The following is a 138,176-nucleotide window of genomic DNA, read 5'->3' on the forward strand; positions in this document are numbered from 1 at the left end:
TGGTCCTAGTGCTCAACCAGTCTATTTAATATAGCGTAATATTGTTTTGGGGCAGTGAAGTGGGAATAGCAGGGGACAAAAATTTACTTTGAAAAAAGTAGGGGGAACAAGTGCCCCCCCCCCCCCCCCCCCACTCACACACACACACACACACGCACACACGCACACACATACACCACGTTGGGCCAATCACAACGCTATGTTTGCAGAGAGATGTTGGGCGGACTTAGCACCAGAGCTGTGACTGAGAAAAACTACAAAGATGGCATTGGCTCAAGCACAGAGCTCATTTGAAAAAAAAATTTTTTTATCAACTCTGGACAATTTAGTGTTGGGCTTTCCTTTGAGACATGAACAGATGAAGGAACTTTGTTTTGAGAAAGAATGTATTTGCTTCTTCTTTGACAATGTACGGCGGAATGCCCCGTTGACTGATCTCTGTAGCAATGAATACAGTTTAAAAGACAATCACTGATTCCACATATGACTGAGCTCATATGGGTTGTGACCAGACTATATATTTACATATATAGGATTTATAGATAAATAAAAAGTCACCAAATTTATTGTGAACTATTTTGTCTGAAATGTATAAAATCGACTCTTTGGTTGATTTTTTTCATCTCACTTTAAGTCTGAGCGGTGCTGAGCCAGACAGACTGACAGACCTTGAACAAAAAGTAAGGGAAACCAATTCCCTGCTGGCAGTTTTGTTGGTTTTGAACTGTGTATATAAAGGATGATAAATGTGCTTTTTCACAGTTGAAAGGCAGCTAATGGAGCAGGGAGACTTGTTAGACAAAAGACACTTTAACAAGGACATGAAAGGCACAAAGGACATAAAAGTGTTCCTGGATTAACTAATGCTTCACCCAGATGACAGATCAAACATTTAGACCTTGACATTTGTAACCATGCTTCTTACCTGTATTATATTTATCACCAAAAAGGACATTTTTAATTTTCAGTCCATTTTTTAATGGAAAAGTCCATTGCTGAAATTAAGTTTTTAAGAAAATAATGTTAAATGTACACGTTACAAGTACTGGTTAATTGTTTTTATTATTTGTTGGATTTTTTTTTTACCATTTAGAAAGACCATCAAAATCTGCATGTCGGATTTGACTCAACAAAGCATTTTTTTCAGAGGGTTTCACATCATGTTCATAGTGAACAAAGAAGAAACGAGTTTTAAGGGGATTCATCAAGATGCATTTTTGAACGGCTTAATCAGGCCTTGAGGGATAATGAGATGTATATGAATTTGTTTAAAGCTGGGTTATTGCACACAGTGCAGACTTAAAATAGGTGTTGTTGTCGTTATGATTGAAAGCCACAATTTCTATTCTGTTTCACAAATAGGAATTACTATAATTGTTTGCTAGCAAAGGTGGGCTGTTAGAGTCTAAAGAGAATGGAGCACATCACTCCTGTTCTTAGATCCCTACACTGGTTACAGTAAATTACGGAATAGACATCAAAGTGCTCCTACTAGTTTATAAATCGCTCAATGGTATGGGACCAAAATACATGCCCGATCTTGTTCTTGTTAAGACTCTAGCTGCAGCATTCTGAACAAGCTGCAGCTGCTTCACAGCTTTTTTGGGAGGACCAGTTAGGAGATGTAACGTCCAGCAATGGTCAGTTTTCACCTAAAAACTGACCTACATGCCACCGGTCACTGGCAGACATAAATTCCATTCTCTAAGGTGGATTTTACATTCTATCTTCCAACAAGCAACAAGGTTCTACAAACCTTGTTGACATTTCAGGAGGAACACGATGTGAGCCTGTGTTCCCAAACAAAGCCTTCTTCTGATAACACCGCAGGATTCCTCATGCCTCTGAATAAAGTGACTATTTCCAGCTTATATGAGTTAATCAATCGTGAAATGGAATGAACAAATGTTATATGAAATGATCAATAATGTTTTGATTAATCTGTGCTTAAATTAATAAGGTTGATTAATCTGTGCTTAAATTACTGTGGTTGAAATGAAACATCTTGATATTATGATCAGTAATTTTAGATTAAACAAGTGAATCATTATCTACACTCAGACACAAGGTTCATTAGAGATAAATTAAAGTTAAGTCAAATGTCATGACACATAGATATTTTCTTATCCACAAATCATTGCATCCTGTATCTGATAGAGACGTGACGTTCTGAGGTTTGCTTGTGAACACCCCTTAACATGGCACATCCCGGTTGGCCAAGAAATCATAATATGAGAATATTAAAACAGAGCTCACTAGAAGGTGAGTTAGTTCTAGAGAAAGCTACGGACAGGCCATCCGTAGCGAACCCTCTTTAACCCAAAGCTTTCGACAAGCTAAAAGCTGCCTACAGCTGACACGGCAAAACGGTTCCTTCAGCTATTCAGAAACAGCTGTTCTAGACGCAAACAATCTCATCTATCTGCTGTGATCTGGGAGAGGACTCTGGACCGGCCTGGTCATACTGCGATCTTTTCTACAACTTCAGTACCTTGGGGTCACCCGACCCCACCGACATCTCGGATCCGAAAGGGAGTCTCCTCAGCGGTACGTTACGTAGAACACAGCCAGATTGTGTCTGATGCCATTTTGATAAGAACCAACTTCATAGTTTAATGCAAACCAAATTCTTTTCACCCAGAACTCAGTTCTTCTAGATGCAAGGTTCTGATAAACACACACCATTAAATCACCATACATCACATCCACCTAGATTCATCCATCACAGTTGTTTTAGTTAACTTGTCTTGTTTTTAACTTGTTTAGAAAATAAATTTCTTGCTTTTTATAAACCTGACTGTCTGAATTGAGATGAAGTGTGTTTGGTCCCTGAAAAAGCAAAGAATCCTAGAATCTTCTGATTAAACATCCAAAGACCAAGCAGGTTGATATTCTATATTTATATAGAGTATCACAGCTTATTGGTCATAAGTAAAGGTAATATATTAAGCTTAAAAGCAAAACATTTACCACTCTACAGAGACCATTGCAATAGTCCAACCAAGAAATAAAAGCATAAATACGTCTGGTCTGGACATGAGACCTCTGACTCATAAATTTGATAAAGGTGATAAAATGCTGATTTAGTTAAAGTCTTAATATGTCCAGAGAAGCTCAAGTCGAAGTCAATAATAATACCTACATTTCTAATCTCGGTTTTTGTCTTTTTTTCCTCTGGAGTCTAGCTGAACAGTAACATCCATTCTACTCTTCTTGTTGCCAAAGACAATAACTTCAGTCTTGTTTTTGTTTAGTTGAAGGAAGTTTGACTGCATCCAGTCGTACTTGTTCTAGACTCTGACAGAGTGAGTCTAGTGGCCGACAGTCAAGGTGATAGGGCTTTAAATGTATTTTGCTTATTTGAATCTGTCACTCTGCGTTTTTCATGAGGGCTGAACATGAAAATAGTCTCCTACACCTATCTCCTGCATTAGCTTCTGATAGAAAACAGACAGTGAAATCCTAGGATTTGAAAATCCTTACAGATCTACGTTACACAGTAACTATTAGCATTGATGGACCCAACCACCTTCTCTCACAACAGGCAAGGCTGTTTTTTTAGCATCCAGGAAACAGCAGAGAATGTTTTGGCTAGTAACAGCTAACTTCTAGCATTAGCAACTCTACAGCAGCAGAACTCCTTCAGGCTTGTGTTATTTGTGGAGATTAAGCATCGACATTGCAAAACAAAAGAAGTCAGTGGTAGAGCTGCATTGCTGTTAGCCAATTTGAGGTGAGATGTCTAAATATCCGGATATTTAAGAGCAAAATAAAAATACATTTAGGCTTAATGGATTCCTGACCCCAACTTTAAAGCCTATCCTAAAAATCTTTCTAGCATGCCTGGTTTTAGAAACCTTTTATAACAGGTACAATAAATTAAACAAGCATTCACAATGAAACTTTCATGTTTCTTTCCATTCGATTTGTTTTTATAATAACCTTTTCTGGCCCCTGAACAAATCAACATTCTCCATATATTCTGTAATAAAACATACTGGTCGTATGCTACAATCAGGGCTAAGTACCATTATAGAATTTAAGTGTTGCTCTCACTCCAACGACTCTCTCAAGTGTGGTGTGTGTAAGCCTACTTTTTTTTTTTTTGACAGTGTCTTACGTTCTTACGGGCTTAACCACTTGGCTTTGCCAGAGCACGTTATGATTGTTTAATCCCACCAGCAATAAGGATCGCTGTCAAAGTATCACAGAATTTGACAGATGACAGAATAAGCACTGCTGGGACTCAGTTCAGCCCAGAATGTTGACTCGTGATTCCTGAAAAATCCTCTTTGCAGACTTGCTTCCATCTTACGGAACTCTCCTGAGCAAATTAATCAAATTCTGATACAGCTTTACCTCACAGCAACACAGCATCACCATGAGTCTCGCTGCGGCACTGCACTCTTTTCACCAAATTAACACATGCCACTGGTCACTGTAGACATTTCCTTGACTTGGGGACATCTTTCTGCTTTAAATTTCCCCCACAGTGGAGTCATGACAAAGTTATTTTATATGTTGACTTTTACTGAGCAGGTAACACAAGCCATGGTCTAAATTATTTTATTTTTTGACATTGTCCAGAAATGATTTATTACCTTCTGCCACAGGCTTCTGATTGGGCCATTTCTGTTTTATGAAGCTAAATTAGCATAAACATTATGAAGATAGCATCCATAAGGTCAGTTTCTCACCTGCTTAACTTGAGTACTTTTGCACTTTCTGTGTGTGTGTGTGTGTGTGTGTGTGTGTGTGTGCGTGTGTGTGTGTGTGTGTGTGTGTGTGTGTGTGTGTGTGTGTGTGTGTGTGTGTAAGAAGCATGCCTACTTTTATTTTCTGAGGTCATTTCTGACCTAATTTAACGCAAATGATTAGCTGCACTGCCTTTTCTTTTTTACTCTGAGAAATCTCAGAATATTACTCCTAAATTATTTTGAACACGTCACAGTTAAACTTGGGAGTAAAATTATTTATTTTATGAAACATTGTTCCATTCATTTTAATCTTATTCCATTAATGCCTGTTAAAATATTTTTACTTCACAATATCTGCTTACAACTCGTGGAGCAAAGAAAAACGAGATTGGTCATATGTGCCTCCACGGCTTCCGTATTTTGCAGCGACACTGTTTATTAGCACTAGCTGCTAGCGCTAAGTGGCAGAATGGCTGAATATTCGCGTGTGAAATCGACTAAGCTGGTCTTGAAAGGTTCAAATAAAGGGCAAGTATTTGTCTCAATTTTGTAAAGTCGATTCTTGTTAGTTCTGGTGTTTCTTTTTTTGGTGGGCGATTACTTTTTTGGAGTTATCACTTAGCATTACCTAAAGTGCTAGTTTAGGCTAAAGCACATTATAGAAATATAAAGTTGGAGCACGTTTTAACTTGTTTAATAATTTTCTTAATAAAAACTGATATATTGTAGGTCAGTCGGTTGTCCATAAGGTTGACCAATAGTTTAACATTGACGTTGCATGTGATAATTTTATTGGAGTTTGTATTATTCCAATCCAATCCAATTTTATTTATAAAGCGCATTCACAAGGCATTACAACCAAACAAGGCGCTGTACACTAAAAATGTTAGTTAATTAAACCGGCGTTATACAAACATGTCGAACACAGATAAAAGATAAAAAGGAAATACAACAAAATTCCCAAAACTAACAGCTAAAAATCAATAAGACACAGGGTGAATAAAAAATTAGAAAAACATTTTAAAAAAGAACCTCAATAGTACGGAAGTTGATAATTGTGAAGTCCATTTTTAAACGGTGCAGATGTAAGTGAGGTTCATAATTATGTGGTATAAGCTAGGTTGAAGTAGTGAGTTTTTTTTATTATTATGTCAATAAGCAACAAGTACTCAGATTGGTGTATTTTTTCATTTAGTCATTGACTCCACTTAGTTACTAGGGTTTATTAAAGTGAGCTTGAGTTTACAGACAAACCTTTAAAAACGGTATAATAAAGTAGGCATCCTGCAATACAAGCTTTTATATGTTCATGTTAGTCAGTCTGTATTTACTTTGATTTTATTTGTTTTCCCAACAGGAAGAAGAAGAAAAACAAAGATAAGAAGAGAAAAGGCACAGATGACGAGGCGAAACTTGACATTGTTGGTATGTACAGGTTCTCCATTGCACTTGGTCAGCTGAGGAAATACTACGGTGGCCCTGAAGTGCAAATCACAAAAACAAATCACTAAACGCACAACAAATTGAAAAGCGCAAAAACAAAAAACAAACCGGAAGAGGTAGGTACCAATGCTGCAACAACAGGCATCACTGCTTGGATGATGGATCCGTTAGCCTTTTGAACCGGAAGTTGTTCTGCCGAACGTGGTTATGTGAAAGAGCAGTCAGCGGGTGTGTCCGAATCCACAGGCAGGATGCTTACGAGTATGGGTCCTCGCCGGTCTAGCAAGGCCGGGTCCTTGCCAGACCGGAACCCAGCGGCTCTGAATTCGGACAGTCTAGCCTTCACCTCTACGGTGGCCCGTAGGTCCCGTCACTGCCGCGGCGTCAGCTACACGCAAAGGAAACATGCTAAAGCTAGCGAAAGTGGAGCAGGAATATTAAGGAGCTACAGCAGCTTCACGTCCATCAGCAGCGTTTGTTCACAACTGTTTTCAGGTAAAGTAACTTTGTTTATTCTAGAAACTTTCAGGACTTACATGTTAACTTTAGATGGTTTCATGTATGTTTTAAGCTACAGAATGAACTTGTTAAACATACACAACACATTACTACAGAGTATTATCATGTAGGTAATTAATATAAACCAAATGCATTATAAATGTTGAATGCAGTAGGATGTTTTCTAATGTAAATTGGACCTTAGAACTTATTTAGCATCAAATGGGGGTAAAATGCTTTAAAAAACAGGCTTTTTAATAAAATAGCATTGAAGTGATTCCAATTTGCATTTGTTTATTCAACTTAAGCCTAATAATGATTAGATGTGCCTTAAAAATGTAAATTCTTTGTAGTTTTCCCTGCTGCTTTTCTTTAAACTGATCAGAACCAGTGTTCTGCAGGTTTTATGTTTTGTTTTACATTTTTCTATAAAAAACCTCTTATTTAATCTATTACAGGTCAGCATGCACTGTGCTGCACATCTGCCTCTGTGCTGGTGAAGTTGTGGGTCTGGAGGATGAGCGTGAGGAAGATGTGAGTGGAGGAGGTCAGTGGTGCTCTGTCCTGCAGGAGGTACCAGCAGACCACCACTGTTGTTAACAGGCAAGTTATTCACAGAGATGTAACAGCAGTCGTCTGAGCCAGCCCAGCAGGCCCTGTAGATGGACGATGGAGTGGACAGTGAGAGGAAGCGTCCCAAAGCTCTCTCTGCAGACCGTCCTGTATGATGTTCCTCTGGCCAGAAACGTCCAGCCACGGGTCTGTTCCAGCCCTCCATCCACGTCTGGATCCTCCTGCAGCAGATTCAGCTGCACTGTTAAAGACTTCCTGCTCACTCAGTTTAAATAAATGATCCAGGAAGAGTCACTCAGGTTAATCCTGCTTTAACCGTACATAACTGGTCCATACTGGTTTTGATCTGTAAATAAGTGTAACGTATTATAAACAATCTTGTCTCCTTACCATCTTTTCATTTTCTGTTCATGTAACATGTTCAAAAACATCTGTAATAATAAAATTGGTGATAAAATCAATGACCAGAAAGAGTTATCAGTTAGTATTTGTTTTAATAAATGTTTTCAAATATCAAAACAGCTAAATAACATCAACATGATGACAGTAGAAGGCCTCTCTCCCAGGAGGACCACCAGGTAAAGCCTCTCCTGACCCTGGACACCTGCAGTCCTACAGAGAAAATCAGAGACCACAGGTGACAAAAAGGCAATAAACACTTTTTTACATTTATCCACATGAGAAGATAAAAATTATATTCTTCACACAAACTTTTTACTTCATTATAACGTCAGCTGTGTAAATCCCCGAATGTAAAACTACTTTTCACAGAAGAACTTCTGTGGTTGTGTGTGTAAACAGCTTCACTCTTCACCTCTAAGCTTAATAAAAATGCTTATTTGCTCCGTTGTCCTTAAAACAAATGACAAGTTTAATTCGACACACACACACACGGGAAAAACTGGGACCCGCGATACAAACTCGTTCTGGCTGATTTCTGCCTAAAATGTAATTTTAAAAACAAATATACAAACGAAAAATGTCTATGAACTGAACCACTTTAAGCTTTTTAGGTTTCTATGGCTAGTTTTTAACAAACTTACGTTTAAAACTTCGTAGCTCTCCCCATTTTCTCTGCCTGTTGAAAATCCACAGCCGGAGCGAGGAAGCGTTTGAGGACGCGAGAATGAGTATTCTTGGAATTCGGACAGTACTAGTCGTTGCGCTGTGACGTCATCAACCTCAAAATGCACTCTTACAAGCATCCTTCCCGTGGATTCGCAACGTGTGGATCACTGGTAATGTTCATGTTTGTAAAAATGCGTTACGCAGAACAACTTCCGGTTCAAAAGGCTAACGGATCCATCATCCAATCAGTGATGCCTGTTGTTGCTGCATTGGTACCTACCTCTTCCGGTTTGTTTTTTGTTTTTGCTCTTTTCAATTTGTTGAGCATTTTGTGATTTGTTTTTGCGCGTAGTGATTTTTTGTTGCGTTTAGTGATTTGTTTTTGCATTAAGTGATTTGTTGCTGCGTGTTTCAATTTGTTGTTGCGTTAAGTGATTTGTTTTTGTGGTTTGCACTTCAGGGCCACCGTAAAATACATTTTAATTCGGACAGTTTCTTTACTGAACTGTGCTACTTTAACAGTGTTGCATTGCATATGGATTTAAAACTCACACAATCTGGATAGTCTCCATTTTCCTGTGAGTTTGCAAATATATTTACAGGTAAATCTGTAAAATATTGACATGTGTAAAAATGGATGCATGATGATTAATAAAATTGGGAAAACCCATTTTATAAATCTACTTAAGAAATGAAAACCTAACTATGTATATGTAAATATTTTAACGGAAAACAAACTTATGTAAGATCTCGGGGTTGTTCTTACCTGAAGAAACAGCCAAGGTTTGGCTGAAGGTTAGCTCTCAGCAGTGTTGGGAACATTACTTTAAAAAGTAATTAGTTATAGTTACTTTGTCAAAAAGTGACTGAGTTATTTACTGAGTTACAATGTTATAAAAGTAACTAATTACCAGGAAAGTTACTATTCTGTTATTTATTTAATAAAAATGTGTAAGAAAAATGATTTAATAGAAATTACTTAATTTAGTATAAAAGGCTATAATACAAAATTATAAATTACTAAGTAGACTTGAACATGATAAATGAACAGGAAACATTAGGTCATCTAAACTATTTAAATGTCACCGTGTGTTAGGAAACAAGAACTCAATCAACTGAACTTCATGATTGCAAATAAAAATCACCTGCAAAGGGTTCCTGAGCCTTTAAATGGTTTCTCAGTTGAGTTGAATTACTGAAATAAATAGATTTTTGCACCATAATTCTAATTTTTCTAGATTCACTTGTATATATAATTGGGCATTTTTATTAGCGTTTCTATTAGCCCAGCAGAGGATGTACTTTCTGCGGCAGTTGAAAAAGGCCAAGCTGCCGGCCCAGATGATGGTGCAGTTTTACACGGCCATCACTGAGTCCATCCTCACCTCCTCCATCGCTGTGTGGTACGCTGGAGCCACGGTGAGGGACAAACATAGACTGCAGCGCATTGTGCACTCTGCTGAGAAGGTGATTGGCTGCAGCCTTCCATCTCTCCAGGATCTGTACGTCTCCAGAACTCTGGGGCGTGCAGGTCGGATAGCAGCTGACCCTTCTCACCCGGGTCACAGACTTTTTGAGCCGCTTCCCTCAGGCAGGAGGTTACGGTCCATCCGGACCAGAACCTCCCGCCATAAGAACATCTTCTTTCCATCTGCCGTTAGACTTGTGAATAGATTATAAACATACAACCATGCTGGTCTTCTGTACTTGACACAATGTCACGTTATCGGCCATGTTATCATTACCTGCCATTTTTTATAGCTGAAAGTTTTATTCTAGTTTTTTTTTATTCTATTTATTCTATTTTATTCTATTTTTAATCTTATTATTCATGTTATATGTAGCACATTAGTACCGAAGCAAGTTCCTAGTTTGTGAATTGTTTGTTCACTGACAATGGCAATAAACCTATTCTGATTCTGATTACTCATAATCTTTCTTTCTTCTTTCTTTCGGTCTTTATTTTGGTTTATAGCATTAACATAACATTTTTCTTTTCAAACAAAACAACAATATTAACAACTTGAATTTAAACCAAAAAAGGAATAGGCAGAAGCAATGCTTATTTTAGCCTACCCTAATTTCCACCTAAGATACATAACCAATATACATTTCTTTTATTTTCCCCAATATAAATAACCACAATGAAAATTCATTAATGTCTATACATACTTTTCATACCCTGTAAATATGTGACACTTTACACCTGCTTTAAACTCTAGTAAAGAAGTACATTTCTTCAAATCATCATCTACCTCATTCCACAATTTCACACCAACAACGGAAACACATCTTGATTTCACATTAGTTCTGGCGTTTACACATTCAAACATAAATACACCTCTGAGATTATAATGATCATCTCTCGGTTTGAAATAAAGTTTTATGCAATTTGGGATATTATTATTAACTACTTTATGAAGAATCTCTTAAGATTTTTACTTTAATAATGTCTCCTAATTTTAGCTTTTTAGTTTGACTAAATAGATTATGGGTTGGTTCGAGGTATCCCAATTTATTAACTATTCTAATCGCCTTTTTTTTGTAATTTAAATACAGTCTCAACACACGTTTTACCTGCATTTCCCCAAACCTCTGCACAGTAAGACAAATAAGGCATAACTAAAGAGCTATAAATCAAAAACAAGGCTTTTTTATTTAGTACATCACTAGTAGGGCTGCAACAAACGATTATTTGGATAATCGATTAATCGGATGGGGTCTCGACACGATTAATCGATTAATCGGATTACATGGGGAAATTTTTAAAAACTGCTAGGGAAACGTTATTTCTCTCCTTCCTTCACTTTATTTAACACAACATTATTAGAAAACAGTTCAATAGCAGAAAAACAACATGCCATCACCTAAATTGTCTTATAAGGTGTATAGACAGAGACCCTAAGCTACATCTATCTGTGACCTAAAATGCTTGGTCCAAGTTAAACAGCTTAAGGGCAATTCTCATCTGTTTTGTTTGATCTCATCTGTTGACATTTATTTTAAATGTAATTAAACATAGGCTGTGAATTAATCAAAATTGATCACTATTTCCAAAAATGACTGAAAAAATACCAAATAAAACAAAAGTAAATGAATGCCATTCTCCTTGCGATGATGCCCTGGGCAACTGCCATAAAGTCACATCAAGAAATGCTGCTGATCATTCCAATGATCCCAAATAGACTCACATTAGGCCACATGAAAGCAACTGAACCCAAAAATATATTAACCAGTATATAACTGCACTCTCACACAACACGCCTGCAGCAACAGTTAGGACTCCTCCCTCCCTTTTAAAAGCGTTTTTGCTTCCGAGGACATTGTGGTTGTAAAACCACATGCTAGTAGTCTGGCCCCGGTGTGATCAACCAGTTTCTGCGGGAATGTGACGGCGGAACCAGGGCCAGATTAACACTTTGTTGTACCCTGGGCAACAATATTCAAGGGCTCCATCATCACGACCCGAGGATCACCATAATGTGGTCACATACAGAATATTTTACTGTAATATGCAGTAAATATACTCAATACTTGAATGCCTGACAACACGTAACCCGCCCAGAGTAACCTTTGACCCACCTCGTGTGGACTGACCAATGAGGAGAGGGTCTTAACTTGAGGCCCTCTCTTCATTGGTCAGTCTGCATGAGACTGACTCTCAACTGACATTCGAAGTCATAGGCAGCAAAGCGTCTCTGTGCAGTGCAAAAGCCCGGGTGGACAGTTTGTTTAATGTAGGGTGATCATATTTCCATTTCCAAACAAGAGGACAGGGGATCTGTGCCTATGATGTCACACTATGGCAACACCACACAAACCATGTTGGGACCCATTTTTTGTAAGAACTAAATTAATATCAGATTCTGCCAATAAAAGGGCTCTAAAACAATTCATATGTAAATATTTTGCATATTTAATGCAAAATCTCATTTTTATGCTTTAGTGCTGCAACAAGGTTTTATTAATAATAAATTATTATACCTTTTGTTTTACTACAGCATCGGTAAGCTTCCTGTTTACAGATTATTAAGGATGCTTGTTTCAGCTGTGAGATTAGACGATAGGATCAATGATAAAATAAGTTGTCACACACTCCATGGAAACTTTCAGATAATCCACAAATAGTGGCTTTCAAATGGTTTTGTTACTTTTTGCAAGTTTAGAAAAGAAGCTGATGAGACAGCATGTCTGATAATTTAGTTTTTCATCTGATATATTAGAACATGTCAGTAATGTCTGAGGGGCTTTTACAAACACTGTATAACTAATACTCCTGGAGAGGGCATGAATTACACAGAGGCTTCTGGGGAGCCCAGTTATGGGGGGGGGGGAGACATTTTGCCTTGGCCCCCAAAATGTCTTGAAACGGCCCTGGGTGTGTGACTGAGTTTTGAAGGTGATCTGAATTGTATCCAAGGGCGTCAGTTTGTTTCCAGAATTGCTGGGGACAATAACCATACACTTGAGTGGGGTTTAAAAATTGCTGGGGACAATAACCATACACTTGAGTGGGGTTTAAAAATTGCTGGGGACAATAACCATACACTTGAGTGGGGTTTAAAAATTGCTGGGGACAATAAAGTAGGCTAGCACAGGGGTCGGCGGCTCTGGAGCCGCATGCGGCTCTTCCATCCATCTGATGCGGCTCTGTGTTTGTAAAATAATGAATGGATATTTAAATAAAATGCTTTATATTTTACTGCATTAATTTTACATCTGTATGCCAATTCTAAATGTAAAGATTGTCTGCGTAAACCTGAACAGGTCCAACCTGGTCTTACTGTGAGACCGGGTTGACGCGTCACTCTTGTGCGTAATCATATGCGCTTTATTAGCTGAAGACGATGTGAGATTCTGGGATTCTCCTCAGACGGCTCCTGGATGTGTCGCCACATTGGAGACGGGAACAAGCGCTATTCAGCCAAAGTTTCATCATCAGGGAACATTTTCTAAGTGACAAGCCTCTCTGAGAGACCGGGTTTGGAAAACACTCGCTTCAGTGGGAGGAACCTTCCCACATGCGCTCTGGGTGGCTCTGGGGTTAATCAAGTTTAATTGTTTCTCTTTGCAACAATCTTCACAAGAAGGCAAAACAGTTAAACGGCAGGTTACATATATTTCCATTTGACTGTTTATTTTGACAGATGAACTCAAGGATGTTGCTTGGTTTGAAAGAATTACCCCCACGCACACTGATGCACATGGATGAGCTGACATTTTAATCGTTAACGCACATCGCGGAGGTAAAAGATTCCCATCAGAACATCAGAGCTTTATACTGGACACTGTGTTCAGCGCGGCTCGGAGCGCCCACAGTGGACAGTGAGCTGAAGATCTGAGGGGTTCGCAGCGCAGCGCAGAACCATGGTGCATGCAATGATTTCCTCCCACTGAAGCGGTCTGGAAACCCGGTCTCTCTGAGGGATGTGTCACTTGGAAAAATGTTCTTTTTATGAAATTATGAAACTGGCTGAACAGCGCTTGTTCCCGTCTCTAATATGGAGACGCATGATGCGTAGAGACATTTGATCACGCACAAAGTTCGTGTGGAGCAGAAGCGGTCGGGCCACGGCAGGTGAAATGTTCCTAGCCTACATGAAGGGAAACTGTTTAATTGTAACATTAATACGTTACTGGACACGCTGGTCTGGTTGGTTAGACCAGTGTTTGAAGTGGAAAACACACACACACACACACACACACACACACCAATTAAAATATATGCTGATAGCATGGACTAGAAGACAGGTGATGGTTTACGTATTTAAATGATGATCAGGCTGCTGTAAAATGTAATCTCCATCCACATCCAGACAGAATCATCCTCTATTCTGTCTCTATTTGCTCTGCTCTTGTCTGGGCTGATCAGCTGATGGTGCGCCTAACTAGCGGCTGATGCACATTTTACGCATTTGGAGAGGTGGGCTGGATGCTGTGCGTTTACTGGAAGATGGTTAACGCACGGGTGTAGACTACATATTAATGACAAATGAATGAAAATTAAATTGTGAGTTTTTACTTCATATTTTATAAATAAAAATGACGGGGGAAAACATTTATGACGTCTTTTTAAACTAAATTTTCTAGCGCGACCTGCCTGCTTCACTTAAGTCACTGCTTATTAAGGTCCGTCCAGAAATACTGTGGGAAACGGGTAATAATGGCTCTTTGATGGGAATAGGTTGCCGACCCCTGGATAAGATCTGAGCTGGTAAAACAAAAATCCTCATCAGCAGGCGTTTTTGAAAGTGGGGGGGACACAGCTGCCAATCACAAATTTTGCCGGGGACATGTCCCCGGCGTCCCCGGTTAAAATGACGCCTATGATTGTATCAGATGTATAACTATGACATGTGTATAACTTATTGTTTTTTACTGGTAAAAACGTGTAGTGGAGATAAATCTACCTACATTTTACTTTGTTTTCTTGTTTTTATTTAACTATTTTCCTGTCCTGTCTGTCTCTCATCTTCCTGCATCTCCTCATAATTCTCCAGAAAATCTGTTGCCTGGATTCTTACTTTTTCACCTCATCAGTTACTTTTGAGCAGATCAAAGAGATCTCCTGACCGCAAAGCGGAGAGCGCGTTTTCGATGCTGCGTGAGGTGAAATCACCACAGCACAGGTGATGAGCTCCGCAGCAGAGCGCTTCAGGCACAAATAAGACAGAAAATAGAGAACATGTGCAGACAAGAACGATCGTGTGCTAATTATAGTTTTTTGGTTGCGCCACTTTGAGAATGCACCGTGCGCTGGAAGCAGCTGCCTGGATCTCTGTGCAACAATGCGGAACCGGTTCGCAGCAGCGCAAGTCTGCAGGCTCTCCCTCGCGCTGATCTGCGGCTCTCCCTCGGGCTGATCTGCGGCTCTCCCTCGCGCTGATCTGACTTGCTCTGGTCTGCGCGCAACGGTGGGCGGGAAGGGGGGGGGGGGGGGGCGCATTTGGAAGAGTTGTGCGACACAACGAATCGATGACGCAATTCGTTGCCAACGCTTTTAGTAATCGATTTTCATCGAATTCATCGATTCGTTGTTGCAGCCCTAATCACTAGTTTTATAAAGTATAGCAATAGATTTAGACACTTGCCGTTTGATATATTCGATATGTGGTTTCCAACTGAGTTTACTATCAATAATCACACCGAGGAATTTAGTTGAATGTACTTGTTTAATTGGGACTCCATTTAAATACAGCTTAGCACCGTCATTGTCCCTGTTCCCTGAAAATATCATAAATTTGGTTTTATTTTCATTTAGTGATAGCTTGTTGTAATCAACCATTTTTTAATTGAACCCAATTCGTTTTCAACCTCTTGTAATAATTTACTCATATCTTTTCCCATACAAATGAAATTTGTATCATCTGCAAACATAATAAATTTTAACCGAGACGATACAGAAAAGATGTCGTTCAGGTATAGGTTGAATAATTTCGGTCCTAGCACCGAGCCTTGCGGTACACCACATATTACTCTTTCAAGCTGTGAATCTATATCATTAACATTTACATATTGAAATCTACTGCTTAAATAACTTTCAAGCCATTTATTGGTTTTACCACCAAGACCATAGTATTCACATTTCTTGAGCAGGTATGTGTGATCAATTGTATCAAATGCCTTACTCAAGTCAATTAAGACAGCCACTACATGAAGTTTTTGATCCACTGCTGTTGCAATCTGCTCTACCAAATCCATAACTGCTAATGAGGTTGAACAATTCTTCCTAAACCCATACTGATGGTCGTTTAAAAGATCAAACTTGTTGGTAAATGCTTCAAATCTAATTACAAAAAGTTTCTCAAGTATCTTTGAAAACTGTGGCAGTAAAGAGATAGGTCTATAGTTACAAGCTAATAATTTATCACCACTTTTATGAATAGGAATAACTCTGGCTATTTTCATTTGTTCAGGGACTGTGCCACTTGAAAAGGATTTATTACAAATATAAGTAAAAGGTTCAATAATGCAATGGATAACCTCCTTGATGAGAGACATATCTATCCCATGAAAATCTAAGGACTTTTTACTTTTGAAACTATGTACTGCTTGGATCACATCACTGTGGCTTACACTGCTCAAAAACATTGTATTATTATTTTTATTTATTTCATGGTTAATGTCAACTTCTGGCAGCTTTTTAGCTAGATTAGGGCCAACATTCACAAAATATTTATTAAACTCATTTGCAATGATCTTTCCATTTTTATTGTGAATATCTATACCTGCTTCTTTTGTGTTTCTTATTAATTTATTTAACACATTCCATGTACCCTTAATATTATTTTTGTGTTTTAGGAAAAGCTGATCATAATATTCCTTTTTTTGCTTCCTTATTATTGTAGTTAATTTGTTTTTATATTCCTTGTACCTTTTTTGTTTTTCCTTTGTTGGATTTTTTATAAAATCCAGATACAGTGATTTCTTTTTCTGGCAAGCCCTTTCCAATCCCCTAACAATCCAGGGTGGGGACCTTTTTTTTAAGTTTTGCTTATGATATTTTAGAGGACAATGTTTATCATAAGCTCCCAAAAATATTTCAAGAAATGCCTTATAAGAATTGTTAACATCATCAACATAAACATCAGTCCAATCAGAGCAAAACAGTTCATATTTCAGAGCTTGAATTGCAACAGGAATTTTTTTTTCTAGTTGTGGTATAATTTACATTTTCCAGAGATGTTTCATCACTTCTAATCATTTCCACCACAGTAAACACCGGTAAATGATCAGTAATATCAGTTAAAAAAAGGCCATTCTTTGTCTTGATGTCAGATTGATTTATGAATATATTGTCAATCAGTGTAATACTATCGGCTGTTATCCTGCTTGGTCTCAATATCAACGGAAAGAAACCTAAACTAAACATTGAATTAATAAATTCAGCTATTTTAGTATTATCATCTGATTTAAACACATCAATATTAAAATCACCACAAATTAAAGTCGTTTTGTTCCTACATTGCCCAAATAATGTTTCAATACGTTCATTAAACTGATCTATAGAAGAACCAGGACTACGATACTTACAACTTATAATGATGTTTCTGGATTTTTTACACTTAATTTCAATTGTCAGACACGCCATCAAATTCTCAACAATGAAGGTCATATTCGTTAATATCGTACAATCAAAACCAGTCCTAACAAAAAGTGCTACCCCACCCCCTCTTTTGTTTTTGTCCGCTCTGAGTAAACATTTCATAGCCATCCAGTTTATTCAATAACTCTTTTCCATCTTTGATCCAGGTTTCTGAAATTGCAACTACTGTAAATTTCTCCTTGAACTCATTTAGGTAATCTGAGATTTTAGATAAATTGTTGTAGAGACTAATAGAATACTAATAGAATAGCTATGGTCCTTAAAAAGGACACTAGAAGGGGCAGAAATCTGATGGAGGACTAAAGGTTACTGTTCTGGGTTGGACCCAAACAAGGCAATGCTAATGCTGGGTGGTAAAGAGACCTGAGCGCCTGTGATGTCTGAGACTGGTAGTCAGTTTTACAGCAGAACTAAGGAAATGATAAGGAAGGTAGAAGATCATGAATAGGGAGTAATGATCTGACGTCTGAGTGGTGAATAGACCTTCCTTACTTGGAACATCCCACTGTTACACCAAGAAGGGTACGGCTGCAGACCCACAGATTCACGCCTGCAGCAGCAACTCTGCCGGTCTCTGGGTCTGCAGCCTGATCACGTCTTCCCCGTTCCTCGCTGGCCGTGATGCGCTTGGATGTAAACACCTGCCCTTTTAGCTCCCAGTCAGCTGATGCCAGCTTCAGCACACCTCACTGGTGAATTCTAGTAACGCACATATTTTGTTATCAGTAATGGAAACAGAGTTATGATGAAAGAAGACTGTACTTACGGTAATTAGAAAACACGCAAGAGAAACAGCTAACTTCCATTAGTAATGCAGTTATTCTCATCACTGGCTCTCAGTGATTCCAAGTATTTAAACACATTCACTTTGTCTCTCTCACTCTGTTTATTAGGAGGCTGGTGGTGTGTGAGTGGTTTTGGAGAGATTGCTGGAACAATTGCCATAGAGATGCAGAATAACTCATACATCCATGCCCTGGATACTGGACTCTTCACACTCGGTGCACCACACAAAGGTAAGAGAATAGACTGGTGTCAGGATTAAGGAGTTACTTTAGAGGTACAGGTTGTCTTTTTCTTACCACAGTAAAACTTTATTATTGGTAATGTTTTTATTTAATGTGCTTGGAAATCATATTTGAACTTTAAAATATCTTTTTAAACTGTGCACCAATTTTTTGTGCCACTAATCCTGCCTATATATCATCTGTTGATTGATTTTTCTTTAAGTGTAAAATATTCTCAACATTTTATTTTTATTTAAATTAAAATTTTTGCATTTTTGCCTCATTTTATTGACAGAACTGGAATCGCAGTCAAGAAAATGTTTAAGATAAACTTTTTGGCAATCCTCCTTTTTAATCTAGTTTATGTTTGGATTTTTATTCTGGACTTATTTGGTAAATGGCCTGTATTTGATATAGCGCCTTCCAGAGTCCTTGAACCCCTCAAGGCGCTTTACAACACAATCAGTCATTCACCCATTCACACACACATTCACACACTGGTGGGGATGAGCTACAATGTAGCCACAGCTGCCCTGGGGCGCACTGACAGAGGCGAGGCTGTCAGACACAACGACAGCGACAGACTGAGCGGTGCTCGAACCTGCAACCTTCCGGTTTCGGGGCGAGCACTTAACTCCTGTGCCACCGTTGCCCCTATTATTTCCTGTACCCATTTACATATTCCTTGATCCGGAGTCAAATTATTTTTGCGACACATTTGAATTGCTCTCTGATAGATAAAAAAAAGTTTACAACTAAATTAGACAGAACCTCTGAGTGACAACACAAAAATAAACTTTTTAATTTCTAGGGGAAAGTGGTAAATTTATCTCATGGTTCCAGTGGCGGCTCCAGAAATGTTTTTCTGCAGGTGCTATGAAGGAGCTAGTCTTTTTATTGAGGGTGTTAAGAAGGAAGTGGTCATGCGTACCTATTGTTCTCTAAAACACCTTCAACACTAGCAGATACACATGCGTGCACAACACCTCAACAACACCTGAAACAATCATTAATATACATCATAAACATGTGAACAATCGCTGACTTTTCCATGAAATCATAAACACATACAGCTACACAGAAAACCATCTATAGTGTTGCAAGGTTAGCTAACGTTAACGTTAGCATTTCCAGCGGGAAAACCCTGGACTGCTGCGGCGGTTGAGGGTTGACTCTCTTCATCCAGATCCGTAGGTTTCTGTGGGTCTGAGATCACTTCCAAACATTCATTCGTTTCTGACTGAACCCGTGGAAATGTGACCAACAAAAACCGATCCATCTTACCGCTAGCTCTACCTTTCACTCGTTCACAGGTGGAAAATGAGGTCAAAGGTTAACATCAATTACCTGTTTTGGTTAAAATTTTTACTATCTATATGATAATTTACTGATTATTTTTGTTTTGTATGTTAAATATTATCACATCCGCACGTTAAATTAAAATGAAATTGTAAAAAAATAAATCAAATATTTACTTGGGGGCGCTATGGGGGTGCAATGACTAATCCAGGGGTAGCTATAGCCCCCCCCCCCCAGTGCAGCCACTGCATGGTTCCTAATTAGCTAGCCTAGAAATCAAGACAAACCGTCACAGTAGCAAAACATTTTGCAGGTTGGTCTAGCAACGCTTCACAGTAGCCTCAGCAGGTCTACCATTGGCTGGGCTATGGCAAATTACAGCTCTCTATGTTTGTAGAGAGATGTTGGGTAGGCTTAGCACCAGAGCTGCAATGGAGCAAAACTACAAAGATGGTGTCAGCTCAGGAAAAGCACTCGTTTAAAACGGCTTTATCAGCAGTTTTGGACGATTTAGACGTGGGCTTTTCTTTGAGACATGAGCAGATAGACATACTTAAGTCCTTTATCTTCTTCTTCTACGTGTTTGGCAGACTCCCCTGTTGGATGATTTCCATAGCGATGAATAAGTTTCATTGTTCTGATTGGTCTTAGAGCGGTCCTATTGCATGTGGACACAGTTTGAAAGACAACTGTAGATTTCAACTCACAACTGAGCTTTGTCTATGGGTCGTGACCACACTAGTATATCTACAAATTTAAGTTGGCTTGTCAGGCTAAATTATCTGAGAATGAGCTGTAAAAAAGCAGCTGCTGTGGGAGGTTAAGGGTGTTTCTCAATGTCAAGGCGCCTGGCCTTGCGAGGCGATATCTTGCGAGGCCAGGCGCCTTGCTTACGAGGACACTATCCGTCCTTGGTCAAAGAAAACATTTAAATGGAACAGACTTGCATCATGTGACCGCGGCTGCCACGGTGGTCATGGGCTTGAAGAAAACTTTACTGTTAAAGTTTAATTTTGAATGTTTTTTATGCTAATCTGGACCAAGATAAGTTCCCACGGATAAATAAGGGCACAGATAAATGAAGACTTACTCGGCTTTGCAGTCGCTGTGAGGATTTATCCGTTTTCTTTGGCCATCACCCACAGGTGATGTAAACAACGCTGTGACTCTGCTCGTCGGAGCTAACTGCTGCTATTAGCTTGACCACAGCTTTCTGTTCTCAGAAGAGATCGGTTCAACTTTCAAAATGTCTCCCTAGCAGATTTGGGGAAAAAAACTCTGATGCATGGGACCGACATTTTCGGTCATCCCAGAGCTCTTACGTGCTTTTAATAACTTTAATTTACTCTTCAATACAGATTACAAGCTTCTCTCTAAATCTCCTCGTCTTTAGACGTTAAAGTGTTTATATATCGGGGATTTTGTCCATAAATTCTCTTAAAAATGTATGTCACATATTGATAGCAGTTTGTATTTGCCACACAGCCACTCGCGCATGCGCACAAAGATGAAAAAGGATGTAAGCAAAGATCATTCTATAGAAATTAGTAATATTGCAAAGGCCACTGAGAAACGAAAAAGCCTCAGAACAACACTAGCCCGAGCTACTGCTAACGCTAGCCCGAGCTGCTGCTAATGCTAGTCTGAGCTACTGCTAATGCTAGCCTGAGCTACTGCTAACGTCTTTTTTGGATGAGAGGCAAACACAACAATGTTGAAACACCTGCATTCCAGGATGTACTGGGACACTTATTTCTCATTTGCTGGCAAACGCCCCACAATCCGCTGGACTGTCACTTTACGCGCACACACACTCGCGTACACTAGCACATACACAGTTACACGTGTCAGACAGCGTGGTGGAACATTTGGTCAATCAGCATGTAGGTGATTTGATTTTTATGTCTTGGCCAAGTGGGCAGGGTTAAACCTTCTTTTCACAGTAGGGCTTTATTACGGGGTTATATTTGTCCAAATTTTAGGGCTCCAGGGCCATTGTGAGCACCAACAACATTTCAGAAGGTAAATAGGTGCTGAAAAACGTTTCCATTTGTAAATAAAAAACTAAAACATCAGTCTTGTGTCACTATAAAAGGTAAAAAAAACATAGTCTGATGTTTTTCAGATGATGAGGGTCCAGACCCACCAGAACAGTTTACTGCCGTCAAACTCTCAGACACACGGTGAGTACGCAAGCTGCACACTATAACTCCATCCTACACCATTGTATTTGTCATCTTTCATATCGTTATACTTTTTGATGTTAATAAAGATCTGTATTGGCTCGATCTATGCAAGGAATCAGATGTGCTGCCTGTGAACAATTAAATAATTTTTAAGGTGCAGTATGTAAGAATATCGTGAGAATTTTACAGTGAGAAAATCCCAAAAGAGTCTAATGTTTGTTGTTTTGGAAGGTTATACTAAAACATATTTCATATCCAGCTGGCTCTGGGGATTGTCAGGTTTCCTCCTTTCAAAACGAAGGAGGGACGTAACTGTTTACCAAATGTGAGTGTGGGGTTGCCGTGTCTCCTGCGAGTTAAATCTGCAGCGCCGACAACTGGAATTTAACGACAGCTGGCAAAAAGCTCCAGAGTTGTTTAAAGCGGCTGCGGTAACCATGTTTTTCCACATCATTTTTACTGCATTTCTACATAATGCACCTATTATAATAACGCATTTGTTTACTGATTATCTCAGGCAGTTGGTGTGCATTTTTAAAGACCAGTATGCTCATTTGTAGTTTTTTATTGTTGCAGGGTAGCATTAAAATCTGGATATGGAAAGTACCTGGGCATCAACTCTGAGGGTTTGGTGGTGGGGCGCGCCGATGCCATTGGTGCAAGAGAGCAATGGGAACCGGTCTTCCAGGATGTGAGGAAACTTTTTCCTTTAAATCTACGTGCTCCAGACGTTCATTAGTATTATGCAGGAGTTTTATTTCGTGTCTAATTATAAAACAATATCTAGCTATCATTGACACCAAGATTGGACATTTGTACACCATCCAATTAACTTCATTCTGTCACATCCTACTACTTAGACTTAGTTGCAATTTTAGTCTTACGGTTTCGTTATCTACTCCGACAGCCAGTGTAGAGTCAAATCTTTTGGAGCCCCTCTGGAGGCTGGATGCTGGTGTTAACTAGACTTATTGCTGCTGAAGACATCTTAATTAAAACAATAGCTTTGGCTCTAATTGCCTTCGTTATCAGAACATCTTCCAGCAAATGCTTGTATGACTCAGGTGTTTCAGTTGTGTGCAGCCATTTAGCCACTTCACTGTCCAAGCAGGTAAAATGGGTTGAATTTGTTTTGGAGGAAGAACGTAATCGTCGTTAAAATGTCAAATATATGGATTTGGTTTGTATTTGTGTTGAAGAATAAACTTTTAATGCTACATTGTTGACATACAGATACGTTTTAAATCTTTAGGTTTTAGCTTTAACAGAAAATGTTATTAATTTTATTGAGAAAATAATCTTGTAAAATGCTTTATACAATTATATCTTTCATGATTTCCTGCATGATGAATTGGGTTTAGACAGAGCAAAAGTTGTTTTTGATTATTTTCAAACCCCTGAATCTGTCAGATTTGTGTTTTTTACATCAAATATTACATAACTTTTTCATATCTGTCAAAAGATCGGTCCCACTGCAGTTTTGTCCAATCTGTTGTCCTTTGTTTGGTTTCTGTTGCACACCAGGGTAAAATGGCTCTCATGGGAGCGAATAGCTGTTTCATTTCCTACAGTGACGATGGAGACATCGTAGCCAGCAGCAAGACAGCTGGGGACGACCAGATGCTGAAGGTGACTGTAAATTGTGTTTTTCGGCTGTTACTCCTTTTGGTTTTAGGCATGCTGTCTCTGCAGGGACCTGACTAGTTAAAGAGAGCGAGGAAAACGTTTGCAACCTCAGTTAAGGAAGGTCAATGTGTTATTTAATACACAACTCCTCTCATTTTCCCTTTTCTCCTTCCCTTGAATTGTGAGCAGATCAGAACAAGCATGGAACGAGAGGTCAAGCATAAAGACGATCTCGCAGATGAAGACAGAGGCAATGTGAAGTCCTGCGAGGTTAATTATGTGTAAGTAACTCCCACTCCTTATAAACAGACTACTTGTCAAATAGAAAGAGAGCACAATAAAAATATACAAGGGAATTAATCCGCTTTATCTGTCAGACTTTAATCAGAAAACCAAATAATGAGCTGTTTAATGACTAAACGAAGTTTAAACCATGTGCAGCACAACATTCTTCCTATTGTGATATTATTTCTGGTAGTAGTTATACAGTTTTTGTTTTCATAAACATGTATGGGTGTTTTATGGCATGGTGTAACTTGTATTTCATGTGCTCTTTAGTTTTAAAGTGTGTTGTGAGACTTAATTGGTAACAAAACCATCTGTTCCTACACTCTTATGGAACAAATTGCCTCATGAAGACTAAAAACTTATCAAGGAGCGCTTCCTGGTCTCAACATAAGTTTGTTTGAGGTGTTGTTTGGATGAAACAGCTCTCAAATAGAAAAAGTAAAAAAGCCTTTATTGTAATGGCTAAGTCATATATGGCCTTTAACACGTTTCAGCAATGTAGCCTTCATCAGGGAGTCAAACCGCTCTCACCAGTAAGGAGAGGTTCTTACCAACTGAGGCCATATGTGACCTAGCCATTACAATAAAGGCTTTTAAACTTTTTCTTAGTGCCTTGGAGTTCCTCTTGCTTTTTGCCTCATGAAGACTGTTCGGTCCAGCGATAAAGCTGAGCCCTAGCTGACTGAAAAGACCATTTTAGCTAGGCCTGAATGCAGGAAAGCAGAGAGAGCGTGGCTAAAAGTCAGACACAGGAAACGGTGAAAGCTGATGGGGATAAAAAAATTCCATAATTAATATAAATCCTAATAATCATCACATCCTCTTCAGGACAATTCATTCAGTTTTGAACAGTTCTCTTATAGGCTTTGGCAGTATTACCTTAATAGCGTATACACCCAGTGTTAAAAATAGCATCATTGTCAGTTTCAATATTGTCGTCAAAAAAACAGTGCATGTAGGAGGCAAGGATTAAAAACATCTAATAAATAAAAGTCATGTATGTTACGTCCCCGACAGGAGATGGTAAAATGTGAAGGATGGGGATAACATAAGGACTGGACAGTGGATATTAAAAGGGTTTTATTGTTATAAAAAGGTTCTAAAACACAAGCAAACAGACAACAGGCATTATGAAAATAATGCAACACACTCAAACGTTCAAAAAGGTTAACATTAAACGACAAATTATCAACTATAAAAACACCTGGTTACAACTTTGTTAAAAGCTTAACTGCACGAAGGTGTTCTAAAAGTTGATAAAAGTCTCTAAAAATATTTACTGACAAACACCTGGTTAAAACTTATTATAAGTGTTACCAAACAAAGGTGTTTCAGATTTCAGATTTATTGGCCAAGTAAAATTACATTTACAAGGAATTTGTCTTCGGTAGATGTTCGCTCTCTAAAACAGACAACAACCACAATAAATGAGAATAAAAATACCTAAAAACACATAAGAACATGTACAGTATACCCACACACATGTTCATTTACACACACACATATATACATACCCACACACACACGCATGCATGCACGCACACACACACACACACACATATCCATAAGCATACTGAATAAGCATTAAAACCTATAATAAAAGGATGGTAAAAGAATACAGATTCAGGAGAGAAATGGCTGAAGGAAAGAAACTGTTCTTGTGTCTGGTAGTTTTTGTGTACAGTGATCTATAGCGTCTGCCAGATGGGAGGAGATGGAAGAGAGTAGATGCAGGATGTGTGGCATCTTGGACAATATTCACTGCCTTTTTCCTGGTCCTGCTGATGTACAGTTCCTGGACAGAGGGCAGTTGAGCACCAATGATTTTTCCTGCTGTTTTAATAATACGCTGTAGTCTGCATTTGTCCATTTTTGTGGCTGACCCAAACCAGACAGTGATGGATGAACAAAGTATGGATTCGACTGCAGCAGTGTAGAAGATGATCAGCAGCTCTTGTGGTAGGCCGTACTTCCTTAATTGCCGTAAGAAATACATCCTCTGCTGAGCCTTTTTGAGGATGGAGTTGATGTTTTTTTCCCACTACAGATCCCTGGAAATGATAGTTCCCAAGAACTTGAATTAGTCCACCATTGACACTGGGCTGTTGGATATTGTGAGGGGGGACAGCACCGTGGGAAGCTTCCTAAAATCCACGACCATCTCCACAGTCTTAAGGGTGTTAAGCTCAAGATTGTGCTGACTACACCAGACCACCAGCCTCTCAACTTCTCGCTGATAAGCAGACTCATCACCATCCTGGATGAGCCCAATGACAGTGGTGTCATCTGCAAATTTCAGGATTTTAACAGCTGAGTCATTAGAGGTGCAGTCATTGGTGTTGTAAGGTTATGAAGTTGAAAATGAAAAGAGCAGTGGAGAAAGGACGCACCCCTGTGGTGTACCGGTGCTGATCAACCTTGTGCCAGATGTAACATTGTTCAACCGCACATGCTGGCTCTTATTTGTCAGGAAGCTGGAAATCCACTGGTACATAGCAGGGGAAACAGTGAGCTGAGAAAGCTTTGAGGTGAGGATTTCTGGTATAACGGTGTTAAAAGCAGAGCTAAAATCCACAAACAATATCCTTGCGTAGGTCCTTGGTTAATCAAGATGTTCCAGGATGAAGTGCAGCCCCATGTTAATTGCATCATCCACTGACCTGTTTGCTCTATAGGCAAACTGCAGGGGATCCTGCTGGTGGCCTGTGGTGCTTTTAAGATGGGACAGCACCAAGCGCTCAAAGGACTTCATGACTACTGATGTCAAAGCCACGGGTCTGTAGTCATTCAATTCGGTAGGGGAGGATTTCTTAGGCACTGGGATGATAGTGGAGCTTTTGAAGCATGATGGAACCTCACACAGCTCCAGCGATCTGTTGAATATCGTTGTGAAGACAGGTGCTAGTTGGACAGCACAGGTCCTGAGGCAGGAAGGAGTTACTCCATCTGGGCCTGGTGCCTTCCGCACGTTCTGTCTCCTAAAGATGTTGCAGACATCCTCTTCCTTCACAAGGAACGCAGCTTGTGATTTAGAGGAAAGAGGAGTAAGAGTGTCCAGGTGAGGGGTGGCGGCTGCAGCTATGCTGGAGTGGAGGAGGGGTGTGACATTTCTTTCCTCAAAGCGACAGTAAAAGCCATTTAGCTCCTCAGCAAGACCATGATTAGCATCAGAAATGGAGGATGGTCTCCTGTAGTTGGTAATGTGCTGAATGTTTCTCCACAATAATGTGGGGTTGTTGGCTGTAAACTGGTTTTTCAGCTTTGCTACATACTTGATTTTAGCAGCTCTGATCTCCTTAGTCAAAGTGTTCCTGTGTGATTTGTATAGAGGCCTCCTTTGCCCGTCTCAACTGTTATTAAAGGTGCGAAAAGTCTTTGTTGGCACACACACTTCCTCACAGAAGGTGATGTAGGATGTCACAGTGTCCGTTAGCTCGTTCAGATCGCCTGTGGCATCTGCAAATACTCTCCAGTCTGTACAATCAAAACAGTCCTGTAACTCCTCTTTTGCTTTTTTGTCCATTTCCTCACTGTCCTGATGGCTGGCTTTACAGATTTTAGTTTTTGTTTATAAGTGGGGATAAGATGAATCAAATTATGGTCAGAGAGGCCGAGAGCTGCACGAGGGACAGAGTGGTATGCCCCTTTAAGAACTGTATAGCAATGATCCAGTATGTTTTTGCCTCAAGTCGGACATCTGATGTGCTGTCTGTATTTCGGTAGTTCGATATTAAGTTTAGCCTGATTGAATTCACCCAAAATAATGAGCACTGAGTCTGGGTATTTGTTCTCTGTGGAGGTAACTTGATCGGCGAGAGTCTGCAATGCAACACTCACATCTGCTTGAGGATGTATGTATACTCCAATCAAAATGAATGAAGATATTTCCCGCGGGGAGTAAAACAGCTTACAGTTCAAAAATATTGTCTCCAAGTTTGAGCTACAATGTTTGCTGAGAACTGTAGCGTCTGTACACCAACATTCATTAATGTAGAAGCAGATTCCACTTCCTTTCGTCTTCCCTGATAGCTCTTTTTTCTGGTCTGCACGATGTAAACAAAACCCAGGCAGGTATAATCCATTATCAGGAGTCAAGTCACTGAGCCACGTTTCAGTAAAGCAGAGGGCAGCGGAGTGTGCAAAGTCTCTATTAGTCCTGTTCCGAAGGAGCAGCTCGTCTATTTTATTAGGTAGGGATCGGACGTTCGCTAGGTGCATTGCTGGGAGAGGCATACGAAATCCCCGCTGGCGGAGTCTCACCAGCGATCCTGCTCGTTTACCCCTCCTGCGTTTCCTTCTCCAACAAACAGCAGTACCTCCGATCAAAACTTCCAGTAAACTCCCCGGGTCCTCAAGTTTTTGAAAATCCGTCTCTGTGGTTTGTTGCCTGATACACAGTAGTTCATCTCTACTGAAAGCAGGGTTCCCACGCGTCCTGGAAAACCTGGAAAACCTGGAAAATGATAGTCCAATTTTCCAGTCATGGAAAACACATGGAAAATGGGGGGAATTGCAAAATGTCCTGGAAATTTTTGAGTTTTCCTGGAAAATAATTTTCCATCCTTGTGGATAAACAAATGGATTAAACATTTTGGGCAATATTGGGCTGTAGCGCTTCTCCTTTAATTTCTGCATCTAGTTTGCACAGCGCCCCACATGACGCTTCCAACCAATCAGATTGCATAATCCCCTTCAGTTCCAGTTCCACTTCTGTTTTTCCAACTGTCTTTTTGGCTAGATTTACAGATTTTTCACCCCTAGATTTATTTCTCTAAAGAAGGGCCAAAAGTAGTGACTCGGTTCACGAGTATTGCGTTATCGCAGTTTATAGAGCGAGAGGTTTTTCTCCTTCTCTCTGTTGAGTAGGGCTGGGGGTAAACGATTATTTTTAAAACGATTATTCTGACGATTATTTTATCGAATAGTCGACTATTCTAATGACTATTTAGAAAATTAATCTAATGATTATTTTTCTATTGCACAATTAACAAAAACCAGAAAATCTCAAATAAATTCATCAAAAAAATTGATAAATTCTTACTGTAAGAGAATAAACACTACAGGCCTTCCATTTTGTATAACACTGCTTTTATTGTGTTGCGGTTGGTTATGTTCTGGTGACGTGTAGAACTTGGGAGTGCAGGCTGCTGCCTGAGAGGTGGTAGAAGATGGAGTGTCTCCATGCTGCTTTGTTTAGGTCACTTATGTGCGTGAGGCGAGTGGTCTTACGGGTTAAACCAAACTCAGGTGATATTTTACACTAAACCGAAAACCCACAACACTCTAAATGTAATAAAAGGGAGATCTACACCACAAAAAAGATGAACTCTAAACCAAAACGTAACAGCTTATCCCAACGCGAGAAGCTGTTAGCGAAGATGCTAACAGTAGCTTTACCAACATTAAGTTCAAGTTACCAAGTTTAAATAAACCAAAAACACCCAGCAGCAAACAGACCAGCACGGAGGAGAGACTGCTACCACCAAAACAGCTCTCCTCATGTCTGAAAGAAGCTCCTTAATGAAGGGAGAAGCGCACCCGGTGATTTTCTACATCTGCGGTAGACACGAAGCAGCGCATCTGACCCCGGAAGTTGTTGTCCGTTGCCGGGAGACGAAGGGGCAAAACAGGAAAATAATCTAGTAGTGGACGGACGTTGTTCCGGGTCTTCGGTATTTGGCGGAGATGTTAGTGAAGGCGGAAAAGAGGGCGAACTAGAGGAAAAACAGGCAGATTCCTCCTCTATAAACAAACTCCTGGGGATGCAACAAGTGGGCGCGGTGCGTCGACTTCCGGATCTGACGTCGACAAATTTTTAGAATCGAGCCGTCGACTTCGTCGAGGCTTCGCTACAGCCCTACTGTTGAGTGACAAAGGAGCAGCGGAGAGCTTTTGTTTTTTTCACTCATGCAATGAGACGAGTGAACATGAGGAGAGCTTCGGGATAGCAACGGAAAGCAGGTAGTCTACCGGACCCGCGCTCCACTCAGTAATTCATACTTGTTCTATCGTCCAACAGCAGAAACAAAAATATGTGAGTGATAAAAATGTCATGAATTTGATTCTATCAAAATACTAAGTATGTGCTCAGAGGACAGAGCCTCAGCTGTTCATACTGTTTTTAGCTAGCTACACAGACCGCAGCCAGGTGGCAGTGAGAACTGGACTGGCATGGTCATTGAACAAAGTTGTTAACGTAATTAAATTGAATTCAACACGGCTAAATTAATAACTAGAATGATTTTAAGTGGTAACTATATATTTATCATAGTAATGTTACGTACAGTCCAGACTAAAATGGTAGCGAACAACTACAAGTACTTATCTCTGAGGTAGAAAAAAATATTTTTCAGGTCCAATATGTCTGTGGTGTTAGCGGGAGATATTAGCCTAGTCATCTATCCTGAATCTTGTTTCTGGATGACTGGACTAACCTAAAATGACCAATAATGGAACAACAAAATGGAGTTTAACATCCAACTATGTGGAATAAGCAGTAAAGTGTAATGTGGTGTGTACAGTAAGTATAATACATAGAATATGAAAGATATGAAAGAGCTAAGGTTTGAAAAGTAGGCCTAATTTATTGTATAAACAGTAACAATCTTTCAAAATATGTCTTTGTGTCCTTTATAGGCAGGAGTGAGTGATGTCAGGAAGACGGTGCCAATTCAAAACTTTTCAAAACTGGCTTTTTGCTAGCCCCAAGACTCTCTGCCTGTGTGTTGGGGTTTACCCCAGTGGACGAGAGGGTAGCTACCCTGTGCCTTCGGGTCGGGGAACGGGTCCTGACTGTAGTTTGCGCTTATGGGCTAAATACCAGTTAGAGTACCCACCCTTTTTGAAATCCCTGGGACGAGTGCTAGATAGTGCTCCATCAGGGGACTCCATTGTCCTGCTGGGGGACTTCAATGCTCACCTGGGCAATGACAACATGACATGGAGGGGTGTGATTGGGAGGGACGGCCCGCCTGATCTGAACTCGAGTGGTGTTTCATTATTGGACTTCTGTGCAAGCCGCAGTTTGGCCATAATGAACACCATGTTCGAACATAAGGATGCCCATCGGTACACTTGGTACCAGGGCAGCCTAGGTCGCAAGTCGATGATAGACTTTGTAGTCTTATCATCTGACCTACGGCCGTATGTTTTGGATACCCGAGTGAAGAGAGGAGCGGAGCTGTCAACTGATCACCACCTGGTGGTGAGTTGGATCAGATGGCAGGGGAAGATGCTGCGTAGACCTGGCAGACCCAAACGCATAGTGAGGGTCTGCTGGGAACGCCTGGCAGAAGACCCTGTCAAGACGGTCTTCAACTCCCACCTCCGGCAGAGCTTTGACCGTGTCCCGAGAGCAGTGGGGGACATTGACTCCGAGCGGGCCTTCTTCCACTTTGCGATTGTTGAGGCGGCTGTTGCTAGCTGTGGTCGCAAGGTGGCCGGTGCCAGTTGTGGTGGTAACCCCCGTACCCGCTGGTGGACACCAGAGGTTCGGGGAGCCGTCAGGCTGAAGAAGGAGGCCTACAAGGCGTGGCTGGTCTGTGGGTCTCCGGAGGCAGCAGATAGGTACCGGATATCCAAGCGGGGTGCAGCAGTGGCAGTTGCCAAGGCAAAATCTCGGGCGTGGGAGGAGTTTGGTCAGGCCATGGAGAAAGACTATCGATCGGCTCCAAAGAGGTTCTGGCAAACTGTCCGACGCCTCAGGAGAGGAAGACAGCAACTCGCTCACACTGTTTACAGTGGGGATGGGGAGCTGCTGACATCAACTGGGGCTATGGTCGGACGGTGGAAGGAATACTTTGAGGAGCTCCTCAATCCCACCTACACGCATTCCGAGGAGGAACCAGAGCCAGGAGACATGGGGATGGACTGTCCAATCTTGGGGGCAGAAGTTGCTGAGGTAGTCAAACAACTACACAGCGGCAGAGCCCCAGGGGTGGATGAGATTCATCCTGGGTATCTCAAGGCTATGGATGTTGTAGGACTGTCATGGTTTACATGTCTCTGCAACATTGCGTGGTCATCGGGGGCAGTTCCTGTGGAGTGGCAGACTGGGGTGGTGGCCTCCATCTTTTAGAAGGGTGACCAGAGGGTGTGTTCCAACTATAGGGTGATCACACTCCTCAGCCTCCCTGGAAAAGTACTGGAGAGGAGGGTCCGATCGATATTCGAATCTCAGATTGAGGAGGAGCAATGTGGTTTTCGTCCTGGCCGTGGAACTGTGGACCAGCTCTATACCCTTGCAAGGGTGATGGAGGGGCATGGGAGTTTGCCCAACCAATCCACATGTGTTTTGTGGATTTGGAGAAGGTTTATGACTGTGTCCCCAGGGGCACTCTGTGGGGGACGCTCCAGGAGTATGAGGTGGGTGGCTTTCTGTTAAGGACCATTCAGTCCCTTTACCAGAGGAGCGTGAGTTTGGTCCGCATAGCTGGTAGTAAGTTGGACCTGTTCCCGATGAGGGTTGGACTCCGCCAGGGCTGCCCTTTGTCACTGGTTCTGTTCATTACCTTTATGGACAGAATTTCTAGGCGCAGCAGTGGTGTGGAGTGTGTCGAGTTTGATGGCAGGAGAATCTTGTCTTTGCTTTTTGTGGATGATGTGGTCCTCCTAGCTTCATCCAGCTCTGACCTTCAGCTCTTGCTGGGTAGGTTTGCGGCCGAGTGTGAAGCGGCTGGGATGAGGATCAGCACCTCCAAATCTGAGACCATGGTTCTCGACCGGCAAAGGGTGGCTTGCCAACTCCGGATCGGGAGAGAGGTCCTACCTCAAGTGGAGGAGTTTAAGTATTTCAGGGTTTTGTTCACGAGTGAGGGTAAGAGGGATCGGGAGATCGACAGGCGGGTTGGTTCGGCATCTGCAGTGCTGCGGACGTTGAGCCGATCTGTCGTGGTGAAGAGGGAGCTGAGCCAGAAAGCCAGGCTCTCGATTTACTGGTCATTCTACGTCCCAATCCTCACCTATGGTCATGAGCTTTGGGTAATGACCGAAAGAACGAGATTGCGGATACAAGCGACCGAAATGAGTTTCCTCCATAGGGTGGCCGGGCTCAGCCTTAGAGATAGGGTGAGGAGCTCGGACATTCGGGAGGGACTCTGAGTAGAACCGCTGCTCCTCCAGATCGAAAGGAGTCAGTTGAGGTGGTTTGGGCATCTGGTCAGGATGCCCCCTGGACGCCTCCCTGGGGAGGTGTTTCGGGCATGTCCTGCCGGCAGGAGGCCCCCGGGTCGACCCAGGACACGTTGGAGAGGTTGCATCTCCAATCTGGTCTGGGAACGCCTTGGGGTCCTGGTGGAGGTGGCTGGGGAGAGGGCGGTCTGGAGCTCCCTAGTTGGGATGCTGCCCCTGCGACCCAGACCCGGATAAGCGGAGGAAGACGACGACGATTTCATTCAGCACAGTGGATTAACCTGGTTCAGTTGCTGAGCAGAACAAAAACAGGACATGGAGATGACTTGATGATGCCACAATGTCACACCTCTGGTATGAACTAAAGTAGAGAATAACTTCTGTTTTAGTTGTGTTGCATTGTAAGTAGAGGAAAGCAGGTGGGCTTGTGAAAGACAAAAATCTTTCCACAACTATATTGTCAAAATAACGGTGTGGGTAGGTACAATATCATATCTGTTTCTAAATATATCGGGATATCGGCAAACCGCAGTTATGATAACTTGACTTGTACACTGAAAAAGTCTTGAAAATGTCCTGGAAAAGTCCTGGAAAATTATTTCAAGAAAAGAGTGGGAACCTTGTGAAAGTAATCCGTTTTGCATCGCTGATTTCCAAAAAAATATACAAAAACAACACAAACAAAAGAGAGCAATGTACCGAGGCTGCCATCTGCGGCGCCATCCTGCACCTTCTTATGTTTAAAAACGAAGTCAATAAAATTGCAACAAACAACGTTAACCTTAAAAACCAACGAACACAAGATCCACAGGATCACTCAAGAGTTTAACTATAAAAGTTAAACTCGTCAAAACGAACGAACGAAGGGGTTAAAACAAAACGAAGAATGGAGACCAGCAGAACCCCTGCTAAGACTGCTGAAGGCACAGCTCTTTTATCCCAGGTGTTGGTCATCAGAGGGATTCAGCTCAGCTGTGCTCCTCAGCAGCCTGGAAGGGAGGAGGAGGAGGGTGGCGGTGTCTGGCCGATCACCAGAGCTGGGTGATCCTGGCTGCTTTTTCCCTCTGGCCAGGCTGGCAGCCGCAACAATGTGTAAAACAGATGCATGGTTGACGTAGAGAAAAATGGCCGGTCGTGCAGCAGCTCACTTGGTGTCTTAAAAAAATACAACTTCTGTAGTTTGGAAGTATTTTGGGTTTAAAGTAAACGATAAAGGAGAGCTGGTAAACGCTGATGAGGTCATTTGGGAAAACAAAAGATGACGGCGAAAGATGCAGGCCCCGTCGGCACAGGGGCGAGCCGGAGCTGAAATAGCAGCCTTCTGTTCTGAGTCTCTTATTAAAGAAGACAACAACGCACTTTAATAGTGGTCTTCCCCAGATGTCGCGACTAGCCCTAAAGTACCCATGTGTCTGTGCCACAAGCTCATCGAAGTCGGTTTCTTTAAGTCAGTTTGAGAAAATTGTGGGTAAACTGAAAACGCCATACTGCCCAACTGATATCCTTCCATCTTGTTTTTTTAAGAAGGTTTTTTACATCTGTGTGACCAGTTGTCCAGTTTATCATAAATAGCAGTCTTACTTCAGGTGGTGCTGCAGCTCAATTCAAACATGCTACTGTTCACCCGCAGTTAAAGAAGCGCTTCAGCCATTGCATAGTGCCCTCCCGCAGACGCAGCTCCTCTCCTCTCCCTGTAGACATGCTCGTCCCAGCACGCTGGCGCAGTGTTTAAAGGCTGTAAAACCACTCACTACACACTTTATACACTTTTCTCAGACATGCATTAACATTTTCACACATTTCTCTGTTTAAACACCATCAAAGTTCAAACCAAGTTTGTACCTTTGGATGCAGAACACAATGCACTTAAAAAAGCACGCAAATTTGCACAGAAAAATCTGTGAAACAAGAGGCCATGAAAGCTGATCCGCGTTATAGAAAGGGACCACTGTAGTTTGGAACGCTGCTGCCAGACTGTAAACATCTTCTAGAAGGCGAGGTCACATAACTCCTGTCCTTGCTGCACTACACTGTCTCCCAGGTTGTTTGACATTGATTAAAGATCCCTTAACTGACTTTTAAGGCATAGGTCCACCACATTTGAAGGCCTTACTACAGCCCTACGCTCTGCCCAGACCACTACGGTCTGAGAGAACAACCTTCTGGTGACTAAAGACGAGGCTGGTGTAAAGAGGGGATCAAGCTTTGTTGTGGTGTTATGTAAATGTTGTTCTTGCTTTTATGACCTCATCTTGCACAGCGCTTTGGTCAATGATGGTTGTGTAAATGTGTTATATAAACAGAGTACACTAACAGGTTCTAGTTGAAGCAGAAACACTTTGCACCTTCTTCTGAAACCTGTGCTCAAGCTCCTCATGCAGATTGAGGGGGGTGTGGAGGAGGCAGGGAGCGGGACTTTCCTTTCCCATTCGTCTCACATTGTGTCAGTGAGCACCAGCAGGAATTTGACAACAAAATTGGATGTTTGAACGAGATCACGCCTCCAAGCATCCCCCTCATCAATCCCACACCTCAGAAGGGCCACTGACAGTGCACATATCAGCTTCTGGTGCTCTAAGTGTTTCATATACAGCCTGCCTGTCTGTGGCCTATTAAGGTCCACACAATACGTCTGAGGCTGGTTTTTTTTTTTTGGCGTGCCTTGAATTGTGTTTCCACTCTGACATTTGTTTTAGATGAACGCTAGGCAAATGGACTCATCATGTTGACGTGTTTATAATGGCTGCCCTTGAGCTCGTGTTCTGATGAAGTGTTTAGCTTCTGAAAGGCTTTTCAAGATGGAGTGCCACTGGGAATCGTGAAACACCAGCTGAGCAAAGAGGAGCTAAATATCAGAAGAGGTTTGAAAAGCAAGCGAGCCTTTGGTTTGTTTTATCAGAAGATATCCTGATTTTAATTATTTATCCACCCACCTACCTGTGGCAGGTAACAGTTCTACATAATTTAGTGAGATCCATTCATCCTTTCTCTTCCACTTATCTGGAGTCGGGTCGCGGGGGCAGTAGCCTAAGCCAAGAGGCCCAGACTTCCCTCTCCCCTGCTACTTGGGCCAGCTCTTCCGGGGGAATCTCAAGGCGTTTCCTGGCCAGGTGAGAGGGAGTCTCTCCAACGTGTCCTGGGTCTACCTTTAGGTCTCCTCCCGGTTGGACGTGCCCAGAAAACCTCACCATGGAAGCGTCCAGGAGGCATCCTGACCAGATGCCAGAGCCACCTCAACTGGCTTCTCTCTATTTAATTATTCATATTAAAGTGTCATTAAAAAATTAAGGTAAACCCTGTTTAGATACCACAAACAAGCTTTGTTTTTTGGAAACTGAAGTTAGTTGGTTTTCGCTGGAAAAGGCAAACAGTCTCCTGCAGTTGATGCTGTGTCCTCGTGGATTTGTTTTAGAGCATTAACCTCCTTACAGTCCTACCTCTCAGAAAATGAGTGTGTCAGGGTTTTTTCATTGATTTATATTCATTTGTTTTATTATTATTATTTGCATCACAGGAAGAAGTTTCAGAGCTTCCAAGACAGACGGCTGAGGGTTAACGAAGACGACTCTACAACGTTGAAGAAAGCCAGGACAGATGGAAAGTTTCATGAAGCTTTACTCGACAGGTATGGAAACAAAAGAGCTCAAAGGATGTGTCTCTGCTGAGGAAGGGGCGGTACTTCAGCTTCAGTAAAACATGGTCTGAAGCAGATTTTTATGTGGTTAGTATTAATAATAATATGCCTTTCTGTTCTTGTTGCAGGAGGAGCAAAATGAAAGCAGACAGGTACTGCAAGTGAAGCCGCAGCGGATTGTTCCTCCATCTTTAAGAGTCCTGATTGTGTAGTTAGTTGAAATGGTTTTCAGTATGGCTGTTTTTACACATGTTTTGAATAAACCTGTCATGGTTGAGTCAGTCTTGTTGTTTGAGTTGTTTTCTCGAGGCCTATTTTATCAGACATTGAAGGCTCGGGGGTAATTACAAGGTCTGGATTCTGTTTGTGCAGCAATGCATGCTGGTTAGGAAAAGCTCACAACAAAGTCCTCCAAATGGAATGCAGCTCTTGTTCCTCCTGTACTAATCAAAATGTCATTCAGGTCACCCTGTGGCTTGTTTAGCCCTGGAACAACGCCGTTCTTAAAGGATATTTGAATTGCCACGTGAATCTAAATGACTTGGTGTATGATTTATTTAGGCTCACTTGATTTTGCCATAGGTGTGTGTTGCAATTGTTTTTTAAAGAATTGTGTTACATGAATCAGAAGTGTAAATAAATCCGTGACGATGATGTGAAGCAAGTTTTAGCTTGAATAAAAGTTGATTGTCTCTTCAGTGCTAAAATCAGATATTCATAGTGGCTTTTGGGTCTGGTGGGTCAGAGGTCAGCTGAGTTTTAACACCATAAAAAGCACTGATGTGGGTGTATTTGTGCAGCACATTCAAAACACTGAAATGTTTTATGTTCTGTTTGATCAAGAGGGAAATGAAATTAGTGTTACTGCATAAACACTAAAGACCTCATTTAGATAACCCAACGGGAAGATTTTCTGTTCAAAGACAGGCTGCCTCGTTTTGAGTTATGTTTAAAATTTTGTATGTTATGTTGCAAATAAAAACATTTATTTACTAAAACAACTTACTGGGTGGTTTTTAGATGGATAGCAGAAAGCAAATTGAGTTTCCTAGTGTGATTAGAATCCTAAAACATTTTATGTTCAATAAAAATGAAGAATTAGCTGGAATTGGCACCAGAGCGAAACAACAAAGATGGTGGCGGCTCATTTGAAATGGCTTTGGAATCAACTCTGGACTGTTTAGACTTGGGCTTTTCTTTGAGTCGAGCAGATAGAGGCACTGAAGTTCTGTATTTAGAAAGAGGACATATTTGCGTCTTCTTTGACACTGCATGGTGGAGTGCCCCGTTGACCAACATTCGTATAAGGGTGAGTACCTCACGTTCATTGTCCATCCATCCATTGTACAACCGTGCATCTGCCTCTATGGGGTGCTATTTGGGAAGTCGGTCATAATTTAACAGCAGTTTTTTGGTTTATAGAAGAAAAAATGGGAGTTCATTTTTCTATTTCATATTTTCACAATATTTATACATTTATAAATGTTAAAGTTCCCAACTAAATATTTCGTTAGCAAGCCAAACATTAAATTTAGAGTTCAATATTTATTTTACAAACTAAATCTTTTGATCAGACCTAACTTGTGTCTAGTCTGACTGGAGTGAGATCAAGACCATTCCAGCCAGTTTTAACCAGCTACCAAAGTCAGATAGATGGCAGAGTGGCCCAGGTCAGATATCACACAAGGCAGTGACTAATGCACTGCTGCTATGTGCTTTCTAAAGCCTGATTCATGCAAAGGCACATTTGCGCCCCCGCTGCTGCAGTCGTATCTCCTCTGTATTCATACTGGCCCGACCTTGTTGCAAAGAAATTCTCTGCCAAAACAACAGAGGGCGCGCTCCTATGCAGGTGTGCTTACTCTTGAAGTGACGTATCTACTATTTGCGACGCACATACTCGCGAAAAGATGGACGACACAGACACAGAGCAAATTATTTTATTGAGCAGGAGCTGCTTGAGCTAGAGAAACAACTGTTATTAGAAAGAGCTCAGCAAGAACGACGAAGGAAGAGGTGTCGGTGGAGTGTCTGTCCATTGTCAACACTCTCGCTGTTTACATTTTCAATAATACCTAGCTCATCGACATTAATATAGCTGCAGCCCTTACAAAACACGCCCCCACGTGCCTGTTGAGCTCCCCTGGTGGTCAGAAAAGGGAAATATTTCAATAATGCCAGCCCTCCCAACGGGCGGGGAAAGCTTAAACCTGGGTCGGAATTAAGTGGCGGAGCAGCCCGCCACAGGCTCCAGCAGGTGATGGCGGTGTTTCAAACCCTCCCAGCGGGGCAGGGGAGCTGAAACCTGGGTCAGATCCAGAGTGCAGCACCCCGCCTCAGGCTCCAGCAGGAGATTGGGGTTTGATTCATATCATTAAACGCCTTCCAATGCGAACAATACAATTGAAAGAATACGTTTACACAGAAATAGTAACAATGTAATTAAACAGACAGGACTCCAGATTTAAATATTTTTTCTTGCATACACACTTTATGGCCATCCCCAGTGGGATTATAAAACACAGATACCACCAACAAATAATTAGTGGCCGGACAATAGGCACAACATACCTATGCTTATTTAAGTTAGCAGTGAGTAATGGATGTGCAAGTGTTTATTTTAAATGCAATAAAATAAATATCAGAAAAAGTAATTTGTGTTAATCATTTTAAGCCCACTAGCCTCCATTTTTGGGAGCACGCCTCCTACAGCAACATTTCACTTTCAACCTTTTGTTATTACAGGCACTAACAGTGGGTCTAAATCAATACGAGTGAGTAGTTAATATTTATGTTACTATTTATGATTTTTTATTGCTTCTTTACACTGAACAGCTGCTGATGTGTAATTTTTAGGCATATTTACATGTGTATATATGCATTTCATATATTCTGTTAACAGGAATAATTGCTGGCCCTTTGACACAAAATGTATTGATTTAGAAATTACTAAAATATTTTGAATTAAGTATACAATTCACAAGACTAGTAAACTGATATTGACCATACACTAATCTTTAAAAATTATGCTGTAAACACAAAAGCAGAAAAGTTTTGCTTTAGAAAAAAAGTTCAGACAAATGAAACAACCAGCAACAGCTTTTATTGGCCTTACAAAAACCTTCCAAAAAAATAAATGTCAACACAATACTACAGCCTCTTCAAAAATTCAGATGAGTCCAGAGCTTTTCTGTATTCCAGGCCCTCAGATGTAACTCCATCTACTCCCACCCGCCCCCAGCACCGGCACACTAACACTTGTGGAGCATCAAGTGAGGTGTGTTCTAAGGTCAGTGAATCCCAGGAAGGCGGCAGGTCCTGATGGAATACATGGAAAGGTGCTCAGGGCATGTGCTGACGAACTGACCGGAGTCTTCACTAAAATCTTCAACCTTTCCTTGTCACTAAACACCGTCCCGCCCTGTCTCAAAACCTCCACCATCATCCCCGTTGCAAAAAAGTCAGCAGTGGTCAGCCCAAATGACTACAGGCCTGTTGCACTTACGCCTGTAGTGATGAAGTGCCTGGAGAGGCTGGTCTGTCAGTACATCAGGGCCAGTCTGCCTCCCACTTTGGACCCCCATCAATTTGCCTACAGGACAAATAGATCCACCGAGGATGCTATCACCATAGCGCTCCACACTGCACTGAGTCACCTGGAGCACAGAGGAAGCTATGTGAGAATGCTCTTCCTGGACTTCAGCTCAGCATTCAATCACATAATCCCTGAGGTCTTGGTCCAGAAAATGTCTCACCTGGGACTCTCCACCCCCATCTGCCTCTGGATTAAGGACTTTCTGACAAATAGATCACAGTCTGTCAGACTCGGGCCACACCAATCCAGCACCATCACACTCAGCACCGGGGCTCCACAAGGATGTGTTTTGAGTCCACTCCTGTTTACAATCTACACATCCGACTGCTCCCCTTTCCATCTCTCGAACACCATTATAAAGTTTGCGGATGATGCCACCGTGGTCGGACTCATCTCGAAGGAGGACGAGACGGACTACAGAGATGAGGTCAACAGACTGACGGAGTGGTGTTCAGTAAATAACCTCCAACTGAACACCACAAAAACTAAAGAAATTATCTTCGACTTCAGGAAGGGCAGAGCAGACCCGGCCCCACTGTACATTCATGGAAACTGTGTGGAGAGGGTGCACTCCATGAGGTTTCTGGGCGTATAGATCTCTGAGGATCTCTCCTGGACAGCAAATACCACGGCAGTGGTAAAAAAGGCCCAGCAGCGTCTCCACTTTCTGAGAGTGCTCAGGAGGAACAACCTGGAGGAGAGGCTGCTGGTTACTTTCTACAGAGCCACCATAGAAAGTATCATAACGTACTGCATAACAGCATGGTACGCAGGGTGCTCAGCTGCAGACAGGAAAGTACTGCAGAGGGTCATCAACACAGCCCAGAAGATCACTGGCTGCTCTCTGTCCAGCCTGGAGGTCATTGCAAACTCTCAGTACCTCAGCAGAGCGAGCAATATCATCAAGGACCAATCTCACCCCAGCAATCACGTCTTTCAACTATTAACATCAGGTCGACGGTACAGGTCACATAAAACCAGGTCAAACAGATTCAGGGATAGCTTCTTTCCCAGGGCGATCTCTTTAGTGAATAAGCATAAAAACAATTAAAACTGCTTAGCGACTGTCAAGGTCACCGTCAACTACTATGCTGCTATTCTAATGCCATTTTTTTTTACATGATATGGTAGCTGCTGTTCTGTATATAGTGTGCTAGTCGGCATATATTACTTTCTATTATTTTGTCACTTACTAGTGTTTTTGTTACTTACTATTGTGTTGTTAGTTACTTACTATTGTTTTGTTACTTACTACTGTTTTGTTTTAGGTGACCTTTATATTTAGAGGTATTATTGTATTGTGCACCAAGGGAGTGGCACTCCAATTTCGTTGTATCCTGTACAATGACAATAAAGGCTATTATTATTATTATTATTATTATTATTATTATTATTATTATTATTATTATTTCTCCGTGTATATGAGCAGTTTCTGTTTAGCCTCCTTGCTCATGTTTTTTTTCCATGGCATTAGGACATCAGCTGCCTCTCACTAATGAGACAAAGATAAATAGCAATTAGTAAAAATGACATTTACACCTAGAGGCTGTCATAAACAATGTGAAAACAATACATATAGGCATTAGCACTGTTCTTGTGTTTGTAGCATACCTCCAGTAATGGTACAGCCCACTGCCGTACATTTCTGTGGCTTTGTCCCGTCAACATTCATGGACAGCTGAACGCATGGATGGTTGCCTGAGTAATTGTCATGGTTTGTGCTGAGTCTAAATGTGTGTTGTGCTGAGTTTTTTCTGTGTGCAGGTGGGTGTGCCTGGAGAGCAGCTGCTGCCTATCTGCTCATCAGTGGTCACGGGATTTAAGGAGCGTCGGGACAACTCATCACTGCCGGATGATACTCAACTTTGGGTAGAACTCGTGCCAGAACCTTGCCAGTGTTTTTAAATTTATTTTATCTCTTGTGTACCTCGCCCTCCTGAACTTTTCTGTTCTGTTTTCCTCCGACCTCCTCAGGAGCTTCTCCTCCTCCCACCAAACCTCCACCATCTGAAAATAGACTCACCGGATTTCAACCCTGCCTGCCAGCCCGTCGCTCGCCCCTGACCGCCTGGCCTCCTACCCCCACCTGCCAACCTGGACAACCCGAACTCTGGTGCTCAGCTCCCAGCCACACCTGCCACTCACTCGACCAGCTCAGCCAGCCATGACTTGTCTCCCCCCTCTCTATGCCTTTACCAACAACCAGGAAACCGTAAACTACTAACTCATATTCCTCATATGGTCAATCTGCAAATTCTTACTCCTGTCTCCGCTCTAGAACTCTACCGGAACCACCCGAACTCAGACCATCATCTCCACCTCCCATCGTACATAAAAATAAACCCTTTTTACTTACCTTTGTCTCAGTGTGTGATTCTGCATGTCGTGGGTCAAAAAGCTACAGCCCAACATGACAGAATCATCCCGCCTTAATTCCGACCCACTCGCAGAATCTCTCCCGCCGGCCCTCGCCTCGACTTTATCCAAACACGAAAATTCCATCCAGTCCCTTCTCGGGTACCAGTCCAAAACAAACCAACACCTGTTTCAATTAGAATCCATAATCCGGCAGTTTAATGATAAACTAACAGTGTCCGTTCCTTCTGCTCCTCCGTCAGCCGCTCAAGCGCTTCCGGTTCAAACCGTCCAATCACCCCGTTTGCATTTCTGGGTCCCGGAGTCCTCTCCATCAGACACCTACCGGGGTGAATTCGGTCAAATTCGAGGTTTTCTCCTGCAATGTGATCTAACTTTCGGAACTTACCCTGAAACATACAACAGTGACCAAATAAAGATTTCCTACATCGTAGATGTTGGGTAATTTGTATTTTCCATAACCCTTTATCTGAAATAAACACACCAAATACAAAGAGGAGTTCATTTTACACTGTCTCATAAAGAGTGGAGAGGAGGCAAGGCACAACTCCCTCCGGAGCTGTTTCCAACGTCTCCCCCACCCCTCTCAGATCAACAGAGGTTTTTATTGTACAATGGGATGGAGGGCGGGCCTTCCTTGAGTTTCAGGGTTACAGATTCATCTCCTAGGAAACCATATTTCAGAGATAACAGCACAGCAGGCTTACAGAAGAACTACACAGTCAAAATACACACACAACTCCTCAGCTGACCGGTAACTTAATCAATATTCTTCAGAATCTGCTGACCGGGGTAACTCAATCAACACATATTGTTTGGGCCTTCATTTTGTCTCAGGAAGTTGGGTGATCACAGAGGCCATTCTTCACCACTCTAAAATGTGATCAAAGAAGATCGATGATCTTTCGTTTAAACAAATACTTATCATGTCCTGCAACGTTCTTTAGGCCTCAAAAAGGTACATTAAATACAGAAAATACCTATCAGTAGGTCTGCTCTGCGGTCGCGCCCTACAGTGGACAGAGGCACGAAGTCGTGATCCTGACTTTCTTAAAGGCACATTACACAATTTTCTCACTGAATTTAGGAACACTTTTGACCATACTGAAACACCCGCCGAGATCTCAAAGACATTATCGAATATGAAACAAGGTAAACAAACAGTGCTAGATTTTGCCATAGACCAGGGATTCCTAAAGTGTGGTGCGCGAGCTGCCGCTAGGGGGTGCGCGAGGTGAAAAGTGTAATGGCTGCGGAGCTCAGAGAAGTCTCATATGTCACCATTAGCGTAGAAACTCATTTGTGGGTGGGCCAAAGAAAAAGTAAGTGGGCCCAATAAATGTAATTGAAAACAAGTATATTTTTGCGCGCGTGTCCTCCACATGTGCCCTAGCTTCATAATAACAATGCGCCGAGCTTCAGCACTCTGGCATGCGCACGCCGATATGTTCCGTCGCGCGCGCGTGTCCTCCACATGTGCCCTAGCTTCATAATAATAACAATGCGCCGAGCTTCAGCACTCTGGCCTGCGCACGCTGATATGTTCCGTATTTGATCATTTTTAACGGTGTTGGAGGAATCTGAAGGTGGTGAGTCATTCTGGCAGATTGTAATTAACACCATGTCTCATGCAGATGTTCTGACATTGTAAACCTCACACACAGGACATTGTGGATGTAACAAAATAACAAGAAATGATTCCCATTCAGGCTATTGACAGCGCGCTGAAGATCTGAAGTTCAGAGTGCGTCTGTCAGAGGTCAGACGCGTTCCGGCTGAACCACGGCTCACGGGTGCACAAGTGAGCACATCTGGGCTGGGCAGAAGTCATTTTACAACATTGGTTTAAATAGCGCGAGACGCGGTGACCTGAGCGGCCGTGCCGCGCGCGCGCACACACACACACACAGATTCAATAAGCGCACACACTGCTTTAACTCCGGCGCGCTGTCAGACTGAAGGCAGAAATGAACGCTGCCTCCACCGTGATAAAAACTTTTAAGAGGTTATTTTTCATTCAAGGTCAAATTAAGATATTAGCTTCTGGGATGAGTCGGGTCCGCTCCAGCCAGTGACTCCTCATGAACCTGACCACATCTCATGTTACTGTATTATTTGTTATTCCAGTCCGCATGACAGCGGATCACAGATTCAGCCACACCATAAAACAGCAATAAGTCGGTCTGAGGTAAAAGTGAACATCATGGCTATATCTTTTCCCCTATTGACATTTGATTACGCACAAGTAGGTGATAAGCTCAGGTTTACGCAGAGCAGAAGGAAGGAGAGCGCTCTGGCCGCACAGGTTAAACGTTCCTACTTTAAGAAAACCGTTAAATTGCATTGTTTATGTGCTACCTGGGCACTCTAAATATTTATTTAAAATGAAATCAAAGGAAATTTTAATGGTATTGAATGTTTATTAATTACTATTTAAAAAATGAAAGTGATGGGGAATTTTTTAACCCTGTCTGTTTAGCTTGACATCTGATATATATATATATATATATATATATATATATATATATATATATATATATATATATAGAGAGAGAGAGAGAGAGAGAGAGAGAGAGAGAGAGCCATGCCCCGATGTGGGGGCTGGGGGGGGGGGGGGGCGGGGGGGGTCGACATGGTCGGGACATAGAAGGGGGTGCGCGGCTAAATAAGTTTGGGAACCACTGCCATAGACTTTAGAACCCTCGCTACTATCTCCCGAATGGATCCAGACTCCCTTAAAGGAGCTTTCACCCAAGCCCTCAATAATAGTTTACAGGATCAACTAGCTTTTTGTCCTGAGCCAGAAACATTGGAAGACCTGATTAGTTTGGCTGTCCGTATTGAGAAGAGGCAAAAGAACCGCCCAAAACTTGTCCAGCCATGTTATCCACCAGCGTTGCCAAACCATTTTACCCAATCCACATCTCCTCCTAAACCCATTCATGTTTTGGTCCCTCAGGATGAGCCCATGCAGGTAGGCCGGGCCAGTCTAACTCCAGAAGAAAGACTACACCGACTCTCCTCCCTACTTTGCCTTTATTGTGGGAAGCCTGGTCACTTCCTATCTAGTTGCCCAGTCCGCCCAAAGAAGGAGAGCCCACCAATAATTCCGGGAATATTGGTTGGTGGAAATATGGATAACAAATCCTCCCGGTGTGCTTTAACTTGCTCTGTCTCGTTTAATCAGGACTGTTTTCCCACCAAGGCCTTGGTGGATTCAGGTTGTGAGAGAAACCTTCTGGACTAAACAATCGTGGACCGACTCCACATTCCGACAACCCCACCCACCACTCCTATCAGGGCATCATCACTGGACGGTAATTCTCTAACCACCATCACCCACCAGACAGCGCCAGTAAAATTGTTAATCTCCGGTAACCATCATGAATCTATAACCTTTTTTGTGTTCCCTTCGCCCCAAACTCCGGTTGTTTTGGGTCATGACTGGTTAGTCACCCACAATCCTCACATAGATTGGAAGACAAGTCAAATTTCATCCTGGAGCCCGTATTGCTTATCTCACTGCCTCCTGTCTGCTAACCTCTCTGTCCCAATTCCAGATTCCAGTACACCTACTCCTCCCGATCTCTCTGGTTCCATCTGAATATCACGACTTACAAGCTGTGTTCTGTAAAGACCGAGCCTCCTCTCTGCCACCTCATCGTCCGTACGACTGCTGTATTGATCTCCTACAAGGTGCTACATTACCCTCCGGTAGATTATACAGTTTGTCTAAGCCCGAACGAGAATGCATGGCCACTTACATATCAGAATCACTAGCCGCCGGTATAATTCGCCCATCTACATCTCCTCTTGGAACAGGATTTTTCTTTGTTGCAAAGAAGGACGGTTCCCTGCGCCCCTGTATTGATTATAGAGGGCTTAACCAAATCACAATAAAAAACAAATATCCTCTGCCTCTGTAATCGTCCACTTTTGATCCTGTCCAGAAAGCCACCATTTTCACAAAACTAGATCTCCGCAATGCCTACCACCTGGTCTGTATCCGAGAGGCTGACGAGTGGAAGACGGCGTTCAAGACCCCCTTGGGCCATTATGAATACCTTGTAATGCCTTTTGGCCTCACCAATGCCCCTGCTGTCTTCCAGTCTCTAGTCAACTCTGTTCTCCATGATTACATAGATAAATTCGTTATGGTCTACCTCGATGACATCCTGATATTCTCCAACTCCCTCTCAGAACACCTCCATCACGTCCGTGCTGTACTGCAACGTCTTTTGGAAAACCGCCTCTTTGTCAAAGCCGAGAAATGCGAATTCCACGCCTCATCCGTGAAGTTTCTTGGATTCGTCTTGGAGAGCGGGCGGTTGAAGACTGATCCCGAGAAGATTGAAGCAGTTCGTGATTGGCCCATTCCCACCACACGTAAACAGTTGCAATGATTCTTAGGTTTCGCCTACTTTTACAGAAGATTCATCTGCAATTACATCCAGGTAGCATCACCTCTCACTAAATTAACATCCACTAAGATAACTTTTGTATGGACCCCTGAGGCAGACACCGCATTTCTGGATTTAAAATCTCATTTCTCACAAGCTCCGATCTTGTCCCGTCCTGATCCCTCTCTTCAATTCACCGTTGAAGTGGACGCCTCAGACTCCAGGGTGGGGGCTGTTCTCTCCCAGAGATCTCCCTCCGATGACCTGCTTCACCCCTGTGCCTTTTTCTCCAAGAAACTCTCGCCTGCTGAACAAAATTATGATGTGGGTGACCGGGAGTTGCTGGCAGTTAAACTCGCACTGGAGGAATGGCGCCATTGGCTGGAGGGAGCTGAGCACCCCATCATAATTTGGACAGACCACAAGAACCACGCCTATTCAATTCAAGTTTATTTATATAGCGCCAAATCACGACAAGAGTCGTCTCAAGGCACTTCACATAATAAACATTCCAATTCACAGTTCATTAAGCCAATCAGAAATAATGTTTCCTATATAAGGAACCCAGCAAACTGCATCAAGTCACTGACTAGTGTTAGTGACTATACAGCAATCCTCATACTAAGCAAGCATGCAGCGACAGTGGAGAGGAAAACTCCCTTTTAACAGGAAGAAACCTCCAGAGAATCCTGGCTCAGTATAAGCAGCCATCCTCCACGACTCACTGGGGATCGAGAAGACAGAGCAGACACACACACACACACACACACACACACACACACACACACACACACACACACACACACACACACACACACACACACACACACACACACACAAAGACAAGTAATGTGTCTATAGTTATATTGTGATGTCTTTGTAAATATTGTATTTGGTGAAAGATAAACTTTATTGTATTTATCCTAGTGGATCTATAATTAAACGGATAAACTAGTATTAGCACATCAAAAGTCAATGAAAACAAAAAGTTATTATCAGGAGAGAGAGAATGTATTAGTGGTTAGCAGCAGTGTGATAGTCGATGGCCCCCTCCATGAAGCCACCACAGCTCAGCAGAACGTCATTGTAGCTTCTTCTGGGGAGAAAAACACTAACAGAGAAAATAAAGTTAACAGCTGAAATTGCACAAAATACTACAGTTAAAGAGCAGACTGTAGAAGAAAGCAGTAGAGTGTGAAAAGTGGTCAGTGTATCCTCCAGCAGTCTAAGCCTATAGCAGCATAACTACAGAGATAACTCTGGATAATCTATCCTATTTAGATGTAGGCATGTTGGAGGCAGGGCAAGGGAGAGCCGTCTTTACCGACTGTACACTCCACCTCCCTCTACTCCCCCCACTTGTCCAGATTTAGGCTAACATCAGATTTTAACCATAGGCCCTATCAAATAAAAATGTTTTAAGCCTATTCTTAAAAGTAGACAAAGTGTCTGCCTTATGGACTAAAGCTGGGAGCTGGTTCCACAGGAGAGGAGCCTGATAACTACAAGATCTGCCTCCCATCCTAAGTTTAGATATTCTTGGAACCACCAGTAGACCTGCAGTCTGAGAGCGAAGTGCCCGGTTAGGAACATATGGAACAATCAGATTACTGATGTATGATGGACCTTGATTATTAAGAGCTTTAAATGTGAGAAGAAGGATCTTAAAATCTATTCTGAATTTAACAGGTAGCCAATGTAGGACAGGAGAGATATGATCTCTCTTTTTAATTCTCATCAGAACTCTAGCTGCAGCATTTTGGACAAGCTGAAGACTTTTAACTACATTCTGGGGACTTCCTGAGAGTAATGAATTACAGTAATCCAGTCTTGATGTAATAAATGCATGGACTAGTTTTTCAGCATCACTCCTGGAAAGTATGCTTCTAATCTTAGCAATATTCCGAAGGTGGAAAAAGGAAATCCGACAAACTTGTGAAACCTGGGATTTGAATGACATGTCCTGGTCAAAGATAACACCAAGGTTCCTTGCTTTGTTCTCGGAGATTAATGTAATGCCATTCAGGTCAGGTGATTGACTAAGCAATTTCCTTTTCTGGATTTCTGGTCCAAAGATGAGAACTTTTGTCTTGTCTTGATTTAAAAGCAAAAAGTTTAGAGTCATCCAATTTTTTATGTCCTCAAGACAAGCCTGTAATCTACCCAACCGATTAGGTTCATCAGGGTTAATGGATAAATATAACTGAGTATCGTCAGCATAACAGTGGAAGTTTATCCCATGCTGTCTAATGATTTTACCAATTGGGAGCATATATATAGTAAAAAGAATTGGTCCAAGCACTGAACTCTGTGGTACTCCGCAAGTAACCCTGGAGTATGAAGACGGTATGTCATGTACATTTACAAAATGAAATCTGTCAGACAGGTAGGATTTAAACCAGCCTAACGCTGTTCCTTTGATCCCTACAACATGTTCAAGTCTTTCTAAAAGAACATTGTGATCAACTGTGTCAAAGGCAGCACTGAGATCTAACAAGACTAGAGCAGACACAAGATTATTATCTGAGGCCATGAGAATATCATTTGTAACTCTCACTAATGCAGTTTCAGTGCTGTGATACTCTCTAAAACCAGACTGAAATTCCTCAAACAGAGCATTAGTGTTTAAATGCTCACATACTTGGATGGCCACTATTTTCTCCAGGACTTTGGATAAAAATGGAAGGTTAGATATTGGTCTATAATTCATTGGGTCATCTGGATCCAGAGAAGGCTTCTTAAGTGAAGGTTTGATTACAGCAACCTTAAAATCTTGTGGTACATACCCATTTACTAAGGATAGATTGATTATATCTAGAATGGGGGCAGTAACCAAAGGAAATGCATCTTAATGCACTTAAACTACTAGTTTATCCGTTTAATTATAGATCCACTAGGATAAATACAATAAAGTTTATCTCTCGCCAAATAGAATATTTACTAAGAAATCACAATATAACTATAGACACATTACTGTGTGTGTGTGTGTGTGTGTGTGTGTGTGTGTGTGTGTGTGTGTGTGTGTGTGTGTGTGTGTGTGTGTGTGTGTGTGTGTGTGTGTGTGTGTGTGTGTGTGTGTGTCTGCTCTGTCTTCTCGATCCCCAGTGAGTCGTGGAGGATGGCTGCTTATACTTAGCCAGGATCCTCTGGAGGTTTCTTCCTGTTAAAAGGGAGTTTTCCTCTCCACTGTCGCTGCATGCTTGCTTAGTATGAGGATTGCTGTATAGTCACTGACACTAGTCAGTGACTTGATGCAATTTGCTGGGTTCCTTATGTAGGAAACATTATTTCTGATTGGCTTAATGAACTGACCTGAATTGGAATGTTTATTATGTGAAGTGCCTTGAGACGACTCTTGTCGTGATTTGGCGCTATATAAATAAACTTGAATTGAATTGACTGTCCTAACATGTTATGTTGATATCGAATGCCACTCACAAAATTGTTCTGTAAATGGTATAATGTTCTTACACTCAGCAGAAAATGCCCTGGAATCCACAGTGGGATGATGATGGCATCTTTCTGTAAAAACAAACAAAAAAAAGATTACAATCATTTTGCATGAAGGGGGACTACATGATATTGAGTAATGGTTTGCTAGCACTGCAAGGCTAAGGGACATTTTATTTAGCTAAGTATTAAAGTATCCTGGCATTAAATAAACCTTAAAACAGTGTTTAGAGCCAGCAAAAACATTTCACAAAAATCACAATTTATGTTTTTTTAATTACTGGGAAATGGATATATATATATATATATATATATATATATATATATATATATATATATATATATATATATATATATTGATATACACACACATCTACGTAATGCATGTAAGTCTAGTAATTTCCTTTTCCTCCAGCCACTTATTCTTAGTTTTAAACCAACCTGCATATTTGCCATCTCCTGGATTATCCTGAGACATGCCTTCCCTATCTGTTGATGTAGCATAGAAGCAGCATCAATTAATTTTTAATGATTGTTTTTATGAAAACATACTTCATCAGTAAACTGTACATTTGTTAAGCACCATTGCATTCATGTCTCTCTGAAGTCCAAGGGTCAAGATGTCACTTCTGGAAAGGCAAGTTGGTCCGTCTTTGATGATGAGCTCACTTCCAGGTCTTGTCACATCCAGGACATAAATGATCTAGGGTAACGAGTATAAAATAAAAATAAAAAAGAACAACTATTTATCTAACAGTAAACAATAATGACAGTATGCAGAAATATCTGTAGTCCATGAGGTTCTGCAGGGCTTTAGAGATGAAATGGCTATTATGGCCTCACATTTCCTCGAAGACTGGTTAATGTTCACGGGATCCAATTTCACTGTATTTAAATAAAGATCATGTCCTGCTCATGAGACATGTTTGTCTAACAAACCATTTATATAGATGACTTTCCACAAAAGGATGGCAAACTACCTTTGGGATGTGCTGGAAGTGGAGTTCCGCTCAGAAAAAATGTAGTTTCTAGAAATTATAATTTAACCATAAACATAGCGGTGCATACAATATATTAAACATTCTTAACTGTTTATTTTAAATTACGCACCCATTGCAGCCTTTCCAGATGAATCCAGTGTGATATCTGCTGATGATATTTTATGAATGTCGGCCAGGGTCTTCTCATTCAACATGGTATTGTGATGATGAATGATAGCGCCACACCCCACACATATATATGTACACACACACACACACAGATGCGCTATCTATCAAACTATGTTTTAAACGTTCAAATTTAACGTAAAAAATCTCCGCAAGTTGTAAAAATATAAATCTGTCTTTACCTGAACCGCCATTTCCATCTGGTGTTGCAACCAACACGCATGCAAGTTCTATTTCGTCTAGTCTTATCCCTTAAGCTAGCTGCTATTGGAGGGATGATCTCAGCATCAGCCAATCATGAAGAGCTTAAATGTACGCCCACCAATGGTGGGCACCCCTTGTGGGTATATAAGTGGAGCGACTCCACTGTTCGCCTCCATTATCTCTTCAAGCCAAGCTTAAGAGCTTCATTTAAAGAGCAATTATCCAAGAAGCATTCTACTCACCTACCATGTCCAGTGATGCCGGGACCTGCCCGGCCTGCCAGACGGGCTCCATCTCCAGCGGCGACCTGCACACCAAGTGTGAGGTCTGTCTCGGGGCTCATCACGCTGGCCTGGCCTTGACTCCCCAGGCCTCGTGCCCATTTTGTGCTGCTCTGCCCGTGGCTGAAAAGATCCGCCGGGTCGAGTACTTCACCCCCGCCGCCGCCGAGGAATTTCCGGTGGCTGACACGTGCTCGCTGGACAAGGCCTTACAGTTCAACGTCGGCCAGGAGCCGGCTAGCTTCAACCGACTGGACGATGTCATCGACAGTGAGGAGTACGACTAGGCTGGCTGCCATAGCCCTTCTTCCCTCCTGGACAACACGGAGGTCGACGAGCCTCGCTCAGCGGGTCCTTCTGCTCCAGTGACTTCTCGCTCCTCCCTGCCAGCAATTAGAGCACTGCTCCAGGAGCTGCCTGCCATCATCTCCGCGGCTGCGGTCCGCAAGGGGCTAGCCGTGCCAGAAATGGCTCCACCTGAAGCAGATGATTTGGCGGGAATTTTCGGGGCAACACCGATGCGCTGTCCAGACCCCATCTGACCGCGCTTCCCCGCTGCCATGAGCTGCTGGTCCGCCGCCTTCTCCGAACCTGCTAAGCTCAAGGTGCCAATTTCCACATATGCGCCCATTACCAAGGTCAAGGGCTTCTCCGACCAGTGCTGGCCTTCCGTTCCTCCACTGGAGCCGGACTTGGCCTCGCTGTTTGGTGCCAAGAAACACCTCGCTGGCCCGCGAGCAGTTCCCGCTTCTAAGCATGACCAGCTGCTGACGTGGCTCACCGATCGCACACACCAGTGCGGCTTCCAGACCGGTGCTGTAGGAAATAACATCGCCCTTCTTGCCTTTGGCGTTTCCAAAATGGTGGAAGAGCTCGACGTTCCTGACGAGTCAAAAACCATCACTACTAAAACTGCTTATGCCATTCTCAATCTGTGTGCTGCTGTACTCACGGGTTCTGCTCGCATTGCTGCCTGGCAGACCCTTATCCAGCGGGCCTTGTGGCTCAAGGCCCTACCCTCCATTCCTGAACACCTGCACAGGGAGATGCTGGAAGGCCCCATCACCTCTGACATTCTGTTTGGTCCCCATCTTAGAAGCGTCATCGAGAGGGCTCAGAAGACAGCTGAACTGTCAGCCACGGTGCGAGACCTGGTCCAACCTCTGTCAGCCTCGCACTCCGGCCGTTCTTCCAGAGGATGGGACGAACGGCGCGGGAACTTCAGACACCCAGCTGCACCGCCCGCCCCACGGAGCCGGCTTCCCGCTTCGGCTCCACCTCAGCGGGACCAGAGAGTTGGTGGCCAACGGTTTCGAAAGAGCCAGCAGACACCGTCTTGGCAGTCCCAGTCGCAGGAACCTCGCCGAAAGCAACCACGAAAATGACTCGTTGGGGGGAATGTGTGTGCTTATGACTGTAATAACTCTGTGAATGATGTTGGTTTTGAAATAAAACCCAAAAACCTCACTTAGAGAGCACAATCCTACAGTCCTCTGCAGAATCCTCTGCCGAATCCTCACACGTTCCCCACACCAAGCAATGCGACACATCTGCATGTTCCCGCAGTCAGTCATATTACACGGCCATCTGTACGCACCGGCCCTAGCTTCCAGCCAGGCCCAACACATTCCGCTTCCCCCACAACGTTGGGTGGGTTGGGATGTCATGGCGCTGTCGCGACCACGTGCGGCGACACGGTGCGCGGCTCCATCCGCTGGCACTTTGTCGTCCCCGTGCACGGGCCCGGCTCCCACTCGTCCTTTAACTTTGGACTCCACGTTCCGCGGTGCGGATCAGCCTCTTCCAGCTGTTTCGCACTCGCCCTTTCGAGCGCAGCCCTTTCGAGCGCAGCCCTCCATGGGTCGCTCCCAGTTCTCTGGTGCGAGCGACGGCGGTAAGGGCGCAAACCCAGTCCTCAGACGTCGTTCACGTGACCTCGAACATGCGTCCGCTGTCGGAACACGCGCAAGAATGGCACCGCCTTTGTCTCATGAGCAAATGGATATCGGAGACCATTCATTTGCGGTCACACACTCCATTTTCAGTCCGCTCCTCCTCCCTTTAACGGGATCGTGGAGATGACGTTCTCGTCACAGGAACAATCTCAGGCCCTGGAGCTGGAGCTGCGGGAACTTCTGTCCAAGGACGCCATTTACCAAGTCCCTCGCGGACAAGAGCTCTCAGGCTTCTACTCCCGCTACTTCATAGTACCGAAGAAGTCGGGAGGAATGAGACCAATTCTCGACCTTTCCCTGTTCAACTGCTCCATAGCAGTGATGCATTTCCGCATGTTAATAATGAGGCAAGTCCTAGAATACGTGCGCTCCAGGGACTGGTTCACGTCAATAGACCTGAAAGACGCATACTTCCACATCCCAGTAATTCCCAAACACCAGAAGTTCCTGCGCTTTTCATTCAAGGGAGTTCAATACCAGTTCAATTGTCTCCCTTTCGGCTACTCGCTAGCCCCGCGCACCTTCTCCAAATGTCTGGAGACCGTGCTGCAGCCATTGCGCACGGCGGGAATGAGGGTTTTATTTTACCTGGACGATCTGCTCCTATGCGCCCGGTCCAAGGATGAGGCGTCAGAGCAAACCAGGAAGTTAATAGAGCATCTGTCAACCCTGGGGTTTTCCATAAACTGGGAAAAGAGCTCCATCCTTCCATCCCAGTCGATTGTGTTTCTCGGGGTGGAGCTGAACGCCTCCCTAATGAGAGCACGTTTGTCTCCGGCGAGAGCGGCAGATCTCACCACGGTGGTCTCCCGCGTGCAACTCCGCAAGATCGTGAGAGCCCTGTTAGTCATGAAACTTCTGGGCATGATGGATGCAGCCCACGCTGTGGTGCCGTTAGGTTTACTGCACACGAGAAGCCTACAGCGTTTGTTCATCTGCCTCCGGGTACACCCAGCGCCGGATTAACGCAAAGGCAAAGTAGGCACGTGCCTAGGGCCTGATTGGCTGGATGGGGCTCAGACAGAGGGACAAAATTAAAAATAAATAAATCAAAAATAAAATGTACAAAGGTCCTATGATAGAATTTGTGGATAGGACTCCTATCTACAGTTTATTTCAATATTTATTAATTAACTAAAAATAGTGACAATTTTTTATCTTAACCATAAACTGTTACATTAGCTACGTCACATTAACGCCAGCCCATGACTGTAGCCTACAACTTGGGCGCCACCCAATTAAGGATGTCAGAGAAGCGGTCAGTCAGAGCGGGACACAACAAAGCTAGCAGGTGTTTTTGAGTAGGCTAACTTTCACGATGCTTTCGGATGCGGCAAAACTTAAAAAGAAAAAAATGAAGAGGAACAAAAGAAGAGACTGTCGGGCTATTCGGGCAGCTGTCCGACAGCTGTGAACCTGCTCAAGTCAGCAGAGCCAGAGGCGGTGGGAAATGCGGCGGAAGACGCTGTTGCACCAACGCCGTCAACATCAACGCAGTCACAGAAGGACGAACTGGAAGAACAGCAGCCAGCCAGAAGTGAGCCCAATATAGTCTTACAACAGCCTGCTGCAACGAGGCTGAAGTATTCGGGAAACGGCTAAAGGGCCATTACACCCAACTTTTCTCTACTCTGACCATCTTTAAACAGGCTCTAGCTCAGAAACTACAACAGCCACACTGTTCAAACCTGTTCTAGATTATTCTACAATAATAGCAGATTGTGTACAACCTTGTTTGGGATTTGTGAAACCTTTCCCTGATTTGTGAAACTTCAACAAAGCCTGAATTATGCGTTTTTTCAGCATCTGGCCAACAATGGAACAGCTGTAGCTCATAAACTACAACAGCCACACTGTTCAAACCTGTTCTAGATTATTCTACAATAATAGCAGATTGCATGACGGCATTTTAATTATCAAGTACAGTTGTTTAATGTTTTATGTCATCTTCTCTACAAAAATTTTGGGCAAAGGTCTTTCATTTTTTTGGGATATCACTTAATGTAGCCTACACATAGAAATCCTAACACATTTTTTTCATTTTCAAGTGGATGGAAGTGAGCATTTGTGTTGAATAGTAGCAAGTGTTTTCAGTATTACACTATATTAAATTCACCACAATAAGAGTAGCTCATGTTCAACTCATGTTTACTCAAAAGCGAGTGTCAATGATAAATTATTAGAATACAGATTTCATATACATCCCATGACAATTTAAATTTTTTTTAACATTTTTCACCTTACTATTCGAAGATACATTAAAAGTACATCATACACACTTTAGCCAAATGAACGAGCATGTAGCTTCCAAAAGATATTCGTCAAGCGTGATCGTCTACTTCGCCGGAGCCCACACACAAATGTTTACTACCGTAACTGAACGTTTGCGCAACTTTCGTAATTCCAATGGTTAAAGAAAGGTGACACTCCACGCTTTTCAGAGGTGTACGATACATTACGGTAATATGACGGAGTTCCTGTCTGAGAGCCGGCCCAGAAGAAAAAGACTACACCGGTAGAACAATGGAGGAGCGGAGGAATTGTTTTGGAGGCGTATTTTCAAGACAGTCGGACTATCCGTGCTCGTTTACATGTGCTACTATGGGGCATGCGCAGACTGATTTTTTAAGGCTTTGTTGAAGTTTTACAACTCAGGGAAATGTTTCTGAAATCCCACACCATGTTTTATTTGATCTGCTATTATTGTAGAATAGTTTTTGAGCTACAGCTGTTCCATTGTTGGCCAGATGCTGAAAAAGGCATAAATCTGGCCTTGTTGAAGTTTCACAAATCAAGGGAAGGTTTCACAAATCCCACACTGTATTTTATTTGATCTGCTTTTATAGTAGAATAATCTAGAACAGGTTTGAACAGTATGGCTGTAGTAGTTTTTGAGCTAGAGCAGATTAAAGATGGTCAGAGTAGAGAAAAATTGGGTGTAATGGCCCTTTAGCCGTTTCCCAAATCGGAAGCTGGAATCGGAAGCTAACTTCAACCTCGTCCTGCTGCAAGGGTCTGCAGAGGCTGTCAGCAGGAGCATCTAGACCCAGAAAGGGTGTTAGCAAGCTACATCTGATCCTGCAAAGTGGTACCAAATTGATGACAGGATGCTTAAGTACTTTGCACTAAACCATCCCTCTCAAAATATTGGATATTTCTCTGCATCACAGAGGAAATATGGAGACATAAACCGAAGCTTAACGAGCAAGTCACCCCAAAATAAACTTTTTTTTTTGCTGATAAACTAAATAAACGAGTGTCTAATCGTGCTGCAGACACCTGTCGTCAATAATTTGGCACTTCAGTGCATCTTAGTTAAAATTTAAATATTCTGCCTAAAACTGGCAGTGTTGTGCCGTTGTCTGGTAAAAACTCTGCACTGTATTCTAATTTAAATCTGCCACCGCTATTGGCTAAGAGGTATGCTATGATGTAAACTGGTACATTATGATGTCACAATGCTGTCGTGAGCCTGTGTGTGTGTGTGTGTTTGTTAGCGGCTCCGCCCTCTCGGTCTGCCAGGCAACAGCATGTGTTGCATTTTTCAAACATGAAGTGGGAGTGGAGTTAGAATCTGGTAGGGGGTGACTTGCTCTTTAACCAAGGAACATTTCTTTAGACGTGTTTCTGCTGTGACTGAGGCCTGTGATGCTAGAAGGCTGAAGATTATCCCGGAGTGGAGAATGCTAAATAGTTTCCTTGGTAAGTGTTGCTGGTTTTATTTATAAAAATTTTTAAATATTTTTATTATTGTTCAAATAGCAAAACAATAAGTTCACACTCAGAAAATTGACACAGAATTTCTGATTCAGCAGAGGCAAAAACAGCCTGAATGAGCATAAAGCAAGATCAAAACTTAAGATAACGTTTTCATTTTATTAAAATACTTTCTTTTAAGATTATAGATTGTATTAAATTTATACTGTAATAATTTCGGCTGCATGTTTATAGTTTGTTTTTGCACCTTTAAAACATGCTTCAGTCAATTCAAATTCATCTATTTCTTCTTGAATGTCTTTCAACTATCATGTGATTAATTTGTCAACATTTATAAATGTTGCAAGCTATTGTATTTAGCAGAAAATATTTTTAATTATATGTGTTGATTAAATGTAAACAGCAAATAAGGTAAACATATTTGCTCTGTTGACATAGTTTAATGACACCTAGTGGTTATTTACTGGTACTACTGCCTTGACATTGACACTCCCAATGGATAAGATGAGGATAATTTATTAGCATTTAATACAGCTGTGTAATGACGTATAAATTAATAATATCAAAAAAATAGTCTGATAGAATTTTTTACATACAACACATTATTATTATTTTGGCATACAAACAACCAATTTGTAACCAAATGTAAAATGTGAATGAACTTTTATTAGTAACTTTGGTAAGTTTCAGATTTCATTTCATTAAATAACATCGATGGAGGGGGGCCCAAAAAATGCAACCTGCCTAGTGTAGTCCATTTATTTAATCCGGCTTTGGGTACACCCGATACGTCAGAAGAGACGTATGTTGAGGGTTCCCCCTTCAGTGGGCGGGGACCTCGCTCACTGGGGGAATCCCTGCATCCTCTCACACGGGGTCCCCATCGGACGTCCTACGTCACACGTATCTGTGTTTACGGATGCGTCACTGTTGGGATGGGGGGGCACGTGCTTGTCCCATACGGTGGCAGATCGCTGGCCCTCCCACACGCACGAGCACATAAATGTGTTGGAGCTTATGACAGTGGGGAATGTGATCAGACACTTCGCTGCCCATCTCGAGGGCCATCATGTCGAAGTTCACACAGACAACCAGGTGGCGGCAGCCTACATAAATCGCCAAGTGGGGGTTCGATCCCTCCCACTATTGCGCATAGCCACAGATTTACTGTGTTGGGCACATGTCCACCTGCTGTCCATCAAAGCCACCTACATTCCGGGGGTCCTGAATGTGGCAGCAGTCATCCTGTCGAGAGGGGGACCCCGCGACTCCCGACTGGCGTCTGCATCCTGCACTGATATCACAGATATGAATCAAGTTCGGGGAACCCTCTGTGGATCTGTTCGCGGCTCGCGAAAACGCTCAGTGTCACCTGTGGTTTTCCCTGAGTCCCCGGGACCACCCCCCACTCGGAGCGGACGCCTTCTCACACCAGCCCTGGCCTCAGACGCTCCTGTATGCGTTTCTGCCAGTCCCACTGATCCCCCGGCTCCTGGACCGAGTTCGGTCGGAACAGCTCTCGGTAACTCTGGTAGCTCCCAGACACTTGTCCGCGTCAAGGTTTCCAGATCTGCAAGCGCTAGTGTCCGGCTCCTCGTGGAGGGCGGACGCCCTTCTCCAGACGGATAGGATAATCAAACATCCTCCAGAAATAGGCCAATGGCTGTGGGTCTGGCCGCTGAGCGGTCACGCTTAGAGGCTTCTGGGCTGCCGCATTATGTGGTCGCCACAATTCTGATTGCGCGGGCGCCCTCTACCGTCACATTTTATGCTGCTAAATGGGCAGCTTTCCAGAAATGGTGCACAGAGCGGAATGTTCAAGCGCTCTCTGTCAGAACCCAAGTCCCCAAACCAGCCAATCCCAGCTAGCCGACCTCCACCATGGACCACAACTCCCAGCATGCCCCTCGCGGGGATTCCCTCCACGTCGCACCTACGTCACGAACCGTGACTATATACGGAGGTCGCCTCACCACTCAGTCATCGTTTCTTCGGATCTATGATCAGAGTTTCCAAGCAACCGATCCATCTTACGAACTCTCAGCTCACAGTAAGAGTTCTTACTTACTTCTGGACACCCAGCATTTCTGTGTCCCTTCACTGACGCTCGAACACTTGGGGATTCCTAGATTAAACCATGAGCCGGCATTTCACCGACGCTGTCACTTCTGCGTCTGTGAGACCACGCTCTCTACAAGCTCAACTCCAGTATCCAGCTGACCAGTCTGACACTCTCCTGCCAGCTGGCGGATGTCCTATTGTTTCTGCAGATACTGATGGACAGGGGCCTCGCATTCAGCACTATTAAAACATATGCTGCAGCTATCTCATCCTGTCACCAGGGTTTTGGAGATAGATCTGTTTTCAGTCATCCCCTCACAAAACGTTTTCTAAAAGGTGCCAGAAGGAACAGACCTGTGTCTCGCCCGCTATTCCCCCAGTGGGACCTAACGGTGGTTCTGTGCGGCTTATCTGAAGCCCCATTTGAACCCTTGGACCAGGTCTCACTCAAGTTCCTGTCACTCAAAACGGCCTTGCTGCTGGCGCTGGCATCAGTCAAGAGGGTGAGCGACCTAACCGCCCTCTCAGTTGCTCACGCATGCCTCAGGATCCGGGAAGATGGTGGATCTGCTGTTTTATGCCCCAACCCAGCCTTTGTGTCCAAAAACATTAATACTTCCTTCAAATCCAGGTCAATTTCATTGGCTGGACTTTTTCCTCCTCCCCATAATTCTGATGAGGACGCGGCTTCCCACCTTCTCCGCCCGGTGCGCGCGCTCGCACGATATGTGTCACGCACTTCAGGGATTCGCCGCTCACAAAGCCTGTTTGTGCACTACAGAGACTCTTCCCTTGGGCAAACGCTGTCGACCCAGCGTCTTTCACACTGGCTATGTGACGCCATTTCACTCGCTTACACATCATCAGGGCGGGATCCTCCTGAGACACTCAGGGTTCACTCAGCCAGAGGGATTTCCTCTTCTGTGGCGCTCCACAGTGGTGTGTTGATGGAAGACATTTGTCAGGCTGCTTCATGGGCTTCACCCTGTTCCTTTACTCGTTATTATTTACAAGATGTGTCTTCAGGATCCATCACTCGTTCAGTGATTGGACCTCAGCAGGCTGAGTGAGAGCATTATGGCACCACATCAGCCCTACTGAATGAATTTCATCCTCTTGTGGATGATATTTTTTAGTGGGAACCCCACTCTTCTCTCTGGCTGCCTCAGCCTTTTAAGCACTGGGCTGAGGCTGAGCGACCCTCGCTAAAAGGAGACATGTTGGGTGTGTCCATTGGTTGAGCTAACCAGTGTAAACCCATCCAGCTGTGCATTATTCCAATAGCAGCTAGCTTAAGGGCTAAGACTAGACGAAATTGAACGTTGGTTACGTATTGTAACCCCAGATTTTATGAGTCTAGTCGCAGCCCTTAAGCAAATGGCCCCACTGGTTCTGTTAGGTCTAAGAGCCATCGGAGGCGAACAGTGGAGTCGCTCCACTTATATACCCACAGGGGTGCCCACCATTGGTGGGCGTACATTTAAGCTCTTCATGATTGGCTGATGCTGAGATCATCCTTCCAATAGCAACTAGTTTAAGGGTTTCACGAGCGTGCCGGTGAGAGAAACGGTGATCAGATGAGGATCTAAACGCGGGACAGGAAGACAGCCAGACAGGTAGGATGTTTAAAGGTTTTAATGATTAACACGCTGGACATGGGAACAATGAACCAACACAAGACACAGAACAGAAGGGGTTTAAATACAGGAGGACCGGGAGCTAAGGTGATTGGGAAAACGAGAGGCAGGTGGGAGTAATTAATGAGACACAAAGCTGAACCAAACAGGGAGACAGGACAGGGTGTGACAAAGGGCTGCGACTAGACTCATAGAATCTGGGGTTACAATACGTAACCAACGTTCTCTTGTCTTCGAACAGGCAGGCGTGTTTTGTAGGGGAGTGTTTTGTTGGGGGTGTGGTTTGTAGGGGCTGCGTCTGCAGCTAGACCTTACTTCATTCTTTTTTTTTTTTTTTTTTTTCTCTGGTGCTCACAGGGAGCAGACGCTTCTGCCTTTCCTCCTCCCTTATCTGTGTTTTCCCAAGGCTCTTTTTGTCCCGTCAGCCTACAGAGCGCTTCTCTGCATTTCCTCTGCAATCACCTTTTTATTTTTCAATATGGACTTAATTAATTGGTCATTCAACGCGATTGATAAGATTTTTTCTACAATGAGGACGGAGGAGGGGCTCACGCTTGTCCTCAGGGGACACATGCAGCGGGATACATGTTCGATTCCTGGAAAAAGTGGAATGTCATCTGTCTCTCTCAGCTGTCCATTGAGGATGTCGAAGATATGTGGATATTTGGCCTGATGATCGTTGGATTTCTTCTGATTGGAGTGGGAGGATATCTGGCTTTCCGTAAAATTGGGATGACGGGAGCGATTGGAGGGCGACCCGCATCCATGGACGGCACCGTCCGGGTGGATACCTCACAGACTGGGACGTTGCTCGAGGTGAATCGCAAGCTGGACAATGTCTTGGCTGCGTTACCGGTGTTAGCGCGCAGGATTGATAACATCTCGGAAAGGGTCACCGGACGGTGTGGAGATGTTTAATCACTGAATTGGCTTCACTGGAGGACTTGAATGATCAATACAGACTTAAGGCAGAGAGGAAAAATTGTCTCTGTCTGACCCAAAACAAAGTTCTGTTATCGAATCTGACGCCATAAGCAGCCTTGGAGTTGCATGCAAAACCCCCACGCTGGAAGGAATGCAGACAAATGCTGTGAATCTCTATCCACCCACCCCCCCCGCCTTCAGATTGTGCTCTCTACCGAGGTCATGAAGCTGAAGGACTCACTGCTCTCTGTGCTTCCCCTGACCTCCCTCCCACCTGCGGAGCCAGCTGGTGAGCGCCACACAGGCCGCCCCCGCTGATGAAACCAGGATCCCAGCCCCACCCCCCTACCTACCGGGTCTCATGTTGTGAACTGTGACGTTTGTTGCTTACATGTCGGGTGTTTTTTTTTTTTGCATTGGAGCGCTACACCCTGCTGGTGTAACTCTGTTAATGCCTTTTTTTCTCCCTCCCTGAACTTTCCTCATGTATTCCCTTACTCATCTACAAAGGAGCGCCGTTATGGCTGCTCTCATGGTCTGCCTGTATCTGTCTTGTCTATATGTGTGTGTGTGTGTAACCTTGGTCAGGTTGTACTGTGGAGTCAAGTTCCTACGCTCTGAAAGGAGCGCTGGCAATAAAATTCTTCTGATTCTGATTCTGATCCAACAGTGTTGGATCTCCCATACGACGTCGCATCATGGCGATCCAAACGATCCGACATGCTGGAGCAGTGTCAGTATGAATCAGCCTTTAGTCACAAACACAAATCTGCAGACACACAATCTGTAGAGTTTTCTTCCATAGGAAACATTTAACTCATTGGAATAATGAGCTGAACTCAAGGCACTGATAAGTAGGTTCAATTCTTTGTAAGCCTTTAGTCACAAACACAAATCTGCAGACACACAATCTGTAGAGATTTCTTCCATAGGAAACATTTAACTCATTGGAATAATGAGCTGAACTCAAGGCACTGATAAGTAGGTTCAATTCTTTGTAAAGTGTCTTGATATGACGTGATTTGGCGCTATATAAATAAAATGAATTAATTATACTTGCTGATATTCATCAGCAATTTTTCCTAATAGAGATTTCTTGTTCCAATATTCACATGGAAATGTGCCTACTTTCAAATGTATTATTGTTTTAAATGGATTAAATTGATGCAACACATTTTTTTATGTTTTTTAAATTTTATTTTAATTCCATATTTTTAAATGTCCATCTAGTAAACAAAGCTAGCTCGGTTCTGGGCTGCCCACTGGATTCAGTTGAGATGTGTGAAAGGAGGATGGTAATGAAGATGACCTCCATTAAAAAAACCTCCCACCCACTGCATTCCACTAGACCATGGACAGCTCCTTCAGTGGCAGACTGACTAGTAGCATTATTATTATTATTATAAATTTAATCTGGAGGCTGAACAGTTCTGATTGTATTTAATGTATCCAGTACCAGTGAAGTATGACTGTTTAGATTAGGGAGTTAGCCTACTATAACGTTGGTTACGTATTGTAACCCCAGATTCTATGAGTCTAGTCGCAGCCCTTAAGCGAGCTGCTATTGGAAGGATGATCTCCGCATCAGCCAATCATGAAGAGCTTAAATGTACGCCCACCAATAGTGGGCCCCCTCGTGGTATATAACCGCAGTGACCCCACTGCTCGCCTCCAATGGCTCTTATTCCATCATAACCAGTGGGGCCAAGTGGCTTAAGGGCTGCGACTAGACTCATAGAATCTGGGGTTACAATACGTAACCAACGTTCTATTTCGTCTAGTCTTAGCCCTTAAGCGAGCTGCTATTGGAATAAAGCGCAGCTGGATGGGTTTACGCCACACTGGTTAACACAACCAATGGACACACCCAATCAATCTCCTTTAGTGAGGGACGTTCAGCCTCAGACCAGGCTTAAAGACTGAGGCAGCCACGATAAGAGAGGGGCCCTCACTAAAAAAAACATCATCCACGAGAGGATGAAATCCATCTCAGCAAGGCCAATGAGGTGCCATAAGCATTCATTCAGCCTGCTGGGGTCCAAGCACTGAACGAGTGATGGAACCTGAAGACACATCTCGTAAATAATAACGAGTAAAGGAACAGGATGAAGCCCATGAAGCAGCCTGACAAATGTCTTCCATCGACACACCACTGTGGAGCGCCATCGAAGAGGAAATCCCCCTGGCTGAGTGAGCCCTGAGTGCCTCAGGGGAATCCTGCCCCGATGACGTGTAAGCGAGGGAAATGGCTTCACACAGCCAGTGCGAAAGACGCTGGGTCGACAGCGCCTGACCAAGGGAAGACTCCCTGTAGTGCACAAACAGGTTTTGTGAACGACGAATCTCCGAAGTGCGTGACACATACCGTACAAGCGCGCGCACCGGGCAGAGAAGGTGAGAAGCCGCTTCCTCCTCAGAATTATGGGGAGGAGGAAAAAGTCCAGCCAATGAAATTGACCTGGATTTGAAGGAAGCATTAATGCTTTTGGGCACAAAGGCTGGATTGGGGCATAAAACAGCAGACCCGCCATCTTCCCGGATCCTGAGGCATGCGGGAGCCACTGAAAGGGCGGTCAGGTCACTCACTCTCTTAACTGATGCTAGCGCTAGCAGCAATGCAGTTTTAAGTGACAGGAACTTGAGTGAGACCTGGTCCAAGGGTTCAAATGGGGCTTTGGATAAGCCGTGCAGAACCACCGTTAGATCCCACTGGGGAAAAAGCGGGCGGGACACAGGTCTGTTCCTCCTGACACCTTTTAGAAAACGTTTTGTGAGGGGATGATTGAAAACAGATCTATCTCCAAACCCTTGGTGACAGGATGAGATAGCTGCAGCATATGTTTTAATAGTGCTGAATACGAGGCCCCTGTCCATCAGTATCTGCAGAAACGATAGGACATCCGCCAGCTGGCAGGAGAGCGCTTGAACATTCCGCTCTGTGCACCATTTCTGGAAAGCTGCCCATTTAGCAGCGTAAGACGCAATGGTAGAGGGCGCCCGCGCACTCTGAATCGTGGCGACCACATCATGCGGCAGCCCAGAAGCCTCTAAGCGTGACCGCTCAGCGGCCAGACCCACAACCGTTGGCCTATTTCCGGAGGATGTTTGATTATTCCATCCGCCTGGAGAAGGGCGTCCGCCCTCCACGGGAGCCTCCACGGGGAGCCGGACACTAGCGCTTGCAGGTCCGGAAACCATGACGCGGACAAGCGCCTGGGAGCCACCAGAATCACCGAGAGCCGTTCCGACCGAATTCGGTCTAAGAGACGGGGAATCAGAGGGACTGGTGGAAACGCATAAAGGAGCGCTCGAGGCCAGGGCTGGTGTGAGAAGGCGTCCGCCCCGAGCGGAGGTCCGTCCCGGGGACTCAGGGAAAACCACAGGCGACACTGAGCGTTTTCGCGAGCCGCAAACAGATCCACAGACGGTTCCCCGAACCTGATCCAGATCTGTGATATCAGTGCGGGATGCAGACGCCAGTCGGAGTCGCGGGGTCCCCCTCTCGACAGGATGTCTGCCGCTACATTCAGGTCCCCCGGAATGTAGATGGCTCTGATGGACAGCAGGTGGACATGTGTCCAACACAGTAAATCTGTGGCGACACGCAACAGAGGGAGGGATCGAACTCCCCCTTGGCGATTTATGTAGGCTGCCGCCACCTGGTTGTCTGTGTGAACTTCGACTTGACGGCCCTCGAGAAGGGCAGCAAAGTGTCTGATCACATTCCTCACTGTCATAAGCTCCAACACATTTATGTGCTCGTGCGTGTGGGAGGGCCAACGATCTGCCACCGTATGGGACAAGCACGTGCCCCCCCACCTCGACAGTGACGCATCCGTAAACACAGATACGTGTGACGCAGGACGTCCGATGGGAACCCCGCGTGAGAGGATGCAGGGGTTCCCCCAGTGAGCGAGGTCCCCGCCCACTGAAGGGGGAATCCTCAACATACGTCTCTTCTGACGTATCGGGTGCAACCGGAGGCGGGTGAACCAACGTTGCAAGCGCCTCGTGTGCAGCAAGCCTAGCGGCACCACCGAATGGGCTGCGGACATCATGCCCAGGAGTTTCATGACTAACAGGGCTCTCACGATCTTGCGGGGTTGTACACGGGAGATCACCGTGGAGAGATCTGCCGCTCTTGCAGGCGACAAACGTGCTCTCATTAGGGAGGCGTCCAACTCCACCCCGAGATACACAATCGAATGGGATGGAAGAACGGAGCTCTTTTCCCAGTTTATAGAAAACCCCAGGGTCGACAGATGCTCTGTCAACCTCCTGGTTTGCTGTGACGCCTCGTCCTTGGACCGAGCGCACAGGAGAAGATCGTCCAAGTAAAATAAAACCCTCATTCCCTCCGTGCGCAGTGGCTGCAGCGCGGTCTCCAGACATTTGGAGAAGGTGCGCGGGGCTAGCGAGTAGCCGAAAGGGAGGCGATTGAACTGATATTGAACTCCCTTGAATGAAAAACGCAGAAACTTCCGGTGATTTGGAATTACTGGTATGTGGAAGTATGCGTCTTTCAGGTCGATTGACGTGAACCAATCCCTGGGGCGCACATATTCCAGGACTTGTCTCATCGTTAACATGCGGAAATGCATTACTGCTATGGAGCAGTTGAACAGGGACAGGTCGAGAATCGGTCTCATTCCTCCCGACTTCTTCGGTACTATGAAGTAGCGGGAGTAGAAGCCCGAGAGCTCTTGTCCGCGAGGGACTCGTGAAATAGCGTCCTTGGACAGAAGTTCCCGCTACTCCAGCTCTAGGGCCTGAGACTGTACTTGCGATGTGAACGTCGTCTCCACGATCCCGTTGAAGGGAGGTGGAGTGACCTGAAAATGAAGTGTGTGACCACAATGAATGGTGTCTGAAATCCATTTGCTCATGATACAAAGGCGGCGCCACTCGTGTGCGCGTTCCGACAGTGGACGCGTGTGCACGGTCACGTGAGCAACGACTGAGGGTTGTGCATGCGCCCTTACCGCCGTCGCCCGTACCAGAGAACTGGGGGCAACCCATGGAGGGCTGCGCTCGAAAGGGCAAGTGCGAAACAGCTGGAACAGGCTGGTCCGCACCGCGGAGCGTGGAGTCCGAGAGTGAAGGACGAGTGGGAGCCGAGCCTGTGCACGGGGGCGACAGAGTGCCAGCGGATGAAGCCGCGCACTGTGCCGCCGCGCGTGGTCGAGACAGCGACCTGACATCTCGCCCCACCCGACGATGTAGTGAGAGCTGGGAGAGTTGGGCCCGGCCGGATGCTGGGGCCGGAGCGCAAATGGAGCGCACCCTTACGGTTGGCCGTATATTATGACTGCCTGCAGGAACATGTATGCGTGCAGCAGTGCTTGGTGTGGGGAACATGTGTGAGAACTCGGCAGAGGATTCTGCGGAGGACTGTAGGATTGTGCTCTTTGAGTGACATGTTTTGGGTTTTATTTCAAAACCAACATCAACATCATTACAATCATGTACACACACATTCCCCCCAAAGAGTCACTTCCGTGGCTGCTTTCGGCGAGGCTCGTGCACCTGGGACTGCCAAGACGGCGTCTGCTGGCCCCGCCGGAACCGTTGCCCGCCATCTCGCTGGTCCCGCTGATGTGGAGCCGAAGCGGGAGGCCGGCTCCGTGGAGCGGACGGTGCAGCTGGGCGTTTAAAGCTTCCGCGCCGTTCGTCCCATCCTCTGGCAGAACGGCCGGAGTGCGAGGCTGACCGAGGGTGAACCAGGTCTCGTACCGTAGCCGATAGTTCGGCCGTCTTCTGAGCCCTCTCAATGACGCCCCTAAGATGGGGACCAAGCAGAACATCGGTGGTGATGGGACCGTCCAGCATCTCCCTTTGCAGATGTTCCGGAATGGAGGGCAGGGCCTTGAGCCAGATTGCTCGCTGGATGAGGGTCTGCCAGGCAGCGATGCGAGCAGAACCGGTGAGCACAGCAGCACACAAATTGAGGATAGCATCAGCAGTCTTAGTAATGACGGCTTTCGACTCCTCGGGGGCTTCCAGCTCCTCCATCATCCTCGAGACGCCGAAGGCAAGGAGGGCGATGTTATTCCCTGCAGCGCCGGTCTGAAAGGCACACTGATGTGCGCGGTCGGTGAGCCGCGTCAGCAGCTGGTCATGTTTTGAAGCGGGAACAGCTCGCGGGCCAGCGAGGTGGTTCTTGGCGCCAAACAGCGAGGCCAAGTCCGGCTCTAGCGGAGGAACGGACGGCCAGCCTTGGTCGGAAAACCCCTCGACCTTGGTGATGGGCGCATAGGTGGAGACTGGTGCCTTGAGCTTGGCAGGCTCGGAGAAGGCGGCAGACCAGCAGCTCATAGCAGCGGGAAAGCGCGGCCAAATAGGGTCTAGACAGCGTGTCTGAGTTGCCCCGAAGATTCCCGCCAAATCATCCGCTTCAGGCGGGGCTGGTTCTGGCACAGCTAGCCCCTTGTGGGCTGCTGCCGCAGAAATTATGGCGGGCAGCTCCTGGAGCAGTGCTCTTACTGCTGGCAGGGAGGAGCGAGAAGCCACTGGGGCAGAAGGACCCGCTGGGCGGAGCTCATCGACCTCCGTTATGTCTAGGAGGGATGCCGCCTCGTCGTAGTTCTCGCTGTCGGTGACGTCATCCAGCCGGTTGAAGCCAGCCGGCTCCTGACCGGCGTCGAAGAAATCCAACGCCTTGTCCAGCGGGTACGAGTCAGCCACCGGAAATTCTTCGTCGGCGGCGAGAGTGAAGTACTCGACCCGGCGAATCTTCTCTGCCACGGGCAGAGCGGCACAGAACGGGCACGAGGCCTGCGGGGTCAAGGCCAGGCCAGCGTGGTGAGCCCCGAGACAGACCTCACACTTAGCGTGCAGGTCTCCGCTGGAAATGGAGCCCGACTGGCAGGTCGGGCAGGGTCTGGCGTCGCTGGACATGGCTGGTAAGTCTTCTCGGATAATCTTGCTCTTTCTGGATAAATTTGCTCTTTAAGAAGCTCTCAGCTTGGCATGAAGAGAAAAAGGAGGCGAGCAGTGGGGTCACTGCGGTTATATACCACGAGGGGGCCCACTATTGGTGGGCGTACATTTAAGCTCTTCATGATTGGCTGATGCGGAGATCATCCTTCCAATAGCAGCTCGCTTAAGGGCTAAGACTAGACAAAATAGAACTTAATACTTTATTTTCACACTACTTGTTTCTGTTTTTCATGATTGTGTCTCGGGCTGGCGTGGCATTTTGTGCTCATTTCATCTTAACTGTACAATGTTTTTTTCTCGACTTCTGAATTGGACTGAGTTTGGAATAAAGAAGACTTGATTATCTTTAGTTGATTTCACTTGTGTTATTCTCTCGGAAAACAATGGTGGCTGTAAACGACTGTGACTACTGCAGTCATTTTGAAATCACAAAATTAATATTATTAAATAAAAACAGGTATTTTTCTTGCTATTATCAGTTAATTAAGAGTAAAACTCTACTTACCTGATATTAAACCAAACATAAATATACTCGGTAGAAAATTGTGGTTAACAAATATGTTTAGACGTTGTTTACATAGAAAAGGCATGTGTCACCAAAGGAAATGAGCGTTATCAACCACATAAGAGCGTTTTGTGGTTTACTTTCGGACAAATGTGGAGCTAACCACTAACGTGTTTTCTCTGGGGGGTTATTATCTGCTTAGTGAATGTTTAACCAGAAGAATTCCCAATGTATATATTTAACCGTAGATTTTAATACCACAAAAGAATAAATTAAAATTAGAAATTTATTGGTAGAGAATGTGTTTAAATGTTTTGTTGGTTTTGAGCGAGTTGTTTTCTATCTCGGCAAAATGGTTCCGTCCGTGGTCACGAGGCAAGCAGAAGTCACTTCCGCAAACTCATTGATAAACATCAGCCGCAGTGGGTGTTCGACAGTACCTTTCATAATGGAGTACTGTATGGTTCTCGTTTTAGCTGCTTTCTGCTCCGTCGCATCAACACAGTTTTTACCACCGGTAAGCGCCATTTCTGCTCGGTCCCACTTTCAGACAGTTGTAGGCTGACTCTACAGTCTGGATGTTTACAACTTTGCTGCCATTTCTTTACAGTACACAGAAGATTGTCGGACGGACATGTACCCTCCAAACGGCCCCACGTAAGTGTCTAAAATATTGTGTTGAGCTAAATGAGTCACTGTTGGAGCCGAGCGCTGCATTCACTTTCTCCTGTAAATCTCATTTTCAGCGGAATTAGCGATTATTGTTTGGGTATTGTGGTGGTTGTGTCTGCTTTATCAAGGATTTTTCATTCGCATTTTATTGTCAGCTGCTATGTTTTCGTAGCAACAGCTGAATACTTGTTCAATTCCCATTTTCTTATCAATTAAACTTGTCCATCACTGATCACAGAAATCCAGAGTAATCTGTTTTCAGATTATCTCAGCGGAACACTGACTGCTCTTCTGCATTTGTATAATATGAAGTTTTTTCATTTGTTCTTTTTAAATAAAGCACATTAATAACTAGAAAATTTTATTTATTGCACAAATGCTGTTTGAATGCTGGATAGCTGAAACTGTAAGCTGAAACTAAGCAAAACTGTCAAAATGAGCTGAATGTTTTGAAAGATGTAGAAGCAAAAAGCACCAACAAGCAAATAAATCACAAAAAGTAAGTGAAGAATGGAGAAAAATAATCCTAAATGGCAAAAAACTGAAATCTGTGAACATTGTATAGAAACTGGACAGCTAAAATGTCTAAACACCTGTTATTTCATCTTTGGTGTGTTCTTGCTGTGTTGTAGGGCTGCACGATATTAGGAAAACCTGCGATGTTCGATAACAGTGCTTAATATTGCGATATCGATATTACTCACGATAAATGAACAAATACTAAAGTATGCAGTGTTGATGTCATCTGGCGTGTGACGTCTGCTCTGGGTTCAAAGCAAACAAAAACTAATGCATGAATTCCATTACAACATAACATTTTTATTGCAAAAACATGCAGCTGCACCTGCTACTGTATTAGCAGCTGCACCTGCTACTGTATTAGCAGCTGCACCTGCTACTGTATTAGCAGCTGCACCTGCTACTGTATTAGCAGCAAAACAACAAACTGCATACATGCAGTTTCTCAGTGACTTTAAAACATCACCTCCACCATAAAACTTTTTCTGATGCTCCAAATACAGAAAAACATCCCTTACCAGGGTTTTAGAATAAATAGTTTAAATGTTAAATAATAGTTAACATCACTTAAATGCAACAGCAAATTCTCTCATAGCTACTGAGCATTCTCTCCACTTATGTGGTTATGATATAAGGCTGTTGCTGTAATTGGTAAGTGAACTGTGCTGGGCCAAACTAGGAGAATATTAAGATTTTCTGAGGGAAAGAGAAAAACAAATGTCTACCTTTCAGAAGAGGAACTGGCAAAAAAATACATGGAAATTATGTGAAAATGTTTGTTTTTAACCCCAAATTGAACAAGTTTACCTAGATCTTAAAAAGCAGCTCCGATGATGAAACTGCAACTATGATTCTGATAACAAGCTAACAAATTGAACTAGCTCCTCTTAAGATAACCGGCTAGCAGAGCTTCTGACAGTTTATGTGCAGCAGCAAATCAACTATCCTGATTAACAAGGTTATAAAAGCTCATAAATGAAAAATCACTTTGATGTGTGGGGGAACTTTTCCAGGCCCTCTTTAGCAGGGTGGGACTGGGAGGAGAGTGCTGTAGCCTTTTAGCTGGAAGCTAACCGGAGCCTGGGGCTAACACTAGCGACATGAAGGTGGGTTGGTTCACCGGCACGTGTCGGAGTCAGCCCGGTAAAAATGATTAACGACACCGAGCGGACTCACGTTCACGTTTGAACGCAGCGCTGATTCCAGAAACATCAGCACAAAGTGCGTTCGCTGCTCTGAGCCAGCATGACGAACAAGGGAACAGCACCGCCAACTCTGTTCGGGTGTTGCTTTCCAAAAGGGTCTATGTAGGGGGCGGGCGTATTACGTGAACGGACCCATCTGATTGGCCACATATCAGAAGGACTACATTTAATTGGTCAAATAATACTTCCGCGTAAAAAACAGAGCTGGTTTACAAAAAGCTGATGTATGACACGGATGGAAATGTTTGAACCCAACATTTATCGCTGTTTTTGTCGTGTTTTGCAATGGGCCTATCGCACGTCCTGTTATCTCGATGACGATAATTTTTCGATATATTGTGCAGCCCTACTGTGTTGAAATTCTAATTCCATCATTTAGTTCTTTTTAAAACACAGAAAGGCTGTTATTTCAGTTGGACAAGTTTAACAGTTTAATATTTACATTTAGCTGAACTGTGAAATTAGCAGCTTATGCTAAATTTGGTAACTGATTGCTGAAGTTGTTGAATAGCTGAAGTGAAGCTGACACTAAGCTAAACTGGCACATGAGCTGAATGTAGTGAAAGATGTGAAAGCAAAAAGCACCAACAAGCAAATAAAGCATAAAAAGTAAGTGAAGAATCAAGAAAACTATTCCTGAACAGCAGAAAACTGAAATCTGTGAATATTGTTTAAAAAACTGGACAGCTAAAATGTCTAAACGCCTGTTATTTCAGTAGGACTAGTTTAACAGTTTAATTTTTACATTTAGTTGAACTGTAAAATTAGCATCATATGCTGAATTCAGAAACTAATTGCTGAAGCTGCTGAATAGCACAAGTAAAGCTGAAACTAAGCTAAACTGTCAAAATGAGCTGAATATATTTAAAGATTTAGAAGCAAAAATCACCAACAAGTGTAATAAAGCTCAGAATATAGGTGAAGAATGGATAAAAATGCTAAACAACAGAAAACTTTAATCTTTGAACATTGATTAAAAACTCGAAATTTGAAATGTTAAACAGCTGGCATTTGAATGAGAATAGTTTAATGGGTACATTTTTACAATTGGCTGAACTGTGAATTTAGAAATATTTGCTGATATCTGAAACTGATAGATTAACATATGTTCAGATTTGATATGGGATGGATGAATGGTTGGATGAATGAAATAACGGATGGATTGTTGGATGGATGTTAGATGGTTTATTGGATGGATGGATGGATGGATGGATAGAAGCATTTATGGATTTATATTCGATGGATGGATTCCTTAGGCCAAGCCGATCAATTTGATGTCTCACATGTGTGGGTGTGTAATTCCATTTAGCCCGAAGATGATTGACCTCTCTCAACCAATCAGGGAGCTGGGAGGGATCGGGTAACTTTCCCACCTTCTGACGGTCAATCAAATTTAACTTGTTTCTATTTTTAAGTACAGATAGTTCAAAAAGATCAAAAACAGGAGTCTGTTATTGGCTCAATATTCAGCTTTTTATATTCATGCTTGGTTAAAGTGATTTGTAGTTCCTTGTGTTGCCATGGTAACAGATGACAGAAGTCTGCATTAATAAAGCTATGTACAATAACACATGACTCTTTTAAACTTTGAATAACATTTCTATATTAAAATATGTTGATACAGTTGTGTCTAAAATGTTGTTAAATGTTGTTGCTAAGCACATTGCCATGGTAACGCAGGACACTATCAAGTTAATACAAGACTCCTGGGACCAAGCAGGTTGAACTGATGTACCATACATGTAGGTGCACATTTCCTTTTAGTCAGAAGACGATTGAAAACTCTCAGCCAATGAGAGAGCAGCGAAGGAGGAGGGGGCGGTTCCTGCCTTCTGACTAGTGTTAAAATGTCAGCTATGCTGCTAGTTTTAAGTGTAGAGAGCTCAGAAAGATAAGAAACAGCAGTATGTTATAGGCTCAATGTTAGACTTTTCACATTTCAATTAATCAATCAAAGTTTTATTTATAAAGCACCTTCCGCAACCCTGTCAGGAAGCCCAAAGCGCTGAACATGGTTCAGTTGAAGGTAAATATATTGAATAAATCAAAAATAAAAGCAATTCAAATTACAAAATACAAATTACAAAAAAGGTGAAACATTCTAGTACAGGACAAATGTGTAAAACAATGGATAGCGTGAACCAATGAAAACTGTGAAATAAATTCAACATAAAAGAGAGCCAAAATCAAACATGTTCTGGAAACGCCAAGCAGAGGAGGTGTGTTTTTAGGCGACTCTTAAAGACTGGCAGAGATGAGGACAGCCTAACTGAGGGTGGCAACTGGTTCCAGAGTGACGGAGCTAGGACTGAGAAAGCCCGGTCCTCGCGAGTATGACACCTAGAACGAGGGACAACGAGCAGGCCTTGGTCAGAGGAGCGCAGAGCGCGTGATGGGGAATGTCTGTTTAGTAGGACTGTGGCTAGATAGGGGGGAGCACCACCCTGGAAGAAATGATAAACAAAGATGAGGATTTTGAATTGTGAGCGATAGCAAACCGGAAGCCAGTGCAGGGAGGCCAGAACCGGACTGATGTAGTCCCGTTTTCTGGTCCCAGTCAGGAACCTGGCTGCGCTGTGCTGCACATTCTGTAGGCGACGCAGTGATGACTGACACAACCCTGCATAGAGAGAGTTGCAGTAGTCAAGCCTAGAAATAACAAAGGCATGCAGTACCCGCTCCAGGTGGGCTCTCGAAAGCATATGCTTGATTTTTGCAAGGCGTCTCGGGTGAAAGAAACTGGACCGGATCACAGAATTGATGTGAGCATCAAATTTAAGTCCAGCATCAAGTTTCACCCCCAAACTGGTAACAACTGGTTTTGAGTATGGAGAAAGAGGGCCAAGATCAACATAACGATCCACATTCCTGCTGTTGGGGTGAAAAACAATGAGCTTTGTCCTTCCCTCATTCAGATGTAGAACGTTGGCCATAAGCCAAGACTTCACCTCGTTAAGACAGGACACAAAGGATTGGATAGAGTGACCTTTCTCCTGACACAATGGAGAGTAAATCTGGCAATCGTCAGCATAGACCCTTTTACTGTTTGTAAACAATATGACGTCAGCGAGAATGCGCGCGCAGCTTGGCAACAGAGAATGGTGTTGTTTCAGGCTTTATCAAGCTACGCTGCGGGGTTATCACCGGCAAATCTTGAATGTTATATTATTAAACTCACTTTAACGAATGGCAACAGACTCCCGGATCCCTGTGGCATTACGGAATGGGTGGAAGATGTAGGTGCGTGGCCAGATATCCAGTGGCCCAATATATATACGTTTTTAGTGGAGAGGCCCAGTAAGTACACACGTGAGAAGCTACGGGCATACAAATCGTTAGATGCATACAACTATGTTGTCTGTGGCCACGTACAGAAAGTAAAATATCACGACATAGACTCTGAGTTTTGCGTCTTGAAGGCAGAAGTCCTTCCTAGCCAAAGACAAGGACGCAAGACTGTACGAGGCTTGGGTCATAGTAAACAAACCAGAGAACTACGTCTTCACAGCCAACTGTACCTGCATGGCAGGGTGAGTATAGCATAGGTTTCTTTTTTTTAGCGTGCTCAGAGTACAGTCGTGTTAATTTTAGAGAAATACAGTTTATACTAATATGCAGTGGGAAAATACAGATGAATTAGAATGAAATGTTAATTTGAAGCATGAAATAAAGCGTATAAATTTGTTTAACTCTGTCATTTTGATGTTCCAGACTTGGGTCATGCTGCAGCCACGCAGCAGCAATTTTATTCAAAGTTGAGCTTTGTGTTAGGATGGGAAAAACAGAAAAGGCTGCAGTTACATCTCAGACATGTGCATGGAAAGACCTGAGCAGGAAAAATGTAGAACCAGCTCCACTGAAGATCAGTTTCCACAAACCAAAGAAGTTTTGCTTACCTGATATAAAATGGGCGCTACAAACTCAAGCATTTCGGATCGTGTTTTCAGTCCAGTTTTCATCAACCCTTTTGATGGCCTGCAGCCACAGACGCCTCTGATTTTGTTGAAATGGATGTGCTCCCTTCGGAATTCTGTAAAGTTTCAGTCCACTGCTTGAAGAGAAGCGATTCTGGCATCCATACACGCAACAACCTGACATTTTTACGTGCTCAGAACTTCAAAACAAAGGGTTTAAAACGCTGTTTTAGTATTGAGTGTGAATGAGGAAGCCTTCACTCTCGTTGCCAGGCAAGGCGCAACTTTTGATGACGTAGGTAGTAAAAGGGTCTATGGAGATGGAATGATAGGCCATGTTTACGAAAGATTGACCCTAGAGGTAGCAGATAAATGGCAAACAAAAGGAGACCAAGGATCGATCCCTGCGGGACCCCCCAGCGGAGCCCCTCCCAAGATAAAAAACATCACCCAGTTTAACGCAGAATGTCCTGTTGTGGAGATACGATCTAAACCAGTCCAGAGCAGACCCTATCCCAACCCATCGTTCCAAGCGATCGAGTAGAATCGCGTGGTCGACTGTGTCGAAGGCTGCAGTCAGGTCTAACAACAGAAGCACCACAGATGTTCCCTGATCTAGTGATAGATAGATATCATTTAAGACCCTCAGTAGAGCTGACTCTGTGCTATGGCCAGACCTGAACCCTGATTGAAAAACGTCAAACAGATCAGAGTCAGCTAAATGTGAGACCAGCTGCTGATAAACGACTTTCTCAAGCAGTTTTGATGTAAAAGGCAGGGTAGAGATAGGCCTGTAATTTGTGATCACAGAGACATCAGCACCAGGTTTCTTCAGGGTCGGCCGAATAACTGATGCTTTCAAAGCAGCTGGGACCACACCTGTGCTAAGGCTCCCATTGATAATCTGACCAAGTGATGGGCCAAGACACGGAAAGGCAGCCTTCCAGAGACGAGGCGGCAGAACGTCAAGTGGAGAGCCAGATTGCTTCTGCCTCGCAACAAGCTTACTCAGCTCAGAGTATGAAACAGTATTGAGGGAGCTCAGGGTGGGTGGTGATAGAGGAACTGGAACAGGGTCAACAGAGTTACCAGAAATAGCTGCTCTAATGCCTGATACTTTATGAACAAAGAATCTGTTGTAGCACCCCCTTACCCAGTCTAGTAACTGCACTAGAATCTAAAACAGGTGGGGTGTCTTCTTGGGTTCGTTGATTTCTGGTAGAAACCTAGCCGTTCACCTAAGGTAAAGTAATCTTTTCCTTCTGCTCTCAAACCCTTACATTAGCATTATCACTTAACCCAGAATAAGCCCAGACAACTTTCTAAATGAAAAAAAAAATCTTTAATAAAGAACTCACTTAGAATGAAGGAACTGTTCAGTTAACATGAAAGCAATCAAATTACCAAAATTGTAAATGTCTTTGAATCAAATAACCAAATCAGTTAGTTTTTTCAGTGAAGATATCTAATATGGGTCATTAACCGACCTCCATACATTTCTCAAAAAAATATAAATAAAAAAACAATACCAAGTTCAATCTAAATCCACCCGTGGGCCCACACTCACTCACACCCACACACACACACACACACACACACACCAAGTTCGGTACCGTAGCGTTTTTTTTCCGTTGCAGGCCTGTGCGGTGATTTTGTGTCATGCGAAACCTTTCCTTCAGATGCCCTGACAGATTCGCAGAGCAGGCATCCTGAACACAGACACGAAACCCGATGTCCTCAGCGATCCGACGGGTGTCTGTATCCTCCGTCCGAAACCCGATGTCCTCAGCGATCCGACGGGTGTCTGTATCCTCCGTCCGAAACCCGAATCCAGACGTCCTCAGCGAACTTCCCCACACCACTCCTCCGACTCTCCTTGCGTCTCCTGCTCCAACCAGCTCCCTGTCTCTGTCCCTTCTTATCCCAGGTAGAAGCTTTATGGCTCGTTAAAGCCGCCAGCACCGTTGAAATCATTTAATGGCTCCTCAACTGCAACGTCCCCACTCCTCCAAGCCGGCCAGGTTTTTTTTTAACCGTTCTTCAGTCTTTAGGTCCGATGTAGTTTCTGTTACTGAACTCAAAAGTAGTTCACAGCTACGGCTCTGAAGTTTCGGTGGTCTCTCCGGGCTTCTTCCACTGCTGTCTTCCGCTCTCCTCTCACCCGCTTCTCCGTCCCAACGTCTCAACCCCCCGCCGTCTCTCTCTCTCCTTCCCGCTCTCTCCCTCTTCTCGAACTTTCCCCAAAGCTCCCCCTAGTGTTCATAACTTGCTATTGCTCCTACACAGCTTTCATTTTTTTTTATTCAGTCCAACATCCTTAGACTAAACAATCAACAAAACAATAATACACACATAAATGGAAACAAACATTTCTCATCTGAGGCCTGTTCTCAACTGAAAAATACTCAATGTAAACTGCATAACTTAAGTGGCAACTTTACAGTTAACATTATACATGCACCTCACTGTTCATGTGGATACAAAGTAATGTCAAACCTGGTTTACTCCATTGAAGGGTTTTAGGTAAACTGTGTAACCCAGGGGGCTACACCCTCCCCCTTCTAAAACATTTGATGTCCCCATCAAATAATGAGGTTATATGACCCAAATAAGAGTAGTAGGCCCAGCTAAGTCTAACCCAACACAGTTATGACATAATGCCATAGGGTGGCACCATAGAGTAGGACAAGACAACTTTCTTGAGTCCTGGTAAGTTACACTGCCAACTAGAACTCCACAACTGAAAGCTTTTACAGGCTGGTCTGATGGCTGTCCCAGTTCATCGTAACTCAGCCTAATGACCGGTTTTATCACTTGCCTAGAACGCTCTGCAGGGACCTCATCGGCTCTGCAAACTACATCCCCACTGCTTCCTTCTTCCCCTTCTAAATCTAGATCTGGACAGGGTAGGGGATCCCTTAGAGGTAAACCTGGACTTACTTCAGCATTGTCCAAGTCCTTGGGGAGTGAGGAAACCCGAGTTCTCTCATGGACTAAAGACTTTTCTCTAGTCCTCAACCCTGATGGCCCCAGAATGTCTCTTAGATTCACTTGTCGTGAAGCTGGCATGGGTACCACCTCAAACTCTGAATCAGATGACACAACAATATCTGCATAACAAGAAGGTTTGACAGGCTCCAACTGCTGTCGTCTACTCCTGGTGACAGGTCTCTGCACCTGTTCGAGCTCAACATCCCCAGCTGTAAACCTGACAAGATGGCCAATGGGCAACAAATGATTTCGATGTACTGTTTTTTCTCCTCCAGGCCCCCTTTCAGGTTTTACCCGGTAAACAGGCAAGTTGGGCATCTTGTCCATTACAACGTATGGCACTGTCCTCCACCTCTCTCTCAACTTGTGTCTACCAGTGACCCCAAAGTTCCTTAGAAGCACCCGATCTCCAGCTTCTAAGACTTGCTCTGTCACATGTTTGTCATGTGCCTTTTTGTTTCTTTGATGATTCTTGTCAGCTGCGTCTTTAGCTAGACGATAAGCTTGTTCCAGATTCCTCCTTAGCTTTGAGACATACTGGGGGTAACTTACTGCTTTCCCGCTTTCCTCTGATATTCCAAAACAAATGTCCACCGGCAGGCGGGCCTCCCTCCCGAACATCAGGAGGTAAGGTGAGTATCCAGTCGCATCGTTTTGGGTGCAATTATAGGCATGCACCAACTGACTGATGTTTTGACTCCATTGCTGTTTCTGTTTTGGGTCAAGAGTCCCCAGCATGGACAACAATGTTCGGTTAAATCTTTCAGGCTGAGGATCTCCCTGAGGATGATAAGGGGATGTTCTCGACTTTCGGATCCCCAACATCCTCAGAAGATCATGGATGAGCTTGCTTTCAAAATCACGTCCTTGATCGGAATGTATCCGTGCGGGAAGACCATAATGAATGAAGAAACGCTCACATAGAATCTTGACAACGGTGGTTGCCTGTTGGTCTTTGGCAGGAAATGCCTGGGCATACCTTGTAAAATGATCAGTCACTACAAGGATATTTGCATACCCTTGAGAATCAGGTTCTAAAGACAAAAAGTCAATACACACTAAATCTAATGGCCCGCTGCTGGTAATCTGATGTAACGGAGCTGCTCGCTGGGGCAGTGCTTTACGTGTGATACATCGGCCACAAGTTTTCACATACTGTTCGACCTCTGACCCCATCTTAGGCCAGTAAAATCGATTGCGAATCAGCTCAACAGTCTTTTCCACTCCAAGGTGGCCTGATTCATCATGGAGAGATTTAAGCACCATGGGAACATGTTCTCTTGGCAGAACAAACTGAAACACTTCTGTCCCCGCTGGTTTTTCAACCTGTCTATAGCGCAATCCCTCCCTCATGACTAGCTTATTTGCCTCTCTATGCAGGAGAAGTGACCCCCTGTCAGCACACTTCTCAGGTGAAAATACAATTTCACCACTCAATGCCTTCTTAACAGGTGCAATCATGGGATCTTGGTCTTGAGCTTTGCGGAGATCTGATCTGCTCAGTTGAATCAAGCAGCCCAGATCTAGACGGGTTGGAAAAGCATAGCATTCTGGTATGCCAGTGGGGGAAACCCCCAGAGCTTCTGCATAGCTAAGGGACTCAGTAGACTCATCTCTGGCTACTTGCTTACAGAGGGCTTTAACACTGTCAGGGGGAAGACTCCTAAACTCAGTTTCATCATCAGAAATAGGGTGGCGTGACAATGCATCAGCATCAATGTTGCTAGAGCCTGGTCGATACTGCAAGGTAAAGTTATAAGTGGAAAGGGCTGCCAGCCAGCGGTGACCTGTGGCATTCAGTTTAGCGGTAGTAAGGATGTATGTTAAAGGGTTGTTGTCTGTTCTCACAACAAATTCGGCTCCATACAGATAGTCGTGGAATTTATCCACGACGGCCCACTTGAGTGCCAGGAACTCTAACTGGTGTACTGGATAGTTCTTCTCAGACGCACTGAGCTTTCCACTGCCAAAAGCGACTGGTCTTAATCCCTCAGGATGCTCCTGGTTGAGTACCGCCCCCAAGCCATGCAAACTTGCATCAACATGTAACACGTAGGGTTTTGAAGGGTCGGCAAAAGCCAAAACAGGGGCATTGGTGAGGCATTTAAGGATCTGACGGAAAGCCTCAGTGCAACTCTGGTCCCACCTATCTCCAAACGTTTCAGTTACTTTGTAGTAGGGTTTTGATGAAGTCTTTCCTGCCTTACATTTCTTTTGGGTTGGCGGATATCCTTTACACAGCTCTGTAAGTGGTCTAACAATGATTGAATAGTTTTTTATGAAGCGTCGATAATACCCACAAAATCCTAAAAAGGACTGCAGTGATCGGAGATCAGTGGGTTGTTTCCAGTTAGCGACTGCCTTCACTTTGCTTGGATCGGTAGCAATGCCTTCTTCAGAAATCACATGTCCAACATATTTCACCTGGGGTCTGCAAAACTGGCATTTATCAAGTGACAGTTTTAGTCCTGTTTCTCCTAATCGGTCAATGACTTTGAGAAGTCGCTTTTCATGCTCCTCTAAGGTGCTCCCAAAAACAATCAGGTCATCCAAATATACAATCACTTCTAGCATATTCATATCCCCAACTGCCCTTTCCATGAGGCGTTGGAATGTTGAAGGAGCACCAGTGATCCCCTGAGGCATCCTCTCAAACTGAAAAAACCCCAATGGACATATGAATGCGGTTTTCTCTTTATCCTCCTCTGCCATTGGGATCTGGTAATATCCACTTCTTAAATCTAAAACCGAGAACCACTTGCTTCCAGACAAACAGTCCAGAGCATCATCAATGCGGGGAACTGTATACTGATCTGGAATAGTTCTGCGGTTGAGTGTCCGGTAGTCAATGCACATTCGTAGCTGTCCACTTTTCTTTCGTGCCAAGACAATGGGTGACGCATAAGGACTTCTGGATTCTTTGATTATCCCTGCAGCAAGGAGTCCCTGAAGATGACGATGAAGGTCCTCAACATCTGCTGGTGCTATGCGCCTTGACCGCTCTCTGAATGGGGTGTCGTTGGTGAGTCGAATGTGGTGTTCCACTCCATAGGCTAACCCCACGTCCCACTCCACTGTTGAAAACACATGGGATCGCTCCAACAGTTTTTCTTTCAGTCTCTGCTTCCACTCAAAAGGGATTGGAGAGTCTCCAAAATCAAATAGGGATGGATCAAGTTTTTTGTGACTGTGTGTCTTTATATTTGGGATCTCAGTCACTGTGTCAGCTACATGAAGATGTGCTACTACTGTGCCGATGGGAATGGCAGTGTCTTTTAGTGACTCATTTCGCAATAAAACCAGAAATCTCTCTCTGTCCAACATATTGGAGAATAACACTGTTGGCTGCACAAACAAACTTGGTGGAAGAGCATATGAGGCCGCACGCTCGGAGATGAGAATGCTGTCTCCTAGTCTCTTTTGTTCTAAGACTTTGCAAACCGCTATATGCTCACCGCCAGCGGGAATAATCAGGGGCCCAGGCCCTGTCCATTTAACATCAGCCACTGCACTGCTGCTGTGAACTGAGTTTTTAGGCTTGGGATCTACATTAAGTTCCTGATCTGTCACACCCACTCGTGCAGCATAGACATTGTCGGAGGTGGCTGCCTTTCGGTTCAAAGGGAGGGACCAGACTTTGTTAACATTAGTACCAATGAGGATTGGCATTGTGTCTGAGCAACGAGGATCAGGGCATACTAAGGCAAGAACCGGAACAGATTTCACCTTATTTTGTGTCTCCTCTGAGAACTCTAAGTCTACTTCAATATAACCTTTATATGGGTAACTGCTTTCAGACTCACTTAGACCCCAGATAGCTAATCCTGACACTGGATTTAAAGGAACATGTGATAAATGTTCTGTGTACCAGCTGTCAAAAACAATCGTCACCTGAGAGACACTGTCTAGAAGAGCCGTGCAGCGTTTTCCCTCTACTTTGACATGAGCAGTCGAGGGCGGTCCTACCAAACCTTTAGGCAGATTATCGGCATGTAGCTTCACAGCACTCCTTTTCACATTGGCGTTAACATTTTTTCCATCTGTGCATCCTGGGCCTGCTCTACCCCTCCTCTGGGCCTGAATCAACTTCTGAATAACTTTCGGATAATTTTCGGGTGAGGTACATTTAGTGGAAATGTGCCCAACCTCCCCACAACGGTAGCAAAAAATGTCTTTGGGGTCTCGGGGCATGGATGCCCTCGGCGCCCCAGGAGTTGGAGAGGTATCTTTGAGAGGTAAAAGCTCTTGGGGTGCTGCAGTAGACTTGACTGACATTGCTGAGACTTGTTTTCTAAGTTTTACAACCTCTCTTTTAAAAGCTTGTAGGCTCCCGTCCTCTTCAGAGTTAACTGTCTCTGCTTGAATTGCAGGTGGAGGTGCAGAAGGAGAAGCACGCTGGGACTGGGCTAAAGCTTGGAGCTCAATCACTTGTGATCTCAGCCGTTCAACCTCCACCCCAAGATCTGTTGCCTCAATCTCTGTAGCTGCAGCAGTATGTTTGACGTGCACAGATTTAGGGGGATTCAGCCTACGTCTGGAGGCCTCATGCTCCTCCTCCACTCGTATCTCATTCAAGAGCTGCAGGAATGTTGGCGGGGCAATTTTTCTCTCTCTTAGTCTCAAGCTTAAAATCATCATGTCAGATCTGATGGCACCTTTAATGAGTTGGTCAATGCGTGCCTTGTCTTCGGAGGCAAGTGGTAAACCCCCTTTTTGAACTACTTTATTTAATATTCTTTCCATTCTTCTCAGAAACTGATAGCTTCTCAGTTGGATGCTGGCACATCATTCTGAAAGCGAAGTATAGCTCTTCTCCCGTCTCTGTTGTGCCAAACGTGTTTTCAATAACATCTAGGTATTCTGTGGGAGTTGTGTCTGGATTATTAAATCTCACCGCCTGAAGAATCTCCATGGCAGGACCTTTTACACTCTCCATTATTCTCATTTTCTTTTCTTTGTCGGGTTTGTCTGACTCTTCAATCATTAGTCTTGCTTGCTCTAGCCAGTTATCCAAAGGTTCCTCTCCCAGCGGTGTGGGAAGCACCCCCGAAAATGTTCGGAGTCGTCTGTAACTGCTACTGTCACTAGTTGGTTTAGAGGTGAGCTGTAAGATGTCACCTACTGCTCTAATTATGGCCTCTGGACTGGATGATTGGAAAAACGAATTTTGGCTCGTGTCTGGGTCTGGTGTTTGTGAAGGAGCTTCTCCGTGCTGAAGGCTCTCTTTTTCAACTTCAACTGGACTAATGATTCGCCAAGGGGAATCACTGCCTTCAGGCATAACATCAGCAGGAATGGCTTCAGTCTTTGCGGCTTCCCTGCACTCACAAAGAACCGTTAAACTTTGAGACACAGGATCATATGTTCTTCCTCTGACTCTAACACGTCCAAGAGCTTTAATGGTCTGCACGGTGCCCTCTATTACACTAACTTCTGTGTCTTCAGGGACACCCTTAAGCAAAACAGCATGTGAGGGGTTAATACCCTCTCCTTTACACCAGTTAAGTAACTGACTCATATTGTCATTTCACAAGAATAACAAACAATAAACCACAAAAGTGTCTTCCGTAATGTTCAGGAACAAAACTAATTAAACTTCAGTAACTTCTGTAACAGTCACCCAAAGTGGCACTAGGTACTGATCGTCTGGGCATAAGGCTATTTTATGCAAAAAATATATATATAATAATAATTTTATCCCAGCGGTGCCTCCATTTTTTATGTAGCACCCCCTTACCCAGTCTAGTAACTGCACTAGAATCTAAAACAGGTGGGGTGTCTTCTTGGGTTCGTTGATTTCTGGTAGAAACCTAGCCGTTCACCTAAGGTAAAGTAATCTTTTCCTTCTGCTCTCAAACCCTTACATTAGCATTATCACTTAACCCAGAATAAGCCCAGACAACTTTCTAAATGAAAAAAAAAATCTTTAATAAAGAACTCACTTAGAATGAAGGAACTGTTCAGTTAACATGAAAGCAATCAAATTACCAAAATTGTAAATGTCTTTGAATCAAATAACCAAATCAGTTAGTTTTTTCAGTGAACATATCTAATATGGGTCATTAACCGACCTCCATACATTTCTCAAAAAAATATAAATAAAAAACAATACCAAGTTCAATCTAAATCCACCCGTGGGCCCACACTCACTCACACCCACACACACACACACACACACACACACACACACACCAAGTTCGGTACCGTAGCGTTTTTTTTCCGTTGCAGGCCTGTGCGGTGATTTTGTGTCATGCGAAACCTTTCCTTCAGATGCCCTGACAGATTCGCAGAGCAGGCATCCTGAACACAGACACGAAACCCGATGTCCTCAGCGATCCGACGGGTGTCTGTTTCCTCCGTCCGAAACCCGATGTCCTCAGCGATCCGACGGGTGTCTGTATCCTCCGTCCGAAACCCGAATCCAGACGTCCTCAGCGAACTTCCCCACACCACTCCTCCGACTCTCCTTGCGTCTCCTGCTCCAACCAGCTCCCTGTCTCTGTCCCTTCTTATCCCAGGTAGAAGCTTTATGGCTCGTTAAAGCCGCCAGCACCGTTGAAATCATTTAATGGCTCCTCAACTGCAACGTCCCCACTCCTCCAAGCCGGCCAGGTTTTTTTTTAACCGTTCTTCAGTCTTTAGGTCCGATGTAGTTTCTGTTACTGAACTCAAAAGTAGTTCACAGCTACGGCTCTGAAGTTTCGGTGGTCTCTTCGGGCTTCTTCCACTGCTGTCTTCCGCTCTCCTCTCACCCGCTTCTCCGTCCCAACGTCTCAACCCCCCGCCGTCTCTCTCTCTCCTTCCCGCTCTCTCCCTCTTCTCGAACTTTCCCCAAAGCTCCCCCTAGTGTTCATAACTTGCTATTGCTCCTACACAGCTTTCATTTTTTTTAAATTCAGTCCAACATCCTTAGACTAAACAATCAACAAAACAATAATACACACATAAATGGAAACAAACATTTCTCATCTGAGGCCTGTTCTCAACTGAAAAATACTCAATGTAAACTGCATAACTTAAGTGGCAACGTTACAGTTAACATTATACATGCACCTCACTGTTCATGTGGATACAAAGTAATGTCAAACCTGGTTTACTCCATTGAAGGGTTTTAGGTAAACTGTGTAACCCAGGGGGCTACACCGTGAAAATCTTCTGAGTTTCCAGCAGCTGTAGGAGACATGAAGCTGGGCTCTTGATACACCAGAACAGAATTAAGTGTTTTGTAGAGAATCCTGGGATTCTTGGAGTTTTTTTCGATGATGTCTGCAAAATATGCCGTTCTTGCAGCCCTCACAGCATCCTGATAAGCAACCAGAGATGCTCTGAACAACTCACGCGAGACCTGTAGGCCATCCTTTTTCCACTTTCTCTCAGAGGCTATACATGCCCGCCTACAAGCCTGTGTGACATCAGAGAGCCAAGGCTCCCTCCTAGGCCTAGACTTGCAAAGCTTGAGAGGGGCAACCACGTCCAGGACCTGATTACAAAGTACATCAAAGTGTTGTGAATAGTGATCAATGTTAGATGGGTCTGGGTTAAAGGTCTCTAACCTTACCGACATACAGTCCACAAACTTTGAAATAGTTTCTGCATCCAGGGCTCTGAACCTAGTAGCTGGAGCTTCACACACAGGGACAGGACATGGCAACGTAACATCACATAGTATTGGAGTGTGGTCAGAGAACACAGGAGGCAAAGTCGCAAGGTTCATGACAGGGAGACCAAAAGAGAGAACCAGGTCCAGGGTGTGACCCCTGGCATGAGTTGGGGACGATACCCATTGAGTCAAATTGAATGAATCTAGCAAATTCAAAAAGCCTTTAGCAAGCACATTGTCAGGACAGCAGATATGGATGTTAAAATCAGCCAAAAATAGGACATAGTCATATTTTAGGATGCAGTCTGCCACAAGATCACAGAAATCATTAAGGAAGTTAGAGTCAGTCTTTGGAGGGCGATAAATCAGCACAACGAGCAGGCGGGGGGGAGATGCACAGTTCAAATAAGCACAGTTCAAAGGAAGAAAATGACATGGTGGGTGTAAGTTGTTTACAAGGAAAGCTGGATTTAAAAACGGCAACCAGCCCTCCACCTCTGCCCCGTGATCTGGGGATATTAAAACAGGAGCAGCCAGGTGGTACCAGCTCCAGCAGGGCGCTTGAGTCACCAAACGCGATCCTTGACTCACAGATGCAGAGAAAACCCAAGTCATGCTGAATAAAAAAGTCACAAAGAATAAAAGTTTTGTTCAGCACAGACCTGGCATTGACTAGACCAGGGTTTCTCAACGGGGGCTGTAGCGCCCCCCAGTGGGCGTTCAGACTACATAAGGGGGCGGTGAAAGTTTTTTGCCACTGAAGGGGGCACTGAGATGCTAATGGTGGGCGCTAGCAGTACAGAACATTCATAACAGACAATGGCTCAGAATAAAAATAAGTGTCGACAGTACAATGTGCACTACCTTCGGTATGGACGTATTCCTTCACCCACGAATCTACAACTCCCCATGTGCCTGCTTTGTGAAAAGTTTTTTGAAATGAAACGATGAAATCCTCCCGGCTTAAGGAGTCCAAAATGCATCCAGACAAAGCTTTAAAGGAACTGAACTATTTTCAGGTAATTAAAGAGAGACACTCTAAAAGAGGTAGCATTAGCAGTATGTTTGCTCGAAGCTCAAATTTACTGGACCGAGGATTATTAGCTTCCTACAATATCTTGTTGCTAATAGCTAAAAACACTTTTTATGATACTTTTTTATGACATATTTGTATGAAACAGTTTCAAACTCAAGGCTGAATTGTTTATTTATTTATTTTTTTATTATGATTTTTATTTAAAAAAACTTTCCATTTCTCTGCATGGGACATTGGTGGGCAGTAAGGGATTTCAGCATGACTTGGGGGGGCGTTTAGCTGAAAAAGGTTGAGAAACCATGGACTAGACCAAACCGGGTCTGCAGCGGGGCTGCGGCACCGACATCGCGCACGGGCCCAGTCCCCTCTAACTCTGTGCCTGTAACCGAGCGCAGATTCTCCCAGCAAACCCCAGTCTGGCGAGGTCTTCGAGCCGATTGGCCGTGGCGCGGTGCCAGTTCACTCTCAAGAGCCGGCCAAGTTCCCTAGGCAGGGCGCAGAGTAATCCATGTGACATCTTGGAACCACCGGGTCAGAAGCTGTGCCGAATCGGACCAGCCGCTTCTTCAGGGATCCAGTCCGACATCTCACGCGCCGGCTACCTCTCTTTCCCCGTCTTCTCCGATGCTTCCTTCTCGAGCTGGGGCGGACAGAGGGCTGACACATCACGGCTTGGGGGGAGAGAGCACACGGGCAGTCCAACCAGCAGCGCCATTCATGAGGTTCCCAGCTTGCGCAACCCGCTACATCAACGGGAGGACGAAGCCTCAGCAGCGCAGCTCGATCGTATGTCACCAGGGAATCCACACCATTCAAAAAAGTCATCAGAGACAACAAAAATGCATAAAATCCAATAAAACGCCAATAAAAGCCAGTAAAAAGCAAGGTACCACTGCATAAAGAGGACGAGCAGCTCGCAGCGTGCGCCCGCGTGAGCGCCATCTCACTCTCCTTTATTTCTTTCCTTTATTCTCATTTATTTCAATAAGACTTGTTTGGGGATATACTTATGCACTTGTGTTACCATGGTAACAGATAACACATTTAAAATTGAATACAAGATTCCTGAGACCAAGCTGGTCGATTTGATGTGTCATATGTGTGGGTGCTTGATCCTGCTTGGACAGAAAATGGTTGAACATTCTCAACCAATCAGAGAGCAGCACTGTTTTCCCGCCTTTTCCCCTGGCTGTTGGAGGCCTGCAGCTGTACTCCTGTTAATGAGAGAAGCCTTTAAATCTGTCCTTCAGAAGTGAAATTGGACCTGTCAAACTTCTCATCACCATTCGAAAAGTACTGCATCGATTAGAAAAATTCAAATCGCGTGAGCGGCAGAAGGCTTTGATGGTCATCTGTATGTATTTTTATTTGCCTACCATGAATTGTCTAGAAGCTATGATGAGAAACTTTTAGCTGTCTGAAGCCGATCAGAGGAGAAAATCTCTGTTCCTTTAACATGGGTTTCAATGAGGGAAAATCTGGGTCTCTCCTCTTTCGGAGGCTTGTAGCAAAAGAACGGTAACACAGATAAAATGAAACCCATTCTGAAAAGCTGACAAAAATTCCTACTTTTTGAGTTATAATTTGTTTTGGTAGTCCAAACGGCCTGGGGGTAGTAAAGAGTTGTTCACAGATGATGTGAAGTTCAAAAGTTAGAGTGCGGCATTTTCTGTTTAGAGTGGTGGGAAACTTTTTTTTTATTTGAATTTTCTCAAACAAATGAACTGTACGACCACAGTGTTTGGAGTACAGTCATGAATTATAGCTCAAAACGAAGGTATATTTGTTAGCTGTAAGCCAGTGTGTGTCTCATTTCAATCGGACCTACGGTTCTCTCGGGACAACGCCAGAAATTGAGCAAGGGAGGGTCACTGCTCCTATCTTTCCCCATTACAACTTTTGTGGATTTTTCTGAAAATTTCAAGTCGTACCTCAACTTCTACCTGCGATTTTAGAAAAAACGTAAAATATATCAAAAAGCCTCTTTAATATGTTAAACAGGAAAGTCTTGTGAGTTTGTTAAACTTTGAATGAAGTAAAGGAACCCAACAGAGTTTTAGGTCAAAAAAGTGATAGGAATTTGCTAAAAATTGACCAATCCCATTCATGTCAATGGGAAATATTTAGCAGAAAAAGCTTAATAACTCAAAAATTTTTCAAGATATCAATGCCAAAAGTAATGGCCGGAAAGAGCTTAACAAGCTGAACGTTTTGATAAAATTTATAAAATTGTTGAAATAGTTATAAATTTGAAGGAGTTGAAAAAGTTCAAAAAGTGTACGGAAGTAGAATAATAATAAGAAGAACTGCATTCAAACAATAAACAAAAAGACATGGATGGTTTGGGTAGTATTTCTAATAAATTGCATCTCTAGATCAGTGGCTCGCAAAGTTGGGGTTGAGACCAGCAGATATGATATTCAGAAATCAAGTTCAGTTTAAAATGTTGTTGTTATAATACCGTATTTCTGTCATAATTGTGATTAATTAATTGTTAATTAACCCTCAGGCTTCACTTTAATTTTCATACCAAAGAGTCACTAGAGGATAAAAACATCCTCTTGTAAAAGTGGCTATAAAAATGTTCCTCCTTGAACCGTCACCTTATTGTGGTGGAGGAGTTTGAGTGCTCTAATGATCCTAGGAGCTATGTTTTCTGGGGCACTTTGTGCCCCTGGTAGGGTCTCCCATGACAAATTGGTCTTAGGTGAAGGGTGAGACAAAGAACGGTTCAGAGGATCTTTCATGGATTTAAAATCAAAGAGTCGGAGTACCCGGCCCGGAAGGTTACCGGGGTCCCACCCTGGAGCCAGGCCTGGGGTTGGGGCCCGTGAGCGAGCGCCTGGTGGCCGGGCTTTTGCCCATGGGGCCCGGCCGGGCCCAGCCCGAACCGGATACATGGGCTCATCCAACTGTGGACCCACCACCCGCAGGAGGAACATGAAGGGTCCGGTGCAGTGTGGATTGGGTGGCAGACCGAGGCGGGTGCCTTGGCGGTCCGATCCCCGGACAAGGAAACTGGTTTTTGGGACATGGAACATCACCTCGCTGGCGGGGAAGGAGCAGGAGCTTGTGGCAGAGGTTGAGCTGTATCGGCTAGATATAGTCGGACTCACCTCGACACATAGCATTGGCTCTGGAACCCAAGTCCTCGAGAGGGGTTGGATACTCTCCTTTGCTGGAGTTGCTCCGGGTGAGAGGCGGAGGGCTGGGGTTGACTTTTTGTTAGCCCCAAGACACTCTGCCTGTGTGTTGGTGTTTACCCGGGGGACGAGAGGGTAGCTTCCCTGCGCCTTCGGGTTGGGGAACGGGTCCTTACTGTCGTTTGTGCTTATGGGCCAAATATCAGTTCAGAGTACCGACCCTTTTTGGAGTCCCCGGGATGAGTGCTAGATAGTGCTCCATCAGGGGACTCCATTGTCCTGCTGGGGGACTTCAATGCTCATGTGGGCAATGACAGCATGACCTGGAGGGGTGTGATTGGGAGGAACGGCCTGCCTGATCTTAACTCGAGTGGTGTTTTGTTATTGGACTTCTGTGCAAGCCGCAGTTTGGCCATAATGAACACCATGTTTGAACATAAGGATGCCCATCGGTACACTTGGTACCAGGGCATCCTTGGTTGCAGGTCGATGATAGACTTTGTAGTCGTATCATCTGACCTGCGGCTGTATGTTTTGGACACCCGAGTGAAGAGAGGAGCGGAGCTGTCAACTGATCACCACCTGGTGGTGAGTTGGATCAGATGGCAGGGGGAGATGCCGCGTAGACCTGGCAGACCCAAACGCATTTGAGGGTCTGCTGGGAATGCCTGGCAGAAGAACCTGTTTTCAACTCCCACCTCTGGCAGAGCTTTGACCGCGTCCCGAGACCAGTGGGGGACATTGACTCCGAATGGGCCTTGTTCCACTCTGCAATTGTTAAGGCGGCTGTTGCTAGCTGTGGTCACAAGGTGGCCGGTGCCAGTCGTGGTGACAACCCCCGTACCCGCTGGTGGACACCAGAGGTTCGGGGAACCGTAAGGCTGAAGAAGGAGGCCTACAGTGCGTGGCTGGTCAGTGGGTCTCCGGAGGCAGCAGACAGGTACCGGATAGCCAAGCGGGGTGCAGCAGTGGCAGTTGCCGAGGCAAAATCTCGGGCGTGGGAGGAGTTTGGTGAGGCCATGGAGAAACACTATCGATCGGCACCAAAGAGGTTCTGGCAAACTGTCTGGCGCCTCAGGAGAGGAAGGCAGCAACTCGCACACACTGTTTACAGTGGGGATGGGGAGCTGCTGACGTCAACTGGGGCTATAGTCGGACATTGGAAGGAATACTTTAGCTCCTCAATCCCACCTACGCACATTCCAAGAAGGAACCAGAGTCGGGAGACCTGGGGATGGACTGTCCAATCTCGGGGGCAGAAGTTCCTGAGGTAGTCAAACAACTAAACAGTGGCGGAGCCCCGGGGGCGGATGAGATTCATCCTGGGTATCTCAAGGCTATGGATGTTGTAGGTAGGGCTGGGACGACGCGTCGACGTAATCGATTACGTCGACACGTAAAAACCGTTGACGCAAATAATTTGCGTCAATGCGTCATCACGTTCAAAAACAAACATTGCAGCAGCAAGTAGTAGCAACATGAGTGGGGCAGTCGACTTAAATCACTCAACCCGAACTCGCAGTTCAAAAGTATGGGACTATTTTAACAGAAAAGGAAGCGTTTCAATCGTTTGCCGGCTGTGTAAAGTGGGAATGGCCTATCATAAAAGCACGACGGCTATGCACCAGCACCTCAAACGAAGGCATCCAGGAGCAGCTTCTGCAAACAAAAAAACACCGTAAGTTTGCAACTTTTTTTTTTTACTAACGCTGTTTTATAAATCCAAACACCCCCACGTAGCCATGCACTAAAGGTTGGTTTATGCTTGATGCGTCTGCGAGGTCCGCGCAGCGAAATGGTGTCATTTTAACAACCACGCCCCTCCACCGCGCCTCAGCACGGCCCAAAATTTACGCAACGCGCACCTAGGAAAATTTCTAACCACGCCGACGGTCGGACTTGGGAAAAAATGGCGGACCGGCAAGAACTAGTATGGCAGAGGTTCGTAAATACAGACATTTGTATGATTCAGCTCTCAGAGATCACCGTGATCAACATGTTGTTAATAATTCTTGGACAGAAATAGCTCGCACTGTCGGAAAAGACGAGGACGCTGTTAAAAAATGCTGGAAAGCCATGTTGTAAACAGTAATTTCTACTTCTACTATGGCGTAGTGTTGGATGCATGCTGTAGAGCTCCATGCTGCCCCGTTCAGTTTGGGAGAATATTGGCTCACCACAGAGACAAGACGCACGAACCATAAACGCTGCCAGTTGTGAAGCGTGTTCCATCTGCGAGCCGCATCACCAAGCGGAAAGTGAATGTGTCAAGCATAAACCAAGCTTAACACACACACAAGCAGACCCACTCGCACACAAAGATAAACACTCAACCCCTGGAACTCACTAACCCTCATTTAAGCTGCTTAGTAGTAACATATAGCAGCAGCTGTTATCTGTTTTGTTGGTTTTTATTTGTGGCTCATGATGGCCAAATGAATCGGAATGCTCACGTTCTGATTATGAGAATCGGCGAGAGCTGAAAATGTGGGAGAGCGCTAATTGGCCGCAATAAAATTGTTAACAATGTACCACCTGCTAAATGTAGCCGTCGTGGACATTATTACAATATTGTTGAAGTGCTTTCAAAAGCGAAATGACAACGGACTCTTGATTGTCAAGTTTAATGCCTCATCCTGTTTGAATGTTATTTTTCATACATCATGCTCCTCCAGCTTGTTGATCTTATAGATCTAAGTTGCACCATCTAATGACTACAAAAATGTGCAGCATTTTGTGTTAACCTCTTTTTTTTAACAAATCTTATAGATTAAATATTTTGAGAAAACACTGAAATACAGATCTTCAAATTACTATTTTGATAATATGCTTTCTACATAAATATTTCTGTAATTATTTTAATTTATTTGTGTGTTGTCCGTGTGATTTATGTTTTCAGGAACAAACAGAAAAGTCTGGAGGACTACTGTCAGAAAAGAACACCCTGCACCCCCCAGGAGGTGGCTGTACTTACTGAGAGCGTCCTGTCTATGATTCTGAAAGACATGAGGGCACTTGCTGACCACTTTTCAACCAGGTTACACTCTGCCTTCTAGGCGACATTTTACAAGCATGATGGAGAGAAAGTATCAAACTTCAGTTGAGAAACTAAGGAACGAACTAAAAAAAGCCTCATCCAAAATCTCCTTTACCACTGATGCTTGGACAAGTCTAGTCACAGAGTCCTACTTAGGAGTAACTTGTCATTTCATTAATGACAATTGGGATCTTCTCTCCTTCAATTTAACGAGCACTCCCAGTTGAAGAGCGCCACACTGCAGAAAACCTTGCCTCCTGGGTGGAGAAGGTGGCAGAAAAATTCCACATTTCCTTGCATAATTTCCTTGCCATTGTGCATGATAATGCAAGTAACATGGTTGCAGCTCTCCACATCGTGGAAGAGAAGTTTGGAGTGGTATCCTATCGGTGTGCTGGGCATACATTGCAACTGGTTGTAAACCATGCACTGAAAGACCTCAAGATTAATAAGGCACTATCAGCTGCACGGGGCCTCGTAAAGCACATCAGGAAAAGTGAGCCAGCTAACATCAAGCTTAAGGAGAAGCAAAAACAGATGGGTACAGCTGAGCATAAACTAATCCAGGATGTAGCTGTCAGGTGGAACATACTACATGATTGAACGTCTGTTGGAACAGAGATGGCCAGTAGTTGCGACGCTTTCAGATCCAGAAGTCACACAGCGTGGGAAACAGTACGTGGATCTGAAAAATGATCAGTGGATTCTTCTGGGTGATTTGAAGGAGGTGCTCAAGCCTTATGAGCAAGCCACTAATGTTCTTAGTGGACAATCTTATGTCACAGCCTCTGTTCTCCCCCCACTGCTGAAGGGTCTTCTGAAATCCACTCAAAACAAATCCTTTGATTCTGCTGCAGTGAACATTTTCCAGAACAGTGCAGAAGAGGAAATCATGTCAAGGTGGCAGCCAGAGGTATCTGCATTTCAAGAAGATGGGAAAAATGTGTCACTCATTGCTGCTGCCCTCGATCCACGTTTTCGTAAACTGAAATTCCTTTCTCCAGAGGATGCTCTGAAACTGCAAGTGAGTACAGAAGGATGCACTTGACCTCAAAAGGGAGCAGAGATCACAGGTTCAGCAGGCAACTGTGGGGCAGGAAGCCTCAGCAAGTCCCCCAACAACGAAGAGGTCTGTGTTGTACACTTTGTTGGGTACAGATTCTGAGGAGGAAGATTGTAATGAAAACATTGACCAGGGTGGGGACGGAGAAAATGAGACAGTGAGGAAAGAAGTACTGTTGTACTTTGGGGAAGCACCTATTCCAAGGGATAATGACCCCCTTACATGGTGGAAGAATAATGCAACAAGATTCCCCACACTGGCTACTTTAGCCAAATCATATCTGGCTGTACCTGCCACATCAACACCCTCTGAAAGGCTTTTTTCTGTTGCTGGAAACATCGTCACCAAAAAAAGGACAAGCCTGACTGCTGAGCATGTAGGCATGCTAACATTCCTTCACACCAATGCATAACTGCTTCATGTGATGAATATGATCGGACGGACGGACGGACGGACGGACGGACGGACGGACGGACGGACGGACGGACGGACGCACGCACGCACGCACGCACGCACGCACGCACGCACGCACGCACGCACACAGAGAGAGAGAGAGAGAGAGAGAGAGAGAGAGAGAGAGAGAGAGAGAGAGAGAGAGAGAGAGAGAGAGAGAGAGAGAGAGAGAGAGAGAGAGAGAGAGAGAGAGAGAGAGAGAGAGAGAGAGAGAGAGAGAGAGAGAGAGAGAGAGAGAGAGAGAGAGAGAGAGAGAGAGAGAGAGAGAGAGAGATTTTTTAAAGAGCACTTTTTTGCAGAGAGCAAAGTGAATTTCTTTTTTGTTCAAAGACACCATTGCTGCTGTTTATATTTTAATTATTTTTTGTTGTTTTGCACAACATTTAATTTCTTGTTAAATGCTACTTCTAAAATAAGATTGTACTACTACTTTATTTTGGATTTTTTAAATTAAAACAACAATGCATAACTACTTCATGTGATGAACAAAAGAAAAGGCAAAATTGATTTTATTTTGAAAACAAACAACACTTTTTTGCAGAAAGCAAAGTGAATGTTAGATTTTGTTTGTTAAAAGACGCCATTGCTGCTATTTATATATATTATTTGTTATAAATTTTCCTTGATTTATATGAATAGTTTGCACAACATTTAATTTTGTTAAATGTTATCTCTAACATAAGATTGTACTACTATTACTAGCCTGGCAAGCCAGACTAAATGAATGTATTATTTAGTCTGGCCACGCTCCATTGACGGCTCTCGGTTGTGGGGCGGGTTCTACCGTTGTCTTTCAAATGATCTCCGCATTCCACTGGACAATGAATGTGACATCCTCTTGTTTCACTCTGTTGCATCATCCCACCCACCAGGCACATAGAGTGCCCTGATTGGCCCACAAAGCGGATAACGCTCTGTGATTTGTTCACTAAGCAGATAGAGCACTATGATTGGCCCACCATTATGGACCAATCACAGCTCTTTATGTGTTTGAAACCCCTCTAGAGAGCTGTGATTGGCTAGCCAGAGTCCTGGTAGGAGCTGCTGAGGTTCCAATGGAGCATGCCTAGACCATTCTTTGCAAAGCAAGAATTTGGTCTAGTTCACTAGGCTATACTATTACAACTTCATTTTTGAATTTTTTTAAATTAAAATGTGTTCAAATGAAGACATTTGCATTTATTTCATTGAGATACATAAATTAGTAATAATCAAACTGCTATAAAAGTCAAATAATTGGGAAATAATCAATAATTTAATCTAATCAAAATCTAATCAAATTAACAAATTAATCGTTAGATTAATTGATGCATCGAAAAAATAATCGCTAGATTAATCGATTACAAAAATAATCGTTTTGCCCAGCCCTAGTTGTAGGGCTGTCGTGGTTGTCACGTCTCTGCAACATTGCGTGGTCATCGGTGGCAGTTCCTGTGGAGTGGCAGACCAGGGTGGTGGTCCCCATCTTTAAGAAGGGTGACCTGAGGGTGTGTTCCAACTATAGGGGGATCACACTCCTCAGCCTCCCTGGATAGGTGTACTCCAAGGTACTGGAGAGGAGGGTTCGATCGATAGTTGAATCTCAGATTGAGGAGGAGCAATGTGGTTTTCGTCCTGGCCGTGGAACTGTGGACCAGCTCTATACCCTTGTAAGGGTGATGGAGGGGGCATGAGAGTTTTCCCAACCAATCCACATGTGTTTTGTGGATTTGGAGAAGGCTTATGACCGTGTCCCCAGGGGCACCCTGTGGGAGACGCTCCAGGAGTATGGGGTGGGTGGGTGGCTTTCTGTTAAGGGCCATTCAGTCCCTTTACCAGAGGAGCGTGAGTTTGGTCCGCATAGCCGGTAGTAAGTCGGACCTGCTCCCGGTGAGGGTTGGACTCCGCCAGGGCTGCACTTGGTCACCGGTTCTGTTCATTACCTTTATGGACAGAATTTCTAGGCGCAGTCGTGGTGTGGAGTGTGTCGAGTTTGGTGGCAGGAGAATCTCATCTCTGTTTTTTTGCGGATGATGTGGTCCTCCTAGCTTCATCCAGCTCTTATCTTCAGCTCTTGCTGGGTAGGTTCGCGGCCAAGTGTGAAGCGGCTGGGATGAGGATCAGCACCTCCAAATCTGAGACAATGGTTCTCGACCGGAAAAGGGTGGCTTGCCAACTCCGGGTCGGGAGAGAGGTCCTACCATAAGTGGAGGGGTTTAAGTATCTCGGGGTCTTGTTCACGAGTGAGGGTAGGAGGGATCGGGAGATCGACAGGCGGATTGGTTCAGCGTCTGCAGTGATGCGGACGCTGAGCCGATCTGTCATGGTGAAGAGGGAGCTGAGCCAGAAAGCCAGGCTCTCGATTTACCGGTCGATCTACGTCCCAATCCTCACCTATGGTCATGAGCTTTGGGTAATGACCGAAAGAACGAGATCGCGGATACAAGCAGCCGAAATGAGTTTCCTCCGTAGGGTGGCCGGGCTCAGCCTTAGAGATAGGGTGAGGAGCTCGGACATTCGGGAGGGACTCGGAGTAGAACCGCTGCTCCTCCAGATCGAGAGGAGTCAGTTGAGGTGGTTTGGGCATCTGGTCAGGATGCCTCCTGGATGCCTCCCTGGGGAGGTGTTTCGGGCATGTCCTGCCGGCACGAGGCCCCCGGGTTGACGCAGGACACGTTGGAGAGGTTACATCTCCAATCTGGTCCGGGAACGCCTTGGGGTCCTGCCGGAGGAGCTGGTGGAGGTGGCCGGGGAGAGGATGGTCTGGAGCTCCCTAGTTGGGATGCTGTCCCCGTGACCCGGGCTCGGATCAGCAGAGGAAAACGACGATGACGGCTATAAAAAAATGCATACATTAAATTTTTTTTGTTGCTTTTTTGCATAGATTTTTAACCCTTGAAATGCCAGTTTGAATACTCAAAGTGATTGATGTAATTTATTAAATAAACACTAAAACTGAGTTTTTTTCTAAAAAAGACATTTTTTTGCCTGGGGTGTGTAGTACAAATCAGTCTTAATTGTTATGAAATATCTAAAATTTAGAATTTTTTGCATTTATAGTTTTTACATAGCAACAGATTTAAAATTGACTATACACTCAAGCCATTTGAGGACAAAAACGTTCACTTTTAAAACCGCTTTAAAAATGGCCCAAATGATAGAGCTGAGGAAAATAATCAAATAATCGATGCATCGGGATGCGGACATAAACGATTCTGCATCGTAGAAGAGTACGCCATAATCGATTATGGTGGAATGTAGTTTTGTTTTTTTAAGCGCACCATCCAAATCTGTCAGAGTGAGCGTCCTCCACATTTACCTCCGCCTTAATGTGGTACTGCAGGGCTGAGCGCTAGAGTTGTCACCCGAGACCAAACCGGAACCGAATCAGCCCGACCGGTTCTGTTGGATTTGGGCCGTGAATTATGTTAATTGAGCGGGTTGTCGTGCGGCGCGCTCCGCTCGCTCGATCAGCGACCGAGAGAGAGAGGGAGAGAGAGAGAGACTGTCTGCTCACACAAGAGAGACGATCAGAGGACGCTCCTCCAAACCGATGCTCCAAACACGCGTTATTTTCATAATTTCATTATTATTTCTCCTGGAAGTGCTCTGTCAGACTGCTTGTTGTAATGTAGGGAGATCCGGTCGTGGGGAGGGGGCGGGGTCAGTGACGGCGGCTGCAGCTTGATCGTCTGTCTCTTTTATTTAGGGACACGGAGAAGTTAAAATGAGAGAGAGATAGAAGATAGAAGTTCTGTTCCACTTTATTCTTTTGTTTCATGAAGATAAACTGATGTTAAATTCAGCTTAAAGAGAAGCTGGGAGGAAGCTTTGGTTCATTTGAAGTTACAGGAGGTCTTGTCTCCTGCTGCTCCTCCAGAGACAGCATGGACATGAGGGTCACATGGTGAGGGTCACACAGGACAGGTTAGTGGAAAGGTTTGTAGTTAGCTGGTTAGTGAAGGAGATCCATCAGCTGGGTAATTTAATCCTAATCCAGCCCACAGCCTTCTGCTGGTGTTATTATCAGCAAGAAAAAAACACACATCTTAAATATTATTGGAAGTGTAGAATTTGTTTTATGTTTTATTGTTTTCTGCACCAAACAGAACTTGATTCATTCTCCAACATTTCAGAAACGAACCACTGGGTTCAAATGAAATAACAAACTAAGTCAAACATTTCATTTGGTGTTATTTCTGACACCCTTCAACTGTGGCATAAATATTTGACTCTAAAGCTGCTCAGAGACATTAAACACTCATATATGAACACATTATGGATTTTATTATTACATTATGTGTCCTGTAGGTTTTCAGTACTTTTTTAGATTTTGTGAGTTTTTGCAAAGCGTGTTTTTCTCAGCCTGAGGCGTGGTGTTGAACGAGGAAACAGATTGTTTTACTTTGTTAAATCTTCTTAAATGTTTAAAATGTTTTGTCCTAACCTGTTGTGAATGGAGAGCTTTTGAGGGATGGCAGGTTGTGTCAATTACGTTTTAGATAAAAAAATAAAAAGTTATTATCTGACATCTTCTATTTATCGATGAAAACAAATCAATATGAAATAATCGTGATGCATCGGGATATCGAATCGAATTGAATCGTTGACCCAATAATCGTAATCGAATCGAATCGGGAGACAAGTGAAGATTCACACCTCCACCAAATGAATATTTTTTTCTGCTTTTTGGGTCTAAATCTTGTGATCAACTTCAGTTCTGATTAAAAAAAACTCAAATATTGAATATTTTTCTAAATTTTAACCCTTTATATGCCAGTTTAATAGTGTGATGTGCATTTTTTCATGAAAAAGGCAGACAAAAGAGGAGATATTTTACATAAAACATATTTTGAGTGACTGAAATAATTTTTTTCAATCAGCCATGGATATGTGAAGAGTCTGGCAAAATATCACAATATTTGCTTTTTTTTAGTTTTTGTGTAGCAGCACATTTAAAATTTACCACCCTCTTGTGCCTGTTATGGACAAAAACAACCCATTGACTTCAGTGCAAACCGCAGTTTTTGATCCTGTATTATCTGCATCAAATAATCATGCTTTTTGTGATGTTATGGTTTCATTTTGGACAAAAGTAGTCCAATTTATGATTTTTACTGTTCACCACCAAATTCAGTCATTTCTCCATATGTTGCCCAGGCGAGAAAGTTTACACATTTCTTTAGATCTTCTGCTGTTTTTATTGTACTCAGAAGCTCAGCATGTAAACAAAACACAGTTTCACTCTCACATGTAACATCAAAGGATAGAAAACAATAAACAATATATTTATGCACCTGGCTGGAGCCCAGGTACATTCACACTCTTTGTAGTGCAGTTTGTTTATGAAAGTGCAGAAGTGTGAATGCATGCATGCAGGGTCCGAAATTAAATTTTTTACTCACCGGCCAAGTTGGCTGGAAGATGATGAAAGTCTACCGGCCAAACATATTTTTTACCGGCCAAAATTCTAAATGATTTAGATCTACCTAAAGCATGTTATTCTATATTATGTTGATTCCAAACAGAGTGACAAAATCCATGCTTTCGTTCTTTTTTAAACACAGAAACAGTTTTGTTTACCTGTTTGTAGCTACGGTTTCGCCGACAGCTGCCGGCTTCTTCAGGCTGACGCTGATGGTGGCGCGTCACTTCCTTCTCCGTTTATCTGCGGGCAGCAGAGGACGTTGTCGCCCTCTACTGCCCGCTCTCCCCTCTCCGCGCCACCATCAGCGTCAGCCTGAAGAAGCCGGCAGCTGTCGGCGAAACCGTAGCTACAAACAGGTAAACAAAACTGTTTCTGTGTTTAAAAAAAGAACGAAAGCATGGATTTACAAAGACACAGCAAGAACACACCTAAGATGTTCAAAGAGTGACAAAATAATTAAAACATCAGTTAATAAGAAAAACAACTCTTTTGTCATTTTTACTATTTATTTATTTATTTTTAGAGATGTTTTTATGAACTCTTTCACTGAAATCTAGTCAGACTCCTTGTTTTCTCTGTCCATGAAGTCTGGCCTCCTGCTTCTGACACCGTCTTTGTGCCAAAGCATTACAGCCTCATTTGGGTCCTAGTCCTTGATCTCTGGAGAACACAGCTGCACCATGAAAATATCTGAAAGTGTGTCAGGGCTAGGGTTGTCACGGTAACCGGTGTAGCAGTAAACACCGGTAAAAAAGTTGACAATAATAATAATAACCGTCTTGTTTTTAAAAAAAACTATATTATCTCGGTGGATTACCATGGCTGCGGTGTAGGCGCGGTGACCCTTACCAGCCACCGTATCATCTGCTGAAGTTGTCGGTGGCACATGCGCACTTTGTTGTTTACGACTCTTGGGACCACATAGGTCAATGCGTGTTTGCGAACTATGGACCTCGTACATCACCGCATGCTCCATGAACTGAACTGTATGGCCGGCGGTGAGATGCCCTTTTATCCCTCACGGATGCCCCTGTCCCTTATCCCCATGGACTGTGGACTGATGATCCTTGCCCCTTTTGTCCCCTCATGGAGTCAACCGCCCGCCGGCCTCCCTCCTTCCACACTACTACCTCTCGCATGGACGACGACATCGTTGCGTACCACCTGCGTGGGTGGCTCCTCATTATGCGCGTGGGGACTATCCAGTTTCCTATCCTCTTTTGTTTTTGTGCCTGACCAGGGTCCAAGACAAAGACCAAAGACAAAGACCAAAGGCTTCCAAGGAGACCAACCTTCCTAAGGGACAAACCCATCTGTGCTTCCGACAATCAAGTCGACCGACAACCAAGTCGACCAACGTTCATGAGGGAAGAACCCATCTGTGCTTCCGACGATCGAGCTCTGGCGCGATCCCCGAAACCAAAAGGGGGAATGTTGAGGGTGTACCCTCATGAGGAAATTGCTACGCAGCAGTTTTCTCCAAAAGACTGCCAAATTGCTCTGACAAGCATATTTAAGCATCAGCGCCAAGAGAGACTTCATTTCCCATGGGTCTTTGCGCCCGGAAGCAGTGTGATGACCTCTGAACTCCCAGGGTCCCGCCCCGCATGGATGAGCTTAAGAGTTGAAGCGCAGAGAAAAACTGCCTCTTTTGTTCCAGCTTCAGCTGGGGGTGAAGGGACGCTTGTTCTGCTAACGTTTCGGACACGACAAGAGGCCGAGCCGCAGAGAAGTATCGGAAAACTGTCAGATCAACGGAGAACGCCGACCGGTGTCGCGAGCGTGTCCTATTTGTCGGTTCCTTTAAAACCTGGTTCCGTTAGAACCTAAGACTGCGCTGTTTTCTCAGGGTTAGTGGGGCATCGGTGAGTTTTATTGTATTAGACCCTGGTTTGGACCCCCTAATTAGAATCAGTTTCCTATTTTAAGTTGAGAATGATATGCCGTACTTTTTCTTTTGTGATGGCATACTTTCTTTTTAGTTTCTCCCGTTCTTTAGTGGTTCTAAATACTAGGGCAAAGTTCAGAAGCAGGCCATTCTTCTGACGATTCTTTGGGTCATATTAGGATTAATTTGCGCCTCTGTCAGCTTTTGTGGGTGGTGGTAACTAGAAAATGATTCTTGTTAGTTGATCAGACTAACTTAGATTTATCAATTAATCTAATTAATCCAACCTTCCCACGCTGGCAAAGACTTTTTCACACTTGCAAACAGAGCCTATTTTAACCTACTAATGTTTTGGCTTATCAATCCTTAGGATATCTCGTTACTCACGGGAGAGGAGAAGACTAGCTTCTTCACCTAAGGTTTCTTTTCTTAATCTGTCACAAACTGTTAAGCAAGTCCTGAAAATTCAGGAACCTGTAATTACAATATGCTTACCTCTCCTATTGTTTCGGGATCGGGGCTCCCACTCAAACCTTTAAAGATGACCTTTAAGAATCAGGAATGTAGATTCTTTTTCAAAAAAGTTTATTACAAGACCAAAAAATACAAAAAATGGGTAGATATAAGACTGATCACTTCCCCCAAGGAGAAATGCTAATCCTAATAATTAACTAAGAATAATCAGTTGACTTGCGCCAACTGTAAGTCTTCTTCAGCTCCAGGCTAACACACTCTTTTAAAAATTGCAAAATACAAAAAATAAGTAAATATAAAACTAACCTATCCCCTGTGGAGGATGCTAATGCTAAAATCTTCCTGAGAATAAATGGTTGACTTGCGTCAACACTAACCTGTCACTCTCTAACTTGAAGTACGACTCTCTTCTTCTCTCCCCAACGACTGACCTGTCTTCTATCCCAAATCTGCTCTGTCTCTCACTGTCGACTGCCCCAACTCTTTCTCAGCTCTGCTTCTAGCTGCTCTTTTTATGCTCTTCTTGGGACAGCCTAGGCAAAGTAAAAGTTTTCCAGTTACACATCCATCATTATCACATGACAGCAAGATCATGGGGTAATTTATCAGTTTCATACTTTTTAGCTCAACTAGTGTCATTAGTGTCCATTAGTGTCATTTTTTGCAACTGATCTTCAGCTTCTCCCGAAGTCCAGGATTCTTCATGAAGGCTTTTTAGCTCAACACAAGACATTTGGTGTCATCTTTGCAACTGATCTTCAGCTTCTCCCGAAGTCCAGGATTCTTCATGAAGGCTCACACACACACACACACACACACACACACACACACACACACACACACACACACACACACACACACACTCACACATACTTGTTTTTAGTGTTTGGGGGGGACTCACCACTAAAACAAACCCATCCATTGGGGTCTCCTGGTATTACGGTGTCATTTCATTGTTGTTATTCATTTGATAAAATCAGTTGGTTTATATTGATTGATTAATGCTTCAGAAGGAGCTGAAGGATGATATTAGTTAATAAATATATAGCCAATTAAGATTTTTGACTCAGATTGGATTTTGTGTGTTGGCTGAAAATCTCTGCTCCTAACGGATTTTACGAACTTCAGACAGACTAACCAGAGGTTTTGGATTCAATTAATTTTCCCTTTCTAATTAGAATGGGTGGTGCCCCGTAGATATATCTGATATCCAAATTAATTAATAAATCGATAAATATTTCCATATTTACGAATTTATTGAAGAATCCAAAAAAGTAAGCAAAAGCTTACAAATTATTCGTTGACCCTATAACCCCAACACAACCAAAACTTTCTTTAAGCTAAAGCTGAAATAATGGCCAGAGGAGACGGCAGCACTCGGGACAATTATTATTCCTCAAAGAAGACAAAGTGGGAAGTATGGGCATTTTTTTGGATATCTGAAGAATGTGGGAGGGACAGTTGATAGAAGACGGCTATCCTGTTTGCAGAACGTGCAGTGTCTGTGAAAGGCAGCAACGCTACGTGGCCATCATAATGTAGCCATTGTCTCACGACTCCGCCACCTCCAGTTCGCCACTTTTCACAAAATCTTCTGGTTGCCACTGGTCCTGGTGGTTTTTCTTCCAGTTCGACGAGTTTTCTTTTGGAAGGCTGGCTGACTCCAGTTGAAAACCGCCACATTTCACCGCTAGTTTTAACACGAAGCTAACTGCTAACTTGATAAACTGATTGAATGGGATAGGTGGAAATGACGTTGGATGTGGCGCTCACGTTTCGCGTACGTTTGTGTACGTTGCATGCAGGCGGGAGTTCACTCGGCTATTTTCTGACGTTGAAGCCCAGAAACGGAGATTCTAGCCGCTCAGTAATGTGTTCACGACTGAAAGAGAAAGTTTTCTAACTAACGTCCAGACAGAGCTGATATAACTCCAGCGAGCAGCGACATGCTCAAACCAGCACGACTCTGTGGTTGCTGTCGTTGTGTTTCTTCCCCGCCACACAACGACGTGGTCAAGCTGCTCAGACATGTTCATCAGCACAAACCTATGTGAGCACCTGTTGTCATCTAATGTCATTATTATGATGAAGATGAACAAAACAACAGAAGTCTCCTCCTCAGCTCAGATCAACCCCATGATGCAGGTATATGGCTGGAACAGGTGAGCATCACAGTAAACCAGTGGTGCAAACTGAGTAGGGCTGCAACTAACGATTATTTTCATAATCGATTAATCTGTCGATTATTTTTTCGATTAATCGGTTTGTTATTGTTTAGCTATTTAACCTATACAAGTGATGAATACATTTCAGTTAAGAAAAAGAAAAACGTAGGAGAATTGTGCAGTTGACTGCAATCAATTTTATTGCACATGAACACAGTCAGTGGTGTAAAATGAGCTAAGCAGTGCAAAATATCAGTCCAGAATAATTTTTTGGCATCAAAATATAAGAGGTAAATTCCATAAAAAATTATGTAGAATCTAGAATAGAGTTTTTAAGTGGTATGCATTGCTGGGGGGTGAGTGTCTTGTTCCCCATGTAGTTGTCCATCGTTGCTTGTTTTTTTCTGCATAAGACGCTTTTTCTGCGTAAGTCGCTTTGGACAAAAGTGTCTGCTAAATACATAAACATAAACATAAGAAACACAAATTGACTGACATAAGTACACATATAAAATAAAGCAGCACACACACTACAACACTAAATCAATATTATATTATTTGAATTAACAATATACAGTGATCATTTATTTTTGATAAAAATGTGTTGTGAGGCGTTTTACAGTGTTAGATAGTAAAACAGCCTTTTAATTGTAAAAACAATGACTTTTTCTGAATTTCTCCTGTATTTAAAAATTGAAAGCGTACAACTATGCCGCGTTATATTCACCTGGACACAGCTCGTCTGTATATTTTTCTCCACGGAATTGTCCTTTTTTGAATGAGGACCATAGTTATGGGTTTGTGCCGTTTTTCTCTTAACGAGAACATTCTTATAAACAGACGTGCTAAATTTGGCAAGCGCATGATTCACAACACGGAGATTTACGATTGCATTTAGTCAATCAAAAGTAGAACACCGTAGACCAGTGGTTCCCAAACTTATTTAGCCGCGCACTCCCTTCTATGTCCCAACCATGTCGAACCCCCCCCCTCCCCCTCCCCCCCCCAGCCCCCACATCGGGGCATGGCTCTCTCTCTCTCTCTCTCTCTCTCTCTCTATATATATATATATATATATATATCAGATGTCAAGCTAAACAGACAGGGTTAAAAAAATTCCCCATCACTTTCATTTTTTAAATAGTAATTAATAAACATTCAATACCATTACAATTTCCTTTGATTTCATTTTAAATAAATATTTAGAGTGCCCAGGTAGAACGTAAACAATGCAATTTAACGGTTTTCTTAAAGTAGGAATGTTTAACCTGTGTGGTCAGAGCGCTCTCCTTCCTTCTGCTCTGCGTAAACCTGAGCTGATCACCTACTTGTGCGTAATCAAATGTCAATAGGGGACAAGATATAGCCATGATGTTCACTTTTACCTCAGACCGACTTATTGCTGTTTTATGGTGTGGCTGAATCTGTGATCTGCTGTCATGCGGACTGGAATAACAAATGCTGCAGTAAAATGAGATGTGGTCAGGTTCATGAGGAGTCACTGGCTGGAGCGGACCCGACTCATCCCAGAAGCTAATATCTTAATTTGACCTTGAATTAAAAATAAGCTCTTAAAAGTTTTTATCACGGTGGAGGCAGCGTTCATTTCTGCTTTCAGTCTGACGGCACGCCGGAGTTAAAGCAGCGTGTGCGCTTATTGAATCTGTGCGTGTGTGTGTGTGTGTGTGTGTGTGTGTGTGTGTGTGTGTGTGTGTGTGTGTGTGTGTATGTGTGTGTGTGTGCCACACACAGCCGCTCAAGTCACCGTGTCTCGCGCTATTTAAACCAATGTTGTAAAATGACTTCTGCCCAGCCCAGATGTGCTCACTTGTGCACCCGTGAGCCGTGGTTCAGCCGGAACGCGTCTGACCTCTGACAGATGCACTCTGAACTTCAGATCTTCAGCGCGCTGTCAATAGCCTGAATGGGAATCATTTCTTGTTATTTTGTTACATCCACAATGTTCTGTGTGTGAGGTTTACAATGTCAGAACACCTGCATGAGACAGGTGTTAATTACAATCTGCCAGAATGACTCACCACCTTCAGATTTCTCCAACACCGTTAAAAATGATCAAATACGGAACATATCGGCGTGCGCAGGCCAGAGTGCTGAAGCTCGGCGCATTATTCTTATTATGAAGTTAGGGAACATGTGGAGGACACGCACGCGTGCGACGGAACATATCGGCGTGTGCAGGCCAGAGTGCTGAAGCTCGGCGCATTGTTATTATGAAGCTAGGGCACATGTGGAGGACACGCGCGCGCGCAAAAATATACTTGTTTTCAATTACATTTATTGTGCCCACTTACTTTTTCTTTGGCCCACCCACAAATGAGTTTCTACGCTAATGGTGACATATGACAGACTTCTCTGAGCTCCTTAGCCATTACACTTTTCACCTCGCGCACCCCCTAGCGGCAGCTCGCGCACCCCCAGGGGTGCGCACACCACACTTTGGGAATCCCTGCTGTAGACTGACGCGATAAAAAAAACATGTTTATCATTCACTATAACGAACTCAGCTAAAACACTAAGTCCCAAATTTGATCTGCGTGTAGTGATCGTGTTTATTTTCTGTTACTTACCGGGCTGGCCCTTCCTCTGCTGCATCAGCCCCCACATGTTTTCGTCTCAAATGTTCACTTAGGGACGTCGTGCTTCCATGCCATGCTAGATGGTTTTTGCATATTTTGCAGGTCACCCATCTTTTCATGACATCTAGAGTGACGTGCTCCCATACTCGTGAGGTTTTTGTCTGGGGTTTCTCTTCAGTTTTGTCGCTTCTATTTTTCTTCCGTATTTCTTCTTGTTCCGCCATCTCTCACAGCAAGATGAGTGTCAGTAACGTGATACGTCATGAAAACCGAGGGTACTTATTGGCTCGTTTCTTCTTCTACGGCTCCACTGGTAGATCAGTGGCTCATTACTGCCACACACTGGCGGCAAATTTAACAGATTGTAACCGATGTCAGATTGTGGTAAAAATAAACTTTATGCGGTAAAATGTGATTATTAAACAACTAATCGATGACTAAAAAAGTTGTTAACTATTTTAATAATCGATTATAATCGATTAGATCGATTAGTTGTTTCAGCTCTAAAACTGAGATTTAAATATGTTGGTTTTATGCTCTTTTTCTGCTCCAAAACATGAAAGTTAACAGGTGAGATATTGCATTTTCATTTAAGATAAAATGATATTTTTATTTTGTTGTTGGCCCGTGAGAAAAGATTTAACCTACAGTAAACAGGAAGTGGAAAGGCTGCAGATAGATGAATAGAATAGAAAATCCCTTTATTGTTCCTCAGTGGGGAAAGCTAGATGCCACAGCAGCGATGACACTTATTACAGGAGAAAAAGGGAGAATAAAACATAAGAAAAATGAATAAACAAGAAAGCATAAATCCTGAATATATTTTAAAAATGCTGATTATACCACAAGTAATGAATACCACTGATGCCTTTTATTTAAAACTGACTTGCTCGTGTGTAATTTGTTTATTCCACATTCAGTGTTAATGCAGAAATATGTTTGTTTCCTAATTTAAAGGTTCAAAATTGCATATATGTTGATAAAGAAAATGTGCAAATTTGCCGTAATTTTTTCAAAAAATCTTAAGTTTGGCCCTCGACTCCATCCCAGACTTTCATTTTGGCCCCGTGTGAGTTTGAGTTTGACACCCCTGGCTTAGAGGGAGGGAGTGAGATGCCTGTGATCCAGTTCTGGAGCTCATGCCGGCTTCTGTGAGCTGGATCCGACCCAGACACCAGCGAGCCAGTTGAGTTGGTATATTTAAAAGCCGTGCATCCTCTCCTGGTGGTCCAGGCGGCGGTTCTGGTCCGGTTCCCACCTGGAAACCAGCTCTACTGGCCCACTGAGCCGCACGTCTCTTCTGGTGGTTGGTTCTGACCTAGTTCTGACAGTGATCTGAGCTCCAGAAATCCGCATTTAATTTTTTTAACCCCGCCACGGGTCTCCAGAGCCCAGCATGGACCTCCCTGTCCCAGTACCGACCGATGCGGGTTCCGTCTTGTCAGCTGCACAAAACGTCCTTGGGCGTAGAGATAGAGGCGTTGTTTCTCTTATCTGGAAACCCGGGGACTCGATGTCCAGACAGGCTGGAGTTGGTACAGCCTTCACACACTAGTTTATCAACATGAACACAATCCAACACTAGTAAACACACACTCTGACTGGATAACATGACCTCGACCCCAAAACTAGCCACTCTCCACACTGAGCTGAGGCAGTGCCTAGCTTCTAACTCCCTTTGGTTACGTCAGAGGTTCAGATTTAGAAAAAAAGAGCCTATTTAGAAACTTTGCTGAGAAAGGTCACTTTTTACTAGAAATCTCTGCTGTTATATATTTTAAAACTAAATATCCACAATCTGCATTCCAAATGGTATTTTTTGGACAGCAATTTATATGAATTAGAAAAAAGATTTAACCTGCAATTTGCTTTTTAAATACCCTTATTCCTTTTTTAAATTCATTTAACTGACAGTGAAGTTGTTAATCCAACTTCTTTGTTTCCCTAAGAAGGAAATCATACAAATAATCTTTTCTTCTTTCTGGTTCAGTGTAGGATAAAAACAGTCAGCATATAGTTTTCAATCAATGAAAACACAGGAAATTAGTACAAAATAAAACAAAGCCAAGTGTTTAGGATAGGGTGAGATATAAAAGGTAAACTGATGGTCCTTTAAAAAACGTGAAAAAAGTGAAGATGCCGAAAGTTCCTTTACATCTGTCAGGTTTCAGGGCTGTCGCTGAACAATGTGGAGTTTCAGCTCCCTCTAAGGATTTTCAATTGGATTTTGGTCTAGGCCACTCCAGAACCTTGATAGGCTTCTTACGAAGCTCCTCACTGGTTATCTGGCTGTGTGATCATTGTCATGTTTTAAGACCCAGTGTCAAAGAGTTAATTTACATCTAATTAACAGACCGTGAGACGTAAGATTCCATAGTAAATATGAAATCAACCTTATTGGGTGATTTTAACCAGAAGATTGGGACTTTTTATTGCAGGGATTATGTAACACTTGTATTAAGAGTCACCTTTAAAACGTTTAAGAAGATTTATTTCCAAACAATTTAAACAATTTTAAACAAGACTAACTCTAAGTGATGAATGGATCTGGTTTGAATCAGACTTGAGATGGATGGTGTATGTGTGAGTGATGTTGTAATCAGAACTCTCGTATCCGGGGAAACAAGTCTGAATAATGTTGTGATGTTTTGATTTTAGCTATGATCAGAGTTTGATCGGAGTTTCATAAACACATGAGACGCCATATTGTCGCTCTACAAATACCCTTGACATGAGACCTCCGTACAGATCCAGACTGCCAGGTCCTCGGACCCCCCTTTGGCACTGGAGCTGGTGAAACGGCGTCAGCAGTACAACAGACTAGTCTTTGGGTTGTCTCCAGGTAAAAAGCGACAGTTAGTTCACAGCGTCAGATGAACTCCCCTTGGGTCAGTGAGTTCAGCTTTTATTCTGAAAGGAACCGTTGCTTGGTTGGTAAAATGCAACAGATTTTATCCAGCTTGTTGGTTCATTGCTTAAAAAGGAAGTCCGGATGGCCGGTTCGATACTTCGCTTAGCATGCGGTGAACTGCAGAGAACTCAGAGAACTGACCTTAAGATGGCGTGGGAACTGGTTTTATTAATCTGGATGTTTTGATTTCTGGTCGAATCAAAGTTGGCAGATTTATAAACACCACAGAGACTATGCCACACTTCAGAAAGGAAGTTTCTGATTGGATGAGTAAACAATGTGTCATGCGTTTACATTACGTGTAGTCATCATGTCTAGTGCAGCTAGATTAAGTCATATTACTTATTAAAGCATGTTATTCATAACATTGTTATTTCACAGATTGGTCAACATCTTATTATTGACTAACTCTTTGCTTGATTAGCTTTATTAAAATAGTTATTTGATTTATTAAAAGGAAAGAGTCCTTTATCTTCATTCTTCTCTTGAGCTGGAAAGAAATCAGTTTAGAAGCGAATGCATGACCTTGAGGCAGTTTCATGCAGCTTAGTGCTGTGTCAGAGGCATCTGTGGAGAGAGGGTAAATGACCTTCGGTGGAATGGCACCTCCATCACGTTACACCAGCTACGACTCATCTTCAATGCTCTGACTGAGGGAAGGAGTATGTTGCTCAAAATCTCACAATAAAAGGCCCCATTCATCCTCTCCCTAATACAGCGCAGTCGTCCTGTCCCCCAAAGCATTAAGCTTCCACCCCCATGCTTCACAGTAGGGATGGTGTTGTTGGGATGCAACTCATCCTTCTTTTTCCTCCATTTACGGTGAGAGGAGTTTAAACCAAAAAGTTCTTTTTTGGTCTCTTCTGACCACATGACTCTCTCCCATACCTCCTCTGGATCATCGAGGGGAGCCTTCCGTGAAATGCATGATTTTAAACAATGACAGTACAGAGTTCTACTGACCTACCTTTGAAACTGTGGTCCCAGCTCTCTACATGTCAATGACCAGCTCCCCCCATGTAGTTCTGGGCTGATTCCTCACCCTTCTTATCATCATTGATACCCCACCAGGTCAGATCTTGCACTGAGCCCACGTCCGAGGGAGACGGACAGTCGTCTCAAGCCTATTCCATTTTCTAACAATCGCTCCAACAGTTGATCTATTTGCACCAAGCTGATTGGCAATTGCCTCATAGCCCTTTCCAGCCTTGTGGAGGTTCACAGTGTTGTCTCTGGTGTCTTTTGACAGCTCTTTGGTCTTATAGTAGTTGGAGTCTGACTGTGAGGTGGACAGGTGCTAATAATTTAAATTATTGGAGTAGATGTGGACTTTTTAATAAGTTTTTGAGAGCCAGAATTCTTGCTGATTGCCAGGTGTTCAAATACTTCTGTGCTGCAGTGCAATACCAATACATTCTTAAAAACCATACAATGTGATTTTCTGAAATAGAAATTTTAATGCTGCCTCTCACAGTGGGAATGCACCTAAGTTGTTAATTTCAGACCCCTCCATGATTTCTAAGTGGGAGAACTTGCAAAGCTGTAGAATGTTAAAATACTTAGGTTTTCATTGGATTCACATACATACATACATTTTTTTTCTAATGGCCTGCCATGTGCCATTATATATTTTAAAGACATTTGCTTTTAGCTGTTTCTCACGTTGGTTAATTTACATCATGCCTTTTAGTTCATCAAAACACTTTTGCTTTAAAAATGTTTTAGTTTGTTTCCCTTGAAAAGCCGGTCTGTAAAGGATAATTGTGGATTATTTTCCTATTTTTCTTGGATTCTACAACTAATACCTTAGTTTTGATAGCCTGTCAGCAATTGCATTAAGGTGATGTAATAAAACTGAGCATTTTCATCATTTTCAACACTAATTAATTTCTACTGGCATGAATAACTTAGGAATTATTTCTGCATCAAAACACGTTCAGTTTAAGATGAAGCAGCAAACGTTGCTCTTTCCACTACAGGTTCAGAGGACCCGTCAGCTGGTACACAGTGGACCTCGACTTGCCGCCCAGCAAGAGATGGACGGCTGTGATCACTGAGAAAAAACAAGATGTAAGAATGATGCAGAGGACCAGTAGTTAGAGCTGGTAGGTCTGGAGTTACTCACGAGTTCCTTATGTTCCAGCTGATCAGCTTGATTCAAGCCGTCAGAAATCTGGCAAATGCTTTTGTGCCCAGCGGGAAGCTGATAGAGCTGGTTGATATTACACTGGTGAGTGACCTCCACCTCTGAATGAAAGCTGTATATCAAAGGTTTCATGGCTGTGCTCTCATTATTTACAGCCTTTGATGGCGAACACACTACCAAGTCCGTTTGGTGAGGAGATCAAAGGAATAGCTGAGGTTTCAGGGGTTCCTCTTGGTATGGAAACATTTATAATTAAAAATCAGCTGTTCACGCACCATACTAACCTCTGCTCATTTTTTTTTGTAATAATTTAGGTGAAGTGGTGTTGTTTAACATCTTCTATGAGATTTTCACCGTGTGCACCTCTGTTGTAGCAGAAGATAAGAACGGTGAGTCTGAAAGCTGAAGTTTATTCAAGAAACTGAATAATATCACAAATTCTTAAATCTTTTGGGGATTCAACAGGTAACCTCCTTCATGGCAGAAATCTAGATTTTGGGCTGTTTATGGGGTAAGAACGCAAACGTTTCCACACTCTTGTATATTTAAGCCGAGTCTTGGCTCTGGTGTGTGTTAGATCTGGTCCTTTTTGCAGCTGGGATGTGAAAGACAAGTCGTGGATCATCAGTGAGAAGCTAAAGCCTCTAGTGGTCAACCTAGACTTCAGAAAGAACAGCCAGACGGTTTTTAAGTCCACTAACTTTGCTGGCTACGTTGGCATGCTGACTGGTATCAAGCCTGTGAGTGATTTAATATCCTAACTGGAGACTCAGTCCGAATAAAACATGGAGTTATTTCTCTCAGAAGGATTTAAAAGCATCTGCTTGTTCTCTCTGCCAGCACACCTTCACCCTGACCATGAACGAGCGCTTCACCCTGGATGGAGGATACATCGGTGAGTTTGGAACAGTTTTCACAAACTGAATGTGAAATGCCACGATGTTAACGTGTTCACACACAGGAATCCTGGAGTGGATCATGGGACAGAGAGACGGGATGTGGATGAGCTTTCTCACTCGATCTGTCTTGGAGAATGCGAACAGGTACCCGTGTTTAACGTTTGTAATGCACATGTAGAGCTAACGTTACGGCATTAAATAGGATGTTAAAGCATCGAATTCTGACAGCAATTACAAGCATTTGAATGTACTAGATGTACTAAAATAGAGATTAATTGAAAACACAAGAATTAAACTTGATTTGAAAGTTGAAGCTGAATATTTCTTCATGAAGCTAAATGAGTTTTATATTGTTCCTCGATAGCTATGAGGAAGCCAAAAGGCAACTGGCCGAGACGAAGATGCTCGCTCCAGCTTACTTCATCCTCGGAGGAAACCAGAGGGGGCAGGGCTGCATCATCACCCGCTCCAGGCAGCACAGCATCGATGTGTTGGAGTGAGTACCGAAGGGTTTTGTTCACACTGAATTTAATTCAGAATAGTTTTATATTTTTGAGACTACCTGTAAGTTGTTCCTGCTAAACCACAACGAAAAAGAAAAGTAATGGAGAAGTGAGTCATGAGTCTCTGACTCGTTTTTCTTGTGAAACTTACATAACAAGCTGCTTGTGACGTCGATGGTTTCAGATCACCTGATTTAAGTTGGGAAACGTGTTTGAGTGTGGCTAGCGGTCACGCTCTAAGTTGTTTTTTTTTTACTAACTCCTTGCACTCAGGATTGATGTGAAACTGGGTCGTTGGTACGTCCTGGAGACAAACTACGACCACTGGAAGGATCCGTTTTTCCTGGATGACCGGAGGACTCCTGCCATGAAGTGTATGAACCAGACCACACAGGCAGTAAGTACCCATGGACTGAATTTCTCTCCAAAGGACATTTTAGCTTTGAAGTCTAACAAAAAAAAAATCTGGTTCTTTACCTTTGATCTGTTGCCTTTTTTCCCCAGAGAATCTCTGTGAATACGCTGTACGACGTGCTCTCGACTAAACCCGTGTTGAACAAGGTTAGCCTTTTCTTGTTTGCTTTTACTATTCTAATCAACTCTGGTTGGATCAGGTGAAACATTTAAATACTTTTAAACTGTCGTTTCAGCTGACCACATACACGGCTCTGATGCAAGTGTCAGAGGGCAAACTGGAGTCTTACATCCGGGACTGTCCAAGCCCATGCATGCCTTGGTGATCCTCTGATTCCTGATCAGTTTGGGGATCTTTGCACAAAATGTCAGGCTTTACAATGGTTTCCATATAGATTTACTGAGCAGAATTGCTGTTTTAACCTTCCCACTGTCTTTATGGGTGACCCCACGAGGAAAGTTGACCATTGAGCAGGATTGATAGTTTATGCCTTGAGGTCCATGTGGCAGGGGTGAGGCGGTGCTCACTCCTCACCCCTGCCACATGGACCCAATGGATTAACAATCAACCCTACTCAATGGTCAACTTTCCTCGCGGGGTCACAACTATTAAGAGAGTGGGAGGGTTAAGCACTAACGTCATCTGATTTAAGCTTTAAAGTAGCACTAAACCGTTTCCTGCTCCTCCGCCCTACTGGTTAAAAGTTAAATTACAACTGAAGCAGCCTGCTGTAGCTAGTGCTAATAATGGGCTAACACAAACATGAGCCAGCTGATACTAAATAAGCCACTAAGTTGAAAGATCCACACTATTGAACAAATAATATTATTATTTACAAGTCCAGAAGCAAGAAAGCCAGCTGGCTTTCACCATCAGCCCGTGATTTCTTTTAGCCTCCTTTAGCTCCTTCAAACAAGTGTAGGTCGCGTGGATGTTCACACTGGTTTTAGCTCTTTGCTTCACCTCCTAAGACGGGTGTGTCCAAAGTGTGGCCTGTGGTTCATTTGCGGCCCTCTGAGTGGTTTTGCATGGACCTCACTAGCGTTTTTAGAATTGTGGAATTTAGTCTCTGCCGGAGGCTGTTAAGATAAATTCATATATTTTAAGTTCAAATGTTTACTACTATATCGATTTTAGGCCTTTTTTGAGCAGAAAAAAAATGTTTTATTTCTACATTTTTGTGGCCCGTGAAAAGTTTGAACTTAATGATTTTGGCCCTCATCTTGAAAAGTTTAGACATCCCTGTTCCAAAAATGGCTGCTCCGTGATGCCAACAATAAAGAAAACTTTTTTTTCTTGTGGTTATTTTTTAGGGACGGTTAGCAAACTGAAAAAGTGAATTGCTAGCCTTTTATTAGTTACCAGCACAGAAAATAGCTAACAGCTGTAAAGCAGGTAAAGAGCGCCCCCTAGAACACCTACCTGCTCCACAAAACTAAGTGCAGGATCTGGCCAGCAGAGGGCTGTCAAATGAGACCAATGTTAAAGTTCTAGCTTAAAGTTAAAAAATCTATTTAGTAGGGCTGCACAATATTAGGAAAACCTGTGATATTCGATAACTGTGCTTAATATTGCGATATCGATATCACTCACGATAAATGAACAAATACTAAAGTATGCAGTGTTGATGTAGTCTGGCGTGTGACGTCTGCTCTGGTTTCAAAGCAAACAAAAACTAATGCATGAATTCCATTACAACATAACATTTTTATTGCAAAAACATGCAGCTGCACCTGCTACTGTATTAGCAGCTGCACCTGCTACTGTATTAGCAGCAAAACAACAAACTGCATGCATGCAGTTTCTCAGTGACTTTAAAACATCACCTCCACGATAAAACTTTTTCTGATGTTCCAAATACAGAAAAACATCCCTTACCAGGGTTTTTATAATAAATAAAAAAATCTGAAAATAAGGTTAAATGTTAAATAATAGTTAACATCACTTAAATGCAACAGCAAATTCTCTCATTGCTACTGAACATTTTCTCCACTTATGTGGTTATGATATAAGGCTGTTGCTGCTATTGGGAAGTGAACTGTGCTGGGCCAAACTAGGAGAATATTAAGATTTTCTGAGGGAAAGAGAAAAACAATTGTCTACCTTTCAGAAGAGGAACTGGCAAAAAAATACATGGAAATTATGTGAAAATGTTTGTTTTTAACCCCAAATTGAACAAGTTTGCCTAGAACTTAAAAAGCAGCTCGGTTGATGAAACTGCAACTATGATTCTGATAACAAGCTAACAAATTGAACTAGCTCCTCTAAGATAACCGGCTAGCAGAGCTTCTGACTGACAGTTTATGTGCAGCAGCAAATCAACTATCCTGATTAACAAGGTTATAAAAGCTCATGAATGAAAAATCACTTTGATGTGTGGGGGAACTTTTCCAGGCCCTCTTTAGCAGGGTGGGACTGGGAGAAGAGTGCTGTAGCCTTTTAGCTGGAAGCTAACCGGAGCCTGGGGCTAACGTCACCACCCGGTGGAACACTAGCGACATGAAGGTGGGTTGGTTGGTTCGCCGGCACGTGTCAAAGTCAGCCCGGTAAAAATGATTAACGACACCGAGCGGAGTCACGTTCATGTTTGAAAGCAGAGCTGATTCCAGAAACCTCAGCACAAAGTGCGTTCATTGCTCTGAGCCAGCATGACGAAAAAGGTAACGGTGCCGCTAACTTTCCATCCTAAGGGTCTACGTAGGGGGCGGGTGTATTACGTGAACGGACCCATCTGATTGGCCGCATATCAGAAGGGCTACATTTGATTGGTCAAATAATACTTCCGCGTAAAAAACAGAGCTGGTTTACAAGAAGTTGATGTATGACACAGATGGAAATGTTGAACCAAACATTTATCGCCGTTTTTGACGTGCTTTGCGATGGGCCTATCGCACGTCTTGTTATCGCGATGACGATAATTTTTCGATATATTGTGCAGCCCTACTATTTAGTGTTACTTTAACTGTGTGTAGTCGGGCACTTTTTAAGAAGTGGCAAAACTAAATCCAAGGTTTTGTTCTATGAGGGAAATGGACATCAAACCTGTAAATGTTTTCTTGTTCTTAGAGAGAACTGAATGAATCCAAATTTACATGTTTATGTAAAATGCACAAATGATCACTAACAAATGTACCTCTGTACTGACTAATTTTTCACATTTTAATGAATAAAATGATTTTCAAGTTTATTCCCCTCCTCTTTTTAATTCTCATTATTATGAGATACTATCTCATTATTATGACTTAGTATCTCATAATTATGACTTAGTATCTCATAATTATGACTTAGCTAAGTCATAATAATGAGATACTATCTCATTAAATGTGTCTTTGTATGAAATCTTAAGTTTCTTTGTGTTTAAAATGGTTTTGTAATAAAAAAAGAAATTGAAAGTTTATGGTTTCAAATACTTCTGTGGTCAATAAAATAAGTCATCGGTTGTTGTTTAGTCTTCTTTAATTCACTTAATTTAAATCTTATCTTTTGAAACTAAACAGAAGCCATTTAAAATGATTATTCATCTAGCAAACAAAATATCACAAACAAGAAAGTGCAGAAATATTTAATTTTACTGCAGATTTACATTGAATTTCCTCCACAGTAAGTCTTTACATTTAAACAGCAATGAAAACATTACAATAGTGTATGTATGACTCCATGTCACGGGGAACTCGCTGAATAAACATGTCATCTGTGGTGTAAACAACAAAGTCACACCACTCACATGGAGAAATCAACATTTGACCCCCGACCTGCCAGTAATGAGGATGAGATCGCCACAGAGAGTAAACCTTTTCTGAGCATAATAGTCCACAAAGCTACACACATTTAGGCATTTTATTTCCAACAGGCCACACTCAGGCTGCCCTCAGGATCATACATCATCCCATCTGCTGTTGAACCCATCCATGGTGCCTCAGGGTGGATCAGGACCCCACAAGGGTAGTGGCTTACCTCTCTTACCTTGCAGTACTCCTCGATGGCTGTAGGCTCCAAAGCAAGACCCCAACATATGTCATCATTCTGACTACTTGTTCCCACAGGCTGTTTCACAAGGTTCTCAGCAGAACCTTCTTCCCTGGTGTGACACACTTATCTAAATTTTGTAGAAGTGATGTGCCATCTCTTTAGTTGGTGCCGCTCCACAGAAACTCTGCGATTGTGTTCTGTTCTCAGCTTTGTATGATTTCCCCAATGATGTTGTGAGGGATGTGAAATGATGATGTTCAGTAAACACAAATGCACATGCAGAGGGTCCCAGTCTGGGGCCGTCCTCACTGGTAGTTGGTAAGATGGCCCGCTTCCCTCCTGCACCAAACCAAACGTGGACCCAACCAGAGGTACATCACCAGAGACAGCCATGGTTGTCATCACCGGAGCCTCATCTGCACCAAGTCCGTGGTACGCCTCCTGCACCTTCAGAATGAAGCTGTCTGTCATCGGGGAAGCTAACTCCTTTTTACAAACTGCTTCTGGGGAAGAAAAACAAAAGTCAAATGGGGTGTGTGTGTGCATGCAGTCCAGAAAGAAAAACATACCTTGTTCATTCTACCGGTCTCCTCTCTCTTGGTCTGGCTGATATGATGACCATGTCATTAACTGGACCTGGTTTAATACCTTGTTTCCAAATAAAAACAAGTTTAAAGGTTATAACAGAAATATGTATGCACATAATAATAGTATCATTAAAAGATTGTAACCTTGGTTCCCGTTTTGTGCCACTGTTGTTCAGTTTCTGTGCAGCTCAACACTGGGGGGGGGGGGGGGGGGGGGCGATGTAAGTTTCAGCTGGGAGAAATGTGCCGTCTGGTAGAGCTGAGCTGCCACATGACATCACAAGGCTGCACCTGCCACACGTACACTGGCACCCCCACCGGCTTTGAATCCCTTAGCACAATCTGTTACAACACAGAATATTTGTTAGAGTACAACTGCATTTAAAGAGGGACAAACATTGATGATTAACTTCACTTTACTCATTTTAAAATAGAAGAGTAGAACAAGTAATGGAAAAAATTTAAATTACTGTAAACAATGTTGTGCTTCTGTACGGAAGTGTATTACCATCAGTGCGGGGAAAAAAACTCAGGACCAGTATCTTGTAATCACGAGAAATTTTCCTGTTAAAACGTGATATAATTATCGTTTTAACAAAAAAGTATCTCGTTATTACGATACTTTCTTGTTAAAATTATAAACTTTCTCGTTAGAACGTGATTTATATCACATTTTAACGAGATTTTTTTTTAAAATAACGTGTTCTATAACTTGTAATAATGACATGAATAATAACGGTAAAACGGCGACATCTCGCGGGATGTTTGAGTCTCGTCAGGAAGAAACGGAGGGAGAAAAGATGGAGACTCCACTGGAACCACTTTGTGCCTTTTTAAGTCAGCGTAACTTGTCTGAGGAATGTATTTCTGCAATGAGGAGAGACAAAGTAGGTGACACATTTTAGACGCTTACCTACCTGAAATTAGAATCAATTTAACACAGTTCTATGTTACTGAATGTATCTGCAGTGTGGTGCCGTCTACTGGTAATATTAACACCCAGTTTTAAATGACATTTACTTGAATTTTACTTGTATTTTACTCATCTAAGCCTAACGTGTTCATAACCTTTGCTTGTTATAATGATTATTCATAGGTTTATTCACTTTTTATTGTGTGGCACAACAGAGCAGTAACTTCAGAACATTCTATTAGCCTTCATGAGCAGGTTAATGACAGCTGCCTTTATCAGCACCATTAATTAATCCAGTCAACTACTGGCATGCTTTAATAGGTAAATATTTGATTTTATACTAATCTGTGCTCAGTGTGTTGAAAACATATGTTAATTCATTAAAAAAACAACTGTAAAAGGTAAAAATAACTGCTTTATTTACAGATTTGCATCTCTGAGGCTGAATGCATGGATGACAGCTGTCCAGCTCATCTCCAGTGATCTGATTCTAACCTCAAGACTTTGGGAGGAATAAGAAAACCACGACGGTATTCATGGATGCAGACAGGGAACGATTGCATTCCCTTATTAGGGCATACTTTTCATTAGGGTTAAAACATCAAGAAATTTTGCTGTCACTCAGCGCTGTTGATGGAATAGTGATCAGCCTCCGGACACTTCAAAGGATTATGTCAACACTGAGGCTTCACAGAAGAAAAAACAAAAGTGACATTCTTGATGTTGCATTATTTCTTGTAGAACAGCTACAAACATTTGGAAAACTACATGGATACAAACTGCAACACCTTAGATGCATACAGGAGGGCTTTGTTGTCACTCAGAATACAATAAGACATTTGTTGAAAATTCTGGATCCCAGAGGGGTGGAGTTGAGGCAGCGCAATCGCCTCAGGCGTCGACTGTACCACAATCCTGGACCAAACTTTGTTTGGCATGTGGATTCTTATGATAAACTGAAGCCATATGGAATTTGTATCAGTGGGGCAGTGGATGGTTTTTCCAGGATGGTTATTTGGCTTCATGCATACTCCACAAACCGTAATCCCAAAGTTATTGCTGGATATTTTATTTCAGAAGTTGAGAAAAGAAGGGGCACTGCAACCAGAATACGTACAGACATGGGGACAGAGAATGGCACAATGGAGGACATACAAAGATTTTTACGTCTTGATCATGATGACAGCTATTCCATAAACTGCTTCAGTGTAGGATCCAGCAACCACAACCAGCGTATAGAGAGCTGGTGGGCTTTCTTAAGGAAACATCATGCACAGTACTGGATGAACCGCTTTCAAAAACTGAAGGATTCAGATGACTTCACTGGTGACTTCTTGGATAAGCAGCTGGTTCTTTCTACTTATCTGAACATCATTGAGGTGTGTTTGAGTTTAATAGTGATAAATACTGTATAAGGAAGGATGTGCACTTAAGTGCAGAATACGGTATGTACTTAAAGACGTTTCTTTGCTTGTTTTTCAGGGAGAACTCCAAAACGTTGTTCACTTATGGAACACCCACATCATCCGTCGGTGTAGAAATGTCACTGCTCCAAGTGGCCGACCCTACATGATGTACAAACTTCCACAGATTTTTGGACAAAATGATCTGAGGCAGGTTTCTGATCAAGCAGTGGAAACTTGTAAAGTACAATGTCTTCAGAGAGGACCATACCCATGTGATGAGACAGTGTTTGAACTATCCTGCATTCTGATGGCAGAAAACGTTCTACATGCACCCTCCACACCTGATGAAGCAGTTGAATTGTACTTATTTTTAAGAGCTTGCATACGTACAAACTTATGAAGCTTGTGATATTAGCTTTTTTTTTTAAAGGAAATTTTGCCCTGCAAAGGACTGGTCATGTGCCAATGGTGGCTCCACCCCTTGCCTGCAGACAGTTGGTGATAGACACCTCTCCACAAACTGTAAAGGATAAGCAGTCAAGACAATTGATGGAAAATAAAATAAAATGTTTCCTGCTTTTCATCAACTTATATGTATTTTGCTTTAAATTAGACCCTCATCATGATGTAAGAATGTTGCTGCTCAGCTTGATGTTGGAGAATTCTTGTTGCGAATGACAGCAAAAATATGTCGGGACATAAATGGAGAATTAACAAAATACAATCCTACCTTTACTCACTGCTCGATATATATTCTAAATATAATTTTCATTATTTATAAAAGCAAGACTTTCCTGTTCTCTGTAACTGAACACGGAAATCAGAGTTTTAAACTGTGATGAATGTGATTTGGGAATGGTAAAGTGAGCTGAAAAATAAAGTGTCACTCCTTTGGTAAACACTTGAGTTTTATTTGAACAATCTCTGTGAAAAATGCATTTTCAAAGATACAGTAAACATTTTTTTCCTCTAAAATGTAACAGTAAAGGAATGTGGAGGAACATTAACATGACATAGTAACGTGCATCAAACAAATGCTGTGAAATATCCTTTTGGATGGAGGTTTTCCCTCTCAAGAAGAATCACTCAAAGGTGAAAACACAAATCTCAAGATTGAACATGAGGAAAAACTTAAATAAACATCAGAAACAATTTTAAAGTAAGTCTTTGATGTGAATCTGGACTTCATTATGCTCAATGCATTACCTCAGAAAGGAATATAAAATAAAAATGATGCTCTTTCCAAAAACATGACATAAAAATAACTGAGATTTAAAGCATGTTTTATATTGTTTAACTTAAAAAAATCTTAAGGTCTTCTGCAATATGACCCCTTAAACTAGTTATTTATGTGTTATTATCTTTTTTTTTACTTTCTGACAGCAATAACAAAACCGTATTCATGCTATAGTTGTGCATTGCCTTTGTTTGTGTTCCAGACATAATCATGTCTATTTTCCTGAGTGAAATGCAAGTTTTCGTTTTGATCTTCGTAGCATACCGATAACACCTGAATCAAAACATTTTAGATATATTAGTGCACATTTTTTCCATTAAAAATTAGCCTTTTTGGCATGGAAAAGATCTTAACATGATATTTATCTTCAATCTCTCACAATGTCCATGTCAAAGCACCTTTGGCTGCTCAGTATGCTGTCAAACTCCACAAGCAGCTCTGGGAAAGACAGGTAAGTCCATGGTAGCTCCAAGACTGGACCACATGTATGCGCAACAGGCCGTCGTGCTACTCCATCTAAAGATGTGAAGAGAACTTCAATGTTTTAATACAAAGCACATCTGAGCCAGCGGTAAATCGCAGAAACTTTCTGAGGCCTGCCTGATCCAGTTCTCACATACTGCTGTAAGTACCTCAGACTCTGGCTCTCAGCTTGTGTAGCGGGACTCGCTTCAAATAACTTAAGAACCTTTCTCGCTGTAGGTTTCATGTTCTCATACATTTCTACAATATTCAGTTAGCTTCTGAAGGCATGTGCAGATGTTGTTCTTGCAACTTGTGATATTTTTTCAAGAGCATACTTTGGCTGTTGAATGATAAGCTTATGTGCAACATTTAAAAGCACAGCTTTCAAGTTTTCTCTTGTTGGAATTGATTTAGCACCCATACGATCTAATAGGTCAATCAGTTCATCACGTTCATCACCGAGAAGATCATCCAGTAAAGCCTTGTTCACAAGATCCCTTTCTTCTGGACTGATGTAAGAGAGGAGAGACTCAAACAGTAAGTCAGGTGACACTGAGTGTTCCCCAAAATCTAATGCCACTGTGAAAGCTGGAGCAAGACGGCAAGGAAAATAGCCATGATCCTGAAAACCCTTAACAAGAATGTGTCCAACTGATTTCCATTCTTCCTTCTGCCACCTCGGTGTAAGTAATGGAACTCTCATGTCCTGCCCTTCAGCAAGACAGTCCTGGAACTCTGTCCAGAAAGCAGAATAGACGTCAGCATCTGCTCCCTTCTCATCTATGAAAATAAATTTCAAAGGGTAGGTGAGCAAGTTGGGATCTTTGAACTGTGTGATTAGTTCATCCATTAGCTTTGTCCAATGAATCCAGACAGCTCAGTGTTCCTGTGTGCTTCGCTAACTGAAGAATTGACATTAGGTGCAGGTAGCATACATGTATGTGTAGGTTGCTCTGTTAGACTGGAAGTAGATGGCAGTGTATTGATTGTTAAAGGCTGACTGTTTGGATTTGCCAGGTTATGGGCAGATGATGGTTGACCAAGAATCACAAAGTTTCCTTCATCATTTGACAGACTGGACAAAACAAACACTGGGCCCATATCAGGAGATGCAGGATTCTCAGTGGGAGTAGATGTAGATGGTGCAGAATTGTTGGAGAGTGACTGACTTACAGGACTCACAAAGTTCAGGGAAGTTGATGGTAGATTAAAACTCACAGATTCCCCTTCATCATCTGATGAAAGGGGCAGAGTGTCAGCAAGTTGCCATGCCTGAGGTTCACCGGTGTAAGGTCCTACCATAACCTCAGAGGAGTTAGATGACTCTGAGAAGTTGTTTTTGTCTTCTGGTTCATCGTTCTCCACTCTTTCATCTGGCACATTGATGAGTTCTGTGATTGTCAGTTCTTTCCGTTCCTTTGTGCAAAGATAAAATCTTAAAATTCCCATTTTCAGCAGGAAATAAAGTTCTCCTACTGTGATGTCTTCTTCTAAAATGTCATCCTCTTGATAATCTAAAATATTACAAGTGAAATCTTCCAGTTTTCCCTTTTTAGATTGTCCATTTGGAAAAAACAGCTCCTTTGCAACACTTAAAATATCAGATTTTTTTTGCTTCTTTTGGCACATCCACTCTCCTCGTTCCTCCTCCATTTTTCTTGCGTTGTTGCTTGCCTTCATGTATCCATCCTAACTCAACCTTTCTTGTCTTTCTCACAGCCAGCTTGTTATTCCTTAAATAGGCTTTAGAGTGTTTACGAGTTGAATATGATTCTTCATGGTCCGACTGCTCTTGATATTTGTCAATTCCCATCTTTCTTCTGAGTTTTTGAAGCAGTGTCTGTCGCTGCACATCTCTCTCACCTTTTCTTTGGTAATCTGAGCAAAATCTCCGTGTGGCAATCCTGTCACCATAGATGGCCAAGCTGTTATCATCCATGCTTGCAATAGCTGATACGTCAATCTATAATCACAATAAAATTGAAATTATTTCTAAATAAAATTAAACAAAATAAACAGTTTTAACTAAACACATATTTGCTGAACTTTATAGCACAATTTGATACATTATATACCTATTCTCCAAGAGCAAAACAATAAATATATTATTTTACTGTGTGTGTTCCTTCTAGAGCTTTGTCATTTCTACACAATGGACAGGGGTTACCTTCTCTAAATATCAGAAGCTGAAGACTAAAATGTTACATTTATCCATAAAAACATATATTTTTAGATTTTCATAATTTATAATGTTCTGAAGTTACTGCTCTGTTGTGCCACACAATAAAAAGTGAATAAACGTATGAATAATCATAACAAGCATAGGTTATGAACACATTAGGCTTAGATGAGTAAAATACAAGTAAAATTCAAGTAAATATCATTTAAAACTGGGTGTTAATATTACCAGTAGACATTTCCACACTGCAGATACATTCAGTAACATAGAACTGTGTTAAATCGATTCTAACTTCAGGTAGGTAAGCGTCTAAAATGTGTAACCTACTTTGTCTCTCCTCATTGCAGAAATACATTCCTCAGACAAGTTACGCTGACTTAAAAAGGCACAAAGTGGTTCCATTGGAGTCTCCATCTCTTCTCCCTCCGTTTCTTCCTGACGAGACTCAAACATCCCGCGAGATGTCGCCGTTTTACCGTTATTATTCCTGTCATTATTACAAGTTATAGAGCACGTTATTTCGAAAAAAAAATCTCGTTAAAACGTGATATAAATCACGTTCTAACGAGAAAGTCTCTAATTTTAACAAGAAAGTATCGTAATAACGAGATACTTTGTCGTTAAAACGATATTTATATCACGTTTTAACGAGAACATTTCTTGTGATTACGATATACTAGTCCTGAGGTTTTTCCCCGCACTGACGGTAATACGCTTCCGTAGGAATGGGGTTCCATAACAGACAAACAAAACATTTTAAAAATTGAGTCAAACCAATCCTACAACTAAGAAGACAAAGCCAGATTTGAACAAGAGATTTGGTAGCAGAGGCTTATCTGTCCATCAGCAGCAGGTGAAAATAAGCCCAAACCGGATCCCCAAATGAAAAATGAATGAAAATTTAATTGGGAGTTTTTACTTCATATTTTAGAAATAAAAATGACGGGGGGAAAAATGTATGACGTCTTTTTAAACGAAATTTTCTAGCGCGACCTGCCTGCTTTACTTGAGTCACTGCTTATTAAGGTCCGTCCAAAATTACCGCCAACCCAAAAATGAAATCCTGGCGCCGCGCCTGTTATAAACCTCTGCAAATTGTTGTTCTTCATTTTATCAAACTCACACTTTGTACAGCTAATGTCAAGATGTAAAATTATGAATTTAGTCGAGCTCTTCCCTCCCTCCCTCTCCTGTTTCTCCTTAAACCCGACATTGACTGTCAGAGAAACAGAAGAGGGAGGGGAAGAAGGAGATGAGGCAAACAGAGTGAGTGTGATGTAGAGAAACCAGACTGGTGTGGAGGTGAAGAAGAAGAAACGAAGAAAATATCATTTCTATAGCGCCTCTCAAGATAAAAATCACGAGGTGCTTAAACAGGTGAACAAAACTGCTGGAAAAGTTTGGGTGTTGAATCCCCCACGGGTGCGACACCCATGGGGGGCCCCCAAGGGAAACCTGTTCAGGGCCCCACAAAGGCTTGGGCCGGCCCTGCCCTCAGCGCTTCGAACAGCGAGAAGTCGCTGTTCGCATCTGCAATCAGATTTCACGATGTGAGATTAGGGCGGGCCTTTAAATGAGGATGGGAAAAGTTAAACAGTAAAGCAAATAGTGATGTGATCAAAGACAAGCTGCCCCACAGGGAAAGGCTCTGTGGACATCATGATTGGATGATGGACGGTGGTTAGAGGGAGGTGGGGTTAAACTTGACCTGGTGCTTCTGTGCATGCAATTCTGTTAGAGAGGAAGGGTGTTCTCCAAGCATAGGCTGTGAGTAAGATAAATTCAAAGTAACAAATTAACCGAAACTTTGAAAAATGAACGAGGCAGTAATGGAAAACAGGCTAAAAACAAATGATTAAAAGAAGAGTAAGAACTAACTAAAAAGAGAGGTACAATTTGATAATGGATTAAATTAAAACATGAATTTGCAGAACAGACTGAAGAAGAGAACAGACGTGAACATCATTTTCTCTAGGAGTTTAAGTTGTACCGGAGGAGAGGTCGTTTCTTTTGTTCCCGAGTTTTGCTTTGCTGTCCAGTTTTTCTTGAGTCAGTTTTTCCAACAGTCTCTGATTTCAATGTGGAAACACATGCCTGTTTAGATTAGGGAGTTTTTCATGATTATTTGTGTCTCGTGCTGGCGTGGCATATTGTGCTCATTTCATTTTATCTTAACTGTACAATGTTTTTTTCCTCGACTTCTGAATTGGACTGAGTCTGGAATAAAGAAGACTTGATTATCTTTAGTTGATTTCACTTGTGTTATTCTCTCGGAAAACAATGTTGGCTGTAAACGACTGTGACTACTGCAGTCATTTTGAAATCACAAAATTAATATTATAAAATAAAAACAGGTATTTTTCTTACTATTATCAGTTAATTAAGAGTAGAACTCTACTTACCTGATATTAAACCAAACATAAATATACTCGGTAGAAAATTGTGGTTAACAAATATGTTTAGACGTTGTTTAAATAGAAAAGGCATGTGTCACCAAAGGAAATGAGCGTTATCAACCACATAAGAGCGTTTTGTGGTTTACTTTCGGACAAATGTGGAGCTAACCACTAACGTGTTTTCTCTGGGGGGTTATTATCTGCTTAGTGAATGTTTAATCAGAAGAATTCCAAATATATATATTTAACCGTAGATTTTAATACCACAAAAGAATAAATTAAAATTAGAATTTTATTGCTAGAGAATGTGTTTAAATGTTTTGTTGGTTTTGAGCGAGTTGTTTTCTATCTCGGCAAAATGGTTCCGTCCGTGGTCACGAGGCAAGCAGAAGTCACTTCCGCAAACACCTTGAGTGAAACGATCAATGATATGTTTTTCCTTCCGATTTATACTGAAGGTTCAAAGGAGTTGAATAAGGGTTAAACTGGGTTTTCATTTTGGGTTCTGTTACAGCCCAGGGCCATTTGGGTTTATTTTCCCTGTGTGTGTGTGAGAGAGAGGAGATGCAGCACCTGGCTCCAATCTTGCCTCCCAGTTAGACTCTCCCAGCTGATCCTGATGATCAGCTCTGCCAGCAGCATAAAAGTCAGCCAGCCCTCAGTTCAGGGAGCAGCAGGCCAGGCAGGTTCTCTCAGGTGTGCTGTCTCCTCAGCAGCTTTTGGTTTTGTTAAGTTAAAGTATAATGTGACAACTTTGGTGGGAGCATAGGAAACTCTCTGTGTTTAACTGTTAGCCTTTTTAGGGGTAAAGGAAACTTTACCCCTTCGCTTGTTTTAAATAAGACGTCACTCGGAAATTAGGAAATTATGCGATGGTCTTTCGTAGTTGGTATTAATTTGGTTAATATGAGAGTTTAGTTGTTACTCGTTTTGCGTTGCTGATGTGTCTTATTAATCTGTGTTTTGTGTTTATATTTATGTAAATAAATGTTGTTTTGTTACTTTTAACACGAGAACATGCGTCCTCAATTGTTACCCCAGGCCCCCTAGACAGCCTGGATCGTAACAGGTTCCAAGTTTAGATATATATAATAGGAGTAGAACGCCCAATGGTTTGTCAATTTATACAGTGGAAATGTTAGCCATTTCTTTTAGTTTACAGTGGATAGAGCAAATAGAATTGGGAATTTTATTATTTGTTCAGATTCAATGTCAGCATTAACGTCAATCAGTACGATGTCATCAGCTACAAGAAGGGATATTTTATATGAAATATATGAATGTTTGTTCAGATTACATAAAACTGATTATGTTGTTAGGCTTATGTGGGTTCCAGCTCATAGGGGTGTAGAGGGCAAAGAAATGGTGGATTTTTATGCTAAACAACCTACTTGAATGAATGATGTGGTGAGCATCCCGTATAGCATGGCAGAAATTAAAGGATATGTTAAGTAGATACTTATGGACAGTAGCGGTTCTACATGGAATTACTCCCCGGGCAAAGCCCCCTTTGAGCCCCCCCCCCCCCCACACACACACACACACACACACACACACCACCACCAACACACGCATGTTTTCTACAAACAGGCATGTTTTATTAGAACGACTATTGAACATTCATTTTTCTAAGTTGCACATATTTACATTAATTACTATGAAGTTGTCAGAATGTAAAGCAAAATACATTATATACTGTATCAAAATATATAGAATCAAATATACAAAAACAAACAATAACTAAATATTAAGAATATATGAACATAATATATAATAAATATTCTAAACAGCAAACATATTTCACACATAACAAACCAAAGATAATCACTACAGCATTGCACTTAGAACAGAAAACACAAACCAAAATTAAAACCTAACCTTAATGCAACGTCATCAATAATGTCATCATATGAAATCTGCTCCCCTACTGAGTGATTGATACCAGGGGTGCAGATAGGATTTTCAAACTGGGGGGGACAAAGTTCCAATGTACCCTCCCCCAAAACCATGCACGCACACACGTACACATACACACACACACACACACACGCACGTACACATACACAAACTATTGCAAGCGCCTTAACTAGAGCTCAGTCAGTTTGTGTAATTTCATCCAACGGTTTACGTAAAAACTAACTTTTATATACGTGTTTGAAGCCATTATGCAACAAAGCTCTGCCTGATCAACACTATAAATGATAAATGATCCGCACTTGTACAGCGCCTCTCAGAGTAAGGACTCCAAAGCACTTTACACTACAGTGTATCATTCATCCATTCACACACATTCACACACTGACGGTGATGAGCTACGATGTAGCCACAGCTGTCCTGGGGTGCACTGACAGAGGCTCCCCACTATTTAATTCAGTCATTTGTTATTCTTCCAATCAAGTACTAACCAAAACCTCATGCTTTATGCCAGTGGCTCCCAAACTTATTTAGCCGCGCACCCCCTTCTATGTCCTGACCATGTCGACGCACCCCCCCCCCCCCCCCCCCCCAGCTTCCACATCGGGGCATGGCTCTCTCTCTCTCTCTCTCTCTCTATATATATATATATATATATATATATATATATCAGATGTCAAGCTAAACAGACAGGGTTAAAAAAAAAATTCCCCATCACTTTCATTTTTTAAATAGTAATTAATAAACATTCGATACCATTACAATTTCCTTTGATTTCATTTTAAATAAATATTTAGAGTGCCCAGGTGGCTCCCAAACTTATTTAGCCGCGCACCCCCTTCTATGTCCCGACCATGTCGACGCACCCCCCCCCCCCCCCCCCCCCAGCCCCCACATCGGGGCATGGCTCTCTCTCTCTCTCTCTCTCTCTCTCTCTCTCTCTATATATATATATATATATATATATATATATATATATATCAGATGTCAAGCTAAACTGACAGGGTTAAAAAAATTCCCCATCACTTTTATTTTTTAAATAGTAATTAATAAACATTCGATACCATTACAATTTCCTTTGATTTCATTTTAAATAAATATTTAGAGTGCCCAGGTAGCACATAAACAACGCAATTTAACGGTTTTCTTAAAGTAGGAACGTTTAACCTGTGCGGCCAGAGCGCTCTCCTTCCTTCTGCTCTGCGTAAACCTGAGCTGATCACCTACTCAGGGACGTCGGACTGGGGGGGGGGGGGGGGGGGGGTACCGTTTACCCAGGGCCCACTGCAGGGAGGGGCCCTGAGACAGCTTTGAATAAAAATGTTTTATTGTTGTTGTTTTTTCCCCCCAACTTACTTAATGTCTTAATAAACTTCCCTTTACCTGGATAAAGAGGTTAAGAAACAGAATTTCGCCTTAAAAATAATAACTGAATAATCTCTGAGGCATCTATCACCCCTTAAAAATGTGCAAAGTGGTTTAGTCCACAACCACGGCCAGGGGCTGTACAGCCGCATGTACAGCTAATGAGACATCGCAGATGCCGACAGCCAGAGCTGGAGGCAGGAGAGTCAGTCATGTCTTTTCCCAAGAAAGGGAAATCTGGCTTCCAGAAAAGAAGGAGAAGGAGAAAAAGTTAATTGAACAGAAGCAAGTATTTACTAGGTTTTCCCAGAAGGACGGTGAGCAGCAGCCAGCAGAACACAGTTTTAGCTGATATTAGCTAGCTCTCAGAAGCTGCATTCATGTTAGGTGTTCAGTGTTAAACGCCTTTAGTTTCACCATCAAGATCAAATATAAATTAATTAGTGTTATCAGTGATAACACTAATTAATTTATATATATTAATCAGAATTATTATCGCGGGCGGCCGCCGCCAATTAATTTGCAGACCTCGCAGTAAAAACAGGTTCACTCTGTGTGGATATTTCAGCTCCTTCCCAGTCATGGACCAGGACAAACTTGGTATCGATGGATTCGTGGTAATCTCAGGAATGTGAAGCTGCCACTGTTTTTCGTATAGCATGATGACACTGGTGTTAGAGGATTGTTATTGACTTGCTTAGATATTTTAAGCCTATTTTAAATTTCTTTATATTTGATCTTGAAAACGGACAATCTTATAATTTGGCTGATAATGCAGGGATTATAAAATTTAGAGTACATTACATTCACAGAGAAAACCTGGTTTATTTCATGTCATATGTATTTAATATATCAATACATATCAGTATCAGCAAAGCTTAACATCATGAACCATGACAGACATGACTGAAGAGCAGATGAAGATATCATGCCAGGCACTGATGAGAAAATATTACAAGGATCTCACAGCTGAATTTGAGAATGAGAAGCTACACCTGAGAACAATATGTGGTGCCACATTTCCACACATTCGGTCTCCTCTTGAGCTGCTTAATGCCATACAGGATGCAATTACAGAGCATTTTTGGAGAAGTTTGTATTGGACTGAGGATATTTTGCACACTACCTGTGACTGTTGCTGGGGGTGAGCGGGCTTTTAGCCAACTGAAACTGGTGAAAATTTTTTTGAGATCAACAAAGTCCCAGGATAGACTGAACAGCCTAGCTCTTCTTTCTATTGAAAGCCAATTAGCCAAAGGATTGGACTTTAAAGATCTCAAAAGTGATTTTGCTAACATGAAGACCCGTTAGTGGGCATTTACTGGAAAATAAATTCCAGGATTTTTGTTTGAACACATTGTTGGCAAATAAAAATTATTATATGTGAAGTCTGGGCATTTCACTTTTATTATGCTGGCATTTGTATTTGCTTAATATAGAGGTTAAAATAAGATCATATTTATTATCTTGTCTTATAGGATGACAAAAAATGTGTAAGAGAGATATTAAGTAATTGAGCATGGGGGCCCACCTAGAAGACTTGTACCTAGGGCCCAGAATTTGGTGCTACGCCCCTGCACCTACTTGTGCATAATCAAATGTCAATAGGGGACAAGATATAGCCATGATGTTCACTTTTACCTCAGACCGACTTTTTGCTGTTTTATGGTGTGGCTGAATCTGTGATCCGCTGTCATGCGGACTGGAATAACAAATGCTGCAGTAACATGAGATGTGGTCAGGTTCATGAGGAGTCACTGGCTGGAGCGGACCCGACTCATCCCAGAAGCTAATATCTTAATTTGAACTTGAATGAAAAATAACCTATTAAAAGTTTTTATCACGGTGGAGGCAGCGTTCATTTCTGCCTTCAGTCTGATGGCGCGCCGGCGTTAAAGCAGCGTGTGCGCTTATTGAATCTGTGTGTGTGTGTGTGTGTGTGTGTGCGTGCGTGCGTGCATGTGTGTGTGTGCGTGCGTGCGCGGCACAGCCGCTCAGGTCACCGTGTCTCGCGCTATTTAAACCAATGTTGTAAAATGACTTCTGCCCAGCCCAGATGTGCTCACTTGTGCACCCGTGAGCCGTGGTTCAGCCGGAACGCGTCTGACCTCTGACAGACGCACTCTGAACTTCAGATCTTCAGCGCGCTGTCAATAGCCTGAATGGGAATCATTTCTTGTTATTTAGTTACATCCACAATGTTCTGTGTGTGAGGTTTACAATGTCAGAACACCTGCATGAGACAGGGTGTTAATTACAATCTGCCAGAATGACTCACCACCTTCAGATTCCTCCAACACCGTTAAAAATGATCAAATACGGAACATATCAGCGTGCGCAGGCCAGAGTGCTGAAGCTCGGCGCATTGTTATTATGAAACTAGGGCACATGTGGAGGACACGCGCGCAAAAATATACTTGTTTTCAATTACATTTATTGTGCCCACTTACTTTTTCTTTGGCCCACCCACAAATGAGTTTCTACGCTAATGGTGACATATGACAGACTTCTCTGAGCTCCGCAGCCATTACACTTTTCACCTCGCGCACCCCCTAGCGGCAGCTTGCGCACCCCCAGGGGTGCGCGCACCACACTGTGGGAATCCCTGGTCTATGCAAAACATTAAATGATTTTCAGCACACCGATCTTTACAGAAAACATAAAAGCCCTGAAAAACTGCACATAAAATATATTTAAAAACGAAATTCACTTATCACTTAGAGCAGTAGTTCCCAAACGTTTCAGCCTGACCAACAGATGTTCCTTCGTATTTTTGTGTTATTTATAAATTTTCATTATATTTGGAAAGTTTTTATTTATATATAAATATATAAATCTTTTTAAATTTTATATTTTACTTTTTTATGATTATGTGACACACTTGACTTCCATACAGAACGCATCGGCATCTGCCTCTTTTTACGGCTTTTTTTTAACATTGTCGCTACGTCTGTCACTTTAGCAGTGTTTACCATCATTTCTACATCCATCACGTCCCAGAGAGGTTAAACCAACATCAAACCCAACATTTGGAGCTTGTAAACTCCACACACCTCTCGTGCAGCACCAGCTGTCTGATGCTGCAGCAGTGTCCATCGTCCCGGCTGGATGAGTGAATTTCTCCATCAGAGTCAATATTCTGCTTCATAATCAGAGTCAGTCATTACCAGACAAAGTGATCAGTCAACAAAGACCAGACCTACCGGCAATTATACGTTTCATCTAATATTTGCGCTCTTCATGTTGCGCTCATCTCCTCCTCTCCCCTACTGCGAGCCTCTCGGCAGGAGGCGTTTTTCAAGCTCTAAAAACTTCCAAACATTGCTCAGCCTGAAGGTTCCACATCTCCACTATCTTCTGATGTAAAGTAGTAACTTCATGAGGGATCATATTTGTAGATGAGACTTGTTAAAGTCAGCAATGAGGCTTTGGCGCTTATAACGAGTATGTCCCAACACTGACAACGTACTGAAACTAGAACCAACATGCATAAACAGACAGATCGGTCCCGCCTACTTACACTGTTGGCCTTTTTTAAATACGCAGTAATCGTTGCTCGTCTTTTTCACTTCATCCTGCATTCTGGCAGCAACCACTTTGGCGCCTCTGGGGTCGGTGTTTGTTTACGTCATGCTGCATTCAATGTAATTGGATAAAGGAGCTTCAAGCGCTAAACCTCCGATTTTGTTTTCTTTCTGGCCTTAGTGGGGAGGACAGATCCCCCCCCCCCCCCCACCCCCCGTCCCCCACCCTATCTGCGTGCCTGATTGATATTAATCAGAGCCAGGTTAGTGAGCCACCCCTGAAACATAACTGACCTCAGGTATGACTTGATCAATTTAAGCTCCTCTCAGCTTGAGCCACAGTGGCTGGCAGAGCAGTCCAAAAGTTGGGGTAGATCTCCAATAGATCTTTATCATGATCCATAATATTTTAGAATTGCCTCTGAAATTGTAATTTAAACTGACATAAAAAAAACTGTAGACTACCAAAAATGCCAACTTTTACAGAACAAATCATGTAAAAAATAATCAGTGCAGCCATCTGCAATAAATAAACAGGATAGTTAGTGGTGACTGGGGAGTTTTCTTCTGCTTGTACAGTTGTTTTATTTATTATTATGTGAACATGATCAACATGTGTTTGTTGTTGTTCAGGCAGGCCACAGGCTGCAGCGAGCATTTAACAAATCCTAGTTTGAATCAGTAAAAAACGATTCAAGGAATTTTTTTGGAACCATTTGAATATTCGTTTCAATATTTCAGCCCTATTAGCTCTGTTAGCAATTAGTTGACCGAATCCCAGTTAACTGGTTCAAAAATGTAAAACATGCATCATGAGAGCGTACATACCTTTATCTTTCTCCTCTTTTTTCTTTTTTTTCCTGAATCGGGCACCTGGTGGTTTTAGCCTTTTTATGTTCATCTCTTCTGCTTGGCTCTTGACTCAGTAAGTTTCCTTTAGTCAGGACTAAACAATTTGACCTCGATTGGGGGGGGGGGGGTGGGGGTGACCACAAAAGCGTTTTGTTTTTCCTTTTTTTATTTGGCCATTTCACACAATTCAGAAAATCCTGAAAGAATGATAGCCCTGTGTTTATGATATTATGAATGAAATGTGCGTTAAATAGAAGAACATCAAGATGTGGTTGACTTTAGCCATGTTAATACAGTTGATTCGGCCCCTACCCGCTCATTTCATTTGGACCCACCCAGAGGTGAATTCCCCTGCCGCACCCCTCCCCTTCCTGTTCTTCATACACACACGGAGCACCTGAACCCTCTCAGTCAGCAGGAGCGCCTGCAGCTGCAGGGGGCGCCAACTTGCTGTTTCCAATCCAGACACTGTCATATGACAGATAATAGAAAACCTCGGTGCAGTGCAGATTTCTTTCTTTTTTATTTTTTACTCAGCGCTTCTACGCCCCTTTTGTGTCATGAAAAAATGCCGCCCCGGGTAACTGCCCTGTCTGCCCGTGCCTAAAACCGCTACTGCCTCCCAGCGAACAACACAATTGAAAGAATACGTTTATACAGAAATAGTAATAATGTAATTAAACAGACAGGACTCCAGGTTTAAATATGAATGTATGGATTTTTTTTTCTTGCACACACACTTTATGGCCATCCCCAGTGAGATTATAAAACACAGATACCACCAACAATTTTGTGTTTATTTTAAATGCAATAAAATTAAATATCAGAAAAAGTAATTAGTGGTAATCGTTTTAATAAACCCCTTAAGCCTACTAGCCTCCATTTTTGGGAGCACGCCTCCTACAGCAACATTTAACTTTCAACCATTTGTTATTACAGGCACTAACAGTGGGTCTAAGTTCATACGAGTGAGTAGTTAATATTTATGTTACTATTTATGATTTTTTTATTGCTTCTTTACAGTGAAAAGCTGCTGATGTGTAATTTTTAGGCATATTTACATGTGTATATATGCATTTCATATATTCTGTTAACAGGAATAATTGCTGGCCCTTTGACACAAAATGTATTGATTTAGAAATTACTAAAATATTTTGCATCAAGTATACAATTCACAAGACTAGTAAACTGATATTGACCATACCTGTAAAGAATATACTGTAAACACAAAAGCAGAAAAGTTTGGCTTTAGAAAAAAAGTTCAGACAAATGAAACAACCAGCAACAGCTTTTATTGGCCTTACAAAAACCTTCCAAAATAAATAAATGTCCACACAATGCTACAGCCTCTTCAAAAATTCAGATGAGTCCAGAGCTTTTCTGAATTTCTCCGAGTATATGAGCAGTTCCATGGCATAGGACATCAGCTGCCGCTCACTAATGAGACAAAGATAAATGGCAATTAGTAAAAATGACATTTACACCTAGAGGCTGTCACAAACAATGTGAAAACAATACATATAGGCATTAGCACTGTTCTTTTGTTTGTAGCATACCCTCCGGGCTACCACATTGCCGTCGTGAGTTTGCTGCTTATTAGATGAGGAGTCATAAACGGTCAAATAAATGGCCTATTGTTATGTTTATTTTGGCCAAAAGGCTTGCATGTAGCCCATTAAAAATTATATTAAAAAATTTGCGTCCATGACGTCTTCCCCCACTGCCAATAATGCTTAATTTTATATAAGTGTTTCAGAAAAAATTACTAATGCGCTATCTATCAAACTATGTCTTAAACGTTCAAATTTAAAGTACAAAATCTTCGCAAGTTGTAAAAATAAAAATCTGTCTTTACCTGAACCGTCATTTCCATCTCTTGCAACACGCATGCGAGTTCTCGTCTTCGTACATGCACGCGTGTTTTGTACATAGGGGCGTGTTTGGCCGGGGCTGCGTCTGCAGCTAGACCTTACTCGATCTTGCACCCGAGCAGATCCTGTACCGACACCGCATTGTGATGACCGCGGTCAAGTGAGCCGTCATTTGTGAGCCGCGGTCAAGCCAGCCGCATCTTATCCGCCGCGAAAATTTCATTGCGCGTTTACAACGGTCTTTACGGTACCGCATTTTGCAAGGGAACTGCCCAATACACACTCGTGACAGTCTGGTTGCATATTCAAAAATTCATTAAAAAAAATCATCCTTCATAGCTGATGTATAACTTTCACCACATCCTTCCTCTGGGACACCTACTGTACCTGTGTGCCACATTTCAGACAGATTTACTCTAGAAATCCTCAGATATTATAGAAAACTTGTATTGCCCTATGACAGCAACCTCCCGCGACCATGAAGAGGACAAGTGCAAGTGGATAGATGGATGTTTTAATGTAGTTGGTACATTGTGACAAAAATTATAAACTGTACCTAATTACTTAAGAATTGATTATCACAGCGGCAATTATCAGAATCATTGAAATTCAGAAGTAGTTAAAAATGGGACTTTGTCTTCTCTTATCTGTATAAAGCGTTTGCATTCTATTTTGTTCCTATTGTATATTTTATTC

General features: G+C 43.0%; 2 protein-coding genes across 4 annotated transcripts; both read left to right on the plus strand.

Moving 5' to 3' along the window:
* Positions 1-5,086: 5,086 nt before the first annotated feature.
* On the plus strand, positions 5,087-36,831 carry frg1 (FSHD region gene 1). 2 transcript variants are annotated; one of them, XM_054743807.2, is made up of 9 exons: positions 5,087-5,229; positions 6,059-6,122; positions 18,279-18,401; positions 21,817-21,874; positions 22,454-22,568; positions 23,402-23,506; positions 23,693-23,784; positions 36,435-36,545; positions 36,683-36,831. In XM_054743807.2, exons 1-9 carry the CDS (start codon positions 5,167-5,169, stop codon positions 36,717-36,719), a joined length of 768 nt encoding a protein of 255 aa, XP_054599782.1. In that variant the 5' UTR covers positions 5,087-5,166; the 3' UTR covers positions 36,720-36,831. The 2 variants fall into 2 exon arrangements, with proteins under 2 accessions (XP_054599782.1, XP_070406277.1); XM_070550176.1 differs by having other exon boundaries at positions 5,088-5,225; positions 6,055-6,122.
* Positions 36,832-70,152: 33,321 nt separating this feature from the next.
* asah1b (N-acylsphingosine amidohydrolase (acid ceramidase) 1b) lies at positions 70,153-115,266 on the plus strand. 2 transcript variants are annotated; one of them, XM_054743805.2, is made up of 14 exons: positions 70,153-70,281; positions 70,375-70,421; positions 112,819-112,909; positions 112,983-113,069; positions 113,141-113,219; positions 113,300-113,374; positions 113,451-113,496; positions 113,581-113,725; positions 113,826-113,880; positions 113,947-114,028; positions 114,249-114,380; positions 114,661-114,784; positions 114,892-114,948; positions 115,038-115,266. In XM_054743805.2, exons 1-14 carry the CDS (start codon positions 70,213-70,215, stop codon positions 115,125-115,127), a joined length of 1,179 nt encoding a protein of 392 aa, XP_054599780.1. In that variant the 5' UTR covers positions 70,153-70,212; the 3' UTR covers positions 115,128-115,266. The 2 variants fall into 2 exon arrangements, with proteins under 2 accessions (XP_054599780.1, XP_054599781.1); XM_054743806.2 differs by lacking the exons at positions 70,153-70,281; positions 70,375-70,421 and adding an exon at positions 93,715-93,881.
* The last annotated feature ends 22,910 nt before the right edge of the window (positions 115,267-138,176 follow it).

This window comes from Nothobranchius furzeri, chromosome 4 (genome assembly GCF_043380555.1).
Source record: "Nothobranchius furzeri strain GRZ-AD chromosome 4, NfurGRZ-RIMD1, whole genome shotgun sequence".
Lineage (NCBI taxonomy): Eukaryota > Metazoa > Chordata > Actinopteri > Cyprinodontiformes > Nothobranchiidae > Nothobranchius > Nothobranchius furzeri.

Excerpts from the sequence above, each read along its gene's own strand:
- asah1b (XM_054743805.2), top strand. The coding sequence starts at position 70,213 with ATGGAGTACTGTATGGTTCTCGTTTTAGCTGCTTTCTGCTCCGTCGCA. Across the intron at positions 70,422-112,818 it reads TACCCTCCAAACGGCCCCAC|GTTCAGAGGACCCGTCAGCT; the intron begins GTAAGTGTCTAA and ends TTTCCACTACAG. Across the intron at positions 114,381-114,660 it reads CACAGCATCGATGTGTTGGA|GATTGATGTGAAACTGGGTC; the intron begins GTGAGTACCGAA and ends CCTTGCACTCAG.
- frg1 (XM_054743807.2), top strand. The coding sequence starts at position 5,167 with ATGGCTGAATATTCGCGTGTGAAATCGACTAAGCTGGTCTTGAAAGGT. Across the intron at positions 21,875-22,453 it reads GTCAAACTCTCAGACACACG|GGTAGCATTAAAATCTGGAT; the intron begins GTGAGTACGCAA and ends TTATTGTTGCAG. Across the intron at positions 22,569-23,401 it reads GGGAACCGGTCTTCCAGGAT|GGTAAAATGGCTCTCATGGG; the intron begins GTGAGGAAACTT and ends GTTGCACACCAG.